The sequence below is a fragment of the Chiroxiphia lanceolata genome, chromosome 25 (assembly GCF_009829145.1).
Source record: "Chiroxiphia lanceolata isolate bChiLan1 chromosome 25, bChiLan1.pri, whole genome shotgun sequence".
Taxonomy (NCBI): Eukaryota; Metazoa; Chordata; class Aves; order Passeriformes; family Pipridae; genus Chiroxiphia; species Chiroxiphia lanceolata.
Window position 1 is genome coordinate 4,778,018 of NC_045661.1, and position 138,479 is coordinate 4,916,496.

At 49.0% G+C, this 138,479-nt stretch overlaps 9 protein-coding genes across 17 annotated transcripts in view; 5 read left to right on the forward strand and 4 right to left on the reverse strand.

Moving 5' to 3' along the window:
- Positions 1-484: 484 nt before the first annotated feature.
- CDKN1A (cyclin dependent kinase inhibitor 1A) lies at positions 485-5,513 on the reverse strand. The gene is made up of 3 exons (XM_032710564.1): positions 5,476-5,513; positions 2,593-3,006; positions 485-1,844 (listed from the first exon to the last, which is right to left on the reverse strand). Exons 2-3 carry the CDS (start codon positions 2,996-2,998, stop codon positions 1,795-1,797), a joined length of 456 nt encoding a protein of 151 aa, XP_032566455.1. The 5' UTR covers positions 2,999-3,006; positions 5,476-5,513; the 3' UTR covers positions 485-1,794.
- Positions 5,514-17,315: 11,802 nt separating this feature from the next.
- SRSF3 (serine and arginine rich splicing factor 3) lies at positions 17,316-23,511 on the reverse strand. Its single transcript, XM_032710563.1, has 6 exons — positions 23,367-23,511; positions 22,385-22,592; positions 21,349-21,483; positions 19,083-19,121; positions 18,402-18,488; positions 17,316-18,127 (listed from the first exon to the last, which is right to left on the reverse strand). Exons 2-6 carry the CDS (start codon positions 22,588-22,590, stop codon positions 18,100-18,102), a joined length of 495 nt encoding a protein of 164 aa, XP_032566454.1. The 5' UTR covers positions 22,591-22,592; positions 23,367-23,511; the 3' UTR covers positions 17,316-18,099.
- A 417-nt stretch (positions 23,512-23,928) lies between these two features.
- On the forward strand, positions 23,929-33,342 carry LOC116798460 (parathyroid hormone 4-like). 3 transcript variants are annotated; one of them, XM_032710934.1, is made up of 3 exons: positions 23,929-24,523; positions 31,806-31,975; positions 32,862-33,342. In XM_032710934.1, the coding sequence occupies exons 2-3, from the start codon at positions 31,887-31,889 to the stop codon at positions 33,238-33,240; spliced, it is 468 nt and encodes a 155-aa protein (XP_032566825.1). In that variant the 5' UTR covers positions 23,929-24,523; positions 31,806-31,886; the 3' UTR covers positions 33,241-33,342. The 3 variants fall into 3 exon arrangements, with proteins under 3 accessions (XP_032566825.1, XP_032566826.1, XP_032566827.1); XM_032710935.1 differs by lacking the exon at positions 23,929-24,523 and adding an exon at positions 30,170-30,515; XM_032710936.1 differs by lacking the exon at positions 23,929-24,523 and adding an exon at positions 30,503-30,511.
- A 2,743-nt stretch (positions 33,343-36,085) lies between these two features.
- Positions 36,086-51,825, forward strand: STK38 (serine/threonine kinase 38). Of its 3 annotated transcripts, none has more exons than XM_032710706.1 (14): positions 36,086-36,138; positions 38,261-38,396; positions 40,895-40,946; positions 41,091-41,213; positions 41,720-41,803; positions 42,506-42,629; positions 43,235-43,389; positions 44,964-45,066; positions 45,625-45,686; positions 46,235-46,352; positions 46,694-46,817; positions 47,488-47,583; positions 47,828-47,922; positions 48,712-51,825. In XM_032710706.1, the coding sequence occupies exons 2-14, from the start codon at positions 38,266-38,268 to the stop codon at positions 48,840-48,842; spliced, it is 1,398 nt and encodes a 465-aa protein (XP_032566597.1). In that variant the 5' UTR covers positions 36,086-36,138; positions 38,261-38,265; the 3' UTR covers positions 48,843-51,825. The 3 variants fall into 3 exon arrangements, with proteins under 3 accessions (XP_032566597.1, XP_032566596.1, XP_032566595.1); XM_032710705.1 differs by having other exon boundaries at positions 36,087-36,138; positions 38,264-38,396; XM_032710704.1 differs by lacking the exon at positions 36,086-36,138 and adding an exon at positions 37,412-37,428 and having other exon boundaries at positions 38,264-38,396.
- An 872-nt stretch (positions 51,826-52,697) lies between these two features.
- On the reverse strand, positions 52,698-80,923 carry KCTD20 (potassium channel tetramerization domain containing 20). 4 transcript variants are annotated; one of them, XM_032710647.1, is made up of 8 exons: positions 69,343-69,445; positions 61,858-62,057; positions 60,743-61,022; positions 59,590-59,692; positions 58,949-59,069; positions 57,827-58,024; positions 57,251-57,361; positions 52,698-55,889 (listed from the first exon to the last, which is right to left on the reverse strand). In XM_032710647.1, exons 1-8 carry the CDS (start codon positions 69,351-69,353, stop codon positions 55,597-55,599), a joined length of 1,317 nt encoding a protein of 438 aa, XP_032566538.1. In that variant the 5' UTR covers positions 69,354-69,445; the 3' UTR covers positions 52,698-55,596. The 4 variants fall into 4 exon arrangements, with proteins under 4 accessions (XP_032566538.1, XP_032566541.1, XP_032566540.1 ...); XM_032710649.1 differs by lacking the exon at positions 69,343-69,445 and adding an exon at positions 80,907-80,923 and having other exon boundaries at positions 55,450-55,889; XM_032710648.1 differs by lacking the exon at positions 69,343-69,445 and adding an exon at positions 74,654-74,671 and having other exon boundaries at positions 55,450-55,889.
- A 1,609-nt stretch (positions 80,924-82,532) lies between these two features.
- ETV7 (ETS variant transcription factor 7) lies at positions 82,533-88,361 on the forward strand. Its single transcript, XM_032710363.1, is given in 8 exon segments — positions 82,533-82,538; positions 84,228-84,417; positions 84,688-84,852; positions 85,088-85,195; positions 86,007-86,273; positions 86,556-86,698; positions 87,004-87,104; positions 87,417-88,361. Coding segments are annotated over 8 exon segments (1,092 nt in total). The 3' UTR covers positions 87,529-88,361.
- A 6,302-nt stretch (positions 88,362-94,663) lies between these two features.
- On the forward strand, positions 94,664-99,408 carry LOC116798358 (apoptosis facilitator Bcl-2-like protein 14). The gene is made up of 6 exons (XM_032710726.1): positions 94,664-94,729; positions 95,795-96,531; positions 97,189-97,326; positions 97,783-97,844; positions 98,084-98,341; positions 99,005-99,408. The coding sequence occupies exons 1-6, from the start codon at positions 94,698-94,700 to the stop codon at positions 99,047-99,049; spliced, it is 1,272 nt and encodes a 423-aa protein (XP_032566617.1). The 5' UTR covers positions 94,664-94,697; the 3' UTR covers positions 99,050-99,408.
- A 3,788-nt stretch (positions 99,409-103,196) lies between these two features.
- Positions 103,197-112,516, forward strand: PNPLA1 (patatin like phospholipase domain containing 1). Its single transcript, XM_032710627.1, has 9 exons — positions 103,197-103,788; positions 106,848-107,080; positions 108,207-108,272; positions 110,204-110,416; positions 110,847-110,907; positions 110,985-111,125; positions 111,413-111,506; positions 111,770-111,880; positions 112,419-112,516. The coding sequence occupies exons 1-9, from the start codon at positions 103,587-103,589 to the stop codon at positions 112,420-112,422; spliced, it is 1,125 nt and encodes a 374-aa protein (XP_032566518.1). The 5' UTR covers positions 103,197-103,586; the 3' UTR covers positions 112,423-112,516.
- A 15,022-nt stretch (positions 112,517-127,538) lies between these two features.
- Positions 127,539-138,479, reverse strand: part of LOC116798323 (E3 ubiquitin-protein ligase RBBP6-like) — a 14,127-nt gene continuing 3,186 nt past the window's right edge. Inside the window, exons 3-11 of one of the 2 annotated variants that reach the window (XM_032710655.1) lie at positions 137,988-138,024; positions 136,721-136,765; positions 134,876-134,964; positions 134,673-134,769; positions 133,183-133,322; positions 132,136-132,317; positions 130,186-130,289; positions 129,712-129,752; positions 127,539-127,835 (exon numbers count right to left, since the gene is read on the reverse strand). In XM_032710655.1, coding sequence (XP_032566546.1) covers positions 127,616-127,835; positions 129,712-129,752; positions 130,186-130,289; positions 132,136-132,317; positions 133,183-133,322; positions 134,673-134,769; positions 134,876-134,964; positions 136,721-136,765; positions 137,988-138,024 — 955 coding nt within the window. In that variant the 3' untranslated portion in view covers positions 127,539-127,615. Of the gene's footprint in view, positions 127,836-129,711; positions 129,753-130,185; positions 130,290-132,135; positions 132,318-133,182; positions 133,326-134,672; positions 134,770-134,875; positions 134,965-136,720; positions 136,766-137,987; positions 138,025-138,479 lie in introns of both variants that reach the window. The other variant, XM_032710654.1, reaches the window with a different exon arrangement.

Below are 138,479 nucleotides of genomic sequence, written 5' to 3' on the forward strand. Positions count from 1 at the left end.
TTCCTTCAGCGGTTACACCACGGGTGTCCCCATCCCACAGTGTGGGTCACCCTCATGGCCACCCACTTTACCCACCCAGCACCACAGGAGGAAGGGATGGGACCAGCCTGCCCGTGGCTAATGGCCACTTGTCCCCCAGGACAGTGCACTGGGGGTTAGGAGGAGTGGGGTCACAGTGGGAAAGGGGGAACAACGTGCATAAGAGGAATCACCTTCACACAGGGGCCTGCAGGGAGATCCCACACAGTGGCTTCTGCTGGGTTCATGGTGGCAGCACCAGACCCCTGTCCTAAGGCAATGGGGTTAAAAAACTTGCCATAAGCCCTGTGCTTATTCCTCTCAGCCCTCACAACAGCAGCTCTCAGCTCAGGGCTGCACCCCCAGAGGGACCCCCAGCCTCCAGAACCAGGCAGGGACCCAGAGCACCTTCCTCCCCAGAGCCAGGCCCTGCTCCCAAATACTCCCATTAACCCAGAGACACCAATTCCCTTACACAAGGCAAGTGTTTATTGAAAGTTAACATTTGTAGACAAACATGTTATCTCCATTTCCCCACGTACACTTAATAGTATTATTTTTAATATAAATAAACATTTAGTGCTGGGAGCTTGGCAGCTTCACCAACAGCAAAGTGCATCGTGGTGCAAGGTGAGAGGTCAACCCCATCTCTTTCCTTCCTGGGACCATCTTGCACCAGTTTCCAGAGTCCAAACCCAGCAGAGCAGGAGATGAACCCCATGAAAGTGCTGAGACCCGACAGTGTAGAGTCCCTCAGGAGCAGGGACTCATCCTTCAGTGCTGGGACTGAGCAGCCTTTGCTCCAGGCCATCTCAGAGGTGACCAAAGTCCTTGCTCTGCAGAGCCAGGTGAGGGTCCTCTCCCCTCAGCCCCAAAGGAGAAAAAGTCCAGAAAAACAAGCTACAATTCCTATTTCAACATCATCCCCAGAGGAGCCCAATAGAGCCAGAGCAGGGGCTCCCCAGCCTGGTGTCAGTGTTGGAGGAGGCAGGAATGTGAGGGCAAACAGTACCACTGAAGCCAACAACAAGGTAAGAAAGTGAGATTTTGGGCCAGTACAGCACAGGGGATCCCAAAGCCTCCCAGGCAGTGTTGGGCCCCCAACTGCTGTTCCAACTGGGGGCCTCCAGTGGTTTTGTCACCTCCTGCCAGTGACAGCACTGGTGAGTCACCCCAAGGAAGGGCTGCCCAGGGAGCAGCTGCTTCTCCCAAGCAGCCGTAGGAAGGAGCAGCCTCCAGGTCACTCATGGACAAGTGCTTGGCACTGCTGGGTCCACCCTGCTGGACAGAGGGCACTCCCACGTGCCAGCAGCCAGGGTGTCCTCAGGGCCAGGCTGTCTCAGGGCTCCTCAACCCACATCAGTGACTTCTTCTTAAAGATATCTGGTGCCACCAGGTGGTTGGGACACAAGTGTCCCCCATGGCCAGCCCTCAGGCAGGGGACAGCAGGACAGTGCAGGGATGATGCTTGGCCCCACCACCACAGGGCAGAGGGCACTTCTCCACAGGCAGGGCAGTGCCCCAGTCCCACCAGGCCCATCTCAGTCCTCCTCCACCCCCAGTGTGGGGCTCCAGCCCTCACCAGAGGCTCCTCCTCTACATTGCACACAGTGAAGGTCCCTCAGGACCCCAGAGCTACTCATAAATAGGGAACTACAGACTCTACATTGCTTCATGCAGAACAGCTTACACAGCACAGGGTGGGGGGAAGCCACAGACCCCCCGTGCTCGGCAGCATCAGCAGCTGTCCCCCATGGCAGAGGAGCCACCAACGTGTCACGGCTTGGGCTTGGCAGGGACGATCCTCCTCTTGGCACTGTAGAAGTCTGGAGGGCAGAAGGAAAGGGTTGGGAAGTGCCTCCAGCCTGCTGGAAGCAGTGGGGCAGGACGAGGAAGGTGTCCCCAGCGAGGCACCCCAAAATCAACCAAGGGTTCCATCCTAGAGCTCCCCCACCCAAAGCTCCTGGGGAGAAGAGCCTGCATGTCTCATCTCCATCATCTCTTCTCTTTGGTCTCACCTGTGTTTCCACCCCAGGCCCTGACCTTAGAGAGCAGAAATTTCTTAGGAAGAAATTTTTTACAGTGAGGGTGGGGAGGCCCTGGCACAGGTTGCCCAGAGAAGCTGTGGCTGCCCCACCCCTGGAAGTGTCCAAGGCCAGGTTGGACAGGGCTTGGAGCAACCTGGGCTAGTGGGAGGTGTCCCTGCCCATGAGAGGGGAGTTTGGAACTAGATGATGTTTAAGGTCCATTCCAACCCCTTAATGTTCTGTGACTGGGTCTGGCCACAGGAACTCAAAGTGCTGAACCATTTTGGGGCATCTTCACCTACAAAACCCACAAGCCCAATGGAATTCCTCTGCCTAACCCCCAGCAACCAAAAGGCACCCAGCTGGTGGCCTTTTTCCCCTTGGAAGGTGGGCTCTGCTCACCCAAGGGAGATCCATGGAAGGTGGTCTCCTCCCCATGCCCTGGAGCCAGGCAGGGCTCTGGCACCCAAGTCCCCTCTGTCTGTCCCTACCATGACACCAATGCCCCCGAGCACCCACAGAGTGACACCAAGCCCCCAGCACTCACCTTTGATGGTGGTCTGCCCACGTTTCAAGCCCTGTGGGGAACCAGCCTTGTAAACCTCCGAGCTCTGCTGAGACTCCTCGGGGCGAATCCTGCCAACACAGTCCCTGGAGGGGACCTTGTGGACCAAGGAGCTCCTGCTGTCACTGCTGATGACAGCCCTGACCAGGCTGTGGGCCCCCTGGGGTGGCTGTTCAGCCAGGAAGACCCTCTCCCACTTGAAGGGTCCTTCCAAGGGAGTCTCTGTCTCAAAGTCGAAGTTCCAGCGCTGCTGAGCTTCTTCCAGTTGCTGCCTCAGCTTGTCCTCAAAGTCATTCTGGAGCTGGTCGTGGTCCACGGGGCCAAAGAGGTTCCTGCACACTTTGCTGCTGCAGGGTGTCTGCCCAGCCCTGCTGTGGGACAGGGGCATCGTGGCAGCTGGGGGGAACCAGAGAGAGTTACTGGGGTTTGGGAAAGCCAGGAGCAAACTCCAGGGTAGCGTGTTGGCTACCAGAGCAAAGCACACGGTAGCCAAGGTGGGACAAGCTGGGCTGGGCTCTGCAGTGAGCCAGCCCAGAGGGGACTGACACCTGCCAGCTTCATCCAGATTTTGACTTTTGGGATTTTAGTGGCACCTTAGGCAGAGGCTTGAGCATGGCTGAGGTCACACACAGCCCAGGGAGAGGCAGAAGGATGGGGAAGGTGCAGATGTCGACATTCCCCATCCTTCCTCCAGCAGGGAAAGCCCTGTCACGGCAGAGCATCCGGCACCTGGATGCTGCCACAGGCTCCATCCACAACCCCACTGCATTCCCACTTCCACACAGCCACAAGGCAAGCTGGCACACGGGCAAGTGAGGCAACAGGATGTTTTCCTGGCCAGTTTCTTCATCACAAGAACCCAGACCCAGTGGTAAGGAAACCTTTAAGCAACTGCAAGAACATGCCACAGGCTTGACCACTGTGCTAACCACCCTCCTTATCTGCAGGGAGCTGTTGAGTAACCAGAGACAAGACCTTGTTTGTTTTTTTTCAATTTGGTGCCAAAAGCCTTGACCTTCACAGTAATTGGCAAAGCCTTTGCTTCTGAGCAGTCCTTCCCCTGACACATGTGTGGGGATAATGGATCCCTCACACCACCCACGGTTATGAGGAACCTCAATATAGAATCAGAATTGTCGAGGTGGAAAAAAGACCTCCCAGATCATCGAGTCCAACTGATAAGACGAGCAATGCTCTGGGATTTGACAGCTTTCCAAGCTAAGGGTTGCCCCTGCTGGGACAGCCACACTCATTAAAATTGTTTAAGAAAAAAAGATTCACGGAAATAAAATAAAATCCCTGCAAGACAGGGTCCAAGTCTAGGACCCCCAAATCCAGACCATGAAAGACACCCCTCCCCCAGACTTTCACTCACCCCCCCAAACTTCCACAAGGACTGAGTTCTCAGTCTCCTGCAGGGAGGATTTCTGCCCAAATTCAGCACCTGCAGCCCCTCTGGATCACCCGTGCCACATTTCTTTCCCAGATTCCTGAAAGTGTTCAAGGAATGACTGGACATGGCATTAATGCTCTAGTTTAGTTCACAAGGTGGTCTTCAGTCAAAGGCTGGACTCGATCTTGGAGATCTTTTCCAACCTAAATGATTCCGTGATTCCATTACCAGGCACGTTGTGCCACTGAGCAGCTGAAGAGCCTCCAGCCCGGGGGCTGGGGGGGCCACGCTCTGTCCCGGGGGCCACCCCAACCCTGTGCCCAAGACTCAGCATCCCAGAGTAAAAATAGAAATCCAGCTTCCCTATCTCCTGGCAGTCTGAGCACACAAACAGGATGACCTCACTGCGAGGCAAGTCCCAGCATGTCCAGGCAAGCCCTGGCAGGTAGTGGGCGGGGGGGGGGGGGGACGGACGTGTTCCCACACCCTGACCAGACCCCCCCAGCCCTCGCCGCCTGCGTCACGCGCCGATGTCCCGATCCTCGGGCCAGCGACACGGCCCAGGTGCCACCCCGGAGCCTGGAGATAAAACCTCCGCCCTGACTCACGGCTGCGGATTTGCCAAAGCCACCAATGAGGGAAGGACGGACCGGGGCCGGGTCATCGTCCCCTCCCTCGGGGCTGGCGCCGCTTCCAGCGACCTCTGCCCAGCGAGAGCTTTCGAGGCTCCCCGTACCCGGCTGGGGAGCCCCAAGATTTGGGCAAGGACGTGGCAGGTGCTCGGCTGCGTTAGAGCCTCACCCGGCCGGGCTGGGCACCCCCGGGGACACACACACCCCCCACTGGGGTCCACAGGCACCTGCGACAGCCGGGACCAGTCACCCCAACTCGGGGAAGGCTGGAGGGGGGCAGGAGGGGCTGGGAGCACCCGCACCCGGGGACAGGGGGATGAAGCCGGTGAGCCCGCGCAGAGAACGGCCGGCTCACGACACCGATGGGGCCGAGGCGGGGCTGGCACGGGGGCGTCACGGGGGGCTGACACGCGGGGGGCTGACACGCGGGTGGCCGGTCCCGGCGGGACGGCGGCCACGGAGGATGCTCGGCGGCGGGACCGCGCCCCGCACCACGCCCCGCACCGCGCCCCGCTCCGCCGCCACCGGGGGGCGAGCGCGGCCCGGCCCCGGCGGCCCCGCGCCCGCCCGGGGGGCTCCGGGGGCTCCCGGGGGTCCGCACCGACACCCCCGGCACCGGCACCGGGCGCGGCCCCGCTCCCTCCCCGCGGCCCCGGGCGGAGCCGCCCCCGCTGCGGCGCCTTCCCCGCTCCGGGAACCGGCAGCTCCCCGGGCAAACCGGCGCTTCCCCGGTGGAACCGGCTCCTCCCTCCCCGTCCAGCGAAGGGTCGGAGCCACCAGGACGAGGGAGGGGGGAAGGGGGCGACTGGAAGCCACCGGGACCGGCATCGCCGCACTCACCGTCAGGTCCCGCCGCGCGTCCCGGTGCCCGGCGCCTCTCGCCGCCTTTATAGCGGAGAGCCGGGGCGGGGCCAGCCCGCCGCTCCCCGCGTCGCCAGGGATTTCCCTCCCGTCCCCGCCCCGCCCCGGGCACCGCTCGTGTGTACCCATAAACCACGGACCCCGTATGTGATCCCCCCACCGCCGCCGCCGTCCCGGTCCCCGGTGCCGGGAATGCCCGCGGTGCCAGCGGGACGGGACGGGACCCCGGGCACAGGGAGAGGGGACCCCCCTTCTAGAGGGTGCGGGGACCTGGCATTAGGGGCTACAGGGACCCCCGCGTTAGGAGATCCAGCGACCGCCTTCCTTACGGGGTGCAGGGACCCGGCATTAGAGGCCACAGGAACGCCCCAGTTAGCACATACAGGGACCTCCTTCCTAGGGGGTTGCTGGGGTCCCCCCCATCAGGGAAATCTGAGATCCCCCTGTTAGGAAATACAGGAACGCTGGGCAGGCTCAGGATCAACCCCCAGTAAGGGATGGAGGGACCCCTCCCCCCCCCCCCATCAGGGGATACAGGGACGCCCCTGTTAGGAGATACAGTGACCCCCTTCCTAGAGGGGAGTCAGGGGACAGAGAGACCTCCATCAGGGATGCAGGGGGATAGGGAATACAGGATAGAGGATACAGGGACCCCTCAGCAATGGATACAGGGGTGCCCCATCCCAGCTGGGAGATGCAGGGGTTTAGTTGGCTCGAGGGGGGGGGGGTCCCATCCCACCCAGGCTGTCCCACCCACCGGGTCACTGTGGGAAGGGGAATAGTGGATTAAGGAAGGGACAGCCCAGCCCCTCGGGGTGCCCACCTCAGAGTCGTGCCAGGATGATGCTGCCCTGGTCCCCAAGTGCTGACCAACCCATCCTGGGCCACCCCTGGCCCCTCCAGATGGATTTTCTCCCCTGGGTCTGGCTCTGCTCCACGTGCTGGACCCCCAGCACCTGCTGCGGCCGGAGGAAAGTGTTTGGGGAAGGATCTGCTGCTCTGAGTCCTGCAGGCTCCGGGGCAGGGATGAGGAGGAGGAACAAGTCTGTGCATGTCCTGCAGGAACTGGTGGTGAGTATTTGGGGGGAATCTGTGGCTTAGGTGGAAAGTGCATCCAAGTCCACAGGCAGGAAAGGTGTGAAGCCAGGGCAGCTTCTGCTGGGGCCAGAGGGCACCTGCCCCTGTGCCTGGTTTTTGGTCCATCCATGCCCTGTGGCAGGATAAATTATGCCCTTGGATTTAGCCCACCCAGTGCATGGGGGCCATATCCTGCAGCCCCCTCCCAGCCCAGCACACCCTGCCCAGACACTGAGGCATCACGGCCTGGGCACACGGGGACAAACACAACCTGCTGGCGTGGGCACAAGAAGGTGACAGCACACTTCCAAGTGACAAAGACCATGTTAAAGTGATCCCTTGGGAATGCCAGACCTCCTCGAAGGCCCCTGGAGCTGGTGGGTGCTGGGGTGCTGAGCAGGACCCTCAGTGTGGAGACCACTTGTGGAGACCAGCAGCTTCCCACTGGCTGGAGCAGCTGGAGAATGTGTTTGGGCATGTTTGGCTGGAGGCTGCCACAGTGCAAGAGGGTTTTGACATCACTAGTCCCCACTCCGTGGTGCTGGGCCAGGCCAAGTTGCTGGGATTTGGGTGGGTTGTGGCTGCTCAGCACCTTGGCTGCCTCCTGACGGGCACAGTGGGATGGGCAGGAAAGGTGAAAGGAGAATGTAAAGTGTCTTAAATTAATACCACACACCGCAGAAAATCCATCCTGGAAAGCTGCAGTCTGGACCCAAACACTCCCAAATTCATCCTGTCTTTCCATTTGTAACATGCAGGGAGAGGAGGGGGCAAGCTGGGACAGGGAAGCTGTCGCTGGTTTTTCCACCTGGGAATGATTTCTGCTGCTGGCTGCAGTGAGCAGCTTTCAGAGCTGCACTGCAGAGGGTGGACATGGTGCTGTGTGGTAGCAGATCATTTCCTTGCCGAGCTCCAGCTCTGCTCCAGCTGCAGGTGTGGGTTTGATCCCTCTGGATGTGAGGGATGTGATGGATCCCCATTCAGCACCGGGGCAGCACAGCCTCCAGCTGGGGCTCTGGGACGAAGCAGCATTTACCAGAGGATGCTCCCTGCTTAAACCACCTCTTTTGTTTTTCCCATAAAAGTCCCCCAAGTACACAGAAGGGAATCAGAAGGGAATGGGAACATCCAACCAGCAGCTTTTTTTAAAGTGGCAGAGGAAGGAGCTTGTGCAACCTGGAGCAGCTCTGTAGCTGCTGATGCAACAGTGAAGGATTCAAAAAGTGAAGTGACAGTGAGATAACCGACCAGCCTGGCTGCTGAGAACATCCCAGTTCCACCAGGGATCCATCCCAGGGCTAAACCAGCCAGAAAGTCAATCAGACACAGATTTTCCCTTAGGAAAGTGACTCCAAAATTCAATCAGTGATTTTTGGTGGGGTGGGGATCTGCTCCCTGTGCCCTGGGATGGGGGAAACAGGTTTCTGGCTGTTGCCAGCTCCGCTCTCGCTTCCCTTGCTCTGGGAACTGGGGAGCTCTGGCTGCACAGCAGAGTCAGAGGAGACCTCAGCCAAGTGGGTTATTGGAAATGGGAAGTGGGGAGAGGGATGGCGTCAGGGTCTGGGTCAGGGAGTCCATGGGCACATCTGCAGTGGCATCACCAGAGAAAAAGGGGGAGAGGGGGAAGTGTGATTAAGAAAGAAGGTGGTACAGGAACTTCAAGAAAATCCCAAAGGTGACTCATGTTCAGTCCCACAACAAGAATGAGGAGGGGGAAGGCAGAGACAGGGAGCTGGGGACCAGGATCAGTGCCGAGGGCTGATGGGTTATTTCCTCCTCACCATTTATAGCCACCCTGTGGGATCTGTCACCTCCCCTGTGCCCTGTGCCCCTCCCCGAGGGGGTCCCAAACCCCCACCCTGGAGGGGTGTGATCGTGGGACAGTCAGTCTTTATATTTCCTTGAACAACTCATCCTAATGCCTGGAAGCAAGAGGAACATATTAAATACCTGCATATTTCAAAGAAACCTCCTTCCCAGCATCAGGGGCACCCAAATACTGAGTAGCAGCCACTGCCTTGGCCATAGAGCCTTTGGAGCATTTCATCCCCAGGGGATCTCCCCAGGTGGGTTCTGCAGACACTGAAGGGAGTGGAAATCTCTGAAGACACGGATGCAAACACATTACTCACAGCAGGAGAGGGTGACTCAGCCCGTCCTCAGCCCGGCACAGCCGGAGATCCATCAGGGAACGTGCTGGGGCACATCACTTCTGACTGCCAGCCTCATCCCCTGCCCCCTGTCCCCCTCTGACATGGGCAGCAGCACCCCCAAAACCCAAGGGGATGTGGGTGGGAGCTCCAGCATGGAGCAGGGAGTGGTTTGAATTGAGGGAAGGAGTCAGGCTTTGAATGCTCCAGGCTTGGATGGGATGGAAACTGGGGAAATGAGGCTTTGTGGAGCCACATTTGGTGGGAATCACATGGTGGGGTCCAACCCATGCTCATAACGACTGTTTTAAATGCACACCAATACCTACATGTAGGGATTTTAGATGGTTTTGAGATTTAGTGGTCAAAGGTGTGTGTGAAGTAGGGTTTTTTTGGGAGGGGGGAATATAATATTCCTGTTACATCAACTAGCATAGAGGGAAAACCAGCAAAGAGTCGGGCAGATGAGCATCCCTCAGGTCTTTTGGGATGGAGTTGGCAGAGATCAGGGCACACACTTATTTTTTGAAGGTGGGATAAACATAAACTCTGCAAAAACCTGAATTTCTGCCCAGGGAAACAACCTGAGAATGGGGGGGAACTAACACAGCATCTCCATCCCAGCACAGAGAGTGGGACGAGCCCATGGGGTTGGGGCTCAGTCCTACAAAACACACCATCCTACACCCCAAAGGCCCAACCAGGGCTGTGTCCCCCCACTCTGTGGGGCACTGGGGTGACTTTTTTTCCTCCTCAAACAGCTTTTACTCGCCAGAACACCCCGGGCAGGTGTGAAATCACTGAGTTGGGACAGCAGATCGACAGGGGCTCTCCGGAGGTGTAGGAGGCTCTGCTGGGACAAAGTCCTGAGTATTCCGGCAATAAAAACCCTCTTCAGCAACATTCAAATCACCAAGAATTTTTTTCTTTGCGTGTGTTTTTTTTTTTTATTATCTCTACTAACAAGCTTTTTTCTTTTAAGTGGGAAACGTGAAGGCTCTTAATGAAAGCCTCACGCTCCAGCAGAAATCTAAATGAACCCAGTGTTCGGCTGGAGGGCGTTTATATCCCAGAGAAGCCTGTTTTCCCATCAGCTCTTTGAAGTGCCCAATTAAGTGATTTTATACTAATAGGATTTTCCCAGGAAAGAAAGACAAGAATGACAAAACGCTGAATGCTTGATTAACTCTGCCCCTAAAAGAACTCGGATCGTGTTAATTGACTGTTTCCCTGCCATATCCAGCCCTTGTTTGCCCCATTTATGAAGGCATTTTGATGAGACACCAGACCCAGCAGAGTGGAAATACAGTCCCACCAGGCACAAATGGGGGATGAGACAGTGCCTAAAACAAGGCCTTTGCTTACTGGAAATATTCCTGGATGCGGAGCCGGGCTATGAATCGGTCGCTTCATTCGGCCCCTCACTCGTTTTCATCCAAGATTGTTTTTAGCCCCATTCAGAGTCATTAACGTAATTGCTTCACTGACTTTCCATGAGCAGCTTGGAAGCTTTGTGGGGTTTTTTTGCTGGCAGCAAAGGCCTCATTGTTCGGAGCATGGCTGGAGTACCTGGCTCCGAACCCCGCGCCCGTCTGCCCCTTTATTCACTTGCTGCTTCACCTCATTGCCCACGGCCCCGGCGCAGGACGGGGCAGACCCCTGGCACCACGGAGGGGGCACGGACACCCCGCTGGGAACTGAGCAGCTCCAGCCTCCTGCAAAGCTTCCTGCAGGGAAAAAGGTCCATCCAAAACGTCCACACAGTGGTTGTTTTGCAGCCAGCAATTCCCCGCAGGCATCGCAGTGAGAGCAGGGGGAGGACAGGGACTGCTCCGGGAACACCGGGATCTTCCACAGCAGGATTCACCCCCTGGGTGGGAATAAGGAAGGGGAGCATGGGGTGGGATTGCTCCCATCCATGTGGCTCCTGGAGTCCCCAGCCCTCGGCAGCTCTTGGTGCAGCCAGGCCCATGGAAGCTTCTTCCCACGTGTGGCACAGCGCTGCTGACGAGGGATTTGTTGGTCCCCAAGCCATGGGATGGTTTGAAATCCATCGGGAGCTCGATCTGGCCCCTCCCAGCTCTGTGTGAGAAGGAGGTGACAGCGGGAGCTGCTGACGAAACACTTGCTCACAATGTCACCTCTAAACCAGCCCCGATTTGGTGGAGCACCCTCTGCTCAGAGCACTCAGACAGGAGGGTGCAAGGCAAGTCCCTCCACTCCCACTCCAAAATATTTTAGTGATACCAAAATGGTCTGTCCCACACAAACCTGTGCTCTGGGAGGTGCCTGCTGGCCCACTCGCCCATCCCGCTGGCTCACCGTGTGTCACCATCCCCTGGGATCTCCCTGTCCATGTCATGCATTTTGGGAATGCCACCAGTCCAGGTGAGGGTGGGCACAGGGTCGTGATTCACTTCTCCCCTGTGCTCGGGGGCGAGGGGAAGGGCTGGGCGTGGGGAGAGGGAGGGAAGGGGAAGAGCCAGGGGCAGATCAGCCCTGATCATGCCTGATCATGCCATGTAGGAGGGCAGGACTTGGTCCACGGACAGACAGACAGATGGACAGATCCCTGTCTTGCACAGTGACTTGTGCTGGTGCAGAGTCTGGTGTGGAGCAGAGGGAGTGGGAGGGGACAGCTGACATGGCAATAAACCCATCGGTGGTGATATGAGAGCCACCACCTTGACACCAGGGTAAGGGTCGATTGCACTTTCCCTTCTCTGTGCAGAGCAGGATTTCCGGGAGTGGGGATGAAGCAGCAGCTCTCGCCCCACACCGAGCCCCCGCCTGGCCCTGAGCTGGACAGTGGGGATGAACGTGCTCCACACGCTCTGATGGAGCTCTGCCCGGGTCCACCAAACAGGGACCAAGGTCGGGGAATTCCAGATGCCAAAATAAAACCTTTTTCTTTCGGTTTCAGCCGCCCTTGCTGGTTTCTGGGCCTCGCCTTTAGAAGAAAATTCCCTGGGACTTGGAGCTGCTCTCAGCAGTGCCCCAGAGGATGGAAACGGGTTTAAAATGTCCTGTACTTCACCCACCAGCAGTGGTGCTGCACCAGAGCCCTTCCCACCTCCGTAACAAACCTGGGCTTTGCAGAACACTGAAAAGTTTACAGATGATCAACTGTAAATCCACAAAGGGAGCAGGAGGGAGACAAAAGAGGGAGAGGGAGGTTGTGAAACTGGGGACTGTCCCTCTGTGCTGGGCACTGCTAAGGCACCTCAAATCCTGGGTTCAGTTCTGGACTCCTCATGACAGGAAAGACATCAAGGTGCTGGAGCGAGTCCAGAGAAGGGAATGGAGCTGGGGAAGGGTCTGGAGCACCAGGAACGGCTCAGGGAGCTGGGGGAGCTCAACCTGGAGAAAAGGAGGCTCCTTCTCGCTCTCTGCAACTCCTGGACAGGAGGGTGGAGCTGGGTGGGGGTTGGGCTCTGCTCCCAGGGAACAAGGGACAGGACAAGAGGAAATGGCCTCAAGCTGTGCCACGGAAATTCACGTTGGACATCAGGGAAAATTTCTTCCCCAAAAGGGTGGTCAGGCACTGGAACAGACTGTCCAGTGCAGTGGTGGAGTCACCATCCTTGGAAGTGTTAGAAAAGCGTGGATGTGGCACTTGGGGACACGGGTTAGTTGTGAACACGGCAATGGGGGAACAGCTGGACTTGAACTTAGAGGGCTTTTCCAACCTAAATGACTCCATGATTCTAAGAAACTTGAAACCCTAAAAACATGTCTACAGGTCAAAAAATACCCCACAGGTCCCTGCCAAATGTCCCCTGCGCAGGGGAACTCCTGAGTCCAATTCTGGTGAACTTTCCTCCACGAGTTTCCGAGCGGCACGTGTCAGCCAGGCAGCTGAGGGACAACTTGGCAGGAGCTGCAGTGGACACACCTGGAGCCAGCCTATCTCCCCAGCTGGGGCAGCCTCCTCCCACAAAGTTTATAGTACAAGTGCATGAAAAGCTGATCAATCCAGCACCAGGAAGGCGCGGCCCCAGTGCAGGCAGAGCAAAACCACCGGTGTTATAGTCAGAAATACATGGAGACCTCACAGCACCTTCCAGTGCCTGAAGGGCTACAAGGAAGGGGAGGGGGATTCTTCATGAAGAACTGCAGGGAAAGGACAAGGGGGAATGGATTCCCACTGCCAGAGGGCAGCGTTAGGTGTGATATTGGGAGGAATGTTCCCTGAAAGGGTGGTGAGGCCCTGGCACAGGTTGCCCAGAGAAGCTGTGGCTGCCCCATCCCTGGAAGTGTCCAAGGCCAGGTTGGATGAAGCTCTGAGCAACCTGGGCTAGTGGAAGGGCTGTGGAATGAGATGAGCTTTAAGGTCTCTTCCAAAGCAAACCAGTCTTGGATTTTATGAAACAGTGACTGCAAACCCTGACGTTGAGCTGTCAGTCAGTGGGGAAGGCCAGACAGTGCTGGGTCTTCCTGATGAATATTGTTGAATATTCATGTTCTAAGCAGCCTCTGCCCACAGGGAGATAATGCCTGTCTCACAGCTGGCAGGGCTGATTTTCCCAAGTGACACCCAGGGTGACACAGTGCCCCACCCTGCTACCACTGCCCCACCCTGATAGCACAGAGGGCTGGGGCTGCCCAGGGCCTGTCACACCACGTCCTCGTTGTTTTGGGGGTGGTGCCATCAGCCCATCACAGCCTGTCAGTGGCTGTGTTGTCCAGCAAATGCCTAGGGGACAACAATCTGACTGTAGCAGGATGAATCCTCTGGTAGTCAGGGAGTAATACCATTGTAATCAGTGACAGAATCTATCTGGGAAGGACACACACTTCCCTTTCCTGGCTGGGATCACTCCCACAGAAAATCTTACTTAGAGGACCGAGCACAAACACCACCCGAACCGATGTGAAGATTTGTTCAACTCCCAAGTTATGTCAGACACTAAATTATTAAATAATAGCCGGATGAATCACTTGGGAACGAACATAGTGTTCCTCTTGCATCGTCTACTTTATATTTGTCTGGATCTCGTGTTTATTTTAGTCCCCAACAGTGTTTGTTTGAAGGGCACTAACAGAGGGAACTTGTGGCCGTGGCCCAGTGAAGCTGCAGAAATGAAAGAGCCACCCCAGACAGTGACTGTTTCTAGGAAGCCAGAACACTCCTCACGCAGAGGGGATGCGGCTTCAGCTCCGGCAGCCGCTTCACCGGCTGACTGTGAACGTTGCCAAAGCGAAAATTGGCTTTATTTTGCCTCTCCTTGGCAGGTTGAGGTGGGAAATGGGAGCCAGCTGCATTCCAGCACCAGGGAAATGCAGACCTGCCCCTTTACAGCCCTGTGCCAGCACCTCATGTGTGGGAGCTAAGGTCGAACCGGAGCGACTGGAATTGCACTCCTGCCCTTCGGCCCTCTGTTTGCAAAAGGGGTTGATGCCCCGGTTTTTTCAGTGTTTTTCCTTTTCCAGCCAAGAGACTCTGCACTACAACAGCACCAGAGCAGGGGGATTCATGGTGGGGACTGCAGCTCAGGTTTTGAGTGGTATTTCTGGTGTAGGATTTGAATGTGGGTATAGGACAGGGATTAAATCCGGCAGAAACTGGAAAGTTTGTCAGATGTTCAGACACTGAGGATCTTTATGTCAGGAGACATTGGGGCATCTCAAGGTGATGAGATAATGGCAAATGAAAGTAAAACTAGAAGCTGAAAAGAGGTGATAACAGCAGAAAAAAGCTGCAGAACTGTTCAGGCAGTGGTACATCCAGAGGTGGGTTCTGCTGGCAGGTCCCCACGGAAGCACGAAGAAGTTCAGAGATAAGAACCTGTAACCTGCTCCAGGCTGGTGCAGAACATCCACAGGCACTGTGTGGTTGTCTCTGATCTCCTCTGACTTCAAACAAAAGAAAATGCAAAGGCAGAGAAAGGATGAAACACAAGGATCTTCGATCAGTAACGTATTTTAGTTCCTGGTATACCTGGAGAACAAGAAGAGCAGAGCTCCACAGCCAGGTCAGGTTTGGAGGAAGAGGGGGGGATAACACAGCACACCTGCTTGTCCAAGAAAAAAAATATAAGCTATGACATTTGGCTCTGGACTTCTGAAGTTCTTTTATGCTCTTTTAGCAAGGAGGCAAATCAGTTTAATAGAGGAGAAAGCAGAAATTGCCAGGCTCCCCCCCTAAACTGGGCTTTGGCTGCAACTCTTCCCAAGGCTCAATTTTGACATTAACACTGAATATGATTCAGCTTCTGAAGAAAGGGGTTTTTTTTTTTGTAGCCCAAAACCTGGTGAATTTGAGTGGAACAGACAGAAACTAATGTTGCAAATACTTATCTTTGTTTTTTCAAGGAAATTTTTTACCTTGTTTTTCTAACACTGTCTGTCAGCATTTGCTTTTCTCCAGTTTCCTGTCACAACCACCACGTGGATGTGGACATGTCATCCTGCACACTGAACTGCAGCAGCTCTCCAGAGCAGCTGAAACACAGGTTTTTTAACCAAAAGCACTGTCATTATTGGGGAGGGTCAAACTCCTCACCCAAACACAACCCCACCCAAAGGTCAGTGGAACAAATCGCAACAAAACCAGGAACATCCTTAACCTCTCCCTTTTCTAAGTGCAAGGCACATTCTTAACATGATCTTCTGTCATAAATAAGGAGCAGCATGGACATAAAAAGAAAAAAAACAAGATCCTTTTCTTCGCAAACCCATTTGCACACAATGATCTCCCCGGGGACAGTGTGAGAAAAGAACCTCTGGGATGTGCTCAGGCACTGCTGAGGAGCCTGAGAGAACTCAGGATTAACCCCAGGATGCTCCTGCCTGAAGCAGGGACAGCTAAACCTCTCCTCTAATTAGAAACACAGCTGAGATCACTGTCAACACCATGAAATAGGACACTGAGACAACTTGGAAGGTGTCAGGCAGCAGTGAGTGACCCATCACCCCTGGGGTCTTTGGAGCAGGGCTGTGGCTGAGGATGGGGTGCTGCCAAGGAGCCCTGGATAGTGTCCCTCTGTCCTCTCCTGGCCAGGACACACTGCTTGGTGGTTTTTCCTGGTTTCAGAATCTCTGGGGAGAGGCAAGGGCTGTCCCTGGTCTTACAACACCGACACTTCCTTGTACATTTAATTTCAGAGTATTAAACACAAGCCACAAGGCTCTACCTGTAAATCACACTGCCAGGCCAGTCACTCCCTCCCAGAAAGGAATGGGAAGCCTGAAATCCATGAATGTGTTGCTGCACAAAAAAAATAACTCTTGCTAATTACACCCTGGGGGAAGGGCTGATCAGTCAGCATTTATACATATTTATAATTTCCCATCTTTCTCTAGAAGCTACTTACTTTGTTTCCCTTCAATCCCCCCCATTATATAAAACCAGCACAGTTCTGATTAAAGAGGCAACTTCCTTATTCAGCTGAGGAGTAAAATAGTCAGAAAACCGAAGCTGAAATACTTCCAGTTCTGCAGACTGCTGGGTATGAAAACCACAACCTGCTTCCCCGCTGGCACTTCAGATTTCTCTCCCTGCAGCAGCTGAAACAACTGAAGGCTCCTTGTCCCCCCACGTAACCACAGGAGGAACAGCCGTCAAGCTGTGACCCTTCCACACATCAGACACTGCCAGAAGCACGTAGGGAAAGGGAACAGAGCTGTGCACGCCCCTGGGCAGCGCCAGCACAGTCGGGATGTGGCACTCGGGGAGCAATCGCGGCCCAGCCCCGGCGCGGAGGAGCCGCCCGGGCCGGGCCCGCCCTGACCTCTGCCGGGGGCCTGCAGCAGTGCACGGCCCGGGCCGGCTCCACCCGCTGCTCCCTCACCCTCCTCGGGGAAACAGGGTCCTCCCCATGGAAAAGAGGGTCAGGGAAGAGCCAGGGAACCTGCCTCCGCCTTCCCAGCTCACCTGCATTTCAGTGACACACCGCAGCACACAGCATTAACTGCTCAGGAGAGTCACTCGATTAGGTTAGAAGAGACCTTTAAGATCAAGCCCAACCACAAATAGTACCGAGTAATTAAAAAATAAATCAATCCAGACACTGAACTCAGCAGCCAAGGGGGCAGCACCAGCAGGTCCTTCCTTTACAGCTTCACCATCACCTTGTCCTTGCCTGGACAGCACCAGTGAAAGAAATTCCATCATCAGACTGTTCAGTGTGAGAGATTTAATCTAAACCACACAACTGAACCAATGGAGCAATTCATCTTCTCTTGGATACAGGACCAAGGGAGCAGGGCAGTGTGGGACATCCACTTGCTCTCCAGTTGTGCCACAGTTTTACAGGGAGTGAATCTTCATGCAAAGCTCAGTAATTCCCAAACTGAGAAAGGAAGAACACCTTCAATGCTGTGCCCAACCCACACCCAAGATGCAAAGCCAGTGAACCTTTGCATCTTTAGCTGGTTTGCCAAGGAAGCATTATGGGGATCCCTGTTGGGCAAGAAGTGCCATCAGCTCCTGAATCCACCCTGGCTGAAGGGATTGGATTCCCCTGGAATTCCCTGAGGAGCAGAGGTTAGCAGAGACCTGCAGGTACAGCCCTGCTGGACAGTTCAGGTGAGCTATATATAGCCAGGTGTGGTGACTGTCAGTCAGGTACGAGTTAAATACCGAACAACGAGTTGTAACCAAAACTTTAATCCCAAGGATCTCACAAAAGACATTTTACAAGTGACATGAAAAGTCTTGTACAGTAAAGAAATGTTTAACTCCTAAAGTTTACAATGTACCATTAGACACTTAACACATCCACTCCAGGTGTCAGTTCTGCTTGTGGATTTGGTCTATTCAGAGGTTCTGGAATAGATGGTCAATCAACAATCGGCTAATTAAGGACTCTACTCACACCAAGTACAAAATTAACTGATCCTACAGCTAAAAATTTGTAATTTATGGAATATAAAGCAGCTCAGTTCCAAGTAATGCAGTCAGAACTGGAGCTGGATGAAGCTGCAGCCCAGCCCTTCCCTCCCCCTGCCACTGGCTCCTGCTCTGACTCTTCCCTGCAACTGGGCTATGGAGCACCCACATCCTGCTCTGCTCCAGGCCACAATTCCACAAGGAACACACCATCCCAGCACACTTCCTTGAGAGCTGAGCCCCAGCAAACCCCCCAGCTACGGACACAGACCATTTACCATTCCACACACACACAAACCATGTCTAATGGTACATTGGAAAACCATTAATAATACAAATCATAGGATCTGCTCAGAACCATATACAGATTCACATCTTTACATTTGCCACCTGTTACAAGATACAAGGAACAAAGCAAGTTCAACAGCTAAAACATTTTAAAAATGCACCAAGCTTTATGAAGTTTCAAAACAAAACAATGTTCTGTACATACTCCTGGCCTCGGATCTCGTGACTTCCTGTACACAGCTCCTTCCCACAGTCCTATTTCCTCTCATTTGACCTGGAGCGACTGAAGGACAACAGACAGGTTAAGGTTTGGTGAAATCCAAGGTGCCAAGAGCAGCAGATTTTCCTTTAAACCCCCCAGCCCCGATCAGCAGATATGAAAGCATTTAAAAGATACTGTTCATTTAATAAAACTGAGTATTTAATTCTTCGAGGTGAAGAACCTCGTAAGACACCAGAGGTATTTCTCCACCACCACCTTCATCACTATTACCAAGGCACAGAAAGTCATTTTTACATCTTTACTCAGAACACAAGTATTGGAAGACTCTTCTTACCTGCGAGACCTGGAAAAGGAGCGAGAAGGCTTGTGGTTCCTCTCCCGTGAGAGTGATCTCTCTCTTCTTCTGTCTCTGGAGAGGGACCTGGTACAGATCACACCACCAGACGATCAGAGCAAAGCTCAATTAGACCAACAAGGCTCCTGAAGCTTCCCTTAAGGAGTGAACTTTTTGAACTATTCAACCAGAGGACACCTGCTGCAGATGCCATTAACCTTCCCTTCAGGGAAGAAGGATCAGCTTGAGCCAACAGTTTATGCTGTGCTGTGCACAGGCATCTAGTCCTTTGCAGCAGGTTTTTTTGCAGAATCCAACCTCATCACCCTCCTGATTTATGGCTGATTCAATCCTGAAGGTCTTTTCCCACCCAAATGGCTCTATATGATTCTACACTTCTGGCAAAGAGTAGCACATTAACACAAACTCTGTGAAAAACTGGCAGAAAACCACAGGGCAGCTGCGGAATGGAAAATACTTCTATTCTTAATATCCTTCCACTGCTAGCTCTGGAATCTCAAACAGCTGAGTAATTCCAGGCAAAGGACACGGCAGAAGCAAACCTATTTCCTTTTTACCAGACTACAGCCTGAATGTGCACAGCACATGGGGCTGGTTTGGGCTGTTCCTTTTCACACCTCCAGGCCAGAGCAGTCCGTGGGGTAAGGAAGGGAGTCGTACCTGCTGCGGCTCCGGGAGAAGCTTCTCCTTCGTGGTGATCTAAAAACCAGAAAACCAGATGTGAGGCACTTTATCCATTCTTTGAGCATTAACGGGGTGAGGCATTTCCCAACTTGTCAAACTCACTGTTGGGCCCAGGGAACGTGCCAAGAATAACTGGCATCCATCATCCAGTAAAAGGCATGGAAAGATTAGGCAGTAAAACCAAGCTCAGTGTGAACAGCACGTTTCCAACCACGAATTCACTTTTAACTAAGAATGCGTCAGAGCAGAGTTGTCCAATGCAACACTTTCCATTTCAACTAAATACACTGCCCAGAACACCACACCAAAGTCCCACAAGTGGTTCCAAAAAAAAAAAAATAAAAAAAAAAAAAATAGCACAGAGCAAATGTTTTGGAACCCATGCAAGCCAAAAAGGTCCGTAACAAGGCATAAGAGATATCAAGTGGAAAAAAAAAGTGAAAATGCGCTCAGTGTCAATTTGATAATGCCATTAAGTGCTACATTAGAACTGCATATTTGTGATTGTCATTTTTAATGCCATCGAGTGTGTTTAGACTATTTTCTTATAAAAAAATTAAAAAATTAAAAATATAACCTTAGCTCGGCCCAGTTCATCCCAAAAAGTAATTGTTTTAAGTTTTGAAAACTGTTAGTAAAACCATTTAAAGGTGATAGGATTTTTCTGGCAAGGAAAAGCTACATTTGTTAGAGCTTCATTAAAAATTTAGTTTGGCATCTCACATGCAAATATCCTGGTTTTTACGTTATTCACAGTGTAAGAGCTTCCATATCACCCTTAAAAGTTTTCTCAAGCAACATATGTACGTTACCACTCAATTATGCACAGCCAGCCTTTGATTGAGAAAAGTAATTACTTATAAGCCGCTTACTCCTTATTTTAACCAGCAGTAAACTGTATAAGCAGGAAAAACTTACAAGTCTTTGGTTTCAACAAGCTAGAAATGGTGAGGTGAGGCTGCCGGACTGACTGCCAAGAAGAATTTGCTGAAAAGGTTTTGCCAGATGTTGCGTTGTATTTAGTTGGTTGGCGAAGGGGGTGTTGTGGATTTTTCCTGCTTTTTTGTTAGCCGAAGGCTGCTGCTGTAGTTGTTGTGAAGACATTTGGTAAATAAACAGCTGAGCTGATTGGCCGGGAATGTGTGGGCGGTCGAGGTGGCTGCTGCCGATTTGGTTAAGGTTGGAGAGAAGGCTGAGAGAAAACAGCATGCTCGGGAACCAAAGGGCGGTGCAACCTGACGACTGGCCATGCCTGGGTCATGTGAAACGACACCAGCCAAGCTGCATGGGGCGCGCTGGTCACATGACGCTGAAAGGGCTAGTTGGCTGGCTAATGCAGACTCAGAGGGTGGTGAGAAGAGACATGATGGTGACTCTGTAACGGGTTCATTTTTATTAATAGATGGACCAAAAAGCATAAAAAAAATGAAAAACAAGCCATCAGTACAACCATCTATTAGCTAACAATACTCCTAATGTGTTATTTTTTTTTTTTTCTTTTCAACAGCAAAAGGGTAAGCTTGAAAACCCTGACTCGGGAGGACTTCACTCACCTGCCACAGGTAAATTCAGTCCTGTAAAAACCACGCTGCACATCTGAACAGCCAGACTAACTAGTCTGGGTCCAAGAACGTGCCAGTTCCCAAAAGTCCTGCTATATATTAGAGGTGTGTTTGCAAACCTCAACTGACAGGATTATCACACGATGCTTTAATTCTAACACTAAAGTGTAAAAATTCCAGATGTTTAAAGCAACTGTTACTTGATCCATTATTAAACAGCTGCCTGCTTGGGAAGTATTTAAATTCTGCAAACAAAGCGGAGAAACCCATCGGTATGGAAATGCTAAACTGCTGTATGTCATGTTCTGCCATTATGGAATAAAGGAATGGAACAGCCTAAGTTGAAGTATGGGGAAGAAAGGGAAAGTGTGACTAGAAGACGAGCAGATTTTAGGAGGAATGAGGATAAGCCCAGGACAGAGGGCACTGACTACCAACTGCACAGTCACCTAAGGACAAAAGCCAACATTCAACACAACTTAAAGTTCACCTCGATTTTGTGGAGGGGTTGATTTGGGGATTTTTTCTTTTTCTTTTTTTTTTTTTTCAGCATTTGTCATCTCCAAATCATGATCAGATAGATGAATGTTATCCATCAACATGCCTTTAACAAGCCTGCTTCTAGGATGCTACAGTGGTAACAGTGCCAAGAGCTCTAGGTGTGCTGTGCCCCCAGGTACCTGCGCCGAGGGGGAGGACTCCTCCTGCGATAGTCGTCCCGGGGACGCCGGCCCCATGAGGGAGGGGGGCCGCGGTTCCGACTCCGCTTCTCCCCATTGGAGAGCTCCACTCTGACTCGGCACCCACACAGCGTCCTGGGAAGAGACACGGACACTGGTTAGTGCTTCCAGGGAGAAGCCAGCGTGGAATAAAAGCTGCCAAGTCCAGGGAAGAAAAAGGAGCGGACAAGGTAAAAACGTTCTGTCTACAGGCAAAAGTAAAGCGTCCAGAACAACTTCTGCGTGACAGTGGCTGCAGCACCCCTGGAAGCGTTCAAGGCCAGGCTGAACGGAGCTCTGAGCAACCTGGCCTAGTGGAAGGTGTCCCTGCCCGTGGCAAGGGGTGGAATGAGATGTGTTCTAAGGTTCCTTCCTCCCCAGACCAGCTTGGGATTCTAGGGCAGACAAAAGGTTTGGCTGCTTCTGAAAGCTACTGTGCCAGTAAAGAAGGCAGGGAAGAAACCAAGGCGAGTTTCTCTGATCAGTTTTACCTCTTTATAGTTACATGATCTTCAATTTAGCACATCCACAGACATCCAAGTCATTTCTAACTTGAGAGTCCAATTCTGAAGTGCAAAATTAACTTGCCCTTCTTCCTAAATAGCATCAGGATGATTTTGATTGGATATTGGGAAGAAATCCTTCCCTGTGAGGGTGGGGAGGCCCTGGTACAGGTTGCCCAGAGAAGCTGTGGCTGCCCCATCCCTGGAAGTGTCCAAGGCCAGGTTGGACAGGGCTTGGAGCAACCTGGGCTGGTGGAAGGTGTCCCTGCCCATGGCAGGGGGTGGGACTGGATGAGCTTTAAGGTCCCTTCCAGCTCAAAGCATTCTGGGATTCTAGTTCTGCACTATTAAGAAAACCCTTGGATCACACAAATAAATACTTCATAACAATCAAGTCTTTGGCCCTGCAGTTGAAACTTTCCAATTTATGTAGCAAAACTACCCAAAATTTCTTTTTCACAAGCCAAGCCAAACATACAAGCAGCACATTTTACCTTCCATCTAGTTCTCTTACTGCATCAGCTGCATCTCGTGGATCTTCGAATTCCACAAAGGCAAAACCAGGAGGATTTCTCGCCACCCACACACTGCGCAGTGGTCCATAGTAGCCAAAGGCTCGCTCTAATTCCGTTTTGTTGCCATTGTTTCCAAGGTTACCCACATAAACCTTGCAGTCCAGCGGACAAGAGTCGCGATGCATTGCTAGGACAAGAAAAAAGAAGTTCACGCCTATTTAAACACAGAGCGTGCACTTGTTCACTTCCAAGGAAGTCCTTCTGTTGGCTCCTTCCGCCTGAAACTTCAGCGGAGATACGACCTGATGCGATGGAAATACTAATCTGTGTGCAACGGGCGGGCGGGGGGGGGGTTAATATCGAACAAAAAAATCCGAGTTGTTATGTCGCAGTGTGATTAAAATTCACTGTCTGGGGGAATTTCGTCTACTTTTAAGGTTTACGGCTTTGAAGGGGAGGGGTGGGGGGGTGTCCCTACGCCCTTTCCCTGCTTAGCGCGGGGGGGCCCGCAGGGGGCGCAGCGCGGTGGAGGCTCCATTGTTCCCGGATCGGGATTAGGATCGGGATCAGGGGGATCCGCACATGCGGGGGTGGCAGCGCCATCCCCAGCCGAGCCCCGCCGGCAGCGCCCGGGGAATCCCTACGGAGCGGCTCCTCGGTGCGTCGTGAGGGACCAGCGCTGCCGCGGGCGGGCGGGACGGCGCCACTCCGCCCCCGCGGCACCTCCCGCTTTGCCTCGCACACCACCGAGAGCAGGCTGAGCACGGGCTCGTCCAGGCAACCCGCGGCCTCCCCGCCGCCTCCCCTCAGCGTTGCGGCGGCCGCCGCCCGCGGCCCGGCCTCACAAAATGGCGGCCGCTCTTTGTTTGCCGCCGATGCCGCCTCCATCCGCCCCGCCGGGGCCCGAGACCACGGGTGCCGCCGCCTCCCCCCACAAGCCCTCTGGGGTGAAGGTCCTCACCGATGCTCAGAGGGAGGGCGCGCGAAGGGAGCCCGCGCTAAACTCAGCCGACTCGACCCCTCAGCGAGACCCCAGCTCCGCTTTTCCTCACTGGACAAAATGGCGGCTGGCGCTTACCCCGCCCGCCTTATATACGGCCAGCCCTCTCCCACGTGACGAGGAGCGACAGCGAATCAGAGAGCGCCGTTGAGCTGATTGACAGGTGGCGTCACCCGGCGTGCGCAGGTGGGCGGTGCTTCCGCGCCAATGGCGGGAGCGCTGAGGCGGCTCCCCGGGCCCCGCCCGGGCCCTGAGATCAGAGAGCGGCAACACCCTCGAAAATGTTGGTTTTTAACGGCCAAAATGAAAAATAAAGTTGTATTTCCTTGTGTCTCTGGCCTGGCCGGGTCCCTACGGGCCGTGGTTTTTAAGCATCATCCCCTCAGCATGGGGGTTTACACGTATGAACACTTTGTACGAGCAAACTGCTGTAAACTCACAAGTTTTGGCAGATTTTATATGGGTTTATGAGGCCCAAGAGAGGGAATTGATTTTTTTAGCACTTGAGAAAACAGTATTAGAACTGAGGAATTTTATTTACAGATACACAGTGCTGTTGATGTGCTTTATTAAACTCTCCTTCATACGTGACATTTATGCAAAATGAGTTTTAACGTGAATTAAACAAATAACTTGCTCTGAAGGGGTTTCCCTAGATAAAAAGTGTCTTATTTTGGTGTCAGGTGATATAAGAATCCCCATCTGGGGCTGTTGCTGCAATAACCTCCCAAAACCTCCCTTTGCAGCCAAGCTGTGTTTAATCCAGACTTTATGTCTTTGACTTGGGCCAGGGAAGACAAATTTCTCTGTACAAGTAAAATTAATAACAGTTTAAATCATATTATATGAGATAACGCATTCTGAGTACAAATTAATGCATGTGGACTGTGTTTTCCAAGCAGGAACTGTGCAGAGGATGGGATGTCCTCAGTCTACTGGAATTCTACCAGCATGTAAATAAAACCAAACCGGCATTAAAAACAACTAGCTGAGATAATTCCTTAGAATTTTCCAAAATCTTTTGCAGCATCCCCCATTATTTTTAAGAGCTTTTTCTCAGTAAAATCCTCCAAGGGTCAAAACTGGCCAGGAGACAGAAACACAACAATGATTTTGAGGTAACAGAGGCCCTAAAGTATCTTTATCATGTGTGCAGTTATCTCACAGTTACCTGCCTTTAATTAAGGAAATCTAATCCATTGTAATCTAAATTAGCTGATGGTTAATTTCCTGAAGCAACACAAACAAAGGAAATAATTTGAAGCTTGGGGCTGTTCAACCATTTCACTTTGTGACTTCTTGGAGACAGTGATTTCCAGGACTCGCCTCCCTTCTCCGAGGGGTTTGCAACACTCCTAGGCCCTGCTCATATCACATAATGTACATTTCAAATATGATTTAAGATTTGCAATAATGAATATTTTTTAAAAAACCAAACCAAACCAAACAAATATTAGAGAGCAACATGGACAAGCTTGTAATCCCAACAGAACTTTTATCTTCATCCCAAAGTTACACATGATACAGGAAAATAATTCCAGACGACAGATTTGGCAACAAAGGATTTGTTCAGAAGTAAGTTCACCTCCTGCAAAGCAAACACAGCATTCAGCACTCACCTAGGACATGCTACCTACTCTATTCAAGGTGCTTCTTACCTGGGGTTAAGCCTATCACCATGTTTCATAAACCACAGCCCATAAAAGTCATGTCATATAAACATAATCTGTCTTCAGTTTGCTTTTGGCATTATAAAGAAACTAAATGTGGCCTATCACTGGGACAAAAGGCCTATTGGAATATTCAGCCTGATTCCCACGGTCGGGGTTGGGATGTCCCAGTACAGGCACACAGCACTTCTGTCATTCCAAAATCAGCATTTTGCTTGTCCTCTCCCAAAGACAGTCCCCGAGCCAGCTCTGAGAGCACTGTATGTGTGTGTTGCACATACATGGAAGCTGAATTGTGTTACATTACTTTCTTCCTTATTCCAAGTCTGTAAGGGTCTGAAAAATCCTGCTGGATGGAACTCTCTGGCTTTCACAGTAAGAAAATGCCACTCACGTCTGATATTTATGAGAGGTACAGAACTTTTACATTCATTAGATCTTGTGTGAAAGGAAGGAGAGAACATTGACCTCACAAACAAAACCAGACCTGCTGTGAACAGGTGGGTCAAGACTAGATTGACAAGGTATTTAACAGCTGCACAGTGCAGGGGAGCACAGTCATCTGTTTTATAAACCTCCAGACCAGGATCCATGACCACACGGACCTGGAGTAAGGTGTTCCAGTCAAGCTGCTGTCGTGGTTCCTGAGATTTCGATCCCACAGAAGAAAATGAACATATTCTAGACATGATCTGGAAGAAACCTCAGCTGTGTGAGCCAAATTTAAGGGATCACAAATACCCTGAGTTGGAAGGGACACACAAGGATCATCCAGTCCACCTCCTGGCCTTGCACAGGACACCCCAACAATCCCAGCATGTGCCTGAGGGCGTTACCCAAACACTCTGTGAGCCCTGGATACTTCAGGAGACAGACAGTATTTACTGGAGAATATTTCTTTCAGGATCTCTTAGAGCTGCTCCTCAGGTCAAACTAGACATTAACAAAAATAGTTATTTACTGGCATGGTTCTACCTGCAGAAAGGGCTCTTGCTGGGAAATGTCATTGCACGAACACAACAGGAACTGGTGGAGGGGACACGTCTTCAGTCACAAACCAACTGACTGCTCACAGGCACAGCTCAGGCTGCTCGTGAGGTTCCTGTGGATTTGACCCATTTTCACATCCTGCCCAATCTTGGTGAAGGGCATTTTCTACTGAAACGACGACTTACACTTGCCTGATCTTTAGATATATTACATAGATAGATATTTAGATATATTACAACCAGCTTGAGTGAGCTTATTCCCACAAATTCTTGTGTTTACAGCATAAGGTCCCTATCCCTTATTCCCTCGCTTTTAAAACATATGTATTTTTACACTGTGAAAGTTTTTAGCTGCACCTCAGACCTCATCTAAAGGGAGAGTGAAACAACACACTGTGATTTTTACATCATAGACCTAAACTAAGAGACTCAGCTCCCAGTGCAGGGGCACAGCACATCCCCAAGACTCAGCACTTGGGGATTAATTAGCGAGAAGTTCATTTATTTGAATGACATGTTATTTGGAGACCTTCAGTTGCTCGTCCTTCGTCCCCATCTTTCCAGGTGTGAGCCTTCTGCCACTGTTGGGGTCCCATCTCCAAGGTGTGGGCAGCAGAGGGTGACATTCTCTTGCAGGGGCAGATCCCACAGAGCTCCTTTTCAGGGGGACAGGCCCCATGGAATAGGGAGACACATCTTGTGTTTTGTTTTTGAGGTTCTCAGGAGACCTCCAGGCACTGCAAGGCTGTGGAACCAGGGATTAACTCAGAGAGCCCAGGGAGTGTTACAGAAACAGCACAAGGGACCTGAGGCTTTGTCTCAGCTTCACCTGAATTTGTTTTGCACACAGAAAATATCCCATCTGGAGACTGTTATGGGGAAGGAAAAAGAGAGTCAGCCCCAGGCTTGGCTGCAGGGCAGGTTTTGAAGGACAAAACACTCACCCTTGCTACTGTGTTCTGACAGAGCTGCCAGTCCCAGGAGCTTCTGTAAATCTGGCTTGAAATCAGAAAATGGGAAATGAAAACAGGGAGTCTGACTCACTGCTATTCAACTCTAATTTTAATTCCCTAGAAGATGGGAGTTCTCTCTGGAATGATGCAGTATGTAGTGGATGAGGGGCCAAGATTTCAAACTGCTCCTGGAATTTACCCCCCTCCCAAATGGCACAGGACTGTCCTCCAGCAACAAGGAGGTGACACAGAGGAGCTAAAAGCACCCAAAGCAAGATGGAAAAGCCTGGAACCTGCTCCTAGGAGCTGAAATCCACCTCTTTAAATGGTTATGGAAGCAAAGGTGCTGCTGGCTGCTGGTGACGCCCCTGAACCACCTCGAGGTGTAAGTGTGGAGGTGCCAAAGTCTTTGTGGCCTTGGGGTTTGCTGCAAGGTGTCATTTCCTCCCATCTCTCGGTGAGGGAGGCCAGGAAGGGAGAGCAGCCCTTCATCAGCTGCTGCTCCACCAGCAGCTCAGGGGAACTATATTTACCAGGACTGTGGTCAAACCGTTTCCTCTCGGCAGGGCGGTGTCTGGTTTTCCACACACAGCACTCAGCAGCTCACAGGAATTCTGGTCTGATGGGTAAGAGCAGTAAGGGAAAAAAAAAAAGCCACAGCCCAAAAAACGATCCCAAAAAACCGAGTTGATTTTTACATCAGGGAAGCTCTTCTGGAGCCCACACTCCTGTTACTGGTAAGAGAGAACAGCACATGGAAAGAATTCCTCAGATCTGTCTGCCCATCTCCCTGCAGATAGAGGATCCCTTTGATGCAGTACAGTCTTTGTTTAATTAAGTTTTCAAATCCCGGGCCAGAGGATCCCCCTTGCCCTAACGAGGCTATTTGCACATTTGCTTTGCTTTCTGTTCCCTCCCCCAGTTCCTTCTTCCCCCTCAACGGGGCCTCCAGGCTTTCTCTTCCCTTTTTCTTTGCTCTGCAGCAAAGCCATATTCCCTTCCTCCCCCACCTGGCTCCCTGGGGGAAGGACTGGAAAGCAAAACAAAAGAATCACTCGCTGGGAAACTATAATTGGCACAACCCTTCTCGCTCCAAACCTCCCACTGGAGAAGGTGAGGGAACAGCAAAGGCCCCTCCCGTGGGGAGTCAGACCAGGAAAAGCTGGAGGGAGGGACTGAAGGCTTTGAAGCCAAGGCTCAAACCTTTGATGACTCCAGGAGTGCTTTGAGGGAGCCTCGAGGTAACCAAACTCCGGTCATCCCGGTTAATGCCGTGGCAGAACAGGCTCCTGCTCTGCTCTGCACCGTCCAGGGCTCCTGCAGAGGTTAATTTATCTCAACTAAAAATGTCACCTGGTTGTGCTGTTGGCACAATTTCCCCGCAGTGACATTGGCACTGTGGTGGTGGGGTTGAAGGCATGGGTAGGTAGAGCTGTACCAACACCAGGAGCAGATTTAGAGCTCGATGAAGTTATAGTTTAGATTAAAATAATCATTGCACAATTGCACCTTCCAGTTGTCCCTTCCCTAAACCAGAAATCATAGCTCAAAACATTACCTCCTGTGTGAGTGGCTGGTGTATAAATGTGCAATTCACACATTTTATGTATTTTTAGGAATATTATAAAGCAGGAGTCCATCCCTGCCAGTGTCTCTTCCTTGCTCTGGGCTCCTCTCAGGGATACATGGGAACTCCAGTGCAGGTCTGGCTCTCGGGGAGATGTTACAAAGTCAGGACCAAGTTAATTTTGACTTGTGCCAAGTCCTTGGGTGGAAGGAAAGGGCCAGTGGCAGGGTGTAGCCATGGCAGTGTGGTGTGACCATTAGGATATGTGCCCAGGTACCAACCCCACATCGCCAGCGGTCACTCAATTAATGCTCTTCCAGCAGAGATGCTGAAAACTGCGTCCAATGAAAACCCATTGTACCCTGGAGACTCGAAAAGTTCAAGGATGGATTGGACCAGATGCTTCAGACATGACTTTGGCCAAGGCTTATTAATCCTTGAAGATGTAACTAAGGAACCTTGGACCCACGGTGGGTAATTCGGTGTAACCGCGGCGCAGCTGCTGCCCTGGAGACTCGGATGTGAAGCCAGGCCCTGATTTACCAATATTTAACAAATGTCATCTTTAATTGGTGACACTTTAATGGGTGACACGCTCCTTAACAATCAGGCAATGAAATTGGGAACACTTATCGGATCACTGAGAAAAAGTGGGGCTCCAAATCTGTGTGAGGAATACAATAAAAATCAATTTGGTGTCCATGGAAGCTGTGAGATCACTGTGTGAGCCCTGTCTCTGCAGGACAATGTGTCTGCATCCACCTCAGCCTGGCTTTAACTGTGCCTATGGGAAAGGAATCCACTGCTCCTGGTAACTAAGCAAATGATCTTTTCAGTCTTTCCGGGGAATTGCTCCTCAGAGATGACAAATACATTCGTTGTCTTTCACTTTGAGAAACAGGAACTGGTCCTCTTAAGTAGTTTCAGCCTAATGGTCCAGGCACATCCTGAGTACCCAAATTCTGCTCCAATTACCTGTTAGAGCTCACACAGTGAGTATCAAACCTCACGTGGTGCCAGCTCGTAGGGTTTCAAAACATATCAGAATTTGGCTCTTTGCCTGAGCCACAGCTTGCACTTTTATTGTTTAGTCTTCTCTGTTTCTCCTCAGCTTCCAAGATTACAAACTAATTTCTTTACTGTACAATCAACAGATTTAAATGAACTTTCTACTGAGCATTAAAATCCAGTGGGATCTTATTTAGATTGCCCAGAGAAGCTGTGGCTGCCCCATCCCTGGAAGTGTCCAAGGCCAGGTTGGACAGGGCTTGGAGCAACCTGGGCTAGTGGAAAGTGTCCCTGCCCGTGGCAGGGGGTGGAGCTGGATGATCTCTAAGGTCCTTTCCAACCCAAGTAATTCTGGAATTCCATGATTCTATGATTTACCAACCCCTCAGTTAGATTTTCAGTGAATAACTACCCTGTTTTGCAGATTTTATGACAACTGGCATTGCTCAACTCACCAGTATTAATAATTTAGATTCCTCCTACCCAAATCCGGTGCCTCACACATGAGTCCCCAGGGACAGGAAAGGAGGGAGATCTCTTCTGCATCCAGAGACCCTTTTCCTGATCAACCCTGGAACAACAGGGTTCACCATCACCTTGGGGCACAGGAACCTTGTGGTAAAATCAGGTTCACACAGAACAGGAAAGACAGCAAAGGAATAACAAACTGTCCATGAAGCTGTGATGTTTGCCTTAGTCACAGCTGAACATTTTAGAATCCAGGATTTATGATCAGTGGGAACTGGGAGCTGTCTCATTTCACTGACACGAGAGGAAAGGCCTTAGTCACAGAGATGATGCCCATTGTCTCTGTGCTCCCTGGGCTGGTATAAAAGCAGGAGAAGGGCACTCGGTGTCACTGCAGGAGACACATTGTGCAGGTCAGGACTCCACTGGGATCCAACACCACCACCAGCAAGTAGGTAATGTTCCTTTTGTAACTGCAAGATGCTTTGTAATTAATATATATTTTACTGTTGATCACAATAGTGTTGCTTCTCTTTTGTGCACGAGCAGGAGTTCTACATTAGCACAAATAAAATGTCATTCAGCAAGTAAATATACACATCTATATGTATATTTATGTGCATGTATCTGCTTTTAATACAGATATTTTTAATCAGGACTAATACCCATGTGTTATTTCGTATCTAGTTTGATTTCAATGTGCTGCCCAAGGAAATCACTCACAAATTAGTGGAGCAGACTTATTAAGAACAAGCTTAATTGTTACAAGCAAATATATGATTTATTTGTATTGTATTAATGTATAATTTGCCTTTCTATCCAACCCTTGACAATTCAATATTCAAGTTAGTATAAAGACAAATCATTTGAGGAGATGCTGAGTTTTTTATTATCTCAAACTTGCCCTGCACAAAAAGAAGTATTTCTTCAAAGAGTTATATGGGAACATATCTTTACTATTCTTACATAACAATTTAAATGCTGCAGCTTCTGTTTTGTTGTCCCCCCAGGTTTTGATGTAAGGATTAATACAGGATTTTCAGGTAAATGACTAAAGGGACAGACTGGAGCCAATCCTAAAGCAGGGTACAGTCATTAGTGTGAAAAATGCAGAGATTTTAGGGATAGACCTGGCAATAAAGACATGGTGGGTTGAAGGAATGGGTAGGAAGAGGTGTATCAATGCCAGAAGCAGATATAGAACTGGATGAAGTTATAATTTAGATTAAAATAATCATTGCACAGTTACATCATCTGGTTGTCCCTTCCCTAAGCCAGAAATCCACTCCTTCACTGAAAGGAAATCTGGCACCAGTCTAATAAAATCCCAGATATTTGCATGTCAGCACTTGTACTGCTCATGGAAAAGGCCCAACCCCCAGGGCTATGAACACCTTTTAACTTGATATTCCTGCTCCACTCTTAAATACTTTGTTCTGTGATTTTCAGCAATCCTGATCTTCTTGACAAATTTCTGTGAAGTTTTATCAGGGAGGTCTCTTCCCAGTCCTGAAATGTGCTTGCAAATGCAGAAAGTGGGAGGTGTTTTATTGAGAGGCAACACTGGGAAAGGAGATTTAGGACTCTGAGCAAGGAAATACAGAACTACACTGTGAATCCTATTCATCTTTTCTGGTGTATGTTCAGATCCACATGACTGATGTTCTGGGAGGTCCTGGGATGATTTCCCACAGCACAGTGCTCCACTTTTACCTGTGCTTAAAGGCTGAAATTCATTTTGTCAGGTGAAAGGAAGAACAGAGGGAAAGATTTCTGATCCCACCATCAGCTGCTCGTCCTGTGGAGTGGATTTAAGAAGAGAGAAAATGTTCCTGCCCCAGAGGTCTCTGCAGACAGTTACATTTTTGGCAATTCTTTTTTTTGCCTGTTTTGCAATGTGTCAAGAGATTGAAAAGTAAGTAATATCATCCTTTTACTTCACTATTATAATTAGAAAACTGCTTGGTTTTGATTTAACAGGCTGTGTTCTGCACTGCTGTCAGTAACTCCAGGCATGGGGGAAAGAAAATTCAATATATTTGATACAGCAACATTTTACATCACTCTCTCTGCAGTATAAAATTAGTCCAATTGCATTTTTAGATGTGTAACATGTACCACATCAGTTGATGCTTTTAAACACAGTGTACAAACCATGTAAGGATGTTCAGCACAGGCCATGGAGATGGCACATGCTAAAATTCCATATTTAGGTTCCCATTTGGATTCAAATCTGCAGCAGGAGCCTATAGCTGCAGTTAGATGTTATCTGAACAGCCTGAAATCCTGAAATATTTGCATCCCAGAATTAGCCTGCCCTCCTCACTCCACACTCGGCTCAATACTTTTGAAGAATCTGAAGTATCTGAAGAAAATAAGGTTTTGTTTTTATTTCATGGACATCAGTGACTCCAGCTAAATTCCAGTGATTCCAGCTCTGGGAGGAGAGAAACAAACCCAAAAATCCTGCAACACTGAGGTGAAGGAAAGGGAACTTTATTCTGAAAAGAACCTAAATCTGGGAAAGCCCAAAACTCTGTGAGGGCTCTTTAAACCTGCTCAGGTCATTTTGTTGGTCTTCCCAGTTTGCCTTCTTTAGAAGAAGGAGATTCAAGGTACACCTTTGGGAATGGCACAGGGTTCCAGCTTCCTGTCCTCAGGAATGAGCTGCCTGACAGGCTGCTGGTCCAGCCTGAGTGGGAATGGTGGGCTGTGGCACCACCAAAATGCTCCTGTGTGGGACTGGTGGATGCCAATCAGCATCTCTGGTCCCTCATTCCTTCTTTTTTTTTCCCCTGCAGCAGAAGAGCAGTGACAGAGCACCAGCTCCTGCATGACAAAGGGAGGGCCTTCCAAGGGCTGAAGCGCCTGCTGTGGCTCCACGACGCCCTGGGCACGGTGCACACAGCCAGCAGCAGGGACATCCCGCCCCCAAATGCCACGTGGGATGTGCAGAAGAGCCCAAATCCCTCAGAGCTCCACAGCAGCATCGATGGAGACGAGACTTCCAGCCTGATGAAGCAGCTGCTGGAGCTGACGGAAGCACAGGGGTTCCTCCCGTTGGATTTGAAGAGCCCAAAGGGGAACTGGAACCCACGGGGCCTTTTTGAGCTGCTCCAAAGCAAAGAGCTGGGCAGCAGGAGAAATCCCAGCACGCAGCCCCAGGACTATTCCCGTTAGCCCTCAACCCCCCCCTGGGCTGTCCCTTGCTTTACACGTGTGCTCTTGTAGGGAAAAGCTCCAGCACAAAGGTGAACTGCAAAATAAAGATAATTAACTGCATTTGCACCTCCAGATGTTGATAGAGACCCTTATAAGGAGCCAAGTTCTCTCCTGTGCAGCTGAGTGCTGTGACTGTGAGATGGGTCACTTGTCACAGGCACTTCTCTTTTACATCAGGGCCCTCCCTGTCTGTCCTGGATGTCTTAGGGGTGCTGCAGCCTGTTGGAGCTCCTGTAGCCCACTCAGCAGGAAGTTTGGGTCATTAATGTGCATATTTGGAGGCTCACTGGAGCCTAATGTTTTGACTCCTGAAGAAAGTTATCTCCTAATACAGGTTCTCTTTCATTTCACCCCTGCCTGCAGTTCTGCCCTGCTCTAACAATGACTTTTCTTATACTGTAGGTCCAAAGGGGTTTTTTTCCCTGTTTCTCCAGCATAATGAAAGTTTTAGGCCTCTCATCTCTCAGTTTGTCCTTCCTTTTGCCAGGTAAAAGTTGACAGTGATCCCCACTCAGCCAAAGCCCTAAACATTCAGCTTGTTCTGGTGGTGGAAGGATGAGAACCAGCTTCCAGGGTCTCTATTTCAGCCTTTTGTTCCAACACTTCCTTCCTTTTCTTTCCTCATGTGAAATCCTCTCCCAAGAGCTCCCACAGCAGCAGAAAACCAGCTTCATGAGGCCACCTGCATTTCCTGGAGTAGGTACCACAGGATTTTGCTGTTCACCTTTGCCATCAAACTGATCATCTCTGCCTAAGCAAAGCAAGGTCCAGTTTAATTGTAAAATCAGTCTTTCAGAAATGAAATCTCTTGTGTGTTACAAATTTATCGGCGTTTCCATCGTGTAGGGACTCCACACACTGTTTTAAATCCTGAAATTCCTCTGTTGCTGATAGACTTCAACTGTGCAGAATGTATTTCTCAGTGATTAAAATGCTGATAGTAAAAACCCTTTTCTCCCTCTGAATTGTACTTGCTTTTGTTTTGGTAGAAATGTAAATAAATAAATGAACAAATAAATAAAAAACCCCTTTTGCCAATATATGTCCACACATTTGGGATGAGTATGGAGTCACGTTTCTTTGGTTGTGTCACTCCTCACAGGTCCCTGTTAGATTCCCAAGGCCAATCAAACCATTACTGAAGCAGATGGTGAGGTGAAGAGCTGAGAGGGGTGAGGCAAAACCAGGTTACACTGCCCAAGCAATGAATTTGCTGAGCTGGGATGTGGGAACTCGTCCTCCCTGGAACCCATAGGATGGAACCCTGGGAACCTGACTGTGACCAGCTCAAACCTCTCCAGAACTGGCTGTGTCCTGCCCAGCACACTCTGGAGCAGCCCCTCTGCCCCTGCAGAGGTGGATTCCTCTGGGAATGACTCCCTTGAGCCCTGGGAGGTGGAGGTGACCATGGGCATTTTGGTGGCACCTGTCCCTGGCTGTGCCTCCCTCCTGTGTCACCACTGGGTGACCTGGTGTGTGTCACCCGTGTGGGGATGGGGACAACCGACCTCCCCTGGATGGTGAGAACAGACTGTGTGCGGGGGGAGGTGAGGCTGGGCCGAGTCCCCACGCCGTGAGCCTGCGGGTCACGGCAGCACTGTGGGAAGGGGGGAAGGCAGCAGGACAGGGCTCCCCAGCCCTGCGGGACCATCCCAAGAGCACTGCCGGGAGCAGGAGGAAGGCTGGCACGGCGGGGATCGCAGCGCTGCTCCCTCTGAGGGGACAACACGGGCTGACCCGGCCCGATGCAAAGCGCGGGGCTGCGCCCGCTGCCCCCACGGCTGGGTCCGCACTGGCCCCCGAGCCCCTCCAGCCCCGGAGCCCCCCGAGCGGGCCCGGAGCCCAACGAAGAGCCCCCGGCACGGATCCCAACCTTGGAGCCTCCGCTGCCGAGCCCCAGCCGCGGATCCCCCATCGAGGAGCCCCATCCCGGAGCCCTCAGCACAGAACCCCCATCCCGGAGCCCCCGTTGCAGACGCTCAGCACGGACCCCAAACCCGGAGCACCCCCCTCGGATCTCCCCATTTTGCAGCCCCCAGTACAGAACCCCCATCCTGAACTCCCTACCCTTGAGCCCCCACCCCGGTCCCCCATCCCAGAACCCCCATGCTGGAGCCCCCAGCGTGGACCCCCATCCCAGAGACCCCGCCCTGGAGCCCCCATCCCGGTGCCCTCAGCACGAACCCCCATCCCGGAGCCCCCGTTGCAGACGCTCAGCACGGACCCCAAACCTGAAGCCCCTCCTTCGGATCACCTCATTTTCCAGCCCCCAGCACAGAACCCCCATCCCGGAGCTCCCGTTGCAGACGCTACGCACGGACCCCAAACCCGGAGCACCCCCCTCGGATCTCCCCATTTTGCAGCCCCCAGTACAGAACCCCCATCCTGAACTCCCCATCCTTGAGCCCCCATCCCGGACCCCCCAACGTGGAGCCCCCACCCCGGTCCCCCATCCCAGAACCCCCATTCCGGAGCCCCCAGCGTGGACCCGTATCCCAGAGAGCCCGCCCCGGAGCCCCCATCCCGGAGCCCCCTCCCCGGAGCCCCCTCACAGAGCCCCCCCCGCGGCCCCTCATCCCCGGCCCCTCATGCCCGGCCCGGCCCCTCATGCCCGGCGCAGGCGCGGCGGGCGGGCCGGGCGGTCGCTGCCGGGCGGGGCGGGCCGGGCGCGGGGCGCCTGCGCTGCCGGAGCGGTGCCTGGGCCGCCCGTCCCGGCCGGGTCGCCGTCGGAGCGGGGGGGGCGCGGCGGTAGCGGCGCGGGGGCTCCGGTGCCCCCGGTCCCCCCGGTCCCGTGCCCCCCACCCGCCTCGCCGAGACCCCGCCTCGCCTCCAGCCCGCCCCTCCCGGGGCGCTCCGGTAAGCCGCTCCTCGCCCGCTGCTCCGCATCCCTTCCCCGCCCTCCTGATTCCTCGCCTCCTTCCCCCGGGCCCTTCGCCGCCGCCGGGGGAGGGGAGCGGGGGTGGGCCCCCACCAGAGCTCCCGGGTGTGGTGGGGCTGGGAGCGGGGGTGCTGCGGGCCGGGGTCTCTCCAGCGGTGGGTTCCCCCTCCTCTCCTTAGTTCGGGCCGCCTTTGTCCGCTCCCGGTGATGCTGCAGGGCCCCTCCGCCCGTCGGGCCGCGGAACCGCCTCCCCCGGTGCCCCCTGTCCGGTCGATCCAGCCCCGCACCGACCCACCCGCCCCCGTGGGGGTCTGCGGGCTCTGAGCCCCGTCCCCGTGGAAGGGGCCGCCGCCACCAACAGGTGGTTGGACACCGATACTTTCTCCTTTCTTCCCCTCGTCTTTTTATCCCCGCACCTCCTTCTGTCAGATAATTCTCCTGGTTTGATCTCTAGGAAGTGAGAACCGCTCGTGGCTTTCACACCTCCCGCTTAGAGCCATAGGTGTAACAGCGTAACACCCCATCTGCGGGGGTGTAACACCCCATCTCCAGGGATGTAACACCCCATCTCCGGGGGTGTAACACCCCATCTCCGGGGGTGTAACACCCCATCTCCGGGGGTGTAACAGCCCCATCTCCGGGGGTGTAACACCCCATCTCCGGGGGTGTAACAGCCCCATCTCCGGAGGTGTAACACCCCATCTCCGGGGGTGTAACACCCCATCTCCGAGGGTGTAACACCCCATCTCCGGGAGTGTAACACCCCATCTCTGAGGGTGTAACAGCCCCATCGCTGGGGTTGTAACACCCCATCCCTGAGGTTGTAACAGCCCCATCCCTGGGGATGTAACAGCTCATCTCTGCAGGGTGTGACACCCCATCCCTGGGGATGTAACAGCCCACCTCTGCAGGGTGTAAAACCTCTCTCTGGGAGTGCATGGAAAATGTGACCCCCCCTTTGCGTGGAATCACTCAGAGCTGCTCCTCCATAAAGCCACAGTCCCACCTCGCATAAATCATCCCAAAAATCATCCAGCTGAAGGTCCTTTTCCACCAGGATCCTGCACAGGCAGCACACAAGGAGCTGGTGTCTGTAGAGGAGGTGGTTTGCAGGGGCCCAGCGGTGACGCCTCGTAAACAGCTGCAAAAAGTGAACAGAAAGAGTCACTCAGAGCTCGTTGGCAGCACCCAGGGTTGTACAAAGGGGAAGTGTCTCACCTATGTTTGTCTGCAACTTCTAGTAATGGTTGCAAAAGTGTCACCTCACTGTGAGTTACGTGATACCCAGGAAAACCAGTTTAAGGGGTAGTTGCACATTTGAAATCTTTGTTTTTAATGCATTTTAGGAAGCAGAGCTGGGTTGTCAGATATGCCCTGAAACTGCTACTGGTTGGAAGTGGCACACACCAGTATTTACATATTGGATTCACAAAGACAGAAATGAAAATATGAAAATATATATTTTTCTCAGAAATAAATATGTAGGATACTTACACTAGGGTTTGGTTTTTTGGGGTATTTTTTAAACTGCAGTGTGTTCAAAGGCAGTGATCTTCTGGATTTGTCCAGATTTTTGGGTGAAAACATCTAGGAAAAGTGCTTAGAGGCAACTAAATGCCTTTTTTGTTCCTTCCTTGGTTGCTCTGTTAGTGGGATGACTTTCAGGATTTTGATGACTTTCACAGCAGAGGAGCCAGGAGGGAACTGATGGAGTTATTTCTGCGGGGGTTACAGGAAGCACAACTTCTGGATTAGGTGTTTCAGGGTGATATTCCTGAATTTTAAACATTTACTAAAGATAGAATGTGTTGGGAGCAGCAAACATACGCAGTACTGGCTGAAATTGTGGTTTTTGAGGCACCATATTTCTTAAGTTTCCTTCCCTCTTATTTTCAGATCAAATATGTTCAAAACAGGAAGTTTGACTTGTACCTTTTATTTTGTAAGACTTTTCCCTGCTTCGTCTTAGTTTAGACTGGTGGTATTTGTTGTTAAAATCCGAGCTCTGTGATTCAGCATCATTTAATTGATTTCAGCTCTTGTTTGAAGGTTATTTGCCATTTATAATGTTTGGGTTTTTCCTCCCTTTTTGTCTCCTAGCAGCCATGGCAATGACAGGCCCCACGCCGTGCTCGTCCATGAGCAACCACACCAAGGAGCGAGTTACGATGACAAAGGTGACCTTAGAAAACTTCTACAGCAACCTCATAGCACAGCACGAGGAGAGAGAGATGAGGTAAAGATCTTCCTTGTTTCTTTTCCAAACTGGGTAAGAGCCCAAATTTATATTGACTGCATTTAGCTTTCCTGAGCCAAAGCAAAAATCATAAAATCGCAGGATGGTTTGGGTTGGAAGGGACCTTGAAGCTCATCCAGTCCCACCCCCTGCCATGGGCAGGGACACCTTCCACCAGCCCAGGTTGCTCCAAGCCCCATCCAACCTGGCCTTGGACACTTCCAGGGATCCAGGGGCCACAGCTTCTCTGGGCACCCTGTGCCAGGGCCTCCCCACTCTCACAGGGAAGAACTCCTCCCCAGTATCCCATCTAACCCTGCCCTCTGGCAGTGGGAAGCCATTCCCCTTGTCCTGTCCCTCCATCCCTTGTCCAAAGTCCCTCTCCAGCTCTCCTGGAGCCCCTTTAGGCACTGGAAGGAGCTCTCAGGTCTCTCTGGAGCCTTCTCTTCTCCAGGCTGAGCACCCCCAGCTCTCCCAGCCTGGCTCCAGAGCAGAGGGGCTCCAGCCCTTGGAACATCTCCGGGGCCTCCTCTGGACTCACTCCAGCAGCTCCACATCCTTCTGTTGTTCCCAGGGCTGGAGGCAGCTCTGCAGGTGGGGTCTCACCTGAGGGGGCAGAGGGGCAGAATCCCCACCCTGCTGCCCACTCTGTGGGATCAGCCCAGGGCACGGGAGGTTTCTGGGCTGGGTCATGTCCAGCCTCTCATCCACCAAACCCCCGAGTCCTTCTCCCCAAGGCTGCTCCCAGTCCCAGTTTTCTGCCCAGCCTGTGTTAGTGCTGGGATTGCCTTGATCCATGTGCAGGACCAAAAGGAAGAGTCTTTTCAGAGACAAGGAGGGGTTGCTGCGAGGAGTCACTCAATGCTGCCTGAACCTGTGGCACCTCTTTAAACCCATCAATCCAGTATAAAATGGGATTGGACTGAGCTGTGTGACTTTCCTTTGGCTGGATCTTCTCATTTGCTGAATACCCTCAAGCTGTAGCACTGGGACTTGTGCTGTTCTCCCAGCTTGCCATGGAGTCTATCATCAGAATTTGGAAAACGGTTCAGTGTTGGTTCCCTTCTGGCCTTGCTGCCAAAGCCATAACGAGCTCCTGGAGCAATGAATGCCAGCTCACTACAGGAGCTGCAGAAATGAGGCAGCAATTTAGAAATAAATCCTAACTTGCAGAGATATTTCCTTCAAAGTTTCAGATTAGGAGAGATCGAGGTCTAATTCAGACAGAAAATATCAGCGATTTAATTCCTTTCTTTCTCTTTGCACAGCTCTTGCTTTTTAAATGTACTTATTTATTATGAGCACTATTGTCTACTCCCCAAAATCTCAATGTTTGTTTTTTTTCCTGTTTGGGATCAAGACTTTGTCTGAACAAACAGACTGGACTTTATAAGTTGCACGTTTTTTGTAACAGCAGCTGTGTCTGTGGTTGTGCAGTTTGGAGTTTCAGTGGTGTTGACACTGTACCCTGAAGTGCAGATTGGGCCTAGTAAGGATATTTGAGGGATTTTAATTCTGTGTACTGCACTGACTACTGGAGTCACTGTTTGAGTGTGGACTGGGAGGACTGGACAGGGCTCAGTGGGTTCTTAAACGAGGGCAAAGCATTGAAATGTGCCCGATGGTGAAGTGATAACCCCAAATGTTATCACTTTGCAGCAGCTGCACAGGGCCCCAGGAGACAGGAAGAGGATCTTGTGAAGGATGACTTGCAGAAAGAGAAGGAATTTTTTAGTGCATTTGTAATGTTAGATAATAAACCCCCCCAAACCACCAATCCCAGTTCAGCCAGCTGTAAATATGGTTGGCATTGGGAAAAAATTCCCAGAGGATAATCATTGCAAGTGTCCCCTGAAGCCATTCCCCTTCTGAAGTCTTGCTTCCTTCTTTCCTTTCTCCCAAATGACCCTTGTGGACTAAGGCTGTAAATATTTCTGAATTCTTTAAAGAGGAGAACATGTACAGACACGTTTCCTCTTCCCAAATATTTGGAATATCTCAGGTCTTAGGAAATCTAAAGTAACTTTTCTCCTCCCACATATGATGAGTTTGAGATGCAGAGAAATTTTAAGTGTTTTTAAAGAGCCAATTCTCCCTGGAATAGGTGAGACTTTGATGTTTATTTATTATGGCTCTGCCCTGAAGTGACTTGCCCAGCTGTCAGAACGAGACAAGAATTGAACCCAGATCTCCTCAATCTGGGTTTGTGTACAACAAAAATGTACAGTTGAATAACATGTGAAACTCAGGGCAGGTTTAGATTATTAAAATTGAAGAGGACAAAGCTGGAATTTTAAATTTGGATAGTAGATGCTTCAAAATTAATCTCCTGAGTCTCCCTTGTACATAATACATTTGCTGTTTGCTGGCACAGAGCAGAGCTGGTGGATCTCTGCACGTGATTAAGAAACAATGTTAATGATTCAACCTTTTCTAATTTGATTAAAAAACAAGGTTAATGATTCAACCTTTATTTTTCTGATTTCTCTCTGCTCTAGACAAAAGAAACTAGAACAAATGATGGAAGAAGAAGGCTTGAAAGATGAAGAGGTAACAAATATGGAAAAATTATCTTAATGCTTAAATACAAGTATTTTTCTTTTCTAAATGGAGATCTGGGATCTTTCCTTGAAGTTGCTGTGATCCCTGTGGAACCCACCTGCAGAATTCTCACTGGGGTTTCTTAAATTCTAGAAAAGAATCAGGAGATCAGCTCATGCACAAAAGGAAACGGAGTTTCTTCGCCTAAAGAGAACAAGGCTTGGGTTGGAGGACTTTGAGTCTTTAAAAGTAATAGGCAGAGGAGCATTTGGAGAGGTGAGTCCAGAAAAAAATGTGGTTTTAACTGGCTCTGGAGTCTGTTCAAGGCTTGCTTAGTTTATACAAGCAAAAGGTAAATGTTGTAGCAACCACAGATTGATTTTTAGCTGAACGGTCACGTGCATCTTTTTACCTAATAAATGCTGGTTTAAAACATTCTGTGCTTTAAAGGAACCTGAATGATGTCGAGAAGGACTTGATGGGCAGGTTTGGAGAGGGTTTTAATGGTGAACTCCTGGGGCTGGGCTGAGGGAGGGCTGGAGGGCCCTTGCAAAGTCTCTTCTGGTGGCCTTTGGACCACCTGCTTTAGGTGTGAATCGCTCGGTGCCATCTCTGTTAAAATTATCTCTTAGAACTAACGGGACTTTTTGCTGTTCCTGTGCACTGGGCTTTTGGGGGCTTTATAATCTGATATGTTTTCATTAAATGGAAGCCAAGGGCTTGATCCCCAGCTTTGTCCAGAGGTGTGCTGGGTCTGACTGCAGCCTTTGTGTGCTCCCCAGGTGAGGCTGGTGCAGAAGAAGGACACGGGGCACGTTTATGCCATGAAAATACTGCGCAAGGCTGATATGCTCGAAAAAGAGCAGGTAAATACCCCCCCTGAGCAGCACTGAGTGACTCCAGGAGGTCACTGGGATGTGCAGAGGAGGAACAGGCAACTCTGGTTTAGGTTTAGTAGCTAAGAAATTGTGGGGGTTTTTTGCCCTCCTATTTTACTGAGGAAAGAAGTCAGAAAAACCTCTGAATTCCTAAGGACTCGTCTTCTAGTGGGTCTTTCAACACAAACTCATGCAAATGATTCAGTGTAAACCTCAAGATCAGTGTTTTCTTGCATTTCTGACTTATGGGATCAGATATAAATATCAAAGTGGCACAACTGCTGGAATTCAGACTCAGACAGACATAAAGGAGCAGCACTTAACATTTTTAAGGCTTTCCTGTAGTGCTTCTGGGAATAAAATGATCTGAGACAGCCACTTCTTGTCCAGCACTGGGGTAAAGCTCTGGGTTTTCAAAAAGAGATCTAATGGTTAGATATTTTTGTAAAGAATTGAGATAGTTTTGAGTGTATGATTTATATTAGATATAGGTTTAATAGGTCTATATAATAGATATAACCCGTATCTATATAATTAACCATATATTGAAATTCTGATGGTGTTTCTGCCCTTGTGCAGAGGTTTGACCGTTGTCTTCTCAGTATTTGCTGCCTTCCAGTATAATACTTGAATTGCCTGTGCAATAAATGCATCTGCTCAAACTAACCCAAGGCATCTGTGTGTGTCCAGGTTGGCCATATCCGTGCAGAGCGGGACATCCTGGTGGAGGCTGACAGCCTGTGGGTTGTGAAGATGTTCTACAGTTTCCAGGACAAGCTAAACCTCTACCTGATCATGGAGTTCCTGCCTGGAGGTAACTGGAATCCAAAGGCTGCTTTCCTGTTGTTTGGGGATTGCTAATTTCTTAATTACAAATGTAGTCTGAGATTAGAGTGTGTGTGGGTACCCTGTGTTTGTACATCTGGGAAGGAACAAGTCTTTGTAAAGGGTTCTGCTTTCTGGGGTACTGAGATGTTTGGGGCAAGCTTGAGATTTCCTGATTGGGTTTGAGCTGCAGGTGTTTAAACTAGGCCTAAATATTCTTCTAGTTCCTCCCCTGGCTGTCAGCAGAACCCCTACATAACCAAGTTTGGATTCTCTAACCTGTTGGTTTTAACTGAATGCAGCAGAAATAGCTTTTTTTCTATAGATGTCTTATAAGGTCCCAGTTCTTTCCTTATGATGACCTGGACTGACCACATGGATAAAATCCCAAATCTGGTTTTCCTGATTGAAAATTGAAAGTAGTGGTGGGACAGTGGTACCTGGAGGCTGCAGGGGGAGAAGTTCCAGTGGGAAACTGGACAGAAGGTCCCAATTCTTTCCTCATAACAACCTGGACTGTCACATGGACCGTTAATTTAATGTCTTAAATTAGTGAGAGTGGAGCCTGTGTGTTCACCTTTGGGGGGTTTCCAGGTGACATGATGACACTGTTGATGAAGAAAGACACTCTGACAGAGGAGGAGACACAGTTCTACATCGCTGAGACCGTGCTTGCCATTGATTCCATCCATCAGCTGGGCTTTATCCATCGGGATATAAAACCAGACAACCTCCTCCTGGATAGCAAGGTATGGACTGGCCACTCCCTGGGGAGGATAAATAGGCCTTGTGATTTTTGATATTGACCTTAACTAGTGTTGAGGGTTGTGAAAGAAGATGGTGCTTCTTTTTTTTAGCCCTGTTCTTTCCAGCTTTTGAGGTGTAGCTGCCATAATCCTGGGAAAAACCCAAGCCAGGAAAGGTCTCCCTTCCACCCCAGCTGTGCTCAGACCTCGAGCTCACTGACAGCTGTTTAAGCTATTTTTGGCTGTTTCAGCTGGAGTTTCAGTTCCCCCCTCATAGTCAAAGCTGTTTCCTTTTGCTCTCACATCTGTTACGCTCCCACTTGCCAGCATGGGGGTACATAGTTCTATCAAACATGAAGGATGTGGCTGTTCCAGACTGAGAATGGAGGTGGGATCTCCCTCAGGATCAGGATTATTCCTGAGGGCTGGCCAGGCTACCTGGTTATTGCAGGCAGTTTGCAGAAAGCCTCATTGTTTGAGTATCCTCCTGTTGCTTACTCCAAATATACCTAAAGTCAAGCTTGCTTGGAAAAGGTTTGCCAGCAGTAAATAATTCCTTTCCGACTACCAGGTTGGAATTACTGATGTAAATAATAGAATCACAGAATCCTGGACTCATTTGGGTTGGAAGGGACCTTAGAGATCCAGTTCCACCTCCTGCCATGGGCAGGGACACCTTCCACTAGCCCAGGTTGCTCCAAGCCCTGTCCAACCTGGCCTTGGACACCTCCAGGAATGGGGCAGCCACAGCTTCTCTGGGCACTTTGTCCAATTCAGTGTGTTTACATCTACATGTAGATAAATTTGGGGCTTTGAAAATATATATTTTAGATATACTTCTAAAAATTGCACTTAATGTGGTCATGTTATGCACCAGGACAGATCCAGTCACTGAATTTAAGGTGTTTCTCTGTCTCTTGGGGTCAGTTCACAACCCAGGGGCTGCAGCTGCAGCTGGAGATGTTTCCTTTCACTCTGAAGTGATCAGGAGCTGCAGGAGCAGAGGCTTCTTGAAGGGCTTTCTTTGTGGAATAGTGCTGAAAGTATCAATAGCTCCATTCCAGTGTTAGGCTAAAACAAGGAATGCAAAGGACATGGAGGTGCTGGAGCATGTGCAGGGAAGGGAACGGAACTGGGGAAGGGGCTGGAGCAGCAGGAGAGGCTGAGGGAGCTGGGGGGGCTCAGCCTGGAGAAAAGGAGGCTCAGGGGGGACCTTCTGGCTCTCTGCAACTCCTGAAAGGAGGTTGTGGCCAGGTAGGGGTCGGGTTCTGCTCCCAGGGAATAAGGGACAGGACAAGAGGAAACGGCCTCAAGCTGTGCCAGGGGAGGTTTAGGTTGGATATTAGAAAAGATTTTTTTCTGGAAAGCATGATCAGACATTGGAATAAGTTGCCCAGGGAAGTGGTGGAGTCACTGTCTCTGGAAGTGTTCAAGAGGCATCTGGATGTGGCACTTGGGGACACAGTTTAGGGGGATGAAGGTGATGCTGGGCTCTCTTCCAGCCTTGCTGATTCTGTGATTTGCTCTGATAATGTCTTGTCTTGGTTCTGTCTTTTGGTTGGTTTGTTCATTTCTAGGGCCACGTGAAACTCTCAGACTTTGGTCTGTGTACTGGACTGAAGAAAGCCCACAGGACAGAATTTTATAGAAACTTGAACCACAGTCTTCCCAGTGACTTCAGTAAGTTCTTTGGCTCCAAAGGGTATCTGGGTGGTTGTTCTCAGTGCCTGACATAACTCATTTTAATGTGAAGGTAGAAGGCTGCAGTGGGGGGTTTAATAATTAAATTACATCTTGAGGTGTACTTTTGATTTCCTGTAAAATAAAAATAGTTTCAGTTACTTTAATGTACAAACCCATCTTCACTTCCAGAAGTTTGTCTCTGAAACAGGCTCTGCTGTAGCCCTTTGCATGTGTAATAAATCTGGCATGAAAAGATGGTGGCTGGATCTCAAGTGTTATTTAAATTAATAAGCAAGGACAGGCTCTTTGAATATACTTGGATATGGAATAACTTGGATCATGGATTTAAATAAACCCTGCAAGCATGGATTGATAATGAAAGGCTGTTGTCAGTCAGATGTTCTCAATCTTACACAGGTTTGGAAGTTGCTGGTAGGGTTAGATTTAGGGTATTGACACCTGTCTTAATTAAGATGTTTAGTGTAACAGTTTGGGGGTTAAAATGTGTATTGGGTGACTCTTAGGATTCAGTCACAGATATTGAATCTCCTTTAGCTTTTCAGAACATGAATTCCAAAAGGAAAGCAGAGACTTGGAAGAGGAATCGACGGCAGTTGGTAAGTAGGTCTCACCTGGCTGGAAATGTTCCTGCATCCAAATGGCCCATGGATGCCCATGGAAGGGGTCAAAGCATTCCAGAGTTCTGAACAATCCTGAAAGGAAGAGATTGATGCTTTGCTTTTTTTTTTTTTTTTTTAAAAAAAAGAGGAATGACTCTAATTTGTTCTTCACCCGTCTGCTGAACAGCTGGTGACACATGTGCCTGAGATGGCACTGCCAGAATTATTTGCTGGATATCTGATGCCTGCCAGCCAGAACTAAAGGTTCTTGCCATGCAATCTAACAAAGGGCTGCTGACCCATTCCAAGGTGTATCTGGACAGTGGTACCTTTCCCCACATTCCTGATGGTATTTTAAGACACCTGCACATGAACATGTTGATTTTGTCTCTATATATCATGAAATAAAGGCTTTACCCAGCTTTGCTAAAGGATCTCAAGAGACAATCTGGTGTCTTCCTTAAAATAACCAGTGTTGTGTAAGTCCCCAGTTCCACGTCAGGCAGTTTTCCCTAAAGATGCATGACTGATGGTGTTTGTTCCAGGCTTTTTCTACTGTGGGAACTCCAGATTACATTGCTCCTGAAGTTTTCATGCAGACTGGGTACAACAAGCTGTGTGACTGGTGGTCCCTGGGGGTCATCATGTACGAGATGTTGATTGGTAAGTGTAAACAGGGACTGTGGTGTAGGATTCCAGCTGCATTTCATGGAATCATGGAATTCCAGACTGGTTTGGGCTGGGAAAGACCTTAAAGCTCATCCAGTCCCAGCCCCTGCCATGGGCAGGGACACCTTCCACTAGCCCAGGTTGCTCCAAGCCCTGTCCAACCTGGCCTTGGACACTTCCAGGGATGGAGCAGCCACAGCTTCTCTGGGCACCCTGTTTATGTGCTCAGAGCATCCACTCCTTCCCTGGTCAGTGAGGTGTGCTCTGACCAGCACACTGCAGACTTCAGGAACTGTTTTTGCTTTATCTAAGACTGTATTTTTGTTTCTTTTCAGGTTACCCACCCTTCTGTTCCGAGACTCCTCAAGAGACTTATAAGAAAGTGATGAACTGGAAAGAGACCCTGACATTTCCTCCAGAAGTTCCAATCTCTGATAAAGCAAAGGATCTTATTTTAAGGTGCCAGTCACATGGTTTGCCAGTTAATATGACACTGATTTTCTTGTCTTGCTAACTGTGTTCTGTGCCTCTCATGGCTTGTTTCACATGGAAAAACCCTGATGGTACAAACTGTTGTGCACGTGCACCAAATGCTGAACTCCCTCGTCAAATACTTTTGTCTCTCAGGTCATTTAGTTGTTCCCTGACTGCTCTGGCAAAATGTTTCTGCTCCTTATTTTGCTTGCAAGCTTCTCATGGAAGCCACTTTAATCCTTTTGCCAGAGCTGGCTTCTTACAACAGGAATGATTTTGCCATTGTATGCACTGGAGCATACAAATGTATCCCAGTGCTTGCTGACTCATTGTATTTCCAATCATTATCTATTCTCAGGACAGAAATATAAAGGTCTACATTTTTAGTCTTTATATGTTCTCCTGCTCTATCCTGGTCCTGAAATAGAAAGGCCACATTATCCTGTTGTGAAGGAATAGCACATCTTAACTGTGGCATTGGACACGACATTCCTGAACATAACTTTGTGTGTTGGTTTTGCTGTGGGAGTTCTTAGTCTGCTCCATTTATATGTTAAGAAACTGTAGCAGTATCAGTCCAGAAAGCTGTTCCATTTCTGGGTGGAATGCTTTCGTTTTCATTCTCCCTTCATTTTCATTCTTCCTTCCATCCCAGATTTTGCTGTGAATGGGAGCACAGAATTGGTGCATCTGGTGTGGAGGAAATAAAGAGTAACCCATTCTTTGAAGGGGTTGATTGGGAGCACATCAGGTAAGATGCTTTGCAGAAAAGGAAGCTGCTCTTCTCTAGGGACTGTCCAGGTCAGTCCTGTTCAGCAGCAGGGAGCAGCTGAGTGGAATTTATCATATCCAGGTGTGGGTGAAAGTATTCTGTTCCCTACCTGAAGCTTGCTGAGGTTTAGGTGCTTTCAGTCTTGATTCTGTTAAGAAAGGGAAAGTGGCTGAATCCTGCTTTGTCTTTGAAATCTTAATGCTCCATCTGCTCTCCTTGGCAGAGAGAGACCTGCTGCGATTTCCATAGAAATTAAAAGCATTGATGATACCTCAAACTTTGATGAATTTCCAGAATCTGATATCCTTAAACCAACAGGTAAATGATTGATTGATTCTGCATGTGAACAATCTTTCCTCTTCTCCAGTAAAATCATCTTTCCTGTTAATCACAGAAAGGATCTTACTAGATGCTGTTTTTTCTCATGACCAGATGCCTTGGTAGCCTCGTGGTGCAGGGTGTGCAAGCTGGAATTAGGGTTCCAGGAGATGCAGGATGGAAATGATGGGGGAATTATCTGAGAAAGGGCATCTCTGAGGCAGCAGAGCTCCCAGCAAGTTCAGATCTCAGCAGGACCTTGGTACTGGCTGATCCCTGCTGGCACAGCTGACACCTGGAGTAGTGGGTGGGGAAGGGTGGGACAGAAGGGGATGTTTTGGTGTAAATTTCTAAAGGATCACAGCATAGTCACACGTCTCCATGAGTTTAAACGCAGAATCACAGAATGGTTTGGGTTGGGAGGGACCTTAAAGCTCATCTCATTCCACCCCCTGCCATGGGCAGGGACACCTTCCACTAGCCCAGGTTGCTCCAAGCCCCGTCCAACCTGGCCTTGGACACTCCCAGGGCATCCACCACCTCTCTGGGCAACCTGTGCAAGTGTTTCACAGCCCACACTGTAAACAATTTGTCTGAATCTACCCTCTTTTAGCTTAAAATCATTGTGCTGTGTCCTGTGTCCCAGCAGTTCTTTCCTGGGCTTGAAGCACGAAGCTGAATCCTGGGTTTATGATATTTTTTCCTGCCCTATTCCACATCCAGTGTTTTGTATGAAAATAAACTTGGCAGTCTCCAATGGGTAACTTTATTTCTTCTGTGTCTTCCCAGTGGCCACAAGTAACCACCCAGAGACCGACTACAAGAACAAAGACTGGGTTTTTATCAATTACACCTACAAGCGTTTCGAGGGCCTGACGGCCCGAGGGGCAATCCCATCCTACATGAAAGGAGGGAAGTGACACAGCTTTACCTGGGACTTCTGAGCCGTGGAATTCTGTTGCTGTACTTTGGGTTTATACCCATAAAAGAATTTATTTTTTTTTTTTAAAGAAAACTTGAGGGCTATCAACTCTTGGAGAAGACTTCAGGACCCTGTTTTGTTACACACCTGGTTGTTACTAAGGATTTTTTTTTTTCCTGCGCCATTGAAAAATTCCACAACGTGTTTGCATCATCTCTGCTGCCAGCACCTTTTGCTGCTTCAGGAGCAAGAGTTTTTCCTTTTTAAATCCTTTGCCAGATTGTACAGTCCATCGGGAGATGGGAGCCTTCCCTTTGGCATTGCAAAGCTCGGGATTCTGTAGGATTGTTTGCCAGTCCTGCATTTAGTGACAAACTCACTCTGCCAATTCTGCCAGCACTGTTTGCCCAGTGGCTGAGGACTCCAGTAACAAAGCAATAATTAAAGCTTGAGACAGACAACTCTCCAGGAAACTGTCGAGCAGAAGGACACAACTCGGATTGCCTTAACCTTAGTTTGTAGTGCTGTTTTTATAATGCTTCTTGGAAGCCTCTCAATAGCATTTCTCAGCTCTGTCACAGTGGCCTCCAGTCCTGGTGCACTTTACTTTTGGTACTAAGTTACCCTCAAGCCATTTAATATTTTTTCTAAATTAAGAAATTGTGCAACACTTTTCCTTCCCCGGATAGAGGAGAAAGGGGCCATTCCCTGCTCCGAGCGCCGAGTCTGTGGTTACTGTGTGACAGGAACCAGGGGGGATCTGTAAACAGCCCAGATAAACTCCAGCTGGTCACACTGTGCATCTGGAATTAGAGCAGAGGGAGGGAAGTTTCTTGAACCTGATCCTTGGTGGGTAAGTTGTGCAGAGCTGGCTCAGCCCGAGGCTCCCTTGGCTGGCTGGTGCCATCTCTTGGCCATATCTGAGCTCTGCTTCATCTTCACTGGTTTAAAGACAAAAAAAGTCTGTGGTGTTTTTGCTCTTGGTTTTGAGCAGAACAGGATCAGAATGTTGCTGATGGAGGCCTGCCTAGTGTTTCCTTACAGAGCTGCTCTTGCTGTCCTGGCTGAACCATCTGTCCCAGTCTTCCACAGACTGGGGTCACTTTTGGGGCAGTGGAACCCACTGTGTCCACTCTTAGATTATTGCTTACTATAACTTATAAAAGTTCTGATCAGGTTCTCTACAGGAGAGCCCCAAAGTGCCTTTCCTTGCCTAAGCCTCTCTGGGAACATGGTACCATTTTGGGAGGGAGGGTTCTGCCTCAGTTGAGCTTTTCCTAATTCCTTTTTCTAACCACGAGCTCCACGTTGAGCCTGTTTGTAGTTAACTCTGCACTTCCAGGGGCAGGTGGCATTAACCCTCTGGGTCTGCCTGGTTCCAGTCTGTAATTTGCAATCAGATTGATGAAAATTATAACTTTTTGAGGTTTCTAAAAGCATGTCTCAGTTTGAATTATCTTGGATTCCTGCAGACTTCTGTTGGTGCTGAACACTAACTCCAGAGCACAGACAAGACAAAGCTCGAGTGATGTTTCACAGGAAAAAAAAAAAAAAAAAAAGGCTTCCAGGGGCTGTTTAGTCTTGAATTTCTTGATTAGGAAACAAAACAAAATGGGTTTGTAGTGGAACTTTTTTTAATAGGTGCTTTTAGGGAATTTTTACCTACATGTCTCTTGAGTGCCATCCTGAAGGACTGATGGGGGATTGCCAGTACTGTACATAACTCCTTCGTGTCCTCTCCTCTCCCTCACCACCCCCTGTGCTTTTTGTACTTGTCCCACGACTTCAGTGACTTGCCATAAGCAGTTTAGGTACCAGTTGGATCCTACCAAGCTGAAATGCAAAGTAGCCTTAATCAGAAGTGATCCCAGGATCACTGTAGTCAGTAGGGCTCACTTGGATGAATAAGGGCTAATGGAAGGAATGACTTATAGGATCAGGCTTTTACCAACTCATCCCTAAGATCACCTTCTGCTCCCTTTGTACTTTGTGTGAAGGGCTGATACCAACTTCTCCTGCAGTTTCTTCCAGCCATTTGAAAATGTTGCCTTATAAACCATTGGAAATAATATAAAACCATTTTTTTTTAAATTCCTAACTACTTAGTTACTGCCTTAAAATGAAATAAAACAAAAATCAAAATCCTTTCAAGCTGCTGTGGATTAACAACAAATGATTTTGAGATAGTAGCTGCATTCGTAGCCCTTTACTGAAAGGGACCAGCATTTTTATTTATAAATACCAAAGAAGCTAAACAATTATAAGTTGTGATGACTTGCTGTGAAAAAAACCAACTCTCTAGTACTGTGTATTGTGCATTTTTAGTGCTGTGTTTGAAGTGTGACCCCTCAGGTCACTGAGCTCAAGGTGGTTTTTCAAAGGCATGAGGAGCAGTTGGGTACCTCATTCCTGTTGTCTTCCAGCAGAAGTTGGATGTCTTTGAATCCAGTCCTATTGGACACACCTTCAGTGGTAGCATCTGTATCCCAGGTGCATTTTAAGTCTGCTTCCTATTCCAGTTTTTCACCAACTTTAGGGAAAAAAAGTGTGTCCTACAGTGTCTCCTTCCCAGGATCCATAATTCACTGCTAACTAAGGATTTTGGATGCCTGTTCATCTCCCGTGGTAGCCAAACATTTTCCTTAGCTGCTTGTGTTTTGAGGTTGTTTGTATCTTTGGCTCTTTTTTATTAACCTGCAGTTGCTGGACTTGTAGGAGTAATTCCAGTCTGAATTTCCAATGGATCTGAACACCTTATGCTGCCAGTTCATCTCTGTATCATGCCTAGCACAAAGCTGCACTAAGTGTTTCTTATCACTGTGCCCCGACTCTGCCTTAACCTCTTCAGTTGAAAAAGCATTCTGTAAATATTTAAAAGCTGTTCCAAAATTGCACTGTAAAATTTGGCAGGTGTAGTCAACTTTTTATGGATAGATCTCATTGTGTTGTGTAAATAAATAAAATCCACTTCGTAGACACACTGTTGCTGGCATGTTGTGTTTTACAAACTGGAATTGTGGAATCCCAGACTAGTTTGGGTTGGAAGGGACCTTAGAGATCCAATTCCACCCCCTGCCATGGGCAGGGACACCTTCCACCAGCCCAGGTTGCTCCAAGCCCCGTCCAACCTGGCCTTGGACACTTCCAGGGATGGGGCAGCCACAGCTTCTCTGGGAACCTGTGCCAGGGCCTCCCCACCCTCACAGCCAAGAATTTCATCCCAATATCCCATCTAATCCTGCCCTCTGGCAGTTTGAACCCATTCCCCTTGTCCTGTCACTCTGGTTCCTGATGAACAGCCCCTTCTCCACCTTCCTTGCAGCCCCTTCAGATACTGGAAGGTGCTCTTGAGGTCTCCACACAAATCTCACCTTGTTCAAATTCTTAATGCCTTTCTCAAGCTTCATCATGAAAACCCTGGAAGTCCATCCAAGGCTGAAGGTGGAAATCAAAGCCAGACCTGCTCCAAAGCTGTTTTCTTCCAAAGGCAAGTAGGTAGAAATGCAGAGCACTGACCAAAAATCCTGGGGCTTGTCAGAGATGATGCAGTTTGTGAGTCAAGGGGTGTTGTCCCAGGCCTGGGCTGCCTTTGGAACATCCCTGCAGTGAGTTGGGATGAGCTGAAATAAACTCAGAGTCCTCTCAGCACAAAAGGTGGGAACATCTCTGCAGTTGGTCCCTCCCAAATCAACCAGGCTCTGTCTGATGCCAAGCTACTCCTGAGGCCTTGGGATCACAACCACAGGTACTTTATGAAGCAAGGAAACAAAACCTCTATCCCCCTATCCCCAGCCTGTTCTTCTACTCTTCTACTTGTTTTAAAACAAGTTGTAAAACAGCCAAACAAGCCACATATAATTTATATTTTAATACAGAAACCATACATCTGAAGTTCATACACAGCATGGGGAACACTTCAGTACATCTAGAATAAGACAAGAGTTGACCTTGTACCTGAAGTAAGTGACCATGAGAGGAGGAAAAGCAAACACTTTTTCAATTTTGTTCGGTGTTCCAATGGAATTCACTTTACTAACAAAAATTAAAATCCCAAATTCATCTTTAATTACTTGGGAAAGCCAATAAACTACACTGGGTGAGTGGTAAAAACTTCATGGAACTCCTGGGAGCTGGAGGTCCAGTTGATTACACAGGGAACCACGAGCTCCTACAGGCAGTGACAGTCTTTAACCCATGGCCACTATTTCTGACAAACTGGCCGAGTCCTTCCAGAGGCTGAGCTGACCCTTGGGCTCAGGGACACACATGGTGGGATGTGGTTTGGCTGGCCATGGGACTTTGCTGTCAGATCCCAAAAGGTGCCATCGAGGTCCAATTCTCAGCACCTGATGCCTCAACAGAGTCCTGAAGACAGAGTCCTTTCAACAACACCCCCCCTTCAGTCCCTGGAGCAGAACGTGTGTAAGCTCCAACTCCAACTCAGCTGGGCAATACCAATACTCAAATAATTAAAACTGACACTGTAGTAAAAATAAATATGCACTGAAAAACATAATCACAGGGCCTGGGGGCCATCACTGCTGGGCACACAGGGCCTGGGGGCAACCTCCATCCCTGCTGGGCACACACAGGCTCACCAGTGCTGCTGTCTGTCCTGAGGGAATGGCTCATCACCAAGGCTGGGAATGGGGTTGGTCTGGCCCCTGGTGGGAGGTTAATGGTCCATATGTCTTCCTTTCTCTACTACAAAAATAGAAATTCATCTGGAGCAACAGAGGGAGTGACTGCACACCCCCCCAGCTCTGTGCAGGCACTGAAGGACACTTCTTGTACTGACCCAATGACACAGAGGGAGGAGTTTTCAAAAGTGGAACTTGGGCATCTGAAACCCCGGGACCTGAAATCTTCCCATAGGCACTTTTTAAAAGAAGAGATCTATTTGCTGCACTTGGGAAAAAAGCTAAGAACAGAAACAGAAACCTGTATCCACACAAATGGGAACCGAATGTATCAGCAACAGGTGTCTTGGCAGAGATTTGTTACTCGTAACTAAAAAGTTTTGCTTGATCTTGTCATGTTACACTGAAAACCACAACCATCCTCAGCAGCAAACAGCAGCAATCCTCACTGGTCAACAAATGCTCCATGCACTTGGCAGTCAGGGGGAGAATAATACAAATTTCCTTGATGATGCAGTCCTGATAATAAACGATTAAACTTTCTAGGGGCAGACTAATACTGACCTCTGCTTTGCCAAGTCTGACCAGGTAACTCAGTGCCCAAATGGTCCAGGTTCCAACACTATTGCAAGAGCAGCACTGACCTGAACAATCTTGCAAGGAACCCTGTCCCTCTTTCTTCTTGAATGGTTTCAGCTTTTCTTTGCACCAGCACCATGTTCAAATACTGCAGTTCTGGAGTCTTTAAACTCCCCTCCAGCCAGAAGGGATGGCTCTGTGAGGCTGCCCTGTTCCGAGTGCCCTCAGCTCAGCTGGGGCAGAGCTGAACTCACCACGTGCTTATCAGTGGTTAAGTCAGCCTAGAGGGAAGTCCTACACGTAATTCCTACAGAAAATTCCTAAAAGAAACTCCTGCTGCAGGAACAAGACCAGCAAGCTCCAATCTATCTATGCTTAACCAGCCTGGAGTGTGTCTGTTCTCACAGTCACAGCTTTGTTGGCCCTGAACCCAAAATTCCCAGAGCCTTACACAGACCAAGATACTACACTCAGAGCAGCAAAGGAGTTGTTGCCAGGTATGTGTATTTTTCTCTCCTGAGGGCTGGGTTACTATTGGTATTTTTTACCTGTCTGACAACAAAATAGTCCACTCAGTTCCACACTGGGAAGTAGCTGGCCTTTTAAAGCTGCAGCAGCACAGTGTTCCTTGGAGAGTCTACAGGAATTCTGACCAACTAAGGTGGATGAGACCATGGATTTTACTCAGGTACTGTTTGTTCTGGGAGCTCCTCCACTGGCTTTTTTTGTCTTAGCAGGGGGATGGAGGAGACAACTGAAAGTTTGTAGCATGCACAGTCACCTCTAGAAAGGTTCACATCTACTTGGCTACTAAACAGATTTACTTGGTTGGTAAAACATCAGCTACAGTCTCTTTTGGGTTTTCCTTCAGCACCATCTACTCATTTTACTGAACTTAACAGAAAACATCCCTAAAAACAATGATTCCATCTCATGGAGAAGTATGTATGGGAAATTCCTGTGAACAGGCATAAGCTTCCTATGGACCTGTTTTATCCTAGACAGTACAGCATGCTGGATCCAAAGCCAGGTGGCAGTGCAAACAGATTCCTCCACGCTCAGGATTTTGCTGTCACAACTGTGCTACATTTCTGCTGGTTGATGAAAGAGCATCATCTGTCCTGCTTTGATGTTCACTCCTCTGTAACTGATTCCCACAAAAGCAAAGCTAAGTGCCTAATGGTAAAGGAAAGCTTTGTCTTGACAGGCCCAGAACTTCCTCTCTCATGTCAAACAAGATGTTTCTACATAATTGTGCTCTTCTTTTAGAAGTTTAGATAAAATATTCAGCACCCACCGATCCGGAAGCCTTTGTAGTAGGAACAAACGGCATCGTTTCCTTTTTGTCTGAGGAGATGTTGCTTTTGATTGCACAATTAAGACTATGGAGTGTGGCTCTTTATTAACATGCTTGTAATATGACAACGCAGTAAGAGCATGAACGAGGGTCAAGCACCTTGCAGGAGTCTGTGTTCCACCGCTCGGGACGAGACCACGCTGAGATGTTCCCACATCCAGCAGGATCCTCCAGCACTAATCCGGAACGTCGTTAAAAACCATCTGGGAGAAGGGGGCGTTCAGCCTGTCCAGTTCATCCACTTGGGGGGGGTGATGCATTATCACCTCGTGGTCCTCTGAGACATCATCCCCCACCGTGACCAGGTTTGTGAGGGATTTGCTCCGAACGCACTGGAAATCCACGTGGCGGCTCTTGCCCTCTTCCTTCTCCCAGGACATCTGGATGAACGGCCGCTGGACGTAGTTGTAGATCACTTCTGAGCGGCCACCAGGCCTCCTCTTCACCTTCTCTTTGCAGGTGGGATATCCTGGAAACACAGACAGCCCCTCAGCTGCACTGCACCCCTCTGACTCACAACAGCATTCCAGAAGAGCCAGGCGGGAGTGGCTGTGGGGTCAGGGTGGGACACACACACACAGCTCAGCAGACAAATGCTCACATTCCACATTTTACATTACTGGCTTGCAAAAGACCGTTCTCTTTTCCCCTGCCAAGGAGTCCTGGAAGGCTGGACATTCCTCAAGAAGGAAAACCTGAAGCTGCAGGAGCAGGCCATTCCCATGTGCCAAAGGTGGGGATGAAAAGGAGGAAGAAGGGGCAGGCAAATCAGGAGGACTCTGAGGATGTCATGAGGTTATGCAGGGGAAAAAATGAGAAGGGCCAAGGCTAAACATGAGGCCAGGTGTACCCAGGTGGGCAAGGAGGCCAAGGGCATCCTGGCCTGGACCAGCAATAATGTTCCAGTAGAACCAAGACAGTGATTGTCCCACTGCTGAGCCCACACCTTGAATCCTGGGGTCAGAACAAGACAGACATTGAGGGGCTGGAGTGTGTCCAGAGAAGGGAACGGAGCTGGGGAAGGGTCTGGAGCACCAGGAGCAGCTGAGAGAGCTGGGGGGGCTCAGCCTGGAGAAAAGGAGGCTCAGGGGGGACCTTCTCACTCTCTGCAACTCCCTGACAGGAGGGGGGAGCCAGGTGGGGGTCGGGCTCTGCTCCCAGGGAACAAGGGACAGGATGAGAGGAAACAGCCTCAAGTTGCAGCAGGGGAGGTTTAGGTTGGATATGGGGGAAATTTTCTTCACCAGAAGTGTTGTCCAGCCCCAGCACAGCTGCCCATGGCAGTGGTAGAGTCACCATCCCTGGAGGGACCTAAAACATATGTGAATGTGGTGCTTGGGGACATGGTTTAGTGGTGGGCTTGGCAGTGCTGGGTTAATGGTTGGACTCAATGATCTCAGAGGGTTTTTCCAACCTAAATGATTCCATGATTCTCTAACAAGAGGGTGCAGCACTGTGTGTAGTCAGTCATAGGATCAACAGCTGCACAGCACCAGCCATTTTGTGAGCAAACACAGCTACTATAAAAATAAGACAGTCTCCCAGGACAGAGCACAACTTTCTCTAAACCCCTAAGGGAATGCTTGGAGCAGCAGGTGGAAGCATTTGACTCCTGTTTCCTGTTTACTCATTCCTAGGCTCACTGGTACATTCTATGTATCTTTTACCTACCTTTAAGGTGAAGGAACATGCCCACATTTGACCAGTTTCACGAAAATAAATGTAAACCACAGAGTAAAACAGGAAATGCCTGGAGTTCAGAGGAAACCAGGCTTTACTGACTGTGGAGTCACCTGTTTTAGGATTTCCTTTGCTGAAGCAACACTTTACCTTCGATGCCAATGCGAATGTTTTTCAGGCCCCGTTCCTTTAACACGGCTTTTGCCACATCCCGGTTCTCGATGTACTTGAAGAATCTGTACAGCTTGGAACTGTAAAGGACTTGAGAAATAAAAGAGGTGATTAGAATCTACAAAGAGGAACCTTCTCCCTGTTTTTGACATGCTCAGCTGCGAGGCTGCCTAAAACCAGGTGTGGTTTTCAAGGTGTCTGTTCTCCTCACTGGGATTAGTTGTACTTCCTTGTGGGAGGGTAGTGATGCACATCACAGTCAGGATAGACTGGGAGGTGATGGGAGTGGAAAGCAAAGAGTATTCCCTCACTAAGGAGCCAGGAAAAGGCTGAGGGGGAGGCAGAAACACAAGGAAAAGCTGCAGTGTGTGCTGTCAGTCCCAACACAGGGATCAGACCACAGCTCTGGTATCCTGCCTCCAGCAGCGGCAGCTCAAAAGGAGGGCACAAAACAGGGCTCCATGTGCCAGCACCTCCTCCTGGAGGAAGCCTGGAGTTTGGGAACGGGTCCTTTCCCGGCACACAGAGCCAGGAGCCCCAGTGCAGAGCCCTTACTTTGTGAGTACTCCTCTCCCATGGGAGGTGGATGATCTTCATCCCAGTCCACGGTGTCTTCATCCGTCAGCACGACGATGTGACATTCCCGCTCCCCCTTCCTGGCACTGTCCACCATGATGGGCAGGATCAGCTCCTCCAGGTAGCTGTCAAACTGCTTGTGAGCCCCATCGTTGGAGAGCTCATGTAACAGAGCACCTGGGGAGGCACAAATCAGACAATGAGCTGTTCTACACTATGAAAATATGTCCCAGCTCTGCACTTCCAGATCCATCCAAGAGCACGGCGGGAATTCTTCCTTAGACAAACTGCTCAACATATGCTCAGAGGTATCAACAGCCTTTAGCTCCAGAACTGGCAAAATCAGATGTACAGACTGTATTTCAAATGGGATACAAATTACACTGCAGAACCATTTCATGGCCACAAAAAAACCCCCACCAAGCTCCAACCAATACAGTGAAACAGTAACAGACTGAATAATTAATTCATTTTGATACTTAACTTGAATTCCCAGCAACAACCTCTGCCCTTGAAAGTACATTTTGCTGCCTTCTCTGTGATCACTCATCAGAGAAGAGGGCAGGAAATTCCACCCACAGCCTGTGCTCCTGTACCACACACCCCATTTCACTGCAGTGCTTTTCTCAGATTTGCCTGTGCTAAAAGTACTTTCTTGGCCAGCATGCCCACCAAAAAGCTGCTCCCAATCAAATCCCTTCAGGTCTAGGAACTCTGCTACTTCCCAGCTTTGGTATCCTTTGTTCCTGCTTTGCCCATCATTCTTTAGCTTAAATTATTCATGATTCTCTGGTACATTTTGGATACGAGTCATAACCCTGCTTTTAGCTTTCATTTTGTGGGCTATAACAGCAAACTCTGCTTGGCCTCTGTTACAAAAAGAGACCAGAATGTTTATAATTTGCTTTTTGACCAAGGTGTCTGTGTTCTGCAGGATTCAATCACTTCAGTTCTGATTAAGGTAGCAAAAAAGAAGCTGTTTAAAAGCAACTTGGTGGAATCCACATGTTCATGCTTAAACTAAAGCACATGATTAAGAGCTGCACTGAATCAGGATCCACGCAGTTGATCTCCCAGGAGCTGATTTCTTTCCATACTTACTTAAGTCTTGACATTTGATTGTGTTGAAATCAAAGTTTATGCAGAGGTAATCACATGTGTCTCGAAGGTCTGGGATGGAAATCCCATCAGGGCAGTTAATGATTCCAGTTTTGTAATAATCCTGTGAATATAAGGACAGTTTTTAGAGAGAAAAATTAAGGATGTCTTGGACTCTGATAATTCTTAATTAGTTCTTGGTTTTGTTTACCAACATTTGAGAGTTACAGAGGCTGTTTAGAGCTCTTTGAACAGCAAAAAACAACCCTGATTGTTCAAGAAGCTACATCTGCAGGTCCTCTTGGGTCTGATAAATGATGAGCTCCAGTTAAAACTTTTCCCATGGCACAGAGTTTAGTAATATCTCATATGCAATAGACATTAATATGCAACCACAAGGTCAGGGTGCAGCTCAGGAATTCCAACAACAGGACTCAGGGCAGGTAAGAGGCGAGATGAGCAAATATCTGAAACACTGACTTCTACCAAAGTCTCCTATATTTTTTCTTTAAAAATCACGATGCAAAATGTAAAACCAGAATGTCCCAGGGAGTGCAGCTGCCTGGAGATGGCTCAGCTTTGCACATGTGACAAACAGATTGTTCATTTCTCTTTTTTTCCCCGATCTGCAAACATCTCCTTACCAGCACCGTGCGGAACACGGCTGAGCTGATTCCCTCGGCGATTTCATACTCTCCCTTCTCATTTGGCCTGGTGAAATTGTATTCTCTTCCTGGTCCAAACATTCTGAAGAGAGAAAAAAACCATCTAATTCCACAAGAATACAGAAATGCATTTATTCCAGGGACAAAGAGGTGCACTGGGGTTAAAAAAATGCTTCCCTGGGAGGGTGGGGAGGCCCTGGCACAGGTTGTCCAGAGAAGCTGTGGCTGCCCCATCCCTGGAAGTGTCCAAGGCCAGGTTGGATGGGGCTTGGAGCAACCTGGGCTAGTGGAAGGTGTCCCTGCCCATGGCAGGGGGTGGAATGAGATGGGCTTTAAGGCCTCTTCCAACCCAGACCACTGACACAGAGATACAGTGACTTAAACCCACACTCCAACTTTACTTCCATGCTAAACAGGGACAGGAGCTGGCTCAGGGAAGTCTGGGCTCTGTTGCTACAGCTACTGTGTAAGGAACAAGTCAAGGAACAGACCATTCAGCCCTGGGGCAGAAAATCCCCTGGCAATAAAGCCCTTTCACTGACCTACACCAGATAACTCCAAATGTCTTTTGATCCCTTGTTTTGTTGGTGTTTTACTCAATGACCAGTGCAAGGGTCAGTGACCTGACAGGACTATCTCCCTTTGGTCAGAGAGGGGGAAGTGCTGGCAATACAGAACATGAGTGTTTCTTGTTGCAGAAACAGGTTCCAACCTTCCAGCCCTGTTAGAGGGAGTTGAGTAACTTCTCTTTTGGGAGAGTATCAAAAGAAGGCAGCAGGAGGGGATGGAACATTATCATACTCCCCATTCAGGAGGGAGGTTATCAGCTGTGGACAGATGTACTGCTTACAGAACAGGCAAACACTTGGATAGAAAAGAAAATGAGACCACATTTGGCTAAAAGTGTGCATTTTCTGATGGAAGTGGACCAAAGGGAGACTTATCTAGAGAACTACCAGCTCTCCATCTGGTCACGTCTTCAGGGCCTCCCTCACAGCCAAGTTCTCACTGAGGTCACCCTTGCTTTGCTTGTGTGTACAGATGAGATCACAAAACAAACACTGTGGGTTTGCTCCATTTTAACAAACATTGACCCACTTGAGTTACCTTGAAAACAACAGATGTGACCCACCTTCCCAGCATGGTGTCAGGGTGAGCAGTGAAGATCTGGGGGTTCACTGCAAAGCGAGTGCCATCCACCACAAGGGTCACTTTCTCAGGAGCCACTGTCTGTGAACTGCTGCTTGAAGACAAAGCACAGCATCCATGGCGTTCCTGGGGACTAAAATATTCCACCTGTCTCTTATTTCCATCTGGGAAATGGCAGTTGTGAGTGTCTTCAGGAGCAGAGAGCATGCAGCTGATCTGAGGACTTCCTGGGCAAGCGCTGTGTCGGCATTCGGGATCCAAACCTGAGGGAGACAAATGAATACTGCAGGGTAAGAGAGAATTTATTGGAAAACATCATTTCATAGTAACACCTCCTACTGCAACGAGAAAACTGAGTCATACAATTAAGGATTCCAGTAGACATAACTGTCAGAGTAATGTTATATCACAGAATATGCTGAGTTGGAAGGAACCTACAAGAATTACCAGTCACACTCCTGGCCCTGCACGGGACAACCCCAAAATCCCACCACAAGCCTGAGGGTGTTGTTCAAACACTTCTTGAGCTGTGTCAGCCTTGGGGCCATGACCACTGCCCTAGGGAGCCTGTTCAGTGCACAATCACTTCTGGGGGAAGAACCTTTTCCTGATATCCAACCCAACCCTCCCCGACACAACTAGACTGTGTTTTTGACTGGATTTTGGATAAAAAAATTTCCTAACGAACACCAATGATGGTTTCAGTGGCAAAGGGCAGGAGCACAGGAATTAAACAAGCTCAAAATACAGACACAGACCCTCCCAGGCAGCTGCAACAGCAGCACACACCTCACCAGGTGCTGCAAGTCAGCAGTGCTTGATGCTGGTCCGTGGTGGACACACTAACCAGCTGCTTCCAGGGAATCTGTTCAGGGACAATCCCAGGAGGAGCCATGAGCTGGCCAGCCAGGGCATTCCCATGGGATGATGCTGCCAAGCTGCTGAACTCTGCTGTGAACTGCTGTCCTTTAGAGCAGGGTACACACTCCCCAGTGCAGCCTGCCTTGTGATACTGGAACCTTTTCCAAAACTGCCCTCAGAGAACAAAAAAATAATCTCCCTTGAAGATTATGAGGTGAGGACATTATCCTTACTTACCCTCAGTCCTGGGAACTGCAGCAGAGCTGTGACCTCCTACCACCACAGCACTTTCTTCTGACTCATGGGATGCCACAGTTCTGTTTTCCACAGGGCGACTGGACTCCGGGTTCCTCGGCCAGTCTGTCCCCCCGGCACAGTTCACATTCATGCTGGGCCTCCGTGCTGCCAGGAGCTGGTGGCGTTTCCTGAGGGAAGAGCTGCAGAGAAAACACCAGGGTGTTAGTTTTGGAGGGAACTCCCAAGCAGTGAAGCTCAACTCCCTGGATCTGGTACCACAAGCCAAGTCCCTCAGGCTCAAAAGGCATTTTTGCAGGTATTTAACTGTGTTTCAGAGGCTTATGATGCCCCTGCACTCACTTAGGAAAACGAGAAAAGCTTTTAAAGTAACCAGGGGTCTATTAAATATATTTAATCTATAAACCTTTGCTTTTTTTAAAGCTAAGTCTAAAGCCACTGATGTCTTTAGATCACATGTGCATTCCTGCAAATACCTTCCTGGCAGAAGGTATAAATACCCTCCCTCCAGAACTCTAGTGCCCTTTAAAAATGTTTATGTATCTCTTGATTCCCAGCCCTGGCAAAATGAGCTCTGTAACATGGCCACAGCCTGAAATATAACATTTTCCCAGTTAACAGCTCAGGAGTTGCCACTTAACCACTCTGAGGTTTGACCAGGAGGTTCCCTGCTCCCAGTCACTCCTTGGTTTTGGGTTTTCCTTCTTGATTTATGCCCCTGCTGTCACACAGTGCTCACCCCAGGATTTAACCCAAAGCAGTCCTACAAAACCCACTTGTATGATGCAGAACATCCATGACTGGAGAAGCCTCACACACGATGCTTTAACCAACACCACTCAGATCTGGAATGTTCTTCCAGCATATGCAGACACAGCTTCCATTTTTCTCATTTTTTTCCAAGTGAAATTCTTCCTCCTTGTTTCTATCTTTAAGATCCACTTCACTCCCTGTATCTCCTAACAGATTTCTTTGCTCTCTTTCCCTCATTCTCTCTGGCATTTGTTTTGCCCTGGACAAGAACCCGCTCTCCTTTCTTGCCTTCAACTGTTTTCCTTCTACTCTCTCAAACACAATTTCCTCATTAATGAATTTTCCCAATTTCCCCCCTGCTGCACAATTGTCCTGTGTCTTTTCCTTGGCTGAATGAAGACTCCAGGGCCTGTGGGTGCCATCTCTGTCTGCCTGGTAGAGACAAACCAGATAAAACACAGCACTAATAAAACAACAAAAAACCAAGGCAGAGTTGGCGAGTTTTCTGGGCAGGACCTGCTGAGGGTGAAGCCTTAATGAGCAGTTCAGTGGTGGGTTTCAAGCCCATTGTTACTGGCAGTCAGTGGAACCATTTAATTCTTAATGAGAATTTAAAAAAGGAAAAACAATTCCTTTCCTTTGTTCTGTAAACCCAATATTAAGTTGCCAGCATTGTTATATCTGTGTATTTTTAGAAAATCTGTTGCTTACACATCATGTGATGTTCATCTGAAGGAAAATTTTTGGCAACAGCAAACCCGTTTCTTTTTTAATGGCTCTGGCTGGAAGGAACAGCGACAGGAGGAGCCTCCAAGGGTCATCTCAGTCCCAGCAATGGGCAGCTCACAGGGCATCACCTCCCCCTCTGCTCTCACCCAACACAGCCTTGGAAAACTTCTCCTCACATCTTCCTGGACCCTGGACAGATCCCCCCATCACTCCCACCAGAAACCCAACAGTCCCTGTGAACACTGCCCTGCACTGGGAGCAGACTCAAGGATGATCTCCTGATTATTTACTGCATTCCTCAGCAGAGAGGAGAGTTTAGGCAGGGAATCAGATCAATAAGCAGAGTCTATCCAGGCAAAGGGCAGCTTTATCCAGGGACACTTGGACTCCACACCTTCCCCAGAGCTCTGCCTTCCAAGTCCTACTGAAGAGATGTCAAACAGCACAGAGCCCCAACAGACTGAATTTCACAACCACCAAACTGGGTTGGGTGAATGGTGCAATCTTTGTTCATCACCTCAGGCTCTAATTCAGTGCAGGCACAGCTGAAGAGACCCTGAACACCCCTCAGCAGTCCTCAACTACAACAGCTCTGAAATTATTTACAGAACTATCATCAGATACACAGGAACTACAACACGTGAATTTTCCTTGATAATTTCCTATTCTTTTTCTGCTTAAGCTGCTAAGCAGGATTTTTAGGAGAAAAACCCCAGCTGATGGACACCCTTCTCCTTGTTCTCTTCTGTTAAAAGAGATTCACAAACAGCTGCTCTTTGCAATGTGGTGGCTCTTCCAGTGTCAGATCTGACTTTCCTTATTGAATCTTCAGGAAGTGGAACGTCCAGCCCTGCTGATTATCCAACATGGCCCAGGCTGATGACAATTCCCTGTCTTGGCATTCCCAAATCCTGCACACCAGGTGTCAGCAGAATTGAGAAAAGTGAGTAAGGTTCCTTTAGTACAATAAATCCCCAAAGTGGTCATTTAATGAGACAAATATATTGCAAACACACAGAACCCAGCGGGGAAACCAGGACACAAAGACTTCAAGGCCAAACTCCTGCCTGACCAGCTTACAAATGTCCTGGTTTCCTTTCATGCCCAGGATCAAGGAGAACTACCTGTGCTGAGAGTGAATACCTATAAATAATAATTAGCACTATTCATCTTCAAAGCTTTTTACAAATATTAACTGCTCATTGCTCCTAACAGCCCTGGGAAACACTGCAGGGAAGTGTTTTATGAGAGAAAACGGGGACACAGAGGAGGAGACGTAATCCTGAGGATCAGAGGAACAGATCCACTGCCTACCCAGGTGCTTCTCTGACTTGTAGCACGTTCACTACTCAGCTCCAGGCACCAGCAATTCCCAGGTTACCACCCTCCTTCCAAGGCTCTTTCCATGCATGTTTCCACCCTCTGGGAAGTGTAAATTGGCTGGTACCACAGAATGGATCATGAGCAGTGAACGAGCACCTCGACCTCTTTCTCACTTCTCCATGACTTGTTTGTGTCCTCAAATCCTGGAGGATCAGGTAAGGAGCAGTTTGTGTTCTCAAATCCTAAAGGATCAGGTAAAGAGTAGTTTGTGTTCTCAAATCCTAAAGGATCAGGTAAGGAGCAGTTTGTGTTCTCAAATCCTGGAGGATCAGGGAAGGAGCAGTTTGTGTTCTCAAATCCTAAAGGATCAGCAGTTTGTGTTCTCAAAATCAGTCCATGGAGGATCAGTCCACAGAAAAGCTGGAAGACTCAGCTGGATTTTGGGAGCTGGGCATTCAGGAGTATCAAAAGCTCAAGTCACATTCAGCACTAAAGATCAAAGAGCTCCTTAACAGGCTGAGATTTTATTTTTTTAAAGGAAATCAGTATCAGAGTCGAAAATCAAAATTCCCATCTGGCTCTGGCCATTGGTTTTACCTTAATTTGGGATATGTAGGTCCCTCCTCCCTCTAGAACATGCCAACACCAAAAATGAGCTGTGCAACTGCACAAACATCTGTCCTCAAACCACGTGCTGGTGGTCCTGGTGAAATAATCTTTATTTGAACTTGCCTAGAGCCTTGTCTTTTCTTGAGAGAAAAATATGGAAGTCATATTTAAATTATTTTTAATCACCAAGTGGAAACAGTTTTATTTAGCAACGAACCTTTGGCACAAACAATTCATGCTACAAATGCTTTGCAGAGATGAAGAGGGCGATCCTTGTTCTGTGCCATTCCTAAGAAGGAAGTGTTCTGCAATGTTGAGAGGCTGGGAAGATCTTCAGCACGTTATCCTTCCCCACCCTAACGAATCTGAGGCACATCCAAAGCCATTCCCAAGGTTTACAGTTCTCACTCAGCTGCTGGAAGGAGCTGAATGGCTTAAGTTGCACAGATCACCACAAACAAGGTGATGTGTGCCACGAAAAGGAATTGAATTACAGCAACACACCCAGCAGAGAAAACCCATTAAGATGCAGCACTTTATTGAACAAAAGGTAATAAAAGCATCAGTACAAACCTGCTGGTTTCTACTTTTATTAATTATATAAGTATAATATTTTGTTATATTGATAAGGATATACTCCTTATCCTTGGGATTTTTTTTTTGAATAACCAATACAGAGTATTTTAGGTATCAAGAACTTCACAGAAACTTCAAAGGAAAACAATGAAAAGCTGAGCTGTCCAAACCCATTGTATTACAGCCCTTGCTGTAACATCTGACAGCTTTTGCACGGCTTCACTGTCATCTGGCACAGCAGGAGAGTAAAAATAGTAGAAATGAGTAATTTACTTCACCATTCGGTTTGTAAAAGGCAAGGAAGGACAAGCACTGAGTGAATCAGGTGGTGAGCAACCCTCCCCCTCTTCCTAAACCACAGCATAACCACCACGACTGAAATAAAACTCTAAACAACTACTTTTTAAGGTGACAACACTCCTTTAAGTCCACAAAAACATTCCCGTGTACAATTATTGTCAGAAATATGAGCCAGCGGGAAACACGAGTACGCAGGGTGTGCCTGACCTAATTCTACAGTCAACTCCTTCAGAACAAGATGGATTTCTAATAGAACTGCATGTTTTTCCACAATGGTTAAAGCCTGGCTTTAATGTCTGTCCTGGTTTAACCCCAGATGGCAGCTAAGCCTCACACGTGCTCATGTTCCCTGGTGGGACGGGGAGAGAACTGGAACAGAAGCTCGTGAGTTGAAATAAAGACATTTTAATAGGAAAGAGAAGAGAAGGTTGTGTGGAGACCTCACAGCCCCTTCCAGGATCTGAAGGGGCTACAAGGAAGGTGGAGAGGGACTCTTTAGTCAGGAAATGGGCTGATAGGACAAGGGGGAACAACTTCCCACTGCCAGAGGGCAGACAGATATTTGGGAGAAATTCTTCCCTGTGAGGGGAATTCTTCCCTGAGGAACAGGTTGCCCAGAGAAGTTGTGGCTGCCCCATCCCTGCAAGTGTCCAAGGCCAGGTTGGATGGGGCTTGGAGCAACCTGGGACAGTGGAAGATGTCCCTGCCCATGGCAGGGGGGTGGAATGAGATGATTTCTGGGATTCTATGACTCTATAAAAACTGTGCATGCAAGTAAAGCAAACCAAGGAATTCATTCCCCATTTCCCATGGGCAGGCAGGTGTTCAGCCATCCCAAGGAAAGCTCCATTACACCTAACGGGGACTTGGGAAGACAAACACCATCACTCCCAGCATCCCCCCTTCCTTCTCCTTCCCCCACCTCTTTATTCTAAGCAGGATTCCATATGGTGTGGAATATCCATCCCTTGGCTCAGCTGTCCTGGTTGTGTCCCCCCAGCTCCTCACTGGTGGGGTGGGGAGCAGAGGAGACCTTGGCCCTGTGTGATTCCTGCTCAGCAAGAACTAAAACAACCCTGAGTTATCAGCCCCCTTTTCCAGCACAGATCCCAACCACAGTCACCTACTAGTTACCAGGAAGAATACTAGTATTCTAGTATACCAGGAAGATACTCTGTATCAGCCAAAACCAGCACAAATTTCTTAAAGGACATCCTTGGAACATGCGAAAAGTTTCTCTGAACATAAAAGCAGAGAAAGAAACTCTTAATGCTTGATTTCCTACTCTGTAAAGGGAAAGCCCCCTCAGGCACTGCAAGGGGCTCTGAGGTCTCCCTGGAGCCTTCTCTGCTCCAGGCTGAACATTCCCAGCTCTCCCAGCCTGGCTCCACAGGTGTCCCACAAGGAGGGAAGCTGGAGTCTCCAGGTGGAGCCCCAGGCACTGCCCTGTGCACCTGAACCAAAGGAGATGCCCAGGGCAAGGTGAGACTTGGCAGGTCTGAGGCTGCCACTCCCTGGTACCTGTGGATACACCTGGACCACTGGAGAAAAACATGGAAATGCATTCACATGGACTGCACCAGAGAGAAAAACATCTACCTGGAGCCTTATCACGCTCTTCACGTACCTATTAATGATCCTCATTTCATTTTCCAAACATGAACACAACCAGACAATAAAAGCTGATTTAAAGGTTGAACCAGCACAGGCACAGGCCAAAAAGCTTTTCCCTTGCTATGAAATAACTCTATCAATATACAGAGGATTCATTTTCCATCTGGCTCCAAATGATAGATGGAAAATAATGTCCAGCAGGACTGATGCAATGCAGGGCAGCCCAAAAACTTTGGCAAGAGACAGCAAGGAAGCTGATGAAATGCTGGATTGTTCCTCCCATTCTGTGCATAGAGCTGCACTGTTAGCAAAGTTTACTGACTTACTCCTTTACTTGAGGCTTAACAAAAATCCACTGTTTCAACCAATGCAATTCAAAACTACAGCTGGCAGTCTGCTTTTAATGGTTTAACACTTCACTTGCACACCTTGGGTTAAGACCCAAAGCTCACCAGGTCCTTCTGTCACCATCAGTGCCTCACACTCAGAGCATCACTTCTTTTTAATCACTAAAATTAACACATGCAGAAAAATCATTGAGATTTATGAACTTGATGTAACCTATTACAGACTTGTCCAAAATAGGAGGGTCCTCATGGCAGCCTTGTCAAAGGGATGGATGAAGTGCATCCAGCAATGTCCCACCACCAGGAGGGTCAGAAGGGAACAAAATTCCTCACCAAGGCAACAGGTTAATGCTTTTCTATTTCCCTCCCTGTGAGGCTCAAGGTATTTGTGTTAAAGAGCCACAACCAAGCAAACTATAAAGGCTATTTTCACTCTTCACACTACTGGAATAAAGGCAAAAAATTTATATATTTGATCCTCATAAAGAGCTTTTTACCACTATGGCAGTGGCAGCTTTGCTAGTGCTGTCTGATTGAATTCAGTAATTTAAACAAAGCTGGCTTCCTTGGCAAAAAGATGGAATGTGCAGATCTGATGAGGGTAAAAGGGAAAAACTCTGGCTAAAGATGAGCTGTTGCAAGTATAAGCAGGTTATTTTTATCTAGAGACAGGAAAAACAAATGTTCCTCTGCTAAAATAGAGAATACTGTGCTAAATAAAGTTTTAAGGCAGGTGACACCTATGAGTTACATTTTCCCTTCATCTGTGTTAGATTAAGCTACAAACACTTATGCAAAAACCTGCAACAAGAGAAAGAGCAGCAGAAAACAGAGTTTTGCTGTGTTCTCTGTTCTACCACTTTCTGCAAAAGTACTTATTATGCTTTCAGAAAAACCCACGTGTTCCAACAGAGCATAAAAGCAAGAGCTGCCTTATCCCTTCGGATTTTAAAATGCTGGTTTCTCTCTCGAGCTTTGCTCTTGGGCAGCTAAATTGAACTCAGTTTCAAAATCACACAATTTAATTTACAAATTAACTGTAAGCTGTAGAAAAAAGGAGAAAAAAGAAGAAAGGAGAATTTCTGAGGGAATTCTAAAGGGAATCTGATCCACCTGCAGCCATCAGAACTTCGGAGAGAACTAATTCCCCCCTTTTTCCTGGAGTAGCTCTGGAGCAAACCCTGTGCCCAGCACCCCCTCCCAGCTCCTCACTTACTGCCGGCTCATCCGTCCTCAGTGCCGCCAGCACCTGGATCCCAAAATCCTTCTGGATCCCCGGGAAGCACCGCGGCACAGCCAGGCTCAGTTTAACCTCTCGGAGCAGCGCCGGTCACTCCCCCAAAGCCCAGCGGCTGAGCCACGGAAATATTTCACTTTAAAAGTCCTCACCCGCAGCTGATTCATGGAATGTTTGAACACAACGATCCGTGCCCCGAACAAACAGTTTTATTTTAAGTCTTCTCTTTCGAGCAAAAGTCCCCCCCAAATTCTTTCTCTCTCCCAGATTCCTGGTTCAGCCTGTTTTTGCAGGAATTGTGTCCAGTTTTGTTAAACCCTTGGGTTAAACACCCTCCTGCCACATGTCCCTTGTGCAGGTCGAGAGGAACTAACTACCAGATTTTTTGGATATGTACATAACCATGTGCATGTGGATTCCCAAGTCCAGAAGCCCTTGGACTTGGGCCCAAATCGATTCACAGTAAATGAGGATAAAATGAGGTATTTTGATCCATCAGTGCATTGCTAATGAGCCCTTCCCTCAGTGCTCAGGTGCCCTCACACAGCAGGGCACAGGTGTCACACTTTTATGCCACCTGGAAATGTTCCCCTCTCTCAGCTCAAATATGAAATCAGTCTATTCTGGTTTTCTCACTGCCTTCCCCTAAGACAGAGTTGGATTTCCCAGAGACTGCTCCAAACACAGTTTCACAGAACAACAGAATTAAATACATCACATGCCACCAATAATATAGAATTTTTAATGTAAATAGAGCCCAAAAAAGCAGGAAACTCTTCTTATCCTGACCAATGCCAGTGACAGAACATGTCCTGACAAGTCTTAAAGTGTGAAGGAAAGATGCCTTAAGTGGGATCTTACTTAAAAACCAACCAACCAATCCAACATAAAAAAAAGTCCAAGTTGTCCCTAATTTACTGACTTTTGCATTTCAAGCACTTTTAATACCTTTGGTTTGGGGGCAAGGTTTTATTCCTTTAATGCCCAATTATCTTGTCTGTTTAGATTCAGGTGCAACAAAGCACCTGTGGCCTGGTAAAGAATTGGGGAAATGTAAAGAGCAACAGCCTCTAATCAAGGTGTGTTGTCTCACAGCAGGTGAGGCAGGTGGCCATCAACATCACTACAAAAAATTATATTAATATACATTTATATATTATATAAAATATAATTTAAATCATTTTTATACCTATAATTTATAGATCAGCTTTTATAATTACCCTCTTTGCTTTTAGGATGGGAACTGTCCAACGTGGGTCCCTTGAGATGAGCATCAGGGTATTTTGAAATGCACAAGTTTTAATGTGAGTGGATTATCTCAGAGCAGAATATCAGCAGAGAGAACAATCAGCCTAAAACAAAACTCTTTCCTCATTTATGGAGCTTTTAGTTTCCTACAAAAAGTTATGTGGTGTGTCACCCATAATAAAAGGCACCTACTTGCTTTGACTCTTATTTTTGAAGGGCTGTGAGCAGCTCAAAACTCCACCTTCCTCCTCTGGAAGGGATCCCAAGGAGTAACAGCTCCCTCATTCCCAGCTCATGCCCTACAACTCCAACTGCCATTGATTTTTAACCAATGACACAGCAGCAGTTTGGAAAACTAACAATAGATGGCACAGTTTTGAAAGTCTGAATGCAGTTACAGGAGCTGTTTACCAAAGGGATTTCAACATAATAATAATAAAAACCGAAACAAAACGGGATGCAATTTAATTTGATTTGGAATTTAATGTGCAATGGAATGCAATTTAATTTGAAATATTGCAGTGCTGAGAAAGAGATTCACGAGTCAAGGCCCAGTGTGGAAGGGCAGAACCAGGGCTGGCAAAACTCAGGTGGTGTCACCCAGCACAGGAGACCTTTCCCAAACTTTGGGCTGAGACAGGACCCCTGCCAGGGGGATTAGGTGGCATCCCCACGAGGCACTGCCACATCTCACCACAACAGCCACTGGAAGGCAGCTCAGATAAAGCCACAGCTGAATTTTCCTGCTGAAGGGCCGAGATGCTCTTTGGGAGCAGAGGCACAAAGGGAAGATTATCAGTGTCCTCCTTAAAAACAACAGAGATCCCTGAATCAAACACACTGTTTAATTCTCACTAAGATACTGATAATACCAAAAAGCAAAACAAACATAAGGCTACTCACAGAGTGGAGCCACATTAGTAACTACAAGCAATACAGAGCAATCCAAACCCAAAATAAACACAGGATTTTTTTTTAGCACAGTTACAGCTCTTCGGAAAACACATCTTGATTTATTTTTAGGGAGGCAAAAGCAGGGGCTAAAATTTCAGCCAGGTGAGGCCAACCATCAGCACTCCCAGTTTATGTCAGCAGAGAACCTGATACCTTATTTTCAAGAACTGAAATGCAGTTCGTGACTTCAGACCAACAACAGTTCACGGTGGGACACTGGCAAAACACCCCCTGATTTGTTTACACGTCTGGATAAATATTTTACATGTCAAGCACAGTTCTAACACTTTCTAAGAATATTCCCTTACATTCTTTCTCCTGTGACTAATAATTCTCACACAAAAATATTTGGCTAGTGCACTGGTACAGCAAAATTAGCCAGGAACTGGAGCCATATTTTGTGGGAGTTTAAAAAAAAAGGAAAATACCACTAAAAAAAAAATACACAAAATTGAAAAAAGCAGAGAGGATGCCTGTTTCAACACACATAATGAGGTGGTGGTGCAGAGGAAAGGTGCTCATTTGGCCATTGAATAAGGTCACTCTTGAAAAAGGAAAGTTCTAAAATTGAAGAGTATTCCAGAACAGTCCACTCCATTTTGTTTTTAATCTGACAAGCAAGAACCCATCAATATTCTTGCCAAAACTGCAGCTGGTTTCATGTTTATATCCAAGCCAACATGCAAGAGAAAGGCCAGGATTTAAAAAAATTAATTTATTTCAAAGAAATGGTCTTCAAAGGCTGTTTTTGGGAAGAATATTCAACCCTGCTGAATAACCCCAGAGATTCACAAATAAATAAGCATATTCCAGTTTATGCATGATTTTAACAAATCCTTAACAAGATAGATTTTAGTGCAGAGCCTGCTAATTAAAGGGTCTGTTCATGTCCAAAGCAGCTCTCTAACCCAAGAATTTCAACTCAGTCCTGATCAGACATGACCAAAACAGTGACATTTTAGAACTTTTAACACGGAGAACGTGAAATGAGTTGGCTTTTGTCAATCTGACTGAGGACACAAGAAATCAGCTCTTGGTGGTAAAGCTGGACTGCCCCTCACCAGAGCAGAAATCCCAACAGGCTCAACACCAGCAGGTGAACGTTTCCTCCACCCCTGTGGCAGGATGAGGGGCTGGAATGTTCCCTGTCAGGGCTCCCTGCTCTGGGGAAGAGTAAAAGCCTTTAAATCTCACAGCTGGTTCATAGGAGGTTTTGTTTTGTTATTTTTACTTCAGCTGTGACAGCCTAATTAAAGACACTGCTGAGTGTCTGCAGCACACAACAGGGTGAGAGGCTGGAGAACACTCTATTTTGTGCTTTAATAATAGTTTCATCTTTCAGAAATGCAATAATTCCACTCTACAAGTGGTGAAGTGGCATTTCCCGTAGCTGCTCCCACCACCTTTAAAATGCTCTTGGAATGACTTAACAGCACAAAGTGAAGACAGAGAGATGCCCCAGCTATGGACATTAACCAATTTTCTGAAAACAACTGAGAGCTTCAAAACCAGCTTCTAAAAGGAGAGGCCCATGATCTTGGCAAAGAACATTTTGTAATAGGGACATTTGGCAGACAAAACACCATTTAAATATAGCACAGCCCTAATGCACTAAGCTCTCCCCAGGTTTATAATTATCAATAAACAGAAGCCCAGCTTCCCCCTTGCTCAGGCAACACAAGGCAACAGAAATCATTAGCCTGGTTTCACTTCAGTGTTTCGTGCAGCACATTCCCAGAGGACCATCTCTGACCCAGCTGTTCATCACTCCTCAGCAGAACCCCACGTGAAAGCAGCTCCTCAGATCAAATACATTCATTTGGGTCTTCCTGAGATCCACATCATTCCCCTGTGAGGGGACTTCCCTCCCCAGGATGGCAGGGTGGGAGCAGTGACAGAGCTGTCACAGCCACCTTCACACACCACTCACCAGCACCCCAGACCACCTGAAATGGGGCAGGGACAGACACATTCCAGCCCTGTTACAGGATGTGAAACGGGGGGAGAAAGCTGGGAATGGGAAAGCTGCTCTCCCATATGCCCAAGAAATGTGAGTGATCAATATTCCTCCCTGTTAGTGCAGCCCCCAGATCGATGGTTTCCATCCCACTCAGCAGGGAGGTGTGAAATGGCTCCGTGGCACAGCTGAACCCAGAGAGCAGCAGCATCTGGGGTAAAAGCTAAAACCTGCCCAGTCCCAAATGACTCAAACATTACCTAATTTACACACCATTAGATGGGAACTCATAGAAACTGGATATGAGCAAAACCTTGTGGTTTTGAGGTGCTTTATATTAAACTGAACCATTTCTCAAACACACCTGAACCATCTGATTTGCCCATCACCGAATAATCTTATTTTTTTATACTTGCAACTTGGCCTGTCTGAATGGAAAAGAATGAAATAGATTCTATAGAAAAGAGCCAGATTGTGCTTATATATATTAGAGAAACTCCATGGATTTCAGAAATCAAAATGTAACAGCAAATTAGAAACTGAAATTCTAATAATCTGTATTTCTTTTCTATTCCTTAGTTGGTCTCCTTGTTAAAGTTACCAGAAACAAAGCAAACTTAGACTCTTTTCCCAGTATAGGCAGTAAGGTCTTTTTTCAAAAATCCTATCAGTCTAAAGGCCTTTGCTACATAAATGTCCATCTCCTGAGCCTGTATCAGTCCCTGACACCCGACCAAGGCCTTCTCAAAAACCATTAGAGTCCAGGGAAGTCTGCAAGTGCCTGCTGGAACATTTCTGTCAATGGATTAGGGAACTCATTCATTACTCCCAACTGCCCCAGCAGATAACATTCCAGGCAGACTGGAAGCTTTTCTGGGGGTAGAGATGATGTAACACCACAGTTTTTAATCCACCTGCCCAGAGGAAGAAGAAATGAGCTCACTTTCATGGAGGTTAAAGCTCCATTATTCTGTTTTTCTCCACTGCTTGTTCCAGTTATGTTGAACTAGCAGATGCTATGGGAGCACATGAACTGAGGGACTTGGAAAATCCACCCAGCTCATCTCCAGCCCGACCAGGAACTCTGCTGCTGCTGTGAAGTTTCTCCCTTCCTGCCTTTTCCCTACTCACCTCCTTTGTGGACCTCTCACTCCAGTTTCTCCAAGTTACCAGCACAACCTGAGTGAGAACTGCAGTCATTCAGTTATAAAACAGATACACTTGGAGAGAGATAGCATCACTGATTATTAAATTGAGGAAAATCACTCAAATTGGGGCAGGTGCTTAATCCAGGCAGTTTACAGGACATCCAGTGGGATGCTGTGGACTCAGAGATCCACTCCAGCAAACAGGACTGGCTGCTGTCCCAGCACAGGGAGCCACAGCACTGGGCTCCAAGAGACTCAGCCGTGCTTTCCAGACCAGGAACTGCATTTATTAAAAAAACATTTTTATGAAACATGGCCTTGCTATTTACACCTGTTTTTCAAAGCTACGTAGCCACAACTTTGCCTACCAGCAGCAATCAATAACTGCCACACACCATCTCACTGCTGTCACAAGGGTCAGCTCTGCTGGTTTTATGGCTTCCTTCTGAAAATTCCCTGAGTGCACGGACTGAACTCAACACCCCATCCCAAGTGAGGGACGTAGCACTGTTTTATGAGGCCAGTTGGTAACTGATTTCATTTCCCAGTTCCTGTAATACTCACTGTTGCTACTGAAAGCATGACTAATAAAGGCTAATCTATATTATTTGTCCACAAATTGCAGAGATAAACCTGACACGCAGAGCTGCACTCTCATTTCTCTATATTCATTCCACTTCCATCACCCCTTTTTTTATTGCTTCTTTTGGCTATTTCAGTATTGAATCTCAGGCAGATTTTTATTCTCACAGTCAATAGCTGAGTAATTCTCCAGCCACTGACAGTGGGATAAATAAGATCCATTCCAATTTATAGTTCACAAGGGTATTACTATATTTGTGTGTTCAGGAGCAAAACCAATGACTGAACATTCCCGCTCCCAGGAGCAATCCAGGGATTAGCACCATTTTTAATAGCTGCACATAACACATTTGAGGTTGTTCTGAGGGCAAGAGGGAAAAAACAATCCCAAATTGCAGATGAAATTACTGAATGTTGAGCTTCAGTGACTACAGCCCACTTCAATGCTGCTCCCAAGACTAACAGCCATTGATTTTCCTTCTCAATTTCAGGCCTGTGTTGCCCTTCAAAAGTCCTCAGTCCTCTTTTGTGTGGAGCCAAAACCCACCCAGGCCAGCCTAAAGTCTCTGCCAGGTCAGAGGACACACTGTGACTGCAAATTAGAACAAGACACGGGAGGGGAAAGGTCCATGAAAGCTGATGGAATGAGACACAGGGAAGGCAGCTCCCAGGACCTCATTTACTTACAGCAACTGTCATTATTTCCCTGTAACAGACTCCCAAAACACATTCCCTTCCAGCTGCCTGGCTTACAAGTCCCAGGTTCCCTCTCCTGTCAAGGCTCAGAACAGGGAGGCTGTTCAGTAAAGAATTCCCATGGCAAAGCCATCCAAAAGCCAGGGACCCAAAATTGTACCAACCTTGGCAAAAGAAGGTCCAAAAGCTTTAGCTGATTGTCATGCTGGAACTGGAGATCCAATCCAGGGACCAAAAACCTGAAATCAGAGGGGTTTTCATCAACAGTCTGGCCAAGTCTCCCCAAAAACCAGATATGGCAATTACACTGCTTCTACAGAAAAGGTTAATTTTAGCAAATTGGTAATTTCTGAACTCAGCATTAGCTCTGGTTATGCTACTTACGACTAAAGTCCTTTCACATTCCCTCACAGAAAGGTGTTTATTGTGCTGCTTGTCTGGATGTGGGTTAAATTAGCCAGTAATGAACTGATCCTCTAGATAAATTCACTTCTTATTAAGCAATTCATTTAAAAATCAGGAGATCCTTTAGACAGCTCAAGTGACCTTTATCAGCAGGCACCAACTCAGCATTTTTCTTGCAAAGAAAGAGCTCATTATCCCCACACTCCCCTGGGATCCCAAAGCAGAATGCAGCAGTTCCAGAGTCTGTCCCGAGCTGAAGCTTTAGGGAGACTCACTTTGTATTTATTAAACTTTCTAGAAGGAGGAAGAGCCTCTGACAGTGGCTTTGGCAAGAACAGGCACCGAAGTGAGAGTGCACAGGGAGTGCACAGCTTCAGGGAGCCCTGCAAGGCTCCTTTCACAAGTTATTTTGGCTGCTGGGTTGGCCTCTTCTGCAGTGACTTTCCTAAGGACTCTGCAACTCTGATGCAATTGCTAATCCAGTCCCATGGCCAATGTCCCTTTATGATCCCAGCTTTTGGCAAAAGGGGACAAAGGTGGTGTTAACTACAGCACTGGAGCCTTGGAGCAAATTCATTACAAAGGGTGAAGTGTTATTTACCTTTCTCTACACCCAAAATTTTCCTGCTTGTGGGTTTTCAGGTGTTTAAAGCAGAGCTAATAGCAACATTTTTAAATAATATTACACTCTGCTTCCTTTGACTGTGCTGCTACACTGTGAACTAAACACTTGGCTGCCCATCACTGGCACAGGGAATGAGTTCAAGATGAGGTTGAGTGACAGACACATCCTGGCATGGCCCAAACTTGGTGCTGAAAGCAGCAACTAACAAAACAAGATGATGATTCTTACTTCTCATGAGCTATAGAGACAGACTGAGTCACCACACAAAGAAATGGTACAACATCCTGAACAGAAAACTCCAAGGCAGTGCTTATGAAACCTGCTGGATTCTGAGAAGGAAAGACTGAACGTGCCAAGACACGAAGGTACCTCAAAGACACTGAGGTAAGATCAGATTTATGACTAAATCAGCTCAGGGAAGAGGGTTTCTCAATTCTGATGGTTATAAAATACTTTGGGGAAGGAAAGACAGATGATTGCTGTGCATAGCTCAGGTAAGGCTTCCTCTGGAGCACAGGAAAATAAAATGTAACTTTGAGTGATTTTGAACACATCCAACAAACTGAGATGGATCTCAGATGATACATTTCTGTTTGCACAAAGAGGATCAGTGATGAGGCTTCTGGAATGACTGTCTTATCTTCCACTCAATGAACTGTCTCAAAACCTGCCCAGAAATAAAGCAAGCCCAAGAAACCCCACCAAAAAATAAAATAAAACCCCCAACCACTTTCTCTGCCTGTAGGTCCATGCAATCCACATCAAAGCCCAAATGGCTTTGCTATAACTTGGTTCTCACCACTGTTGTGAAGAACAGAAATAACCAGTTTGGTCCTTCCAACTACAGCTTCTTCCAGGTCAGCACCTGCAGCTTGACTGGGCTCACTGAACTCCACTCATTTATACAGTTTAATACAAAACAGAGAGCTCCCCCAAACTAAAATGATGTGATGAACTCCTACAACAAAGATCACTCCTTTCAAACAGAAAACTCACCCCCTCCAACACTACCAGCAAAAGGTAGCACTGAAAGAGATCAAAAAGCTTTTTGTGTGCTGCAAAATAGGTCTGTCTTGAAACAATATCAATAACTCAGCACGTGCCTATTTCCAAGACAGCAGAACTTACTTTAACCTCTTCCCAATTGCTTTAAGATAAGCTGAAATAAGTCTAGACACAATCATCTGCACAGGTTTCACTTATTTACATAAACTGCTGCATTTGAGCTGTAAGATCAGAGCACAGAAGACCCTTTTACATGGATGTTATTATAGGAAATAAAGAGAATTGTGCCAGGATAAACAATTACTGTACAGGCTGCTTTGCAAAAGGGCATCTTTTTTTAGTGATGTAAGTACTCAGAGGTTATAAACAGCATCAGGCTATTTTGGTAAAAGGTGACTGTAATAGAATAGTAATAAGGCACGTGGCAATCCAGTCTGAAGCATAATAACAACTCTCACAAGCAGCTTTGTCTACAAACTAAGCCACAATTTCTGACCCCAGTAATTCACTTGTTTTGATGTTTACATCACAAAAAACACTCCTCTGAACGGAGGTATTTATAGCCCTCAAATCCAGGTGACTGTGAGTAGTGCAGTCTCACAGCCCCAGCACAGGGTAAACAAGGACACACCTCATCAGGGAAAGCTGAGCCTTCCCACTGATCCCAGACACAACCTCCTCCCAGTGAACTGTTCGGGACTGTGCAGGAAGGACTGGGACTGAGGTGAGGATAAGGCATGTTCAGGGAGAACTTTCTGCCTTAAAACCATAACTTACTGCTACAACAGGTTTGCAGCAATCCTGGCAAAGTCATTCAAAACACTCTCCCTACAGAGCTTCTCAGCCTCCCAGGCTTATAGAACCAGAGAATGGCCTGGGTTGGAAGAGACAGTAAAGCTCAGCTTGTTCTACCCCTGCCATGGGCAGGGACACCTTTCACTAGCCCAGGTTGCTCCAAACCCCGTCCAACCTGGCCTTGGACACTTCCAGGGATGGAGCAGCCACAGCTTCTCTGGGCAACCTGTGCCAGGGCCTCCCCACCCTCACAGGGAAGAATTTCTCCCTGATATCCCATCTAACCCTGCCCTCTGCCAGTGGGAAGCCATTCCCCTTGTCCTGTCACTCCATGCCCTTTTAAATAGTCTCTCTCCATCTTCCTGTTGGCTCCTTCAGGCTGCAGTCAGTCACCCCAAAGACTTCTCCTCTCCAGGCTGAACAATCCCAATTCTCTCAGCCTTTCCTCCCAGCAGAGCTGCTCCATCCCTCTGATCATCTTGGTGCCTCCTCTGGACCTGCTCCAGCAGCTCCATGTCCTTCCTGTGCTGGGGACCCCGGAGCTGGAGGCAGCTCTGCAGGTGGGGTCTCACCTGAGGGGGCAGAGGGGCAGAATCCCCCCCCACCTGCTGCCCACACTGTGGGATCAGCCCAGCACGTGGGGGGGTCTCTGGGTGCCAGTGCACATGGAGAGGGCACATCCAACATCTCATTCCCAAGTCCTTCCCCCCATCTGCAATCAATCCCTTCATTCCCCAGCCTGGACTGATCCCAGGGGTTGCCACAACCAAGGTGCAGCACCTTGAGCTTGGTCTTATTAAACCTCGTTAAACCCAAGACTGTTTGCATTATTATCACCCCTTCCCTGAAAAGCCTCGGGTCACTGAGAAGGCAGCACAGAGAGAGGCAGGATCAGGGATGACACAAGAAAGTGCCTACAAGCAGAAGTGGGCTGAGGTCTCACCTACTCACTCATTTAGGGGAAAACCCCTTAAAACATCTGCTCCTTTCAAAGACTAGTGGGGACAGAAAGGAGGGAGGACACGGAAGGTAAACTCAAACCTAAAAATATGGTAAGAATAACATTGCACCAGCCTAGAGCCCCAGAGCAGGCATCAGAGGGCAGTGTGTGACCAAGCAACACCCCAAGGGGAGGCTGGTTCCATTTTGGGGGTGGTGGGCACAGCAGCAGCCTCAGCACAGGGCACTGGGCACAGTCCTGGCCTCCCACACAGCCCAGGAAACAGGGTGACATGTCAGGGACACAGGGATGCAGCACTAACCCATGGATAACAGCCCCAGCCCCCTGCAAACAGAGAGTGTAGGAGATGCCCTAAAGACCCCCTTTCCAAGTAAACACAAAAAAGAAAGAGGCACCCCCAGCCCCACAGACGCTCCCACTCAGTGCACACAAGGTGCTGCCCCCAAACACACAGAGAGTAGCCCCCAAAGCCTGCCAGGCCCCTCCAAAGCCCATTGACAACAATTAAGTCCCCTGTAGCCCCCCCTAGACCCCTCCTTCATGTCCCCTGTGACCCCCAGACCCCTTCTCAGCCCCACAGCCCCTTCCAAAGCCCACTCACAACAATGAAGTCTCCTGTGACCCCTAGACCCCTCTCCGCCCCACACCCTGCTCCATGTCCCTTGTGACCCTCTAGACAAGCCCCTGGCGCCCCAGGCCCCTCCGAAGCCCAGCGACAAGAATAAAACCCCTTGTGATCACCCCAGACAACCCCTCAGCCCCCTCCTCCATGTCCCCTGTGATACCCGCACCCTCCCTCAGCCCTGCACCCCTCTCCATGTCCCCTGAGGCCCCACCAAAACCCATTCACAACACTGACGCCCCCACTGACCCCCCCTCGGCTCCGCATCCCCCTCCATGTCCCCTGTGACCCCCAGACCCCCCGACTGTCCCCCGTGATCCCCAGATTCCCCCTCAGCCCCGCACCATCCTCCCTGCCCGCGGGGCAAGGAAGGGCCCCCCTCCCCAACCCCACAGCACACCACAGACGCCCCCGGGCCCATAACTGCCCGCAAAGCACAGAGAGGGCCGTGAAGACCCCTAAAGGCTCAGAACGAGCCGGGAAGAAGCCCCCTCAAAGCCCCCAGAGAGTCCCGACCCCTCGCCCCCATTCGAGGCCTCACTCACCGCGTCCCCGCCGCGGCCGCTCCCTCAGGCGGGCGGTGGGCGGGGCCCCACAACTGAGCCCCGCCCACCACCCACAGCGACAGGCGATTGGCCCCGCTACGTGATTGAATTCTCAGACTGACCAATGGGAAGCGAAGGAGTGGGAAGGGGCGGGGCGTGAGGGGGCCGAGGAGCGGAGCCCTCCCAGTCTATCCCAGTGTCCTTCAGGGCATCCCAGTGCCCTCCCAGTCTATCCCAGTGCCCTCCCGGTCTATCCCAGTGCCCTCCCAACACATCCCAGTGTCCTTCAGGACATCCCAGTGCTCTCCCGGTCTGTCCCAGTGTCCTTCAGGACATCCCAGTGCTTTCCCAGTCTATCCCAGTGCCCTCCCGGTCTATCCCAGTGCCCTCCCGGTCTATCCCAGTGTCCTTCCAGTCTATCCCAGTGTCCTACCAACACATCCCAGTGCTCTCCCAATACATCCCAGTGTGCTCCCAGTCTATCCCAGTGTCCTCCCTGTACATCCCAGAGCCCCTTTTGTCCCTAAAAAGTGCCTCCCAGTCCTTCCCAGTCCCATCCAATCCCCGCCAAGGCTATCCCAGTCCCCTCCCAATGGCTCTTAGTCCATCTCAGTATATCTCAGTCTACCCCAGTGGCCCCAGCGGCTCCCGGTCCCCTCCCAGTGCCCCTTTTGTCCCTCCCAGTCCCACCCAATCCCCTCCCAGTCTATCCCAGTGCCTCCCAGTCCATTCCAAGTGCCCCTTTTGTCCCTTCCAGTCCTTTCCATTCTCATCCAATTCCCTCCAATTCCATCCCAGTCTATCCCCAGCGCCCCCCAGTCGCTCCCAGCCCCCCTTTTCTTCCTAAAAGTACCCTTTTTGTCCCTCCTGGCCCCATTCAATCCCGTCCCAGCCCCTCTCCCTCTATCCCAGTGCCTCCCAATCCCTCCCAGTAGACCCCCACGACGTGTGCCTACTCGCCACACCTGAGGTGTGCGAGCGGGCAGGTGCGCACCTTACAGGTGTGCGCCCACCTCCCGCTGCTCGTAGAGCCCTCCCCCGGGTCCCCCCGCCCCGCCCGGCGGAGAGAAAGGACGAGCCCCGGTATTCGAGGTGATCCCGGCGTGTCTCGGGGTCCCTCCCTTTTCCAGCCGCGCGTCCGCGCTCCAGCGGGATCCAGGGAGAAGATCTCCCGGACGGGATCCCCGGGAGAAGAGGGTTCCCCGGTGCTGTCCCGGTGCCGGCACCGGGAGGTGCGGGACTCCCCGCAAGGAACGGGATGCCCCGGGGGGAGCGGGATTCCTCTGGACGGATCGGGATGCTCTGGCAGGATCGGGATGCTCCGGGCGGAGCGGGGTTCCCCTGAACGGATCGGGATGCCCCGGGAGGATCGGGATGCTCCGGGCGGAGCGGGATTCCCCAGGAGGAGCGGGAGGAGATTCGGGTCCACGGCCCCGAGAGGGGCGGAGTGGTGGTGGTGGGGGGTGAAGGCCACGGCCCCGGGCGCTGCCCCCCGCCGCTCTCCTGCCTCCCGGGGCTCCGGCTCGTTTCGATTTCGTTTCTCGCCACGATCGCGACGAAGCCGCGGCGGCCGCGGGGCCGGGACCTGACCGTGCCGGACACCGAGGGCTCCGGGTCGCACCGGGGATGCAGGTAGGAACCGCCTGTCCCCTGCCCGGGCCCTCGTCCTCCCTCCTCCCCATCCCCACGGGCTTTCCCCCCCTCCATTCGAGGTGGAAGCTCATATCCCTGCTGAAGGGTGACCCCCCACCCCACTCAGCCCATCTCCAAAGGGCCTCGCAGAGCCCGGAGCAGCCGCGGGGCTTCGCCCCTCCACCCATTTGGGACTGAGCCAAAAGCTGCTCTCACACATCTGGGGGTTCCTTTTCACCCCTTTTTTTTCTGGCTTTCCCGCTCCAACCCCTCCAAGGACCGTATTTCCTTTTGAAGCAAAAAACTGTCTTGGAAACGTGTGGAAGCAGATAAGCGGGGATAAAAGCGAGAACATAAAATCAGGATAAAGTAATAAAAATTCAGAATGTATCTCGTGGCCTAGAAATCTTTAGGAGCAAGAAAAACACCAGATTTGTTCTGTTTTTACTGTAAATCTTGTTGTAAGAGAGTCGCACTGATGGGAGAATAAAATAACTTTTAGATAGTTCTAGACAAAATACACTGCTCATTTCTTTCACTTTTATTTTCCCCTTATTGCTTAGAATGAATCTGAAAGACAGTTTGCATTGCTGCCAAGCCTGCTCAGAGTTTATTCTGGAGTCCCACTGGTTTTCTTGTGCAGTGTCATATGGACCTGCCTGCTTTGCAGGGACAACCAGCAGCCACCAAATTGTCCTTCTGCTGAGGAAAACCCCTCACCAACCTGCTGCTACTGCCAGGGAAGCACTTTTCCCTGGAGAGATGCAGTGCATTCCTCCTGTCTCCCATTCTCCTGGTTTTGGGAACATCAGCTTTGCATTTAAGATGTTTCCAGCCCTCACCACTGTAATATTCTTCACCTCTGATTTTCAGGAGATTCAGCTTCTCTACCCTGCACACACAGTAAAGGGGTGGCTGCTTTAACCACCTCCAAAAACCTGCCTGAGCCTGAAGTGCTCAGAGTTGGCAACTGCTTTAGAAAATACCATTTGCCTGCAAAATCGTTAATTTTCCAGTGGGTGAAGCTGAGAAATTGCTGGGATTCACATGAATAGATTTTTAAGGGGAAATATCATCTGCTTGGCTGCCAGTAATTTTCGAGATCTAGATGGGGCTGGAAGCAGGATCTGAGCTCCCTTGTGGCTCATGAGCTCTGGCTGAGAGAGAAAAATAGTTGTTGAAGGGCTGGAACTTAATGGCTGATCAACAAAAGGGGTGGGATGGCCATTTCCCCTTATGCCCAAATGATCACTGGGGATAAAGCTGGAGATCTCTCTTCATACAGTGTTTTTAAGACAAAATCTAAGCAGTATTGCCAGCTTTATTTCTCAACTCTAAATAACTGAAATGCTGTCCTAAAACCCTGGGCATCCAACGAGAATCTGAGGATCCTGCAGGAACTGGGAGCACAGGCACTGCAGGCTCTGCCAGTCTTGGATCCATCTACTGCAAGCCCCCAGGGCAGTGGGGATGGATAACCTCCTTCCAGAGCCTGATTGAGGGCAGGTTCCTCTGCTAAAGGCAAGAGCTGGAGAAAGAGAGGGGAATCTCTGGCTGCTAAGACTGGATTGGGCAACCAGAGACTCATCCTGGGGCTGGGGCGAGGAAGAACGTGAGGAAGATGTATGGAAGAGCTGCAGAGAGCACAACAGGCTGCTGTGAGAAAACAGCTTGAAAATACTGGAGCAGGCATCTCCAAAGCCAAGGCAGGACCAGAACTGGGAACTGACCCCGCTGATATGTCTGATCTCTTCTCCCCAGGGCAAAGTGGCCATCAGCTCTTCCAGCCCTGTTGTGGCAGCTTCATTACCACCCCCGTCCCAGGCCAGACAGCCACTCATCAGCACTGGGGAGATCTTCAAGCTTCCAGGCAGGCTGAGTGAGTAGAGGTTGAGCAAGTCAAAGCTGCTTACTAAAGGACAGGGTGGGATATGGTGGGTACAGCCACAGTGTCCCACCCAGGGACCATTCCCTGCTGGCAAGAGGGACAAAGCGTCATCAGGGTTCATTTCCTCTCTTTGGAGTGTTTTTGATCTGTGAGTGCTTAATACAGAGGGAAAGTTCAATGACAGAGAAGAAATCCCACCCTGCCCCTGAGCAGTTTTGAGGATGGAGATAGAGTTGTTTCAGAGGCTGCTCCTGGTTTCAGGGATCCAGCCTGCACTGTGGAGCAAGGATGACGTGATCCACTGGCTCAGATGGGCTGAGAAGGAATATTCCCTTCGGCAAACCGACGAGAGCAAGTTCGAAATGAACGGCAAAGCCCTGTGCATCCTCACCAAGGAGGACTTCAGACACCGAGCTCCCAGCTCAGGTTAGACCCACTGCAAGGGGGTCTCAAGGATCATCCAAGCACAACCCGTGGTCTGCTGAGAGGGGCTGGATGGGTCCCAGCAGGCCAGGCTTTAGCACTTTGGTGCTGGAGACAAGGATAACCCTTGTTGTTGGGGGGGAATAATCATGTTATTATGTTATGTTATAACCTCAGAACATCATCTTGAGAGAGTCTATTATTCAAAGTCATCTGAGCAGAGTTGCCTTCCCTGTAGGTGATGTGCTTTATGAAATACTCTGCTTCATTAAGACTCAAAGAAGAGCTCTGGTGTGCAGCCCTTTGCTGAATTCACCCTTTGGGAAGGCCAGGAGCACAGAGGAAGGTAGGATGGAGAACAGCAGCTGCCCAGCAAGCAGAACCTGCCCACAGCTCCAGTGGGTCGCACACACCTGGGGTTTGGAGCTCAGCTGAACCCATCCCACAGCACCTGAGAGAGGCAACCAGGTCCAACAAAGTCCATGTCATCTGGGGATGTTGTGGTGATGAAGCAGATCTGGTCAGAATCAGGCCTAAGCAGCACCAGGGGGGTCTGTAGTGACCAGGCAGGTCTATGACTTCCCTAAGAAATCTACCTGCAGAGTGAGATCTGGATCAGGGAGGGTCAATCATCAAGCAGAGGCACAGCCCTGCTGGAGACTGGTCCTGCTGCATAGCTGGGAAAGGGCTGAGGAGCCAGGGCTGAGCTTAAATAGAGCTTCTGGGCCAGAGGGTAGTGGGGAGAGGCCCCAGCTGAGGCTGGGGGGGGGGGAGGGGGGGCAGTGAGGCTTATTAGTGCCCTGGGGGGGCCCAGGAAGGGGTTGCGGTGGGGAGAGGTTGGTATCAGTGGCTGGCTGTGTGTGGAGGTAGATCTGGGAGGTGGATCCTGAGCACTTCTGTTGGCTCTTGTAAAGTAACGAACACCTTAAGTCTCTACAACAATTTGCCAGGGGGTGCCTGTGCTCTGGCACATCTTCCTGTTCCAGTTTTTCCTCTGTACCTGACCCTGACCCTACTTGGCATCTCCTCTGACCCTCCTGGACTTTCTGCTGCTCCTGCCTTAGGAAAATCCCGGGCTTTCCTCAGCACCCTCCTCCCCTGCCTGAGCTCCACCAGGCTGATAACCACCTTGGGCTGTCCCTCCCCTCCTGTTTCAGGGCTTTGGAAGATCTGGGACCTGCCCTAATGTGCCACAGGGTGTTTATTTGGCTTTTTTTCCCTTTTATTTGCAGGGACAGACTGCAGTGCTGAGGCTGCCCCAGTCCTTGTTCCCTCCTGGCTGGGCTGTGCACAACAGCCTGTGTTCCACAGCTATGTAGAGCCACTGAACCTGTCCCATCACAGCCCAGAGAGTGGCTGCAGGGCAGGTGCCATCTGCTCCTTTCCTACAACCCCGCTGGCCCCAGTGGATGGGAAAATGGCAGGTAATTAAGAATTTATAGCCTGGCTCCTTGGGGAAATGACATGGTGCTTTGTCCTGCCTGCCCAGCTGTCTCCCTCCCCTTTGTTTCGTGCTTCCCCACCTCAGTTTTTCCCCCTGAACAAACTGTAGTTCGTGCTTGTGTTTTGAGGTCTCGCAATAGAAGTGCTCTGGGCTCTTCTTATATTTATTGTCACTGCTGCCACGTGTGATCCGGTTGCTGATCCACCCTCCCTGGAGCACAGTGGGAGCTCTGTGACCATTTATTCCCCCCCCCAATGCTCAGACTGCAGGTTGCTGTGGGAATACGTGTACCTGCTCCTCTCCGACAGCCGCTACGAGCCCTACATCAGGTGGGAAGACAAGGAAGCCAAGGTCTTCCGGGTGGTTAACCCCAATGGACTCGCCCAGCTCTGGGGGAACCACAAGGTAAATGCTGTCGAGAACAAATTTGTCACCCCTGGGCTTCTGCAGGTCCCTTTCATGGCCTGTTCCCCAGGGCTGATGGCACAGGGAAGGGGGGCCACGGTGGGTGCTGAGATGCCAACCTGGTAATGAAAGAGGGACTTTCTCATCCCCTGGAAAGCAAAATGATGATTGTGAAGCCAGTCTGGGTTGGAGACCTGCACTGGAACCATCTAGAATGCCCCACGTGTGGTCCTGCTGCAGACAGACCCAAACCAGGTGTCAGCACTTGCTTTCACTCAACACCCCACAATTCTTCCCCTTTCCAGAACAGGATGAACATGACCTATGAGAAGATGTCACGAGCACTCAGACATTACTACAAACTCAACATCATCAAAAAGGAGCCAGGGCAGAAGCTGCTGTTCAGGTGAGATGAAGCAGAACAGAGAAATGAACCCAGGCCCCATCTGATGGTGCTTCCTGGGTTCCAAGCAAGAGCTGGGATCCTCAGCAAGGCCCAAGGGTGGCAGATCCCCTTTGGTGAGCTCCAGAGATCAGCTGATCATGGCTTGGATTGGAAGGGGCCTTAAAGTTCATCTCCCCTGCCATGGGCAGGGACATCTTCCACTAGACCAGGTTGCCCCAAGGCCCATCCAACCTGGCCTTGTTGAGGGCAAAGGCTCCAGTTTGGGGCTGGGTTTGGACATACCCTTAAAGTCATGACAAGAATGTATTGCAGGTTTTTGAAGACTCCAGGGGAGATTGTCCATGAGAAATCCAGCAAACTGGAGCAGCTGGAGAATGAGGACCATGAAGATGCAAAAGAAGACCCACTGGAGGTTTCACTCTAGAAAATCTTTGGAGGTGCCTCACAGACAGGCTTGTGCTCTGCTGGGAAGTGCTGGTGTCTCTTGCATCTCCTGGACAGAAGGCCACAGAGCTGGCCCTGGATTTCAAAACCTGCCCTGAGCCAAAGCTGGGACATCTCTGGGGCTTCATTAGCAAAACTCCCCCAGAAACCATCCCCCAGCCCCGACAGCGCGTGTGAATGTGTGTGGGCTGGTCTTCTGCTTGTTTCTCTCCTGCCCTCGGGGAGAGAATGTGATATTTTTGCTCTGAAAACTTTGATGCTTGTCTTTAAGGCTCAGACTTGCTGGTAGAGGTCACGCTGTTCTTCCAGTGAGATGTGCTGAGCAGAGCAGAGCGTGTGCTCTGGGCTGAGCATCCTTTGCAGTGAGTGGTGTCCCTGGGTGTGAACGTGCTGCTCTGAATCTGAGCCATTTCCCTGACTTGTAAAGGGACTTGTATTGCAGAAATGGTGCACACTGGAATCACAGTGGCTCCCCTGTGATTAAGGGTGGGAGTGTGGTGAAATATCTGCCTGGATCAGGCCTGGCAGAAGCTGCAGGGTTGCCCTAAGCTGGTTCTCACTTTAACTCCTTTCCCTCCAGGTAATGCTTTTTGTAATTAGCTGATTGAATAATGTGAAAAGAAACAAAGAAAGTAATGACTATGACCCCAGTCTGGTCAGCTATGTGGTTATTTGCTTTGAGTTTGAAGCAGGAATGCCTTGAGGGAACAGAGTGTGTTTGTGTGTGTGTTTGAAAGCAGAAAATACCCACTAATATTTTCACATTGCTTTTCATTGAGGAAATAAAATCCTGTGACTGTGTAAAGTTGAAAATCCTACTTCTTGCTGGTTAAAGGTCTGAAACTGGGAAATTCCAGCTTTCCTCCCCAGGACAAAGGTCTTTGGGCAACTTCTACACCTGAGTGCAGCAATCTGAACCACTCAGGAGCTGATGGGTGAACACAGCACAAACATGGGGGGGGTTTGCACCATGAGGTTTCCACCAAAACTGGTTGTTTCCAACCTGAAATTACAGTTCCTTTTTTGCTGTCACTGGTGTTGCTCCTCCAAAACTACTTTACAGCTGGAGGCTGGAGATGCTGGTGGGCTGTAGCCAGCAAGAGGTGGTGGTGGGATGGGTGGTGGCTGATTGGCAAAGCTTCAGCAGTATCACAGCTCTGGAAACACGGCCTGAGAAGTTTCACTTCCACAAAAAAACTACCAGCTCACTGGCAAAACAGAGGTGCTTGGCAATTCAAGTGAGGGAGGAGAAGGAAAGGAGAAGCTCTAATGGGGTAAATCAGCGTAAGGTCACAGCCTGTGGGAGATCCTGGCCAGGAAGGGAGGCCAAAATCCTTGCTAGGAGAGGGGCTGGAGGTTACCCAGCACCCACCAAGCTGCAGCCTGGGGCTGCACCACACTAGGAAAGTGCAGTGAAGCACCCAGATCTCATCCTCCCTCTCACAGAGGGGCCTTTTTGTCCCAGGGAAGATTAAAACCAGATCTTTCTTGGGATAAAATAGATCAGAATAAGGGTAAATCTTCTCCAGCCCTGACAGACATCTTTGGTGGGACAGCAGACTTCCTTCCTTGGCGACTGTCCCATGCTGGCCCTGTGCCACTCCTGGAACACACACCCATGGGTGCATTTTTCGTGACCTTCTCTTAACAAGACATCCCTACACTTTCTTGCCATGAGAACAGCCCTGATGGTTACTGAGCATTCCATCACTTCCCCAACCTGTGTGCTTGTTTTGTTGGAGCAGGTGACAGTTGGTGACCCTGGTGCTTGTGATATGACCTCTATTCACTTGTTTTTCCTGTGATGACTCAGGATCACTCTGGACTTGGACGGGAATTTCCTCTCCTGCCTGGGAAGCTGCCAAAAAACCTCAACACTCCTTGATCTCGGAGGGTGAAAATCCAAGGGCACCTGTAACACAAAGGTTCCAGGCTTTCTTTCCTGGAAAAAAGGGCTTTTGTTGACTTGCCCTGTACTGAAACTACCAGTCCCACTCCTGAAGGTCAGTACAGGAGAAGATTCCTCCCAGAAAAAAGATACCACAACAGAAAGCTTTTGCTGCCCAAAGAATGCCAAGAGTGGCCCACCACCTGCACATGAGAGACAGATAATAAAGGTTTTCTTTCCTGGGGGGAAGGTGTGAGATCCTGGATCTGAATCTTGCTGAATTATTGATATGGGTCGGAACCAACTCACTCTGTGTGTGTGTGTCTGTGTGTGTGTGTGTGTGTGTCTGTGTGTGTGTGTGTGTCTGTGTGTGTGTGTCTGTCTGTGTGTGTGTGTGTGTGCAGGTGGGGAAGGACCTGCAGGGACATGGTAAGGGCTGTGCTGAGGGCACAGGGCAGAGCTGAAGGCCTGTAGCTGGGCTGTCAGTCAAGGCAGACCTGCCTGGTAGCCCGAGCACACCACACCCCTGCAGCCCGTGACTGGCTACAGCACAACTCACCCTGGCCTGGAATGTGTGAATGTTTTAGTGAAATGCTTTTTCCTTGGTTGAATTTTACTCCTGTAAAAACCTTTTGCCAAAATATCTTCTTTTTTTCCACTAAATTAAAAAGAATTTCTCTTAGAGAAGGGTGTGTGACTCTTTCTCCGGACGCTAATTAGAGGTTATAATGAACCAAAAGGCTTTTGAAAAGTGTTAAATAAAAATGTAACTGCTCTGGGCAGCTTATAGCTTAATGAAGAGTGTAACAGGCAGCAAGAACTTTCTGTCCTAGCAGCTTTTGTCTGGGAGGAATCTTCCTCTGTATTCAATTGTGGGAGTCGGACTGGCAATTTGAGCACAGGGCTCCTGCAAGTGAATGACTGCCCTCCCCCAGGAAAGAAAACCTGTAACCTTTGTAATGCAGGTAAAGTTGGTGGGCCACCCTGGGCACTCCATGGGCAGCAAGAGTTTTCTGTCCTGGCACCTTTTGTCTGGGAGGAATCTTCGTCCATATTCAATTTTGGGAGTTGGACTGGCAGTTTCAGCACAGGGTTCCTGCAAGGGAATAATCCTTCTCCCCAGGAAAGAAAGCCTGGAACCTTTGTAATGCAGGTAAAGTTGGTGGGCCACCCTGGGCACTCCATGGGCAACAAGAGTTTTCTGTCCTGGCACCTTTTGTCTGGGAGGAATCTTTGCCCATATTCAATTTTGGGAGTTGGACTGGCAGTTTCAGCACAGGGTTCCTGCAAGGGAATAATCCTTCCCCCCAGGAAAGAAAGCCTGGAACCTCTGTGTTACGGGTCAAGCTGGTGAGCCACTCTTGGCACTCCATAATCAGCAAGAACTTTCTGTCCTGGCACCTTTTATCTGGGAGGAATCTTCATCCATATTCATTTTTGGGAGCAGGACTGGCAATTTCAGCGCTGGGCTCCTGAAAACGAACAACAGCCCTTTCCCCCAGGAAAGAAAGCCCTTACTGTCCATCTCTCACGTGCAGCTGGTCAGCCACTCTTGGCTCAGGGTGGCCCAACAAGTGCACCTGAAACTTAAAGTTTACAGCCTTCCTTTCCTGGGGGAAAAGGCTGCTCTTTCCTTGTAGAAACCTGCCCTGAAATTGCCAGTTTGACTCCCAATATTGAATACAGGTGAAGATTCCTCCCAGACAAAAGGTGCCAGGACAGAAAGCTCTTGCTGCCTATGTAGTGACAAGGGTGGCCCACCACTTACACCTGAGACACCAAGGGTTAGAGCTTTCTTTCCTGGGGGGAAGGGCTGTTGTTCCCTTGCAGGAACCCTGGGCTGATATTGCCAGCCCGACTCCCAAAATCGAATATGGACAAAGATTCCTCCCAGACAAAATGTGCCCTCACAGAAAGCTCTTGCTGCCCATAGAGTGCCAAGAGTGTCCCACCACCTGCACCTGAGAGACCTGGGCTAAGAGCTTTCATTCCTGGAAGAAAGGTGCAATTTGGGAAATTTGGAGTTCCTAGGAATCTCTCATATCCTCCCTGGGGCAATGTGCATCTTTCCCTGCTATAAACAGTGGCAGGAGGGCTGTAAACCTGCTGCTTTCCTGGAATGGGGAGCCATCCCTGTTGGTAAACAACGGAGTCACTGCCACTTGTACCGGGGAGTTTGGTGTGGGTGTGTGGGGAGGGAGAGCACACAGCCTTTGACATGGCTGGAATCAGGGGCAGTGGAACACAGGCAGGTGTCCTGTGTGGGCTTTCCCAAAGGTTTGCAGGTGCTTTGATCCCTGGAGAACATCACCCACACTTCAGCAGCACCAGGTCTGGCAGTGTTTGGGGCAGAGCACTGCACAGTGGCTGTTTTCTTACCCCACTCATGTGCTGGGGGAAGCAGCTAAAACCAGGCTCAGGGGTGGAGGAAATGAGGATTTTCTTCGGGGGCTGGTGCCCAGCACTCTCTTGGATCAGATGAACTGCACAACTGGGCTGAGAGGTTTCCACCAAAGCTGTGCTGTCCATCGAAACCATGGCTGGTGCAGGGAGTAGTGTCTCCCCTGAACACCCTGTTGTGGTTCAGGTTATCTCCTCAACACTCCTGTCATGGTTCACAGGCTCCCTCAACACCCCTGTCATGGTTCACAGGCTCCCCTCAACACCCCTGTCATGGTTCACAGGCTCCCCTCAACACCCCTCGTTGTGGTTCAGGTGCTCCCCAAATGCTCCTGTCATGGTTCAGGTTTTCTCCTCAACGCTCCTGTCGTGGTTCAGGTGCTCCCCTCAACACCCCTGTTATGCTTCAGATCTGAAACCATGGATGTTTTTGTGCCCAGGAGGTTGTTGTTGGCTCGTGGCTGGTGTTGGCTCCAGGGTAAACATGTTTTACATGTTGGTCCATGTAAAACACAGCAGCCTCCAACACCCACTCAGGTTGGCTGTGGCTTTGGGCAGACAAGCCTTGAAGACCTCCAAGGGTGGTGATTCCCATCCCCTCTTAGACACCAGTCTGAGACTGTCCCACCCTCCTGCAGAGGAGAGTTTTCCCAATGTCCAAGCTCAGCCTGTGTCCTGTTGGTCTTCTTCCAAAGAAATTTGGATGATTTGACCCTTGTCACCTTCTGAGCCTGTTGTAATCCCCTGCTCCTCGCAGCTCCATGTGGGCAATGCCTCTCCTTTCATTTTGTTCCATCTTCTGAAACAATTTCCTGCAAGGAGGTCGGTTATCCCCTCCTGTGTCCCCATGGATTTAGTTCTGCTTTTCCCTCCAGCATCTCTGGCCCGAAGATACCAACCCTGGCATTGTGTACTCCCTCCTCATGACCACATTTCCTACCAGCCTCCTCCTTCTCTTCAATACTCATGAGAAAAGTGGACGAATTTGGATCCAGATCCCTCCCTTCCACTCTTGTAGTGGGGTTTTGGTTTGTCTCAGTCTCTTGCAAACATCTTTTTCTTATGCCCCTCTCCCACTGGCTTTGAGCCTGTCCCAAATCCCAGGAGGGATCTGAACTTGGATAAAGATCTGGATCCAGAATCACAGCTCAGGTCAGGATTTTTCCTGGTGTCACTTCAGGTATCCCATCTCCAGGCTGTGTCTGGAATTGCTTCTACAAAAGAGCAAAAGTCTGCAAGAGGTCATAAGTTAATACTGATTCCCAGCTGAACCATGAGAAGCCCTCCATGAGCAGAGATGGGATTTAGACTCAGCCTTCAATAACCTCCAGTAGCAAGATCTCCAAACTGGAGGTGGCCAAACTGCTGGAGTGGATGTGGCTTTTTGTTTCATGGATTTTTCAGAGGAAAAAACCCAACAAAATTGATTGTGAAAGTCCTTCTCCTCCCCTGGAATAGACCTGCTTATGGAAGGATGAGGACATGCTAGGGAGCAGCACAGAGCTCCTAATGGAGGATTTAATTATTTATCAATAAATGGGGATGCTGAAAAACCGAGCCAGGTAATTCCTAATCAATACTAGACTCTGATTCATCAGTGTGGGCTCAGGAGAGACGTGGACTGGATCTCTCCCAGTCATAGGAAATTATGTGACAGAGAGTTTACAGAAAGGAAGAAAATAATCCCAGGCTGTTCTGATTCCAAACTGAACCCATTATCGGGAAAAGGCCATTTGTGTCCGGGGGAAACCTTGGCTGCACATCATCCCAGCTGAAAACCAGAGACAGTGCATCGCTGCTCGGCTGGGAATCTTTCCGAGGGGTTTTCCAGGAGCGGTTTTTCCAAAGCCTGCGTCCCGGCAAAAGCATCCGGCTCCCCCACTGCGAGGTGCAGTGCGGAATTTTACCATCAGGTGGCAAAATAGCGATGGGGAATGGGGGAAGCACCTGCCGGAGGGTGTCACACTCACGGGGGTGGGCACAGGGGTGGCCTTGGGGCCAAAAGGAGCTTTGGTGTAAGAAAGGTTTGATCTTAAGAAGATTTTCTTGGCTCGGGTGAGGTTTGTAGGTGTTGGGATGTGCCCGGTGGGAGATGCTGTGTTCCTGGGGCTGAGTGGGAGCCACGGGGGTGTGAAGGATTCGGGTCATGAGCTGCTGCTGATTCATGTTTTAGGGTGGGTCTGAAGGACCCCAGGGTGGGTTTTGAGGATTTCAGCCCAGCCATGCCCAGTGTTAATAACACCAAAGTTGTGGGTTTGATCCCTGTATGGATCATTCACTTAAGAATTGGACTCAACGATCCTCGTGGGTCCCTTCCAACTCAAAATATTCTGTGACTGATTCTGTGTCTCAACAACCTGACAGCACCGTGTCCCAGAGTGTCTGTGGTCCCACAACATCCTCTGGGAACTGACACGAGCAGGGCAATCTGCTTCCTTCTTTTGTCTGAGAAAAGCTGTGACTTCCCTTTACAAAAACAACCCAGAGAAGCCCATATAAGGCACCACACACAGTGAAAAGCAACAAACCAAACCAAACCCAAAGCCAAGCGGCTGCCTGAGATAACTGGTCTCAAAGGCCAGCTCTGACACCGGCTGACAGGTGATTTTTATGCTGTTTTGCTGCCACTTGTCATAAGGAAATTGTTTTCTCCTCCAGTGAAACTCACGCCCACTGGTTTCCGCCACGAGGGCGGTGATAACGGGGATCCCGGGCGGAAGCATCGGCCGCTCTCCTACCTGAATGGCTGCTAAAAATAGGAATTATCTCAGCCAGCCACCGGCTTGGGCATAAAAAGGCACCTCCCAGGAGAGCCTGAGAAGAACCCTTAGCGCCCGTGGCCGAGGAGCTTGTCTTGACCTATGTCCAAACAGGCAGAAATACTGATGGAAAGGTAAAAACCAAACCGGCAAATCATGAACAGTGTGGCCAATGCACTCGAATCATCGAAGTAGGATGGGGGTTGTGGCTTTACTGTGATTAAATTTAGTGGTATGATTTGTTATTGGGTGGCTGGTGGGGTTTGGTGTTGGCTCGGATGAAGGAAACTTGTCTTCCTGATCCCCAGAACCGGCCAGGGTGGGGTGGGTGGGTGTGCTGGGCATTGTGATGACGTTCACTGAGTCTGAGGGGAGGCTGATGCCCAACTCCAGGGTGGTTTTACAGCCCAGTGTACCAGGTTTTTGTGCTTGCTCCCTCTGTGCTGTTCAGTGGTGGAGAAAGTCTGTTTTGGGTCTGGTTCTTTGAAGGGTGAAATTGGTTTCAAAGATAAAACCAACACAAGGCACGGTCACGGCTTCCTGGTTTTCCAATAGCAACATTCCTGTTTAATTTTGCTTGCAAATACAGAGAAAAAGGGCGATGGGAAAGGCAGGGAGTGGGTGGTCCAAGCTCTGTTCACAGCCCTGTGCTGGTGGGAGCTCAGAGGGACTGTGTCACTGAGCAGATCTGCAAGAGCCCATATTTCCCTTGACCTCTCCAGCCTTGTTGAGGGAGGATTTTTTTTTTAGCAGCCAATACTTTAAGGGGAAATACTCAAAAATCTTGGTTGTGTCATTCACTGTGTGCTCCTGGGGTGTCATTTTTCATCATAATGTGGGAACACATTGCAATGGGATGATAGGAGGGTGTCTGGGTGACAACCTTACTGGGTGAAACCCCCTGGCTGGTGACCAAGTTCTCCCCTGAGACATGCCCAGCCCATCTCCCTCTCCCTGTGGTTACAGTTCCTTTATCAGTGGTGTCTATAGTCCATCATAAAACCCTGCGTGGGCTGCCTGCACCAGGAGCAGCCAGATAACAACTGTAAAACTGGCTGATCAGTAACCAGGAACATTAACAGTCTCAGGCACCCCTGGGTGCCAGAATGGGGGAGGGATTTCCATCATGCCCAACCCAACTGTGCAGTCACTTGGGGAAAGCAAAAGCACCAGGCTGAAAATGTTGTTTTTCTGCACAGCAATGAGAGGGCTCCGGCTGAGGAGGTGCCTCGGTGGGATGTCAGCAGGCAGCCATCAGGCAAGATCCTCTCCCTGGACAGGCAAGGGGCCAAGAAAGTGCTGGAGATTTATGTCAGGCGCTCGCTGAGCTGCCGTGAAAACCCACCAGGGGCCAAACAAACCCTGCAGGAGAAAACTGGAGGGCGAGGGAGGCAAACGGACGGGCTGCAACGGTCAGAAAGCGACTTCTGCACATACTCAGGTGCCAAATCCAGCCCCAAGAAGAACCAGGAGGAGGGACTCAAAGTGCTGGACCTGGAAGAGGCTCTGGATGACGACAGCAAAGCTCCCCAGGAGGTCCCTAAAGAGGGGCCAAAGCCCAAGAGGAAAAGCACAAAAAACTCTTCCCAAGGCAAAACCCAACATTCGGGTTCAAAACCAACCTGGTTGAAAAGTTTCTTAAATTTCTTCTTCAAGAGGAGCCCTGAGGACCAGAAGGAAAACGCAGGGCAAAAAGCAAAGGAGAAAGATGCCAAAGCTTCTCAGGGCTCCAAACCAGAAGGAGCCAAAAAACACAGAGTAGACTCAAGCACATCCCCAGTGCCAGGCAGAGCCCCGAAGAGGAAAACCAGCATCAAGAAGGTTTTCTCCTTGAAGAAGCACGGGGAGGAGGAGCGGGGAGAGACGGGATCCGGGGCGAGGACCAAGCGACCCGGCTGCCTTCCCCTGAGGCACGTCCTGGCACCGGCCACGCCAGGTGGGACCCTCACCCACCCCACCCCGACCCACCCCTTCATCCAGCGGGACCTCCCTGGGCTTCTTTTGGGAAAACAGTCATGTTTAGTGCTGGTTTCTAATGAGGTGTCACCCTCCCGGGGCTTTCTGGGGTTTTGGGATGGGCTTTGGAGACTCCAATCCCAACCTGCTGCCCCAGGAAAGGGTTGATCTGCCCGTGCTTTGAGCACACGTCACCCCAAGCCTGATGTTGGCAGTAACCACCCAAGCACAAGTTTTCACCCCTCTGGTAACCAGAGGTCACAGTGGTTTAGTTTAAACCTGTGTTTGAGACCTGAGATTAAATCCTAAACCACTCTGAGGCCAATGTTAAGGTGTTTGAGATTTGCCATGGGGGTGGGTGTGGGCAGCTGGTGCAGCAGAGCCCGTGGGACACCCAATTTCACCCCTTCCAGTGCCAAAACATTGGTGAGGGGATTTACAAGGAGCTTTGGCAGATTTGGGGCAAGTCACAGCTGCTCAGCTGTGGCTCAGAAAGCGCAGCCACATCCTCCAGCACAGGAATGCACTAATCCAGGGTGGGCACCAGCACATCCAGTCCCTGCTGCAGCTGCTTTTCACTTTCAATCAATCGCCAACAAAAATAATCCTCACTTCTGAATGTGTGTTTCTCTTCCAGCAGAGGTGGAGCAGCCCGATGGCTACTACACAGAGGTCTCAGAAGAGATTGGGCTGATCGTGCAGGGCAGTGAGAGCCAGGGGAGAAGAGAAAATGGATTTGGGGAGCCCCCACAGCCACCTGGCACCGATGGGGTTGGTGAGTGTTGCCTTTGCTGGCACTTACAGAAAACATATGCACACAAGACTTGTCCCCACACAGAGCCTGCCCGGCACCCAACCCCTGCTGCAGTCCTGGTCTGGGGAATACAAAGGCTTTGGTGGAGGTTTTCAGCATCAGGTCTTGACTGGGGGAGAGAGAAATTCGTAGAATGGTTTGGGTTGGAAAGGACTTTAAAGATCATCTCACCCTCGCCCCCTTCCATGGGCAGGGACAACTTCCAACTAGACCACACAAAGGGCAAAATTCAAAGGCAGGAGCGTGGTTTTGCTGGGTGAGGGTAACAAGGCACTTGCCAACAGGCTGAAATGGTTTCTGGAGGGATGGAGATGGATGAATGTTGCTCAGGGAATTTTTTCTGGGGACTAAACAGAACATGTGGGTGTGGGAGGCTTGGAGAAAGGGCTGGAGATAATGTGGGATGTCTGTCTGCAGATGAACCCATCAGGAGAATCGTGGCCCTGCTCCGGAGCGCGGGAGATGAGCTGGACAGGCAGGTGAGAGGAGAGCTGAGGGAGTTTGGGCCGAGCTCTGCACTGCTGTGAAATGCAGCAACAGCATCAATCCCCTGGCGCAGGGGATCAGTAAAATCAAGGAAATGGCAACTCCCAGTTCCCCGCCTGGGCGTGGTGGTGGCTGCCTGTGTGTCCTCCCTCAGCGTGGGGTGAGGGCATCAGCACAGGGCTGACACGTGGGATCCCTCACTCCTGATGTTGTTCACCTGCCTCCCCCCCAGATGCGGGAGGACGCGCGGCTGCAGCTGTTCTTCAGGGACATGTCCTACAGCTCCTTCAAGGACCTGGCCGACGCCTACGTCCGCCGGGAAATGACGGCCAGCAGGGCTGATGCCAACCCCCAGGAGATCCAGTTTGCCTTCACGGTCCACCTCACAGCCACGCTGGCTGGAATCTGCAGCCAGGCAGTGAACAGGATCATGGGCTTCGGCACACGGTACCTGGAGGATTCGTTTGCGCCCTACGGCAAAATTCTCCAGGTGAGGAGGAGGATGAGCCCGGGGCTGAGCTTCCAGAAGCGAGTCAGGGCAAGTGCCCAGAGAAGCTGTGGTTGTCCCATCCCTGGAAGTGTTCAAGGCCAGGTTGGACGGGGTTTGGAGCAACCTGGACTGGTGGAAGGTGTCCCTGCCCGTGGCAGGGAGTGGAACTGGATGAGCTTTAAGGTCTCTTCTCAACCCAGACATTCTGGGATTCCATGATTCTGGAGCCCCTCTGCTCTGGAGCCAGACTGGGAGAGCTGGGGGTGTTCAGCCTGGAGAAGGGAAGTCTCCAGGGAGACCTTATGGCACCTTCCAGTGCTGAAAGGGGCTCCAGGAGAGCTGGAGAGGGACTTGGGACAAAGGTCTGGAGTGACAGGACAAGGGGGAATGGCTTCCCACTGCCAGAGGGCAGGGTTAGGTGGGATATTGGGAAGGAATCCTTCCCTGTGAGGGTGGTGAGGGCCTGGCACAGGTTGCCCAGAGAAGCTGTGGCTGCCCCATCCCTGGAAGTGCCCAGGCTGGACAGGGTTAGGAGCAACCTGGTCTAGTGGAAGGTGTCCCTGCCCATGACAGGGAGTGGAACAAGGAGAGCTTTAAGGTCCCTTCCAACCCAAAGCATTCCACGATTCCACGATTCTATGAACGTTTCTTCTGTCTCAGCAGAACAGAGAAAAGCTCAGGACAGACCACTGTGACAGCCCAGACTGACATCAGCTGCTGTGAAGGGCCTGTGGTGCCTGGGAACCCAAGGATGAAGATTTACTGGTGGGAGGACAATCCCTGATGGTGACCTGGATGTGGGGTGAACTTCTGAGCCCTGGATTTAAAATCCTCGAAGGAAAACCTGAGCAACAGCCAGAGCAGTGTGAAATGCTAAAAACCCTCCTGGCTGGGGGCAGAGAGACTGTAAATCAAACAAAGCCCAGACTTCACCCTGTATTTGCATTTTAGCTCCCACCAAGTGCATGTGTTGAGCCTCAGGGGTTGTTGGTGTTTGTGTATGTGTATTTATTTACCTGCTTTTCTATATGTATCTGTGAATGTACAACATAATTTTTGTAGTTTCTGCTGTCAGCCAAGCATCCAGTTTGGAAAAACCCATAAAACTCAAATGAATTGGTCCCTAAATGCCAGCCAGGCTTATCTTCTGGGTGTTGTGTGAGGCTTTTATAGATGGAATAACGTTTGCTTTGCTCCAGCTGCTGTGGCTGCTCCTTTCCAGACAGATGCCAAGAGGCACAAGGGACTCAGACAGCGGATACACAGTGCTGTCCTGCCAATTTTACGATTTGTAGTCATTCCCTTTCCAGCAGAAGGAGATTTACTGCCCAAAGCAGCTTGGGTTAACACCAAGAACTGGGTAAAGCTCGTTCCTGAGCGGTGCAGGAGCTGTCACTCCCTCAAGGACTGAGGGGATTTGCAGCTGCCAGGGTCTCACCTACAAGCTCTAAGAAGATGTGAAATGTCAAAGGGATTTAAACCCTAATCACTGGGAATGTTTCCAGCTAATCTTTGCCCAGACCCCTAAGCAGGGCCATGGATTAAAAGGCAGCTTGGGGCGGGGGGGGAGTGTTGCCAGGGCTCGGTGTGGTGGCACCAGCAGGAGCATCTCCCTTGCAAGGTTGGACCCAGCCTGGAGTGAAGGAGATGATGTTTTGGGGTTTTGGATGTGCAAGAGGTGGGATGATCTAGTAGGCTGAAGGTGATGGTGGCAGCAAACAAATATGTGTGTCTGGGTCAGGGCCATGTGTGGGGTGACAGTCCCTTGTGGGCCTTTGGTGCCAGCTGAGTCTGTCCAGCACCTCCTCTCCTGGATTCTCAGTCCATTTAAAACCCTAAGTAACAGAAAATAGGGAAGCAGAGCCCTTGCAGGATGGGAGCAGCCCTTCCCCACCCTGATCCACATCCCTGTTTGTGAAGCCTTTAAGGGCACATCTGACAGACCCAGAGAGTTCAGTCACCGGCTGCTCGAGGCCCCAGGGAGGGGGGATACTTTGTAGGGGCTCTGTGTAATTTAGCCTGGGGTAATTAGGACTGTGGAAAACATCAAATCCCACTCCTGGATCCTGCCAACAACAAGTGCAGCATCAGCACCGTGTTTCCTTTTGGCCAGGAACCAAACTGGGAGACTTTTACTGCAAGAGAGACCGAAGCTGCTTTGGCTGTTTGTAGCTGTCCTGATGTCCCTGTTCCCTGCTGGGAGCCTGGGGGACTGTGCTGGGCTGTGACCAGGGCAGGCTGAGCTGAAGATGGGGAGGTGGTGGGGACCCATCTGGAGGATCATGCAATGCCTCTACTTGTTTTGCATCTGAGCTCATGCAATGCCAGGGGTGGGAGCAGAAAAGGGTTCTGTTTCCTCGCTGAATTCCCAGAGGATTTCATCTTCCATCAGCACGTGGGACACACCCACCAGGTGAAACACCAGTGAGGCAAACAGCTCATCTCTCCCATTCCCTTCTCCTGTGCTTCTCCCAATACCACAGCTGAACCAAATACTCTCGTTCTGTGGTCACTGCACTGTTTCCAACCCATCAGGGCAGCAGTGCCTGGAAAATGAGGAGCAAAATGTGCCCATCTCCTTGCACAAGGGGCTCCTGCCTTCAAATAGCCCAACCCAAAGCAGGGATGCTGCTCCAGCCCAGCACAGTGGGATGAGGTCTGAAGTGGCCACAGCTGCTGTTTAGTATAACACCTCATGTCCCTTTTTGTGAGTGACTCTGGTATCTTGGGCTAATCTCTTAGTTATAAAATTGAGAACCTGATTGCCTGTGGCCACTGAAGATATTAAGAAGATTTTAAAGAAGGGCAAGTTATAAGTCCCAGGGGTTTGAGCAGTTTCCAGCTCTTGGCATTACCTTCATCCTTCCCTAAACACCCCGTGGTGGCTTCCAACAGCAAAGACAATCCTCTCGCACGAAAATCCCTGGGATCACAGACACCAGCCATCTGGGCACTGATCCTGCCCAGGAAAGAAGCAGCCCCGTGCCCTGCACAGCCCCCAGCCCACCTGGTGCTCAGTGTGAGCCAGGGACCTTCTCCCCAAACCCACCTGCTGCCAGGATCCTGTGTCTCTGAAGTCGTCAGGCCCTCCTAATCCTGCTTTGCCAGGTGGGGAGGGCAGCTTAGAAAATCAGCCTGCCACTTAATGAGCCAATTAATGCAAAATTTGCTGTCACTAAGAGGATGATGACAAGGCTTCTTCTCACGGGACCCTGGAGCTGAGCCAGGGGGGATGATGTCTCCTGGAATGCTGTCCCAAGGCCTCAGTGTTTGCAGCAGGGGAGGATTTGGCAACTCCCAGACCCCTTAAGAAACCCCCCACGACTCACTGCAGGACAGAGGACCGTGTTCCTGCAGGTCCCATGGGATCATTTACACCTTTCCCAAATCTTGGCAGTCAGGGCTGGGCATAACCAAGGCAGTGCAAGTGCTGAGTGGAGCAGAAGCATCCTGCACCTCTCCATGCAGAGCCTGGTGCATTCCCTGGGGGCCTGACACACACCACAGGCACAGCTCACCCCCAGGGAACACAGGAACAATTCCTTCCAGTGTGCAAACACTCCTGCATTTCCCATGCCCTGGAGTGTTTGGACCAGTTGCAGCAAGAGAGGATATTTTTGTCCTTCTTGGACTTGCCAGTACTGGAATAAAGTCCTTAAAATGAGGGGATTTTTGCTTTCCCCAGGGTTACAGGAGCCAGTGGCTTGAATCACACAGATCAAAGCTCAGATATCACCAGGAGGCTGGTGGAAAGGCTGGAATGTGTGGGAGACTCACCCAAGGAGGGGATGATGTGAAACATCAAACACTGGAAAGACAAGAAATGAGAAGCTCCAGTAAGGCTGTGATCTGAAAGCCCTGATTCAAGCAATTGTTCACCTCCAGGATAACTCAGATAATTATTCAACATGTCTTGGAGCTGAGAACTTGCTGCTGTGTGTCCTGACATCCAGGCAGCACCAGAGACCTGCCCTGGCTGTGCTGCCACATTTACCTGGGGTTCTGGCAATGTCCACCAGTGACACTTCAACCCAGGGACAGTTGGCACATCTCTGCTCCCAGGACACAGCTCTTGTCGTGGGGACACAGCAATGGCTGGAGAGGGCAAGTTAAAATGTATAAAAATTGGGGGTGAAACTGCACTGCAAAGGTTGTATCAGGATGCTGGGACCATCCTCTGTTTCCCTGTATTGTCCTGGCCAGGCTGGTGCATGACATGGGGAAGGAGAGCTTGTTCCTTCAGCCTGTCATCACCCACATGGCAGTGTTGTATAGACAAATCCTTCATTTCAACATATGTAGTATTCACTCTCAGTGTTCAGGCCGTATGGATTTGGACAACATAAACACACAGTATTTACCAATATTTATTAAACACATCTGTTGAAAATGGCATTTTTTATTCTGTATGTTGGCAGCAGCATTGGAGCATTAAGGGTGAAAAGACACAAGGAATCTATTAGATTTCTCCATGTTTTTTTTTAACTATCCCCAGGAAATGCAGACAGCCCAAATGCACTTTGATTTTGGTTCTGTAATCACAGATTTGGGGAATGTGGTGCTGCTGCAGGACCTCGTTGGGAGGGGGAGGGAAAAACAAACCCAGCTCTTTGGTTTTTCTCACCCCCCAAATGATATCAAGAGTCAGGCAAGGAAAAACCCTTCCAATGGGGAGCAAATGTAAGGAATATTTCCAAACCTAACCCAGCCCTGCATCCACCCCTTGTGTAACACCCTCTGGCTTTAAGTGTCTTATACAAGCCTTTACTCACTCAGTACTGAGCTGTGCCTAAGCCAGGATTAAGGGAGAATCCTATTTAGGAAAACACCCTTTGATGAAGAAAGCACAAAGCAAAGAGGAATTTTTGCACGGATGTTTCCAATTGTGACGGGCACAGGAACATCAGAACTATCTCTGGGAGAGCTCCTGGGGCACTGCAGACCCCTTGGAAAGAGAGGGGAGCCTTGACTCAGCCCTGAGCATCAGCCTGGCTGTGGTTGAGGATTATAAGAGCTGTTTTGATCTGGGGAAAATTTCTGTTTTTAGCACAGGCAGCAATTAAAATAGCTCAGGAATCTCAACGCCTCGGGGAGCTGTCATAAAAGGAGGCAGAAAATCCATCTTCTGGACTCCTCTGCACCAGAGATGAGCCTGGAGGGAGCAGAGCAGAAGAGAGCCTGAGTTTCACCTGGTGAAAAAGGACAGCCCGAGACACCGAGCCGGACCCAGCGCTGGGATCCCGGGATGGCTGTGGAGAATCTCCGGGCTCCGAGCACCCCTTTCTCGCTCTCCTTTTCGGGCAGTGGTTTCCTGGCCCTCTACCAGGTTGGGGTGGTGCAGTCCCTCCTGGAACTGGCTCCTGAGCTCCTCAAATCTGCGTGCAAGGTCTATGGATCATCGGCGGGGTCCCTGATCGCCGCCGCCGTCGTGTGCGGGATCGGCCTGGGTAAGGAAACTGTCACCTCCATTTCCTTTTTGTGGAGATTTTTATTTCAAAAATGATGCCTCGAAGTGCTGGTGGGGATACACTTTTCTAATTCTTTTTTAATGGTCCTAATGAGCCCTTTAATTAGTTGTTTTCATTAACCACAGGTTGTGTGTTAGGCCTTAAATCGCTTTTAGCCAGCACAGAGCAAAAAGTTGTCATAAGCAACTTTTGTGAGAACACAGCTTGGGAAAAAAGGGCTGAAACTGTAAGTTCTAAAGTTAACCTTGATAGGCTTCAGTGAACAAAGCCTGTGAGAGAAAGATGTGTTGTTGAAACTGGACATCTGGAAACAAGGACCTTCTGCAGAAACCAGCAGATAACAAAGAAGTCTAACAAAGGCTCAATGTTTGTGTCAGAAAGTCCCCACTAAAGATGCCAAAAAGACTAAAAGTATAAACTAATTAGCACAAGCAATGAGACATTAATAACTAATAGTGGGTAGAATACTAATTAATGAAAAGGAATGATGTAATTTAGAACCAATGAACATTAATTTCTTTAAATTTGTGAAAAAATGACGTGTTGGTGTCTGGGTGGAGGCAGGATTTTTGTTGGCCACATGCACACCCAGAGCTGCAAATGAAGTGAGGCCTTGTCTTCTAACACCAGAAAGGCAGTGGTTCTAACACCCAAAATGCAGAGTAAGAGGGTTCTGTCATTCCCAAGGATTTCAGGGGTGTTTGGCAGCAGGGATGCAATGCTGGTGTAACTCCTATCGCCCATGAGGCACTAAAGAAATCCGAGGTGTTGTCACTTTTGGCAGCCAAGCTGGAGCAATTTTGGGTTGTGTAAGGGGAAACAGCCGGTTGTGACAGTCTGAGTGTTCACTGTCAGATGGGGGGGAGATGCTTGTGTGGGGAAATCTGGATGTGCCTGTATTCCATTGGCTCATTTTCCTGCTCCTGCTGAAGGAGCCGAACTTCCCTTCTGCTACGAGGTCTGAGGAGTGCTGAGATGTGTCCCAAAGAAAGTCTGCATGGCTGCAGACTTGGCATCTCCATGGGATATGCCCATGTAAAGCCCCTTTGTCCCTATGGATCAGGTCCCTTGGGTTCCTTAGCAACAAAGGGACATGGGTGGCGTTCACAGGTATCCACAGAGGTGACAGCCCTGTTTGCATGTCACCTTGGGTCATCCCACCCAACCTTCCCAGAACAAGGGAACAGGTGGTGCAATTCCCATTTCCAGACAATGGAGCATCTTTCCCTGTGGTAAAAGCTCAAGGGCTCATCAGTGGGATGTGCCTGATGGAACAGCAGTGTATATGTATATATATATATATGCATATATATTTAGAAAGAACAGAAAGAAACATTTCTACCCATATGGGGTGAACTCCTCCACAAATCAGCAAGGGCCCCAAAATTTCCTCTCTGATTCCTTGTGCTGGTGTAATGGATGGAGCTGGGGATGTCCAGCAGGGTAAATAAATTTAGGAACTGCTCTTGCTGGGGATGCCAGTCCTGAAACAGGGCTCTGCTTCCATGGGGGTTAAAGGCACCCTCCACTTAGAGGGGTTGAGATGATCTTGTGCTCAAAATACCTTCCCCAGGGGAAGAAAAGACATTTTGGGTAGTGATGACGCTGGTTGGGTTTCTAATGAGGAAAATGAAAGTGGCACAAACTCTGTTAAATTCGCATTGGGGCAAAAAGAGGGTGAAAGGTGTGTTTGGTGTCCCTGGGGTGGCTGCAGTCAGGTCCCTGTCCCCTGCCCTGACCTGGGCTGGGTGAGGAGGTCTGAGCTCCCTGAGACAGTCTGTCCTCTGCCACCCCACAGGTCATCTCCTGGGGACATGCCTGGTCACCAAGCTGCTGTAGGCAGGGACAGACATGGCATTGCTGCCAGGGTCATCCCTTGAGTGCCCCGAACCAAAGACCCCAAGCTGGGATCGTCTCTCACCTCCTACCCAGCAGCCTGTAGGCAGTTTTTCCACATTTTCCTCATTCCCAGGATACAGAGCAGCCAGACAGTGCCCTGTGGGTGCACCACCACCCTGGGGTGTCTCTGGCTCTTTTGGGATCCCCGAGGACCCCATGTGACCCTGACAAACACTAATCATCACCACATGGCCTCAACATCCGCTCAAACACACATAACCCCTCTTAATACCTGTGTGGCTCCAGGTGCCTTCGGGACACTCCATCTAATCCGTCTGTCTGTCCAAGCAACCTCATGAGACAGCATGGAAACCTCTGTCCCTACAGAGCTGTGGTGCTGAGGCTTCGTGCCGGTGCAGGGCCCCAGGGAGCTCCCCTGGATGCAAGGATGGCTGTTTTGGAGCTACATGAGCTTTTTGCTGAAGGAGTTTAACCCCCAACGTGGTATATTCCCCCAGGGGAGCTCCCCATGTCAGCAAACAGACCAAACTCCCTCCCTGGGATCAGGAGTTTGCTGCACTCCTCTTCCTCCCCATCACTGCACAGCCTTTAAAACCCAGAGTGTCCTGAGCCATTGGCCAGGGCCCTGGGGCTCTGCTCCTTTAATCCAGCTCCTGGGATGTGCAGACACTTGTAGTGGTTATTAACACCATCTCTCAGGTGGCTGGGGGAGCTCAGGTGAGCGGGGAGTCCCAGGACACTTGGCTTGCAGGAAAGCCCTAAACAGAGTAGGTGCCCCTCATCCTCATCCTTGAGCCATCCCATCTCCCCCAGGTAGCAGGAAAACTGGAGGTGGAAGGCAGGAACGTGTTGTGCAGGTCACATTGGCACCTATGACTCTGTCTGCAGAGTTCTTTGGAGCCTTTCCCTAATCCCTCCCTTGAGCACCTGTCTCCGGTGCAGACGGGGATTTCACAGACGGGGTCACACTCAGCAACACGTTGTCTTTTGAGGACATCGTGGGGGTGATGTCCCCTTTTCTGCCCTGCCACAACATTCCCCAGCAGTGTCATCCTGGGGTCACACAGAAGGGCTGCAAGAGGCTTTATTTGTGAGGAGTGTTAGGAATAGGATGAAAAATATAACTGGTAGGGCAGCAGGGATATTGACTTTCTGTCTTTCCCCTGTCTCTGTTTCAGATGACCTAAAGGAATTCTTCTTTGCCCTGGCAGCAGAAGTCAGGAAAACCATCCTGGGCCCCCTCTCTCCCAAGTGCAGCTTGCTGGCCAATATCAAGGCTGTTCTGCAGCGAATGCTCCCAGAGGATTCCTACCAGTTGGCTTCAGGGAGGCTGCACATCTCACTCACACGGGTGGCAGACGGCCAGAATGTCATGGCCTCGGAGTTCAGCTCCAAAGAGGAGCTCATTCAGGTACAGAGTCATTCCTCTGATGCTGAGGAAGATCTCTGCCCACTGCTCGGGGTGGAGGAACCTAAACTGGTGTCTCAAACTGCACTGTTTTCTACCCTGAGTAATAAACATTATAATGCTTGCCAGATTTTCTACTGAGAGGATCAAGAAGCTCTGCCAGAGCTGTGGTCCCACCACAATGAGCTCCATGAGTCTTGGAGGGAGGGAGATGTGAGGTCCAGAGTCAGACAGGAACAAATCATGCTAAAAAAGCAGCAGGTTTCTTTCCAGCCTCATAAAGCTGATGTTGGTGCTCTAATTAGTACTGATGACTCTTTAAGAGCTCTGCTAGTGCTCAGCTCTCTGGAGAGGTCTCTCCTCAGCCAAATCCCATTGGCAGTGGCTTTCCTTGTTGCCTCAGCACTTTCCTGGGAGGCAAGAGCTGGACAAAGCTGCTGCCAGACAACAAGCAGCTGATTAAGCAGTAAATTACCTGGTTAATTATCTGGGGGAATTAATCCCGGGGCAAAGACTGTGAGGTCCTAAACTTGCTTGTCACAGGGTGACAGTAGAGGGTGGCAACTCCATGGAGATGTTGGAGTTCACCTCGTGGTGCCTCTTCTAGGCAACCCAGGAGCCCAGGGAGCTCATTCCCAGCTGAAGGGGTTGCTGGAAAATAGTTGCAAATGCCACAGCAGTGGCTTTATAATTGACAAATCCCAGCAGGATGAGGATGAGTTGTGAGGGTGTCTTGGTTTTGTCCAAAAACCTGCAAAGATAAACAGTGGCCCCAAAGCTTCACCTTGCCACTCTCACAGGGCAGTGTTGGACAGTGATATGTAGATTTACACCTATTAATTCTGGCAGAGCTTAATTAAATCAATTTTAATTACATTTAAATAAATTTAATTTTTAAAATTAATTAAAATCTGAAGGGCTTTGCTCTGCTCAAGAGAATTATTTCAACTTTAACGAAATGAGCTGTTTTGCCCTTCTTGAAGCTTTTCTTCTTGCCACAGTCCAAGTGGCACTGGCAGCCTGGCTCCAGACTTTGTCAAGGCTGAATTTTCAGGCACCCAGTCAACAGCTTTTGTCCAGGGGAACTTTGACAGGAACATTGACTTCTGCAATCCCTCTCGTCCCCCAGGCTCTCCTCTGCAGCTGCTTCCTTCCTATTTACTGTGGATTCATCCCTCCATCCTACCGAGGAGTGGTGAGTGATATTTCCAATAAAACTCCCGCTCCCAGCAGCGTGTTCTTGGGTTTGAAATTTATGTTCCCTTAAGCAGGGTGAACTGTGTATGTCCAGGCTTTTTCTTTAGCTAATGGAGGAGGATAAAACCTTTCAGCTTGTTCTCCATCCCATCCTAAGGTGATAGCTGGGTGGAATTGCCATCTGGAGAGGCCTCTCCTGCTTTGCCCACAGACAGAGCGTGGATGACTCAGTCTTGCCTTGCAGATCTCCAACGTGAGCTGAGAGGAATCCCACGCTCAGGAATTAGAGACACAATCCACTTATCCTGGGCAGGGTCTGCCTGCAGTGCAGGTGTCACTGAGATCAGGTGCAGACCTGCATGGCTGAGACACCGAGAGTCTGTGGAGGATCCTCCCCCAGCCCTGTGCATTTTCATACCCTGGGCTTGTCTGGGTGAAGGAGGAGCACGTCAGTGTTTTCCAGAGCTTTCAGGGATGGGGCAGCCACAGCTTCTCTGGGCAACCTGTGCCAGGGCCTCACCACCCTCACAGGGAACAGTTCCTTCCCAATGTCCCATCTAACCCCCCCCTCTGGCAGTGCAAAGCCATTCTCCTTGTCCTGTCACTCCAGACCTTGGCCAAAGTTCCCTCCAGCTCTCTTGGAGCCCCTCTAGGCACTGGAAGGGGCTCTGAGGTCTCCACCCCTGGAAGTGTCCAAGGCCAGACTGGACAGGGCTTGGAGCAACCTGGGCTAGTGGAAGGTGTCCCTGCCCATGGCAGGGGGTGGAATGGGATAAGCTTTGAGGTCCTTTCCAACTTAAACCATTCCCTGGGTCCATGATTGCTGTGTGAGGCCCCTCTGCACTGTCACTTCATGAACATTTAACTTGATCAGCTGCAACCTCAAACCCCACTGAGGTGGGTGGCAAATTCAGATTCCTTCTGGGACACAGCAAATGACATTTTCCTTGCCCAGCAAGCAATCCCCCAGGGGTTTACAGACAATTATTAAAGTGGGGGCCCTGCTGCTCGAGTTCAGCACTTGAAAGTTATACAACACCGTGTGTTTGGTGATGTTTGAATTGGCTCACAACTGCCAATTTTTTTTTTTTTTACAAACCTTTGTGAATTGAAATAATTATATTCCCATCTTAATAACTGCTGTGGATTACAGCACCTGGTTGAGGGGCTGGCTGGGTGCCACAGGCAGGGCAGCTGAAGGAGCTCGTAAAGCCTGGGATTAAGAGAAAGGGTGGGAAGAGATGCTGCTGAAAGAAGAGAGGATGTGCTGGGACTGGTTCATGGTGGGAGATTCTTCCCCTGGGCTCAGCGCTGGTGAGGCCACACCTCGAGTGCTGTGTCCAGTTCTGGGCCCTCAGCTCAGGAAGGACATTGAGGGGCTGGAGCAGGTCCAGAGAAGAGCAACGAGGCTGGGGAAGGGACTGGAGCACAAGTGCTGTGAGGAGAGGCTGAGGGAGCTGGGGCTGTTCAGCCTGGAGAAGAGGAGGCTCAGGGGAGACCTCCTCACTCTCTGCAACTCCCTGACAGGAGGGGGGAGCCGGGGGGGGGTTGGTCTCTTTTCCCAGGTAACTCTCAGCAAGACAAGAGGGCTCGGTCTTCAGCTGTGCCAGGGGAGGTTTAGGTTGGATATTAGGAAGAATTTCTTTGCAGAGAGGGTGCTCAGCCATTGGAATGGGCTGCCCAGGGAAGGGGTGGATTCTCCATCCCTGGAGGTTTTTAAAAAGAGACTGGATGTGGCACTGAGTGCCATGGTCTAGTAACCACAGTGTTAGTGGATCGAGGGTTGGACTTGATGATCTCGGAGGTCCCTTCCAACCCAGCTGATTCTATGATTCCATGATTCTATGTCACCCGTGGAGCTGCTGGTTCTCATCCTGGTGGCACTGCCACGACCCTCAAAGCAAACCCTCCCTCTGCTCCTGCCCTCAGCGCTACGTGGACGGGGGGTTCACCGGCCTGCAGCCCGTGTCCAGCCTGGAGGAGCCCGTGATCACCGTGTCCCCCTTCACTGGAGAGCTCGACATCTGCCCCCGGGACTGTCCTGCCATCTTCTTCTGCTTCCAGATCTTCAATGGCAGCGTCCAGATCTCCATAGAGAACCTCTGCAGGATCAGCTACGCTCTCTTCCCACCCAGCACCATGGTGAGCCCACCAGGGCTTCTCCCAGCTTTGTTTTGGTTAAAAGAAATCAATTCTGCTCCTGCCTTCCCAAGCTTTAGGGTTCAGCTGAATCTCCATCACTTATTAATCAGATTTCAAAGGTGGGGAGAGCACCAACTGTTATGGCAGGACATTATTTGGGGGGGGGCACTGCTGATGGGTGGGTAACCTGGGGTGGGGGTCCACAACCTGCAAAGGAACAGATGGAATGAGATGATCTTTAAGGTCCCTTCCAACCCAAACCATTCTCTGATTCCACGACCAGTGTTTCTGTGGTTGGAAACCAACCTGTGCTTGTTGCCTTCCCAAATGGACCATCCTGACCCTCCATGGTCAAACAGCTTTGGATAGATCCTGCACTGCCCTGCCTGGACTGGGGCTCTTCAGTGACCTCAAGTCTTTCTCCTTGCAGGTCTTGAACGACATTTTCTCCCAGGGGTACCAGGACACTGCCCTTTTCCTGTACAGGAACAGTAAGTGCCACCCCAAGTCCTGATGGGCAGATGTTTGACAGACACAAACATCACCCCTTTCTCTCCGTGTCCCACAGACGCCTTTGGATTCAACTACTTCGACGGCAATTTCCGCTTCGGCAGCACCTGTGGGAAAAACAACTCCACCCAACCCAAGGGGACACACCCTGGCCTCTGCAGGAGGGACTCTGAGAGCCTGACTCCTTACTTCCTGCCAGGTAGAGGATTTGGGGTGCTGAGCTCGGGTTTAGGGCTGCTGCAGCCCTCAAGAGGAGCAGTGTTATATTTAAGACATTATTGAGTTAGTTATTATAGTAAATATTTCTACATCTGCAGCAGCTGCTCACAAAGAGGCTTTGTAAGAGTGGCTCAAGCTGGACTTGGGCCTGGGCTTAAGCATCTACCTGAGCTGCAGCTGGACAAGAGGGATTCTTGCATTTATTTGATTATTTCTGTTACTGTTACTGATCTTTATTTCCTTCTGTGTTGTCATTCGTGGGCACAGGCTTGTGGAAGAAGGAGCAGATGAATGGACTGCAGGATCCCCTGGCCAGGATCCTGTTGCAGCCATACAGGCTTCCAGCTTTATTCAGGAAGGGGTAAGAACATCCTGAGAGAGGCATCAGAGAATGACACACAAACCAGGGGTCGTGGCTTCAGCAGTGGTGAGACAGCTGAAGGGACACATGAAGGGATTTAGTGTTCCCTGAAGGCAAACTCTCAGGGAGACTGGGTATGGCTGGTGGGAACACCACAGCATCACTTGGTTATGGAAAAGATTGTTACAGTGTGCATTTACCATTAACACCTTTTCCTGCCTTTGCCCATCATTAAACTCAGGCTGTTTATTTTATTTTTGCAGGGTGAAGAAGGTGTGGGGGTTGCTGGAAGGTGTCACCTCCCTGGTACAAGGATTCCATAAATTCCTCCAAACCTTGGTGCCTGGTTTGCCCAAGAGAGCTGTGGACAGGAGGTGAGAAGCTCAGAGGATGCAAACCCTCAGCAAAGGGAGAGGAGGGAAACCCTGGGGGACCTCACCCATGGGTCACTGATGCTGAGCGTGGCTAAAGTCTCCAAATCTGGAGTAGCCCACATTAAAAGTAGCTATTTTTTTCCTCCTATGATATTATTTTGATATCTCAAAGGAGCTACAAAACAGCTCAGTGCTGCTTCCCTATTGCAATATATTCGTGTTCCAGATATTTATCTGCTGGGCTTTGTCCTGGCACGACATCAGGAACGCTCACCAAGATCCTGAGACATGTTTTGGCACTAAACTCTCAAGGATTTGAGGCACTTAACTTGTCACACTGACAGCTTTTGAGTCATATCTCCCCAAAATCTGCTTGCAAGTTCCTTCCTGAGCAGCTGGAAGGAGACTCGCCCAGAACGATTCCACACAGCTACAAACTGCTCAGCTCTGAGAAAGCCCTTTGGGGTCACACACCCCTGGGGCTGCTCAACCCTCTTGGTCCATGGATCCCGACTCAGGTGTCCCTTTGTCCCCACAGGTAACTGTCCTGACTGGCCCTGGGGGTCTCTGATGCCACACGGCTCTGCTGCCTCGGGGAGGGATGGGTGAGACCAGAGCTCATCTCACACACCAGCACAGCTGCTGGGTTTCTCTGGAGTATTTTGGAGGGTGTTTTTTTTCACTTGTGAGCTGATCCTGCCTCCAGTGCTGCTGCCCCTGCTCAGGCCTGAGCTGCTCTAACAGCTGAGGCACAGCTCTGGTGCTGCTCCTGTGACCCAGCACGGGCTGCAGGAGCCACTGGGCAGCTTCACCTGCAGGCACCCACAGCCTGTTTCCCTCCCCTCTCTCCCTCCTCATCACCAGCAGCCTCCCATCCCTTCCTTTAATGCAGATTACAAGGCAGGAATTTGCCAGGAAAGGCCACATTTTAAGTGTTTTCCTCCCACTCAAAAACTTCCAGAGCAGTTTCATCAGAGCAAGGGAGAAGCCTTAGGGAGCATCACACTGGGCAGGAACCAATTTTTGTCCTGTTCTCTGCAGTTACTTTACCAATTATCTATCCTTGAGCTTCACACACCCCCGTAGCTCTGCTTCTCCTGCCTGTGGAGGTGGGAGAACATTTGGATCCCCCTCAAATTCACAGCTGTGGAGAAGAATGGAGAAACCTGAAGATTAACCTCCTCCTACTTCAGAGTCCTGCAGTCTGTGCATTCCCTGACATTTCACAAATAAATTAGTTCTTTTCAGGGAATTGTCTGTAATTTGCAGCCACCTACAGTGCAGGGCCCAGGCAAACACCCCCTGTGTCTCTGGTGTGTACAGAGAATTAACTGGCAGCTCTCTTAGTTATCCCAAATCCGTGCTGCACATCAGAGACTGATGGGTTGGCTTCAACCTGACTCTTCCCTATTTGATGGTTCCCAATGGACAACAAATGGATCCCAACAGCACAAACTGTTTATGTGAATAAAGAGCTTGTTTAATTGCACAAAGGGAAATGGAACAGAGGGAAGTTTCACCCAAAGGGCCCTGGGGACTGCAGGCATGAATGTGGGAAGTAGCTGAAGGCTGCTTTGATGTAAACAGATCCAAAGTTAGCTCTGAATGCTCCGTGAAAGATTAATGCACCAAGTTCTGCTATCTCTGGTTGAAATCAGGGACCTGGGAATATTTTCTCTGGAATGAGCTTGCAAGAAAGAAACCTGGATGCTTATTTCATAGAATCATGGAATGGTTTGGGTGGGGAAGGTCCTGGGCTTCCTAGCAAGCACCACCACCTCCAGGCAGGATATTCTCATTTCAGTCAGCCTCAAGCAGTTACACTTCAAATGGGAATTAAAATCCCCAATGAAAATGTTCCTTTTTTTTTTTTTTTTTTTGGACACTCAAATCCACTAAATGTGTCTGCAAGTCTCAGCCACAAACAGGAGCACAGTTTGAACTGCCCAGTGTGTCCCACCTGCCCCTATGATGCTTAGTCATAAAAACTCAGTAAAACTTCGAGAACTTCAACAACAAAAAAAACAACCCACAAGAAACACCCAAACCAAAACAGTCCCAGCAAAAAGCCCTCCTGCTCCAAACCTGCAGAGATTTGCTAAGAGAGAAATATTTAACAACTCAATATTCAAATCAGCTGGTTTTTTGCTTTATTAATCCCTCACCTTTTCAAGGAAGCACAGCTGGTGCTGCCTCCTCTGCACGAGCTTGGAGCTAAGGGCAGCAGGAGGCTTTGCCAGAGGCAATGGATAAAGCTTGGCATCAGCTGGAATCACCTTGTGCAGGACCTTGTTTCACCCCAAGGAAGCAGACTGGAAACCCAGCTGCACCCAGTCGGGATAGATCCACTCTGGAATGTCTCCTTTAAGGTGGGTCACGGGAAGCACCAGGGTCTGGGGCAGGGATAGAAGGGGTTCTGGTCCTGCCTGTGCTGGTGATGTCACTGTCACTGTCACATCCTTGTGCTCCTCAGTGCAGGTCAGGCTCTGCCTTCAGGCTGGGCTGCAAGTTCCTCATTCTCTCTTTGAAAGATAAACTGGAGCTAAAGGCAGCAGCGGGGCCAAAAATGCTCTTCTGTGGCTGGCCTGGCCCTGAAGGGAGGAAAACCACATTATTCTGTCTGACAGACACTTCTGGCAGTTTCTGTGAGACAAACTGGATCGGAGTACCTGAGCAGAGCTGTTCCCTGCCTCCTGTTGTCCAAAGGGCAACAGGACAATCAGGTTTTGATATCCCTCAAATATTGCCCTCCCACCACTGTGCTGTTGTTTGCCCCATTGAGCTCAGCAGAAATGTGAAGCCTCAGGTGGATGGGATGAGAGTTTGGAGGCATCCCAAGGCAGCAGGAGCTCCTCCAGCTCTGAGGAGGGAAGAATCCCAGAATCTGATCCAAGAAATGGAGCCAAACAAAACCAAGCCTGTGCTCAGTCCTGCCTGTGGCCCTGGCTGTTGGCTGCAGGTGCTTTATGCCAGACTCTGCTTCTAGTCCAAGGACTAAAGAGGGTGCAACTCCCTGTGCAATTGTCCTGCTGGGCATGTGGATAGAGAGGCAAATCCTTGTGGATTGTGTCCTTTGCAAACAGGACTTACTCAAGAAATCATGTACAAGCTGTTTACAAGTTTATCCCTCTGCTGATTTGGCAACATCAATGATATTATAGTATTGCACAGATAAACAATAAAACAGCCTTTTCCTGGCCTAGATCATCAGGGCTTTTCCTTCATGGATATGGAAAATGTCCTGTGTTTCTCCTCTGGAGACTGAGAGCCCAGACTCACCTCTTGGTTGCTCTCTGGCCTAACAAAGGAGTTTTGATTCCTCCCACAGGTGACCTGATTTCAGTGAAAAATGTTGCAGCCCAGCTGCAAACCAGAGACAGAGACTCCTGATAGCCCAGGAGTCCAAAGAAGCCTCATTCCTACTGTGTTGCTTCCAAAAGCTCCATGTAGCTCAGACTGATGGGAGCCTTTAAAAATACAACCATGGAAGCAACAGCCTCATACTGTGTCCTGCACTTCTTAGTGGGCCTAGAGCTGGTTTGTTTTCAATGGGAAGATATTCCTTGCTTTTATTTTATGTTTTTCAAGCTTTTGTTTTTAGAGCTGGAAGGGTAACAGTCCTATTCTTTCCACTTCATATTCCTCATTTGGTGTGGTCCTCCTAGAACAATATTTGGGTCTTTTTTTTTTTACTTTTTATTTATGTGGCAACATTTTAAATAATCAGCATGTTGAAAAAGTTGTGTCAATTCACCTAAGCTGACAAATTCTGAAATGCTGAAAGACTCAGAAAGAAAAAGGAAATAAATAATAAAATTGTAAAAAATGTTGCATTCCAACAGATACTTCTTTGTATTTCTAGAGTAATAATAACACAAACTAGGAACTGAAATGCTGAGGGTCCACTGGTTTTCCATTCAAAACTGAAATGGGAGAGGGCATTGTTTTGCATAGGATTGCAGAAAACTACAAGTTTTGGATCTAAACCTGCCCTGTGTTGTTCAAAAATGATACAGGTAGAGGTTTACCTGCAGCTCTGATGTGCCTTCTTTGCACTCAGAATTTCTCTGGCTGCAACCAGAGTGACTAAGGAGAAATTTGGATTTGACCCTGGAACCCTTGAGACACCCTTAATGAAAGGATGTGTGGACAGAACCTGTTATTACTTTGCAAGCTGAATAAATAAATGACTTTCTCCATGGAAAGAGCTGCTTTTCCAAAGAGCCCTTCTGAGCCAGCTACAAGCCTTAATCCTCACCTAAAACAGGTTCAGCATAAAGCCTCACTAATAACCTCTGACCCAGGGGGGCCTTTTTACCCATTCCTGATGTCCTCACATCTTTTCTGGGCCTCCAAAGTCCCAGAGAACCCCTTTGGGCAGTGACAGCCCTGGGCCAAGTGTCACTTAGCCCATGGAAAGTGGTGGGGTAAAGGAAGTGCTGGTTCTTTACCCTTCTGGGGGTGGTGAAGGTGATGTGGGGCTTCCTCTTCATCTTCTGCCTGGGTGGTCCCTCGATTCTCTTCAGTGACCTCCACAGGGTCTGTGGCTCTGGAGCAAAGTTCTCTCAGTTCTGGCTTCCAGTGCAGGGTCTCCTCACCTTTCTGACTTGATCCATTGGTGAATGAAAGCTTAAAGCCTTTGAAGTAATCTACAGGGAAATCAACTGTTGGGAAGAGAATCCAGCTCTCACTACCTGTTCTTCAATGACCTGTTCTCCAGCAGTTTGAGGCATGACCAGGGTTGACTGGAAAACAGGGATACTGGTGACCCCGTGGTTAATTGGAGCTGGGTTTGGGGGTCAGGGATCACAAACTTTGCTGCTTTGTGATCAGTGGGTTATCAAACACCTCACAGGGCACCTGAGTCTGCATTTCTGTCCAGGTCCTGGGGGCCTGTGTTCCCTGGGAGAAAGTTCTACCATGCCCACTGTGGCAGAGAAAAGATCAAACATCACCAGAGAGTGACCAGGGAGCTTCAGGAGAGGCTGGGAGTCAAATAATCCTATAATGCCAGGGATGCAGGGATCCCTCTGCCCAGGACCCTCTGGGTGCACTGGCAGCATCTCTTACCTTCTGTCAGCAATCCAAAAATGTGAGAGAAGCCCCCAACCTACCTGCTCCTCACTCCCAGGCACTTACTCAGTCTCTTTAAGAAGCAGACCGTGTCCTGGTAACCAGAGGCAAAAAACCGGTCCATGACCTGCAGGGGGGAGGCGCCAGTCAGGGCAGCTGGGCCAGAGAAAAGGGGGCTCGTGGCCCTGGGTACCTGTAGGAGCAGCTCACTTGGCGTTTGGGGAACTGAAAAATGTGCTGTAAGCGGCAGAGGTTCCTCGTGGAGAGGTGCAAAGTGCAGTCAGAGAGCTGGAAGTTGAAGAAGGCGGCGGCGCCGTCCCGGGGGCAGATGTCGTATTCGCCGGCGAACGCAGACACGGTGACGGTGTTCTGGGACACGAAGTCAGCTCTCCACATGGCCAGTTCCCCATCCACGTAACGCTAGGAGGGACAGCAGGGAAGCCTGGGCCCTCCTGGTGTCAGGGAGAGCAGTGCTGTGTCCCATTTGGGGTTTCTTCCCCACCCAGGCTGAGGCTCCGGGGCTACAGAGATGCCCTTTGAAGGAGCAGCACAGTTTCGTGTGCTCCAGGTCCACACCCACCACCTCCTCCCTTCCAGCCACAAAAGCACTCTTTAACTGGGAGGGAAGAGCAGCAGAAAGGAGTTGAGCCAACCCTGGGGACAGGGGGAGGATGGACAATTTTGTGAGAGGGTCGGTTCAGTTTGCAGTAAGGTCAGACTTTGGGGCACCTTCTTCCCTGTGTAGACACTGTGGGAACATGGCACTGAGCAACTTTGGTGACAAACACAGGTATAAACATCCTTAATGCCTCCACTGGAGAAAGAGCACAGCCTGAGGGGCCCTTGGCCTGACCTGGGACAGGGTCTCCAGACTACAAGGTACTCACCACCCCACGGTACTTAGGAGGGAAAAGTCCAAAATACCCCGGGATGAAGCAGCTGCACAGTATGGCCTGTGGGTGAGACAGGAAGGACAGAGGTGAGCAAAGAGCCACAAAACCTGTTGCCCTTGGGAATGGTGGCTCATCTGTGAATGCCAAAACAGAGACCCCCAGCTGGGTTATTGGGCACCATTACTGGGCACCAGACCATGCCTGATATCCACAGCCAGGGCTGGAGAAGTAGGAAGGGAACCTGTGAAATGCCTCAATTTGCTCCCTGCATCCTCAGGATAATTCAGCCAGCAAGTAAAAGGGCTGATTGTTTGTATTCTTTCAGCTTGTGACCCTGTCTGGATTCACAGGGTGATAAGGGCAGAAATCATGGGGTGGGTTACAGCGAGGCCCTGGGGCCTGTTGGGATGAGACAAGGGTTAGGGTTGGGTTTGAAACTAAAAAGGGTGAGATTTAGATTAGAAATAAGGAAGAAGTTTTTTACAGTGAGGATGGTGAGGCCCTGGCACAGGTTGCCCAGAGAAGCTGTGGCTGCCCCATCCCTGGAAGTGTCCAAGACCAGGTTGGACGGGGCTTGGAGCAACCTGGGCTAGTGGGAGGTGTCCCTGCCCATGGCAGGGGATGGAATGAGATGAGCTTTAAGGCCCCCTCCAACCCAACCCATTCCCCGATTCCGTGCTGTGGGACATGGCCAGGCAGTAAATCCCACACATCTGCCCTTGCTGTGGCTGCTCCCACCTGGATCAGGTCCTCCTTGGAGGCAAACTCGGACACGGTCACACTTTTCCAGTCGCGCAAACGGGTGAGGACAACGTGCAGCTTTCCAGACACCAGCTCGTGGGCATTGGGAGGCAGGTGCTTGTCTAGGCCATACCTTAAGACTTTATGGACTCTTTTTCCAGGAATAAGCCCCCACAAGGAGCTTGTCAGATGACTGAGGAGGGTATCCTTGAACCCATCTGAAACAAAGCAGAGCAATCATTCTACATCCCTAACATTATTAGTTATATACTATTATGTAATATTTATGTACTTGCTGAGCTGCATTTCCACCTGGGAAAGGGGTATTTTACCACGTTGTGAAATGCTCACACAGAGCCATTATTTTCATTAGGGCTAAGCCTCTCATGAGTGGACCCAAATTTTCCAAGGACTTTCAAAATTGCAGGAAACAGAAGTATCTTGTTTTCTTATCCCATTTCTCTTGATTTTCTCCACAAGGCATCTTAAAAATTTTTGGAGATGTGGGAGAAAACCGACAAGAAGCCTTTGTAAAACTTTTCCTCCTGTTGGCTCTTGAATCTGTGTTCCCCCTAATGTATTTTCTTTCCCTTCTGTGTTTTGGGAATCTACCAGCAAGCCCAAATGCCTTATTAAGGAGAGAACTTCTGTTTCTTATATTAGACATGCTTATTATTAATTCAAATTAATAAGATGCATGACTTATTTAATAATAATATCTAATCTGTTTTCTCTCTGCTGGTCAGTTTACTCATGTTTTCCACTCTTCCAGAAGTCAATAAAGCAAAATTCTGAGGAATTAATCACTGATTAATTAAAAAACCACCCTTTTACAACTCCCAAATTCCAAGATATTTGATCTCTTTAGGCTCAGAATGGACAGAAGTGCACAGCTCTTACCTATATCAGACCCACACAATCCAACTGTAGCTATAACTGATCCTGAAGATGATCCATAGATCCTGGATGCAGATTTCAGTATGTCAGGAGACAATTCCTGCAGAGCAGACAACACTCCACCTTCGTATGCCATCAAGAAACTGCAGCCTCTAAAGAATATCGAATAAGGTCTTCCCTCTTTTCCACTTATCCTCATCATCTCTGCAAACACCAAGCACTCCAGCCACGAGAGAGCAGCTGCCCAACACCTTCAGAGGGTTTTGCAGAGGCAGCCAACCCTTAGCTGTGTCCCACTGTCTTATATCCCTCTGATTGTCGTAAATCTCTGAGCCAAACGTCCAGTGAAACAGCAGCAGTGGGCAGAAGTGGATGGTGTGATGTCTTAATGCCTAAGGCCACCCATTAAAATCAGATTATTACATTGCAGGGTGCCTGAGGTGAGCACTGAGCTGCTGGGCAGCCCCGGGGCGTGGGGACACGTCACACTGATGTGTTGGGGAAGCAGCTCAGGGGGGCCCCAGAAATGATTCCTCAGGAGGGAAAAGCTGCTTCCCCAAGTAGTGAAACTCCTCCAGTGGTACCCCAGGGTACCAGCACGAAATTCCAGCCTCTTGGGAGGTAGGAATCAACAAATATTTCCTGGCGTGAGTCTTGCAAGATGCTCCCCAAAGCTCTCTTGCCCCATTTGTAACAGGTTACCAAACCCCATCCCAGGGAGTGGAAAGGGTGGTTGGATTACTAAAAAAAAATCACAACCCAGGTTGTTTTCCTCGTTTCACAATTTCAGGGTCCAAGTTTGCTTAAATAAAGGGTAAAAATACAGAGTCCAGGTAACAACTTTTGGCTTCACCTGCCTCCTAAACGGCCAAGGTTTCAGTAGAGCAACAGGTTTGTAAAGAAGTAAAGAGGAGGGGGGAAAAAGTCTGGCAAACCCAGTGATTTACTGATTATCCACCCAAAAATGCAAAGCCTTCTTAGCCCTGCACCCAGGATAGACATGGGGAAACTCCTACAGGGAAAGCCAGCTCTGAGCTGGGCAAGGTCAGAGGCAACTGGACAACACAAACAACATCAACAACAACTTGGTCATATTTCTCTGGAAAATCTACCCAATATCCTCAGGCAAAAAGGCTTCCAAAACCACTTGGGAGATGCTTCTTTCCCCCTTGCTGTGTTTTGAGGCAGTGCTGGAGGAGCTTGGTGGCTAGGTATTGCCCTGATCCATGCAAAGGAGCTGCAAAATACCCCTGGGGTGACAAAGCAGCTGGGCTGTGGTCTCCACCAATCCCCAGACCATTGCCTGGTGTTAATCCAGCCCAAATTCCCCACGGGAGCAGCGTCTGTCACCACCAAGCTCCACCCAGGAACCACTAAGCTCCCTGCACACACCCTGCAGATCCCACTGCTGAGCTGCAAGGGGAAAAAAGCAAAGTAATACTGAAGAGTCAAGCGAGGAATAAATATATTCCATGTTTAGTGAAGAGCACAAATGCACTGCAAATAATTTTCCATCTACTTTTTAGTGCAAGGAGCACCTAAGAATTAACTGCAGTGAGAGGGTTGATCCCAGAAACTGCTCTGAGCTGCTTATGGGGTGCAAGAGGGATGTGGCACTTGAAACCCACTTACTCTGTGGTAAGGCACACAAAGCTCCTGAACTTAAGGAAAACTTTGATGCCCAACTCCATGACCTGGGTTAAAAAAAAAACAGAGCCAGCCTTGCAGAAGCACCAGCATTCCCACTGCTTCCCAGTGGGAACCCCACTTGGGTTCAATCCCTCCTCCTCTAAATCAGCAGCAGGAGCAGGGAGCCAGAAGTGTGACTCGTTATTGCACTGCTTTCCAAACACAGCTGGACAGCTCTGCCACTGTAACCCCAAACCAAACCCACGGATCAGGCCACACAGGCCATGTCTGACTCCTAATTGCATGTCTGTACTATTGAGATAGTTTGTAAATCCATGTGTTTTGCCTCCTTGCCCAGTCTTGCAGCACCAAGAAGTAAATGGTGTTTATCTAAGCACTAGGTACAAAGTGCTTAGGAAAAGCAGAGGGAAGCCAAGCCTCCACCTGCTTATTCCCTCCTAGCAGGTGCTGCCACGTCTCCCTGGCTTTCAGACCCTTGGACTGCTCCTCGTGGAGGGGCAAGGAGTTAAAAAAATAATTGAATTGTAAGCCTGTTACACAGCCCTGGGTGAGCTTTGTGTCAGAGTGAGGTACCCAGACCTCCAAGGTGGGGCTTGAAATGTGGGAGAAATCCAGGTGGTCTGAATAGGAGTGGCCCAGGTGGCATAAACAGTGATGGGGAAATCCTGCTGTGGAAATGCAGAAGCTGTTTCTTGGCCCCTCTCTGCTCTGCCCCAGGATGGGACACAGATGGTGTGTGTCCCTGAGGGATGCCCTGAGTTTTAGGTGTGTTGTTTTACCAGGCCAAATGCCCCCATACCCTTTGGCACTTTTCATGTCTCCGTCCCTGTGTCAGAAACCACTCCAAACTGAGGGACTCTGCTCATCTGTCCCTCCTCTCTTCATCCCAGCTTTGGGGACAAAGCCAAGCTTGGCCTTGAGCAAACAGAACATCCAGGGTGGGCCAGTTTGAAGCTCCATTAGCCAAAAGAAACAAAGGAATCTGTGTGCCTGAGAACACAGGGCAATACCCCAAATAGGATCTTCTTCCTTTGACATTAAAATGATCCAGGAGCTGCCCCAGCTGCACAGCCAGGACACAGCAGGACCAGGCTGGCAGATGCCAAGAGGTTCTCTTGCCTCCCCAAGGTGGAATATTTGAGCATTGAGCTGACACCAGAGCAGACCATTCTTTCACAGATCTGCAGTGGCAAAGATGTGACCTCAGGGCTGCCTTGTTCTGGGAATCCAGTGTGTTCCTAACCCACACACAGACTTCTGAGGTGCAAGTCCTTTCAAGAGAAAGACTTTGAGGAATTCATTTCTGTGGGGCAATGAATCACCTCAGAATCAGACGTGCAGCTCTCAGACCTGAAGCACTGGCACGTGAGCTCATTGGATGAGCTGGGGCTGCTGTGCTGGCAGGATTAACCAGCTGGGATCTGGAGGGGAGCTGCTGCTCACACAGACCACTGCATGTCCACAAATATCAACTCCTGCAGTGGAGAATAAAGGAAAAGCCACGCCCTGAATGTTTTTTGCACTCACTCACAGATTCATCCCCCTTAGACAGCATTGTCTGGCTGCCCTAAATGCATCTCCCTGGCTGAGGAAGCTTGAGTGAGATGTTCAGGGCAAAAGGGAGGGGCAGGAGGGGCTGAGCTCATCCAAACTGTACAACGAGTCCTCCCCCAAAATTTCCTGATCCAGCCACACTTGCAGCAGTGCCCAACACTGATCTAAAAGGCCCAGGACAGTTGAAAAGGTCCAAAAGAGCCATTTCCTCTCGTCCTGGAACAAAAGGCTGCAAGTTCTTGTGGCTTCACATTTATTTTATCAAGACTATCCCAACACCAATGGATTCAGCCTTGTCCATGTCCTGTGTCCTGGATATCCAGCACCCTCAGTGCCTTGTTGGGTGAATAATTGGAAACAACCTCTGATGCTGGGGCTCAAAACAGGGAATCTCAGCATTCCCTACACCTACAGCAGGGGAAAAGCAAAGGATTCAGGAGGTGTAAAAATCCAAAATAGCATTTCTATTTTGGGTTGAAATCTTCTCTTGGAAGATCCTGATCTTAGCAAAAATCAGTCTGTGTTTCTCTCTCACCTTCATGGAAGCTGAGCTGCTTTTTATTTGTGTCTAACCAGTCGGTGAAGTGATTAATGGAGGAGTTTCCAAGGCACCTCCCCAGTTTAGTGCACTGAAACAGGGGCAGAATAAAGGAGTGGCTCTGGCAGTGGTCTGGACTTGCTGACACTGGCCCAGAGAGCACATTCCCATCTGCCTGCCCTCCTCCCAGAACACCAATTTTAAGGGTTGACACCACAATCAACATTTTTGCCGCTGATTTCACTGACAACCTTTATTCTGAGTAGGAAAGAAAAAAGTATGAATGTTCCACCCTGGACCTCGCCTTTTAAACTGGTATTTCTCTAAATTTGGCAGCTCCCAGTGCCCCAGCATCCCTGGTTTTCCTTCTAACGGGAATGTGGCACACAAATCTCCAGCCTGTACTACGATTAGCATTAATTAGAGAAAACTTTTCCCTGTTCTCATGACAAACATCTCACCCAGGCACATGACATGATGTCAGTGCCCACAGCAGCCACGTGGGCTGCCCTAATGGTGATGAAAGAGTGACTTCACCGGTGTCCTACAGAGGAGGGAGAAGGTGGTGCTTGCAGACAAGACCAGGTCTCTCTGTTGAAGAGACTTTCTTGCTGACATCTGCACCCCCGGGGCTGTGAGGACAAGATGTCTGAGCAGATCCCCACCTCCAGGCTGAAGGAGTTAGGGCAGGCACTGCTTCACCCCTGGAGTGCTGTGTCCAGTTCTGGGCCCTCAGCTCAGGAAGGACATTGAGGGGCTGGAGCAGGTGCAGAGAAGAGCAACGAGGCTGGGGAAGGGACTGGAGCACAAGTGCTGTGAGGAGAGGCTGAGGGAGCTGGGGCTGTTCAGCCTGGAGAAGAGGAGGCTCAGGGGAGACCTCCTCACTCTCTGCAACTCCCTGACAGGAGGGGGGAGCCAGGGGGAGTTGGTCTCTTTTCCCAGGCAACCATCAGCAAGACAAGAGGGCTCAGTCTTGAGCTGTGCCAGGGGAGGTTTAGGTTGGAGATTAGGAAGAATTTCTTTGCAGAGAGGGTGCTCAGCCATTGGAATGGGCTGCCCAGGGAAGTGGTGGATTCTCCATCCCTGGAGATTTTTAAAAAGAGACTGGATGTGGCATCAGTGCCATGGGCTGGGAACCACAGCGGGGTTGGATCAAGGGTTGGACTTGATGATCTGGGAGGTCCCTTCCAACCCAGCTGATTCTATGATTCTATGATTTCAGGCTAGAGGAAATTCTTTACCCTTACCAGAGCCTTAGGATCACCCTGTTATACCAGTAAGACACTTCAGTAGTAGATTATAGAATCTCAGAATGGTTTGGTTTGGAAGGGACCTTAAAGCTCATCTCATTCCACCCCCTGCCATGGGCAGGGACACCTTCCACTAGCCCGGGTTGCTCAGAACCCCATTCAAAGATTTTAGGTGATATTAGAGCAAAGTTACATCATTCCCTCTTCTCAGGTAGTGGAGAAGACTGGGAGGAGCAGAGCAGTTCCCCATCAGAAGGCAGCCAGAGTCACACTCAGCCTTTCTGAGCTCTTCATTGTGCCCACACCACTGAGGAGCTTTGCAGTGCTCCTGGCTGTGGGATTCCCATTGTCAGCAGCCCCACGGCACATTGTGGGAAGAGAAAAGTCACAGGAAGAGGTGGAATCATGGAATTATTGGAGTGACACTGGGAGCAGTGGGAGGGCACTGGGAGCACTGGGGGGAGTCACCTCCCAGGTGGGGCAGCCCTGGGTGTGAACCATGAGGCCCTTCAGTGAGCTCTGGTTTTGTGGGATATTTTCAATTACGTAGCTGGGTTCTGCAAGAGTGAACAAATTTATTTGTACGTATAACTGGAAAGGAGCCCGTGCTGCCTCTCGAGTGTGGTGCAAATAAGAGTTTGCACATGAAAGGGGAAGGTCGGGCAAACCCTTCTGTCCTGGCGTAGTTTCTTCCAGGGTAGTGATGCTTTCCGCTTGGATCCGCACTTTGACGGGTTTGGTCCTCACACACTGACTCCTTTCGCGAGTCCTCACCGCCACCGTGTGGTGGTTTGGCCGAGAACTGAAAGGGCACAGGTAAAAGCCAAGAGCTTTTCGTGTGTTATTCTAACACATCAAACACAATTTTTAAAAGGTCAGACATAACACCATCACTTACGTTCCTTTGTCCCGTAGAAACCTTTCAGAAACACGCGAGTTCTCACCACCCACTGACACAAACACTCACTGGGCTTGAACGCCTGGTAGAGCACGAGAACATGAGAGAAAGGATTGTTATGTTTGGGTTTCCCAGTTAGCTGAATGTGAGTGAAGTGCCTCTGAGAAAATCAAGCGTTTCTGAGGACACGTACTTGTGTGGAAAAACAAGTATGTGTCCTCAGGAAAAAAAAAAAATCACTGAAACTTGGTGGAAAAAAAAAATCACTGAAGCGTGGTGATCTCATCATAAAATGCACCCACAAAGAGGACTTAATACACATAGACCAAGTACAGTCAGGACTACACCCCCCAGTTCTTCACCTGGAGTTATCTGCTTTGCATTAAACATTTCTGGGTATTAATATTTGCATTATAGGAGAATTTGTACGTCTGTGCAGCTCCACGTCTCAAAAAACACTAACTCACCTGAGCCTCAGGTCCAAGATGCTGGGGAAAGATTTGGCAGCAAAAACTCTGTAACAAGTACAACTGGCACTTTCCTTATGGATCAGAGAGGTAAAGCAATCCTACATGGAAGCACTGGCATCTAGTAAGGAAGCTGACTTCAAGCCATGCTACAGAATGAGCAGCTGAGCAGTGAACTCTGCTGCAAGTAAAAGTTCTCCAGGTGTCACATTTTCCCACAGAATTCCCACTGTTCCTTCAAATAATGTAGGAAAGTTGTTGTCGGAAACCTGAGGCTCTTTTTATTTCTTTCCTAAAAGATTTCAAGTTTTCACAGCAAACCCAAGGCCTATTTTAGAGGGTCTGGGGGGGATCTACTTTTTTCAGTGGAAGCAGATGGGTGCTGTTCCCTTTGGAGGGGATGCAGGAGGACCCCTGTGACCACCTTGCTGAGCTAGAGGGTTGTAGAGGCATGGACTCCTTTCTTCTCTGGAGTTCAGGGCAAGGGGTGAAGCCTTTGTACAATTTTCTCAAAGTTAGGTGTGATGTCAGCTTGAGCAGTGACCCGTAAAGAAGCCAGTGAAATGATTTCTCCTGCCAACATCCCCTAAAACTGTTAGAGAAGAAAAAAGCTCATCCATTCAACACCCCACTCACAACCCCTCTCCTAAAAAAATACTCTGTTTACCCTTAATCCTTCCATTTTCAAAGCTGCATGGCAGCAATGTTGGGATGAAAGGATAAAGAGCTTGCTTTGGAGTTGGAGGAGGAAATAAACCAGAGAGGGCTTGCAAGTCTCCTTTCAAGAACTGAGAAACCTGAAAACATGAGGGAACATGCTTCCTGCATCCTGAGTTTTTCAGCCAATGTCGTGGTTGAGCCCCAGCCAGCACCCAAACCCTTCACAGCCACTCACTCCCCCACCAGGGAGGGAGTTGGAAGGGTAAAAGCTGGAAAACTGATGGGTTGAGATAAAGACAATTTAACATGGAAAGCAAAGGCAGCACATGGAAGCAAAGCAAACCCAGGAATCCACTCCCTGCTTCCCATGGGCAGGCAGGTGTTCAGCCACCTCCAGGAGAGCAGGGCCCCCTCACGTGCCATGGTGACTTGGGAAGACAAACACCATCACTCCAAACATACCCCCTGATTTCTTCTTCCCCCACTTAATACACTGAGCATGATGTCCTGTGGTCTGGAACATCCCTTTGGTCAGTTTGGGCCATCTGTCCTGGCTCTGTCTCCTCCCAGCCTCCCATGCACCCCCAGCCCCCTCACCAGTATGAAAAGCAGAAAAGGCCTTGGCTCTCTGTGATCACTGCTCAGCAATAACAAAAACATCTCTATTATCATCCCTGTGTTCAGCACAAATCCAAACCACAGCCCCATGCCAGCCCCTGGGAAGGACATTAACTCTGCCCCAGCCAAACCCAGCCCAGCCACCTTTTGCTCTTTCGTCAGCCATGAGAGACTCCTGCAACTCCTCTGTGACACATCTCCTGGGGTTTATTTCTTTTACAACTATTGCCTCTTTTTATTTTTACCTTTCAAGATTTTTTCTTGTTTCCTTGGGCTGTTTGATGCATACAGAATGAGAAACAAAACCCATGTCAAAGGCAGCTACCTGAGGTAGTGACCAACCCAGTTAATGTCCAGTGACCTGCCCTGGCTTGTGATATACAGCACATGTAAATAAAAACACACTAAATCAGGGTTTTTTCTAGCCTATGTTGTTTATTGTTCAGAAATGCTCTACAAGGGATAGTAGGAAGATGAATTAAGAACATAAGGTTGGCTACTCCTTCTTCACCTCCTTCACGGGAGGTTCCAGTCGAGGACGTTTTCCACGTTGGTGTCCACTTTGTCTTGGGAAGCTTGAGCTGAATTGTCTTTGTACAGTCACTTTTGCTTTCCTCTTCCTCTTACCATTTCTTGCTTTGGGTTTGAAAATCACGGAATCTGCTTTCACAGGCTCATCTCTCACACCTGGAGACCTTGGCCGTGAATGGAGTTTTCTGTAGGGGGGTGAAACGAAACAAAACAAAGCAAAACAAAAAAAAAGGAACTTAATTTGAAACAGTCACTCTTCCCTGTTGTTTTCTGCCCAAATTTGGTTTGGGTTTTTATTTTTTTCCCCTCTTCATATGTTTGTGTCAAAGATTGTTTCAGCTTGCTGCCAATAATGGCATCATTGGCTGCTGCCCCTGGAAGAACTTGGTAATGTAAAAGTTTCTTCTGACAAGGTAGAACAGCTGCTGCTCTGTGAGTGCAAACCCAGCCAGGAAAGGTCAGGTTATCTCCACTCTTTTGTGTCACTTGAACTGCCAGAGCCATGGGTGGATTTAAGGGGGTGACACTGGCCTGTGCTGGTACAGAATGCACAAAGCTGGCACTGCTCTGCACTTACATGCAGCTGGAATCATTTTTATTGCAGGAAGAAGCAAAAAGAACAAGTCTGAATGGCTGCAGTGTAGTACCAGCCACGGAGAAAACACGATTCAACCTGAAGAGCAGAGCTCCATTTTAAAATGCCACCTCAGCCTAAATTCACTCCTCATCTGTCAGTTTGTACAGGATGACAAATGCTGGTAGTGCAGCTGACACAGGGGAGTGCTCTGTTGGCCAGATGTCTGAGAAACCTCTGGCACAGCCCTCTGCTCTAACCAAGGCCAGTGACCACACTGGAGAAAAGTCATTTCTGAAAGCTTCTAAACTTGGCCTCTGGGAAGGTGACTCAGTGCTGTGACTCTGGGAGAGGCTCTGACAGCATCACCCACAGACACCTGTGATACAGACTCCTGCCCAAGTGATTTTGGGAGATAAGAAACATCAGGTTTTCTTTCCTAAGAAACCCCAAAACTTGTGTCCCTGTTTGTTGCTCTCTGCCCTGATTTTAAAGAGGAAGGTGAATGGAGGGGTATCATGGTGGCAAGAGTTTCGTGTTCTCAATTTTCTCATTTTTCTCCAGCTGCCTGTTCCCTTGAGACTCCCCTCATTTCCAGATCCTCATCCCTGCCTGCCACATCCTCCCCCCAGCAGTTCCCTCAGGCTTCTCTCTTTTCACACTCAGCTTTGTGACTGTGAGGGAGGCTGCCCGTGCTCCAGGGAGACTCCCCTGTGCCCAGGGCTCCTCTGCCCCTCCTGGATTCACCCAGCACCTCACACTCCACAGCCTCAGACCTCAGCAGATATTAACTTATCTGCTCTCAAACTCCTTTTAATTCTCCCACAGAGGCTCCCTGTGCTGTTCCCTCAGGTGCTATTTTCTTCCTTACTGAATTTGAGATTTTTACACCGTCTGTGGGATGGATTCTGGGTTTTGTTTTGATTTCTCTAGAAGATTTTACAAACACAATGCACCCTTACGATCCATTTCTAGCAAATATACCAAAAGGAAGGGCTAAGTAAATAAAACAGACTCCTCCCTCTCCAGCTGAGAAAGCAGCCTGGCTCTTTGAGATGATTAAATTGAAGGTGTTCAAAATGGGCATAAAATAACAGCCTTGACTTTTCCAGTAATTTCCTCAATCAGAATCAACTAAGTTGTTAAAGAAAGAATGTTGGTGGCTGATTTCTATTGGGAAATTAATTTCTTCAGCCTTCTTCAGCCAGGAATCAAAAGGGCAGCTCTCCACCTCATCCTTTAATTATGTTTATTTTTTATATGTACTTGTGGTTTCCTCAAAAAGAGCTCAGAGTCCTCTTTTCAGTCATATGCTGGAGTTTTATTTTAAATAATCTTACTGTAAGCACAGATCCCCTTTGTGAAAGCCCACTCAAATTAAGCCATTTAAAAATTAACTACCACTTTTGTTTTGCACAACTATCTGTGCATACTTATTTCATTATAAATCACAAGTTCAAAATATTGTGTTTCTGTGGAATACTTACAGTTCCCAGGTCGGTTTGCCACTTTGGAAGTCACTCCCAGCCTAGAGGCAGAAGAACATTTACAAACAGGTACCGTGAAACTTCAGTAGACCTATGAACAAAAGTCTCCACAGAGGAGAATTGCTTGTGTACTGCTGTAACTGCTGTCAGTCCAAATAGTTTGATGGCAGATGTAGGAACACATCCCACAAAACACTGTTAGCAATGAGTGGTAACCCAGAGCACCTGTATTTAAAGTGTTAACACCAGGTTGGGAAGTGAGGGGACCACGTTCAACAAAAGTGTGATCTGGGTTTTTCAGACCATGTCTAAAGAGCTGCCTGCTTCTGTAATGGCAGAAAATGTGTTTGAGAAATAAATTAAGCCTTATTCAATTTAGCCCTGCTGAAGGAGATGTAAATTAATATTTATTTCCCTTTCTGCTTTTTACAAATGGCTTTTCTTACAAAGAGTTTAAATAAAAGTCATCATTACCTGGCCTAGGAGCTGGTTGGCATTTAAAGAATCAGCAGAAACACCTGTCTGATGGCAGGTTGGGGAGGTGTGTCCCTCTGATTCCAGCAATGCTATTCTGATACCTGTGTATAATTAGAGCAATCAAAACAGGTTTTAGACAAACTAAAGAAATTTTGGGTGTTCTCACCAACTGTAAAAACACGTACAAGATTAATGGGTGAATGTGGTCTTGAAAATGGGTCCATGTGGTGTTGAATTGGCAACATGAGGCTCTAAAGGTTCAACAGTGGAGACAGTTTCTGATATGCCACAAATAACTCTACAGTTCTGACATTTGGCTGTGGTGGCATTTGAAGATGTCGAGGCTGTGTCTCCACTCTCCTGTCTCACAGTGACAGTTTGGGGCAGTCCTGCCTCAACCAAGGGCAAACCCATCTGTGGGATTGTTTTTGCTCAAGGACCTGGGTCCACTTGGTGGACGGTGCAGAGGGAGAGGGAGACACGATGTGAACCTTAATGGGATTTGATTTCTGGGAGAGAACAGTCTGTAATGTTGGACTGAGTGATGTTGGCTGCTGAACGACACTGCCCCGGTGTCCACTGCCATGGACAAAGGGCAGGGACTGCTCCAGATACACCAGCCATGAGCTCCTGATGCACTTTACAACCACCAGCCCACCTTCCTGTCCTGGCAGACATCTGGGATGGATAGAACCCACAGCCATGGGCTAAAGGAACTCCACAGGCATCTTGGAGGGATGGCCACTGACCACGGAAACAACATGACCCAGATGGATTAGAATGAGGGCTGGGTAACATCCAGGAGGGGCATGGCCAGGACCCTGGGGTTATTCTGTACCACCTCACACCATACACAAAATGATGCCTTAAGATCCAGAGGTATGTAGATTTTAATGTAGCTTTTAGCACTTTTTAGTAATTTTAGGACGGAGCTTTTAACTAAATACTTTTGTACCAAATTCCAAAATATTGCTTATGTTTCTAGTCAAGGATTTCAATAAATAGAGATCTTTAGCAAGCTAAAGGACATCTAGTCTGTAGAGAGTGTACAAGGACAAGACATAACCAGTGCATTCCTTGATATAACTTTAGTCAAAGCTATTCAGAAAGCTCAGAATCCTTGAAATGGTTCTAAGCAGGACAGAACATCATGAGGAAGAGGAAGATGGAGGAAGGTAGAGGAAGGTAGAAGACCACCCACCCAATTCAGGGAGGTGGGCCTGAGGGAGGTCCTGGGGGATGAACAATTTTCGGGATGGGTGAATCCCATTGGATATGATAATTAGCTAGTGTCATAAAATTGTAGAAGCTCCCCTGTGTGCTTGTGCAAAAATGTATTTTATGCACCTTAAGTAGCTTTAATTAAAGACCAGCTCTCTACCTTTCTATACTAAAATTGTCCAGAGAATTTTTCTTTGATTTTAGGCAACAAAGAGATGGGGGGGGACCTTCCAGTCAGGGCAGTGGCACAGAGAGTGGTCAGGGTGGCACCAGGCTCTGTGTGGGGATCATTTGCCTACTTTGTACACTCTGCTGTTTAATATTGTTGCTGCTACTGTTTGTTTCTTAGTTCATTGCTGTTCCTAGTAAATTGTTCTTCTCTCAATCCGTGATCTTTACCTTTTCTGCCTCCAGTTCTCCTCTCCATCCTGCTGCAGGGGGAGAGGGATGAGGATGGGGAGTGAGCAAGTTTGGAGTGTTTCAGTGGGAACACTAAATTGGGGAATACCATACCTAAATCACAGCAAAGGGAAAAATGCTTCTTGGTTTTTTTTCTTTTTTTTTTTTTTTTCTTTTTCTCTTTGCATGAGACAAGTCCTTTCCTATTCAGGGCAGACTGAGGTATTAATTAGAACTGGTAACACAATCATTTCATTCCATCCAGTTTCTGCTTTCAGAAGATCAGGTGTGACGTTCTGAATTTACAAATGTGGGGTTAACACTTACAATCATCACAGTAACTTCTTCCACAGCAGGGAATTACAGCTGCATCAGTCATTATCTCTCTACAAATGACACATAACAGCTTATCTGGAATGGGAGCTGGGGAGGAGGAGGAGGAGGAGGAAGAGGCTGGTTCCTCTTGTAAAAGGGGAGGCTTTTCCTTCTTTTCTCTGGCATAAGCTTCCCTGAAGGGGGGTGGGGAGAGGGGAAGGAAAAAGAAAAAAGGTAAAGGTGTATAAAGGAAAACTTTTCCATGCTTTGGGTTTTATCAAAGGAAAATAACAGATGGAATTCTTCTCAGTCCACTTTAGCCCCCTAAACTGCAGACATTTGGTTTAATCTGCTTTTTTGTAGCCTTAATATGAGAAGGGGGAGGGCGAAACAATTTTCCTTCTGCAAAACTCTCCCATCATTGCATCAACTAAAAAATGAGCTCAGAGTAGAAAAATAACTTTTTGACAGCTAGAAATGAAATGAAATGAATTCCACCTCCCCTTTGCTAGAGGGTAAATTACAGGCGTGATAAAGCTGATCTCTGGGTAAATACATTTTATAAATCGGAGAAGTTTGTGTCAAAGCTTCTACCAAAGGAGATTCAAGACAGACAAACAGAAGGGCTACCTTTTAAAATGCATAAGCACACCCATAATGACAGATCAGAGAATAATAGAATGTTTTGTGTTCAAAGGGACCTTGGAGACCATTTAGTTCCCCCTGCCATGGGCAGGGACACCTTCCACTAGCCCAGGTTGCTCCAAGCCCTGTCCACCCTGGCTTTGGACACTTCCAGGGATGGAGCAGCCACAGCTTCTCTGAGCAACCTGTGCCAGGGCCTCCCCACCCTCACAGGGAAGAATTCCTTCCCAATATCCCATCTAACCCTGCCCTCTGTTGGTTTAAAACCCTGTCCCTTGTTCTGCCCCTATCTGCCCGTATAAAAAGTCCTTCTCTCTCCTTTTTGCTGCCACTGTGGTGACATTGGCACTCAGATGTTTCCACGTGGTTTCCCCTTGTTCCCTTTTGGATCAGTCCAATGAATTCCATACTTACACATTAATGATTGGAATGGCATATTTTCCCTTGGGGGTTATCATTATTCCCTTTGCATTGGGGTCCTTCACCTCCACCATGAAACTCGCTGGAATCCCTGAGCTCCTTTTAATCCTGGGAACACCCTCAGTGTTTTTGTTCTGCTGAGAGAAGAAATGCAGGTGTAGCTGATCCTAAAACCCACACTTAGAGTGATGTTTCAGTGATTATTTGAAGTGGCAAAACCTTTAATCCTCTCCTTCTACCTACCTCCATCGAAATACTTATTTCCCAGAATCAATATGGGAATAATCATGGATATATAATGAATTTACCAGGATGTTCCAGAGGCTGAAGCAGTGTTTTGAACTCAGTTGATGTCCTTGGACTTAATTTCAGGTGAAATACCCCTTGGCTCAGAGAAGGGTCACAAACCCACTCCTCTTCCAGGGCTCTGAATCAGTCACTGGGGCAAACTTCTATTCCCCATCTACAACTGAGGCTGAATTCACCCCTCATGCACACACATTTAAACATCAAAGAGTTTGAATACTCAGCCAGAGCCTTGTGCAATGAAAACACACAAATATTCAATAGATGGGGTCAACAGAAACATTGTGGTTTTAAACAAAATATCAAATATATGAATTGTCATTGAAAAGAGTTTAAACCATCAAAATTTTCAGAATATTTATAAATATATATATATTTCAATATATAAAAATATGTGTCTCTCACAGAGAGAGATCTACAGGCATATTTAATGCCTGTGACCTAGGAAAAAGGAAATTTTTCATTGATAACATCAGGTCTCCCATGAATTTTGAAGAGTGTTACAACATTGGCACATAACCTTTGTATTTCACCCCAAGAGTGTTGGATCCCAAAATGTAATATCTGCAGAGAGAGATTTGAGTGATCTCTGCAAAAAGCCATGGGCTACAGCAGCTGGGAAAAACCCTGTTCATTGACCTCATCCCTGTGGATTTTTCCTGCCTTCTCCAGCAGGATGTGAGGAGACTCTTTGCATGATGTTATCTCATGCCCTGTCCAAGCCAGAGAGTCAGCACCCTGATCTCACCAAACCTGTGCAGAAGACCTTTTGTGCTTTATCTCTCCCTTTGTGTTCCCTTAATCCTTGCATCCTGTAAACCCAAATACCTTTTTTTCCCTGTAATTCCCCCAAGATAAAATGGGTTTTCCCCTGTGATGTATGTGTAAAACCCCAAATTTGTTAACCCGGGTTTTCCCCTTACGTCATCCCCTGAAAACCCCTATTTGTAATAATTGTAATAGTTACAACCCTCTGCTGAATATATAGACCCCAAACCCTTTAAATATGAACTTGTAAGTCCAATAAAGCAATGCAGTTTCTTGCCCCCAAGCTGGGATCATCTCAGCATTATTGACCTCCACACAACAGAAACAACCCTTCATGTGTTTGTTGCATTATTGCCAAGGTAAAAAATTATAAAAACTGCATTAAGCCCAGAAGTTCTCCCCAGTCTTACCCCTGTGTTTGGGCACTTCTTCTTACAGTGACCTTGTTGTCCGCATTTGAAGCAAGTATTGGGTGGTGGGAGTGGACCCAAGGGTACCTTCAGGTAACTGCAGGTTTTTGGGGGGAAAAAAAAAAGGAAAAGGTTTGCACGTGTCTCCCTTTTCAAAACCTCTCGGCAATTTTTCCGTCGCCTTTGACATGATCGACACTTACTTGCTGGGGTCGTAGTAAGAGCAGGACTGCATCATCATGACTTTGATCTTCTCCTCTTCAGGAACGTTGGTCTCAGCCAGGCTGGGGCTCTGCACAGCAGGGAAGGGTTGGACACACACCTTAGGAACGTGTTTGAGCCCCCACAGCCAAAGATGACCCCACTCACACCACTCTGCTGGGAAGGGCAGCCAGCTGTGGTTGGATGAAAACAGCTGCTTGTATAAAACAGAGCTGCCCTGAGGATCTTCTGGGGAGTCCTTGCACCATTCCATGATGTTTCTGAGCCTGGGAACTCACTTGGAAAGAGCAGTCTGGGGCACTGAGAGCCTTGGGCCCTGTTTGTACCTGGCAGCAAGTCTTGGGTAACCAGCCCAATTTGCTTCCAAGAGGACTGAAGGTATGTGTTGAAAAAGTTGTACAATCCAGTATTTTTAAAACTGATTTTTAAGCCCCAGACTATTGGAAGAAGGTCTCTGCTGCACTTGTAATTGAGAAAGAAGGGTGCAAGCAGCATGGTTTATGTTTTGCAGCATTAAGAGGACACCCCATTGCAGAGGCAGGGCAGCTGGTTTTGCTTGCTGAAATTCAGCTTCAGACACAGAAGCATTAAAAAAACCAAGCTTTTCATAATTGCTCAGCAAACCAGAGATTCTTTTCAGCAATCTGACCATGGTGTGCTGCAGGCAGTCCAACTGCACAGTCCCCAACTTCTTCCTATTCAGTCATTTAACTGCAGAAAGCACAATCTGCAGGTTTTTTGCAGTCGAGATGGTCTTTTTCACATCCACCTTGTCATAGAAACCCTCTGCACAACCAGATCTTCAAATTATTGAAGCCAGCTGATTTTTTTTTCTAAGTAATATTTGTTGAAATGATTTTATTACACACTAGTCCAGATACAAGCAGGGCCTAAAGGAGTAAATGAGTGGTTTGGACCCTCAAGCACCCAACCATTCAGGGCTTTGCTTTTATTCACAGAACAAACCAAGAAGGGCCAACAGTTTATTTTGTGATTGTTTTAAGGACAGTGTTTTTTCCAGACTTCCTTTAACCCAGACTGACATCTATGAAACGATTTCCACTGACATTTCAAAAAAAAAAAGTTATAGACATTTGACTAATTTGTTCGAACCAGAATGATTTACAAAACACATCCAAGCCCCAAAAACCACTACTAGAATAGACCAAAATTCAAATATGGCATTTGGAGCAGAGAAATAATAGAATAGAAAATGTTTCAGAACACGTTGCCTCTGTGCTGAGCCAGTCTGCAAACCATCACAAGAGTAAAACTTCACATGAGTTTACAGAGGCAACAACATCTTTAAGGGCAACACTAGTGAAGACCAATTTCTTTTGGTGGCTGCCTTCCAAACTGATTTATCTTTTTTCCTTTTGGCCAATGTACATAGTGTGATTTCTGCAGTGGAGGAGGAAAGACATTACCAGTGGGAAGAGATTTCTTTTTTTGGGAGATGAATTCCAGCCTTTATTATCAGAAGAAAGGACTTGCTGCTGTGTTAGTTTTCAGCACAAAAATAATGAAATGAAATAGTAAAGAGCTGCTGAAGTGCTTCTTCTTTGTGTCTTGAAGGTGAGTGATACTGCAGCATCATGTTGGGGCTGATAAGGTGCTCCCCTTCTATCTTCCCAAACTGGGAACTCCTCCCAGGATAGGTACCCAAACATACACACATTTTAAACTTAAAATAAATACTTAAAATTACTAAAAATAAAGTTTTGTTCTCATTACAACAGTTATCCAGCTATAGAACACAGTGTAAGATTTAAAAAATATGAAGCAAACATATTTTTTCTTTTAGCATTTGAGAATAATATCTCTACCTCAATGAGCTGGGCCAGAGGAAGAGGTACAGAAGGGTCAGCAATCTGTTAAAAAAAATTAAACACATATTCAAGTTCTACAACCAAAACATGGCAATAGTTAACCTCCACAGTGGTCTGAAAGTCTGCACTACAGCCTCTGCCACTGAAAAAGGCATTTCCATCCTGGTGCCATGGGTGTTTCTTCAAAGCAAAGTCCAACCTCATGACAGATTAGGAAAGCCTCTGAAAAGAAGCTGAAAGAAACAAACCTGCCTGAGATCAACTTATTGCTCAGAACATCTCAGAGAGGGACCCTTGTCAAATGCTCACAACTGTGCAGAAGTTGAAGGGGTAAGAGAGATGTCAATTTTCAGCTAAAAAGGATGTAAAGAGCATTGAAGTCTATTTGATAAGGAAACTTATTTTCAGTGCAATTAATGCCTCATCACTTATAAATGCAGGTGGAGATGCTTTTCTGAGCACAGTGGAGCTGTTTGTCACGATCAGGCACAGGTGTAGCAGCCCTGAAACGTGACCTCTGCCCTCCTGGCAATCAGTTCAGAGGTGCCAAACTCACCAGATCCCACAGAATCCAAAGAAAAACACCAGCTCTGAACATCAACCATCACTGTAACACACCACTTCGTCTGGAAAAACCCCCAACTGCTCAAACTACTGCAGTGAAAGTGTTTGCCATGAGAGAGTAGCCTACAAAACCAGAGGAGACTGGTTTCATGTCTTTTATTAGACCACAGGCCATATTACCTACATTGGTTTGAAAAGTGTGAGAATTTAGTATTATTCTCCTTGCTATCAAACCAAAGACAATTTTTTACTGATGATGAATAGATGGCCCTCTATTTTTTCTCCATTGCAGCCATACATAACCCAGACTGACATCTATGAAACAATTTCCATTAACATTTAAAAAAAAAGAAGTTATAGACACTTGAATAATTTGTTTGAACCGAAATGGTTTACAAAACACAACCAAGACCCAAACCCCACAACTACAATAGACCAAAATCCCTCCCAGATGCCAACTGGAGCATCTGGCAGGAATGCAGTCCCCAGGTCTGGTTAGGACTGAGCTGCAGTGCTCTTGGGGAACTGTGCAAATGATGGCTTGGCTCAGGTTTTACTGAAAAAAACTGTGCTGAGTCAAATCAGCTGCATTTACAACATATACTATATTTGACACTTGGAAAATTACTACAAGGATTTGTATTAATTGTTTAGAATTAAGTGTGGTGTGTAGAAAAAGAGGGATTGTGGGTTTACATACTGCTTTTGGTGTTCCCTTCGCTGGATATCTTTGACATCTAGAAGAAGAAATAGAGGTGATCAGAACTTAAAGTAAAGCACTCACACCCAGCATAAAGCACTGAAACCAGACCCTAAAACCAAAGCCATGTTTGTGAGCACAACCCTGAGGCATCAAGAGTCACTGGGCAGTGCCTGAAAGCACTGAAGCAATGACAGGCAGGGCCACATAAATTCAGGGGGTTTTGCTTGGATATGCTTCGTGGGGACCAGGATGCTGCTGTCCTGTTTGTTTGGGACACACTGTAACTCCTCAGGGTACTTTATTTATTGAGAATCAACACCAGAAAGACATGGCAAAGTTGTAAACTGATAATATCTCCTCACTGTGGGCAGAGGCACCTCTTTCAGAAGGATGGAGATTAAATGGTGCTGATGGAGCTGAACCAGAACTGGTGTGAATGAACACAGAAAGGACAACAATAATCCTGAAATCAGGATTGCATTTGAATGT

Coding starts and splice junctions, on each gene's coding strand:
- KCTD20 (XM_032710647.1), bottom strand. Junction 59,693..60,742: donor CCTGACACCATGCTGGGAAG/GTGGGTCACATC, acceptor TTCTCTCTTCAG/AATGTTTGGACCAGGAAGAG. Junction 59,070..59,589: donor CCGTGTTCCGCACGGTGCTG/GTAAGGAGATGT, acceptor TTATATTCACAG/GATTATTACAAAACTGGAAT.
- STK38 (XM_032710706.1), top strand. CDS start 38,266: ATGGCAATGACAGGCCCCACGCCGTGCTCGTCCATGAGCAACCACACC. Junction 43,390..44,963: donor ACCTCCTCCTGGATAGCAAG/GTATGGACTGGC, acceptor GTTCATTTCTAG/GGCCACGTGAAACTCTCAGA. Junction 47,584..47,827: donor GTTGATTGGGAGCACATCAG/GTAAGATGCTTT, acceptor TCTCCTTGGCAG/AGAGAGACCTGCTGCGATTT.
- LOC116798460 (XM_032710934.1), top strand. CDS start 31,887: ATGTTCCTGCCCCAGAGGTCTCTGCAGACAGTTACATTTTTGGCAATT. Junction 31,976..32,861: donor ATGTGTCAAGAGATTGAAAA/GTAAGTAATATC, acceptor TTTCCCCTGCAG/CAGAAGAGCAGTGACAGAGC.
- PNPLA1 (XM_032710627.1), top strand. CDS start 103,587: ATGGCTGTGGAGAATCTCCGGGCTCCGAGCACCCCTTTCTCGCTCTCC. Junction 108,273..110,203: donor CTCCATCCTACCGAGGAGTG/GTGAGTGATATT, acceptor TCCTGCCCTCAG/CGCTACGTGGACGGGGGGTT. Junction 110,417..110,846: donor TCTTCCCACCCAGCACCATG/GTGAGCCCACCA, acceptor TTCTCCTTGCAG/GTCTTGAACGACATTTTCTC.
- LOC116798358 (XM_032710726.1), top strand. CDS start 94,698: ATGTCCAAACAGGCAGAAATACTGATGGAAAG. Junction 97,845..98,083: donor GAGATGAGCTGGACAGGCAG/GTGAGAGGAGAG, acceptor CCTCCCCCCCAG/ATGCGGGAGGACGCGCGGCT. Junction 98,342..99,004: donor CCTACGGCAAAATTCTCCAG/GTGAGGAGGAGG, acceptor CTGTCTCAGCAG/AACAGAGAAAAGCTCAGGAC.
- CDKN1A (XM_032710564.1), bottom strand. CDS start 2,998: ATGCCCCTGTCCCACAGCAGGGCTGGGCAGACACCCTGCAGCAGCAAA. Junction 1,845..2,592: donor TGGGCAGACCACCATCAAAG/GTGAGTGCTGGG, acceptor TCTGCCCTCCAG/ACTTCTACAGTGCCAAGAGG.
- SRSF3 (XM_032710563.1), bottom strand. CDS start 22,590: ATGCATCGCGACTCTTGTCCGCTGGACTGCAAGGTTTATGTGGGTAAC. Junction 21,484..22,384: donor GTAAGAGAACTAGATGGAAG/GTAAAATGTGCT, acceptor GTCTCTTCCCAG/GACGCTGTGTGGGTGCCGAG. Junction 19,122..21,348: donor AGTCCTCCCCCTCGGCGCAG/GTACCTGGGGGC, acceptor TCTGGTTTTTAG/ATCACCACGAAGGAGAAGCT.